Source organism: Cynocephalus volans, chromosome 9 (assembly GCF_027409185.1).
Source record: "Cynocephalus volans isolate mCynVol1 chromosome 9, mCynVol1.pri, whole genome shotgun sequence".
Lineage (NCBI taxonomy): Eukaryota > Metazoa > Chordata > Mammalia > Dermoptera > Cynocephalidae > Cynocephalus > Cynocephalus volans.
In genome coordinates, this window is record NC_084468.1 from 21253735 (window position 1) to 21397913 (window position 144179).

Genomic DNA, 144179 nt, shown 5'->3' on the forward strand with positions numbered 1-144179 from the left:
ATGAGCAAGCAAGCAGAAAGTCTTTGAGGCTATAACCAGATGTGGTCACACTGGAGTTTAAGGTTCAAGAAGCAGAGACATTCCAAAGGATGCAGTCTGGGTATGGGCGATATGATTGGGCTGCCGAAGGTGAGCTTCGTTGTGGAGGTGAAGTGTTGCAACTCTGAAGCTAAGTCACTGAATACGTCCTCCACCAGTGGATGCTGAAGATCAACCCCTGCGGTGGCAGTTGGGGAGGAAAAGAGAATATGACCCAAGTGACAGAGCTCTCAGAAACAAGGGGGAAGTAACAGGGAAATGATAAGACAGCCAAGAAGGGTAGGATGTGGTGTGTGCGTGAATTTCACTGGGGAGCACATGGATCATACCGTTTTGTGGATTGATGGCAAAGTAGTGTTCTGGAAGTGACAGTGATCACAGCTCCAATGGGCCTACTGAGTGTGGTCAAATGGAAGTCACTGCCCCCCCAAAAATGCACTTTCTTAGGCAAGAATCAGATCATAGTAAAGGCAAGATTTGGGGGAGGGAGTTGATTTTTAGTGGACCAGGATTCGAAAGGCACTGTTGACAAGTTGTGAGGAAGTCAACTGAGGAAGGAAGGGGGCAAGCTGGAGAGAAATAAGGGTGACCTTCATCGTGGAAATTAATCACATTTCATTTTGTGTAAGTGTTTTGTTTTCACAAATATCTCTAAGGTTTGTCATGTCTGGGTCCAGAGCAGACCAACAATAATGATCCATTAGTATACAGTCAACATTCCTTTTTCCTTGGAATTATCTCAGGAATGACAAGATACATTGTTTAGAGTCCAGGTTTATTCCCTGTTTTAAAGTTTAAATAATTCAGTGAACAGAAGAAAGACTTTCATTTGTAGATCTCAACAGAACATAAGCCAGGAAGTATTTGCAGAGATATTATGTCCCAGAAGGTGAAAAAAAAAATACTCATCTGATAACCAGAGTTAAACTTTTAACATAAACTAGTTGCATGGACCACTTGACTCATGTTTTGATCTAGCAGCCAAAAGAATTTGCAAAAACTGTAAGCATGACCTCTTGAATGATATGCTCATTAAAAAGGTTTATTCGGGGTTTTTCAAATGGATAAAGTACTATAATATGAGGATTCATTTATGATATCCTCCATTTGGTACCCTGACAGATAGCTACTGGGAGTGTAAGTCAGTGCATCTTTGAGGAGAGACAATTAACACAAGTCTTAAAAATTTGTATGCCCTTTAACCCAGTAGTTCAACTACTGGGTATTATTCCTAAGGGGGAAAAAATCATAGATATGTACCAGGTTTAGTCATAACTGGTGAGAACCTAAATACCCAATGATAGAGGGATGGTTAAATAAATGGTCTTATAATCAGCAGGATACTATAGAGCCACTAACAATGATAGAGGCACATGAAATATTGTATGGTAGGTTGGTCATGATTTATTGGATTAAATCATGTTATAAAAATATTTACATGTGATACCAATCTAAACATGAAATACATAGTCCTAGAGAAAAGACTAGAATGTCATACATCAAAATATTATCTGTGATTATCTTTAGGTGTTCAGATTATGTCTGGTTTTGATTTTCCTCTTTTTTCTGAACTTTTCTAAGAAAAAATTCAAAAACAAAAATATATCACATCTGTAATAAGAAAAACTAACAACATGCTTTTATCAATTTCCTGGTATATAATTTTCAAAAACAGTGCCCTAGAAAACTAAGTTTAAACATATTTTTTAAGTTAAACAGTAAAATAAAAAGGAAGACCATATTCCCTATACATGAAAATGCAGTACAAAGACCTATTTGTCCTAATTTCAAGGGGAAAACTCTTTTTTTAGCAAATGTCCCTTTGGGGAAGTGCTTAAAGGAATGTTCCTGCCCTGTAAGAAGTTTTTTTTTTTTTTTAATTGGTTGTGCATATTCATGAGGTACAAAGCTGACCATCACCACTTGGGCCCAAGATGTGATAGCCAGATCAATACTATCAGCATGTCCATTACCGCAAATTAAGATTACTCCCCATGTCCCCCACCTAATTAATCCCTGACATCCCTCCCCCTCCCCCACTTCCCCACCACCACAACCCTAGGTCTGCTCTCTCCCCCTGCAAGTCCAACACACCACTGTGGCCTTTCTTTCCTTCCTTCTCTCTTAGCTCCCACTTATGAGTAAGGACATGTGGTATTTATCACTCTGTGTGTGGCTTATTTCACTTAACATAATTTTATCCAAGCTCATCCATGTTGCTGCAAATGGCAGAATTTCATCCTTTTTTATGGCAGATTAGTATGCCATGTTGTATATACACCACGTTTTCCTTATCTAGTCATCCGTCGATGGACATTTAGGTTGGTTCCATATCTTGGCTATTGTAAACAGAGCTGCCATGAACATGGAAGTGCAAGTATCCCTTCCACATGATGACTTCCATTCCTTTGGGTATATACGCAAAAGTCGGATTGCTGGGTCATATGGAAGATCTATCTGTAGTGCCCTGTAAGTTCTGATCCTTTTTTGCTCATAATCTCATGGCTATTAGGGACTCATGTCTTTAAGTTCCCAAAATTAGGTAAAAGATTATCTTTCTAGTCAAATTATCAATAAAGATTTTAGTTAGCACCTACTTTGTGCTCTGCACTGTATTTAATGTTGTGGATGGTGCAAATAATGTTTAAAAAAAATAACCTCAAGGCATTTATAAATCAATTCAGAAAAAACAACTGTAGCTATTTACTCTAAACACAACAGGCATAAAAGAACTAATGACAACTAATATTTAAGAAATGCTTAATATTTATGAAGACTTCTTATATACTGTATATGCCCAAATATAAGATAAATTTTCCAAAAATTCTCTGGAAAAGAGGGATATTTGAGTATTTTCAAAGACTCATGTAACAGGACATTGTCTAATTACTTTATTTAAACCACTAAGTGATGCTTAGGGAAGACTCATTAGCCTCAAATGACCTCAGTCAAAGCTTTGGGATGCTCAAAGAGGTTACAGAGGAGGCAAAGAGATTTAATATAGATCTAGTCACTCCTGGGGTGAGGCCCGGCCCCACAATGCAAATGTTTAATATTATTGTAAACAAGCATTTTTAACATAACTACCTGAGTATAATGTATATTTATTATTTCTGGGTCTGTGTTCAATGCCAATGGCTTCTCTTTTCCGCAGGCAGGTTCTCCTTCTACCATAATAATGACAAAGAGGGCACTTTACAGTTTTCAACACTCCCCAAACATCATCATACTTGATTATACTAGTGCAGTAAAAGGATGAATATGGCCAAAATTGGGGGAAAATAAACCAGCATTTATTTTAATGGATGTAAACAGTGAATCAACCCATTGTTTTTTAGCAACATGTTCTTTAGGACCAGTTTAATTGGAGGAAATAATATTTAAATTATTTCCAATGCAATTGTTACCATCAGGGTCAAAAAAATCAGTTAGTAATGAAGTTCTACTTCCTAAAATAAGAAGCCATTGATAAACATTATAAAGATGATTCCATTCCCTTTTACAATTTTGGGGGGTCCTTTTCATCTACACTAAGTAACGCTTTTAGTTTGACATCACAGAAAGAAAAATGTAAAGTATTTCATTAGCTCTGCTGCATGAGCATCAGAGTGTGTCCCCAACTTCTGACACTATGAGGGTACTTCAAAAAGTTCGTGGAAAAATAAGATGGAAAGGTAATATGAAACTTTCTATGAACTTTTTGAAGTACCATTGTATTTCACTCTCTAGTTTGGGTGACTAATTTTAATCCAGAAAAAGTTTAGTAATGTATTGAAGTGCAATAAAATCCAAAATAAAACTTCACATTTGATTGACTAAACTCTTCTTCTGACAGTGTCAACAGAGCAAATTTTAAATGCTGTAAATATGTTAACTTACAACAAAGTCTGAAAGCTTACTTGCTTGTGACAAATAGAACAACAAGGTGAAAAGTAACTCTCCCACCTAAATCACTGATTCATAGGATCCCAACTCAGCAAGCTCTTTCCCTTTGCTGAGTAAGAGACAAGGAGGGGGACTGCTGGTGGCTGAATCAATAACACCAAAGGAGCTCTATATACTCACTCTTGAGAGTCCCTACCTGTAAATTTCCAAAATCAAAACAATAAGTAGGGCAGACGCTGCGCCCGCCACTACCTGTTCTCTCTATGCACATTCACACCTGATACTTCACACCATTTTAAAGAGATGATAATAGCTAGATGAGGTAGGTAGGTAGGTAGGTGGATAAATGATAGAGAAAGGTAGGTAGTAGATAGATATGTGTGTATATATGGATATATACACACAAAAGGTTACAGATCTATCTATCCACATATATATCTGTTATCTATCTTCCTATTCACATATATATATATATTATCCATCTACCATCATATCATATATATATGATATACATATCACATATATATATATCACGTGTGTGGGGGGGGGTGTGATTTCTGTCTCTCCTATTAAATTAAACCCCCTTGAGAGCAGAGACAAGCACATTGTAGGTGCTCAATAAATTTTGTTGAATGAAAAAAAAATGAACAAAACAAAATAATCTTTGAAAACTATTCCTTGATAAATTCCTCCTAGGTTTTCCTTCTGCCTAGAATGTCCCCACCTTCCCCCATTCTCACCTGCCCATATCCTCTCTGTTTTTCAAAGCCCAGAACAAATGTCACCACCTGCTTAAAAACTTCTGTGATTCTTCCAGCCAAAAGTAAACTCCTCCTCCTCTAAATGACCATAGCACTGTTATCTGGTCCTCTTAAAGCACTAACCATTTATGCCTTCTCTGCATCAAGGTGAAGCTCCCTTGTAACCCATACCCACATTGAAAGCAGCACGTTTTATTCATCTTTGATGCTCCTCTGTCCATCCATCCATCAGTTACTCCATCTGAAGGCAACCTAGCACTATAGTTAAAACATGGACTTGGAAGCCAAACATGCTAGACATAAATCCTGGCTCTACCACTCACCAGCTGTGTGATCTTGGTTAAGACATTCACCTGTGTGTCAGGTCCTTTATTTGGAACATGTAATACTAATATGGTTACTCTGATGACTAAATGACTTAATCCATGTAAAGTACTATAAAATGTTTTGGGCATGTTATGATAAGTGTTGAATAAATGGAGTCTATTATGATTGACTAAAAGGAATTTACCGTGTACCAAGCTAGATATCGTGTACTCTGCTAGACTGTCACATCAGTAGGTACTCCATAAATATTGGATGAAGGCTGATAAGATCTAACCATGACTCAGCCCTTTATTAGTCAATAACAAAGGTCTTCCAGGCCCAAGTGCTCATTTAATGCTTACAACCCTTCTAGGGGGTGGACCTCATCATTCCTACATTCACACAGGAGCAGAGTCCCTTCTGCCCTGCACTGCATGAACACATATTTAGTAGGTGAAAAGTCTCCATAGTATTCACCTCACAAGCCCTCCAACTTCTACAGACTTTTTCCATTCCCTCCTGCAGTTCCCTCGACTTCACAAAAAGCATCTTTTTTAGCATCTGTTCAGCCTGACTCCCATCATTAGATACATTCTTGTGTGTTTATAATGCACCACTGATTTGTTTCAGACTAAATCGTGGGATCTAAAAATAAAGGGATGTTGAACACATTTCTTTGCATATTAACTTTAAAGAAATAGATTAATCTTTTAGAAATAATCAAAATGAATGATCTACTCAGCATGTAGCACTTTTAAAAAAATAAAAAATAAAAACCCCTCAGATTCCCACTTTTCCTCCTTTATCCTTTCTGAATTTATTAAGTATATACCTCCTAAGTTTTCATTTTAAAAATTAAGAGGTGTAGTGAGCCTATGGTAACCCAATCATGGCTTTCCCTGAGGAGGCTTAAACAGAAGCAGGATTCATTTAGTCTTCAAGTCAAATTCCCATTTTCAAAAATGACATTGCAGAATTGTCCTCATGCTCCTAAGAGATGGAACAAAGAACAATAAATAAAGTGACACAAGCAATGACATAAAAGTTGTTTTCTGAAATTTCAGCCATTTACCCAACACATAGCTCTGTCTACTACAGGCTAGGCTTGATGAGGGAGCCGGGACTAAGGAAGGCGAGATTCCTTCCCAAAAGGAGCTTCCTTAGTTGTAGGGGAGGTGAGATGGACACGTCCATAAGGACCACACGAGACAGAAAGGTTATGGGAAAGGGAGCAACGGCAGAGGGAAAGAGAAGTCAGTTCCTGCTGAAGTAAAAATACGATTTGCCTATTTGACCAATAATTTATTTCTCCCCTTCAACAGACACTCACACACACCCGTTTTGAGTGTTTCCTTCTTTTCTTTTTTTGGAACCTGTTAACACTTTCAATCCTCAGTCCTTGGGTGTTTACCAGTTATCCAGCCTTGGTGACACTATTTTACTCAACTCAATGTTTGCCTATTACTCAGAAAGGATTGCATTCACAAATAAATATAAATTCTGGTTGCAACACTAAATAAGGAGGCAAAGTGCAGTTTATAAAATGCGCTCGTTCTATGCCACATTTCCTTTTGGAAGAGGGAGGGCTACAGCCAACTGTGAACAATTACCAAATTGTCAATGGAATTCAATAAATGTTGTTTAAAAAAAACTAATTATTTGTTACAATAACCAGCTACTACTGCCACTTTGTATTTGGACGTTTGTAAACTACTTCCATTTGAAATGTAATTGATTCCATTTTTATCATTTGTTCAAGTTTATGTGGTTGTTCCCATCCTAAGAGATGATAACATCTATTTTCAGCAAATTATACATTATAATTCCTCATTCAAAAGCTGTAACAGAAAACAAAATGCTAATTTATGCTGTAAACGAAACTACAGAATCATAATCACTCATTGTTAACATTAGGGACTAAACTGCTACTGGAAATAATGAAGTACAGCAAACGTGGTAGGGGTTGTTGGTTGGAGTTTGCTTTCTTTTCCTTTGCATCTCTTTTGTTGTTTTGTTCTGTTGTTACACAACTAACACACTTTCTAATACTCTTTCAGGCAAGAGATTACAGGACATGGATGTCTCGTCTTCTTCCAGATAAAAGCCAGACGTTCACTTTGCCCTTAGCTATTACCTGCAGCTCTATATTTCAAATCTACAGGAAGATGTGCTCACAAAGCAATCAGAAGTGCACGTTAAAGAGAGGAAGCCTATGAGAACTACACACCTGCTTTTCCATATCCACTAGGTTTCCATACCTACAGCTCCCTTTACATCAGCCATCTTTCCCCCTCCCCCTACCGCATGCTTCTGTATTAAGATCCATGTGCAACCCTTCCCCAATGCAAGCTTCTCCTCTGCTTCAGGGAATACACCAAATAAATAAGTCAATGCACACAAACCCAGTAGCTTTCAATAAATCAGGACAATTCTTATTAACAACTCAAAAAAAATAGAGGAGGGGCAGATCTGATACCATATTTCAGACACTTCACTTTCTTAAAATAAGTATCTTGGAGGGAAAAGACTGTAACATCACCTAATGGCATTTTCTCTTTTCCTCCTTTTCTAATCCCAAAGAAAGAAATATTTAAATATAATTATTATATCAAAAGTGTGAATTCTTTGAAGGGACGAAAAAGTCACACTGCCTTCTAGAGTAAATCACTTTTCTGCTGCCCTTTTATTTAATGCTGTCTGCTGTACACATTTACCTCTTTGCTGGCAAAGTGTGATCATTGATTTCCTATGGTCTCTCTGGAAGGAAGTTCTGCTTCCTTGATGATGACTACAAAGGGCAGGTGACCCCATTCTCATTCCAATGCAAACCCTGCACTTTTACATTTCCGCTAGGGCCGCAGGAACGTGAAACCAGCGAGAAACTCTTTGCCCTCTTCGCAGAGACTGTCTTGCTGTAACTAGTGACATTTAGTGTTTTCCCTCCCCTTCCCACAACTCTATTTTGGAATATCACAATATAAGGGCTGAACTACTAAAAGGCATTAGTTCGTGATGGACATAAATGTTAGAGACATGATTCGGTACAGAAGACATCTGTTATAACACAGCCGCAGTGAGAAAGGTAAATCTTGGACTAAATCTCAAACAAAACTACTGTATATGCAGTGCAAGCCCCAAATTATATGGGTTAGCTTATGAGAGTATGCATGTACATACATTTGAATGATACGGTTTTGATGCATCTGGATGATTATTTATAAAATTGCTCAATTCATGTATCTTAAACTTACATTTCTTCTACAGAGTATTATTCTACTGATATTCATGCACATTTGGAATGTGCCCCTAGCCAAATCATAATTATAGAATTTTGGAAGGAAGCAATCTGAAGACCCTGTCTATCTCTCAAGCTGAATCAGCTATTCAAACCAAAAGGAATAGTAAGCTTAAACATCTAGACCATCACCAAGGGAAAAAAAGCACCAGGTAGTTATGGTTGATTCCACCAAAACAGACAACTTTAGCTCATCCAACAGAGAAAATTCTATCTGATTATATAAAAGGAAGAAAAATGGGCAAAATTGGGCAAACAAAGGAGATCTCCACTATTTCGTGAAGCTGGCAAATAAATGACATCATCGAAAACTTGCCAGAAATGTACATGTGGCTGCACAATGTCTTCATGTTATACCAGAGAGTGCGGGAGTAAGATAAGCTGGCAGCAGACTGCCTGGTGGATATTCCAGCTTTCCCCTACCTAGCACTGAGAACTGGGGCACTGAGATCTAAACTCTCTGTGCCTTGTTTTCCTCATCTCTAAAATGGGAATAATAATAAAAGTACCTACCTCAATGTTGTAATGCACATTAAATGAGTCAAATATATGTAAACTGTTTGAAACAGCATTAATAAATGGTAGTTATTGTCACGGTTCTTTGGTTCCCAAATTTTAGGTTCATAGAAATTTACAAAGGAAAGGGAACGATGTTTTCAAGTTGATACCTTAAGAAAGCTAGCCTTTCTGGAAGAACCATAACAAACCTAAATTATTACAAGTCTCTTTTATTTTTCTATTTACCTAGGAGAAACGCAAAGTTAGAAAAACTATGGTTATGTAAGCTAGACTTACAGGTGGATTTCTAAAATCTACTTAAGCTAAATATATAGAAATGCACTTAAAAATGATTCTGCAGTTCAAACATACATCTTCAGGAAAATATAAATGTTTAAAATGTACAGAAGCCCAGTCTATACTTTTTAAACTTTGAAATATTAGCTTTCTAACAACTTTGCAAATGGAGGACATTCCCAAATCTTGGCTCTTCTCCATGGATCCAAACATTGTTACCACTTTAAGAGTTAGGAAATATCAAGAAAGGAAGAAAAAAAAACCGAATTCTTTATGGTACTTGGACTGGATGGAAAAGAAGTGCTCCTTACTGGGCTGCTCTTCTTTGCTAACTATATTCCTGGAAGTAGTGTCCAGCCAAAACAAAAACAAAAAACCAAGCAGTCAGCAAAAGCTTTCAACAACTTACCCACATTCATTAATGATTCTGCACTGAAACTTCCACCCTGCTTGAAAAGATAGAGTAAGTACAGAGGATTGCAGGTACTGGCCAACAAAAGTCCCAAGCTGAATTCAAAAGAGTACCTATCCTGAGAAGATAGCATATGCCCTTACAAGAACACCATTTTGAATTTCTGGTCAGAAAATTTGATGGAGTAGAGGTGGTGGAAGGTGGAGAAAGAAAAGTTAAAAAGCATAGCCAAGTCTGGTGGCAATGTCTTTTTTCACAAACTCAGGTTAAGCTACCCAATCACTAAGGAACTGGTCAATCGGATAAGCAAAGTCAGATGTCTGGCCTCATGGACACCCAAGCAGTCAGCTAATTGGCTCCATTTTTCACTTTCAATTGATTGATTCAACATCATACAGACCTGGCCTGCTTCAATTTGAGCTCACATAGTGACAACTAATAAGGTGACCTAGGTCCAAAATGCAAGCAGTAATGACCACACCACAGCCAGCTTCATGCGGGAGACAGAAAGCTTAAACAACTATAGAAGAGAATCACAGGTTGAAAAGCACAGCATAAAAAGATAAAGCTCAGTTTTGGAAGCTTGCACTACTGCCATCCCTAGGCGTGAAACTGTAAATTAAAGAATGGTCTGTTGTCTGCTGCACTGAGACAAATCAAGAGACTTTCCACATACATGCTTTAACTGGGGGTTTCATTCTAATCGAAGAAATAAATTCCACCTAAGCAGATGCTCCTCCCCGCCCCCCCCAACACACACACACTTGCTATGGTATGTTTTGCACATTGGCAAGTGGGTGCAAAATCTGCAACATGGTCTGCTCAGATATAGGATGGAATTTCCCAGTTATTAACTGGTAACAGATGTAGTTTCACCTCTAATACGCAATGGGCTCTCTCCGAAACAAGAAAAAAAAATCACCCCCTCCCCCAGCTTTAAAAATAAAATGTCACAGAATAACTAAAAACCTTCTAATCAACAATGATTCGTAGTTGGGTTTTTTGTTTGTTTTTGTTTGCATTTTTTAATAATGAATAAATGCCCCAGTTTTTTCCAAATTCCAGGTCTATATATCAAGAACCTCCATCATCATTATTTTTTTCACTTGCTTGTTTATAAGGAGAGGTGTCATAATCATGTGTCTTGTGAAAATGAAAGTAATCAAAATGCCTTGTGATTCCAGGAAAAGAGCTTCTTAGGGAGACATGCCTGCCTGCTATTGATGTTGTAAAAAGGCTCCCTTTACATGGTATTAGATGTTGAGAGCACATCATATTGATCTAGAAATAAAAAGCTTGATTTTTTTTTTAGTACAGTCAACCCTTACCTTCATAAGCACTTTATAACACTAGGAAGAGGGTTTTATTTTTAATTGAGGTAGAGTAAACAAATTATATTTGAAACGCTTTGCTATTTTTAGGAACCAGAGGATTTGTAAAGCTTTTTGGCAGCAATTCAGGTAAAATCATGAATAAGTCACTCTTTCAAATTTGGCCCAGGCCTCCCCACAGTAGCTCTGCCGGAGTCTGAGATGGGATTTAAAGTACTGCCTTTGTTTTATCCTTTTTCTTCGTAGTTACAGTTAAGAGCAGGTTTCTCAGTCATTTGCCCATGTTCAAATGCTCAAAATGCAGCTGGAGGTCAGGAAGGCCCCTGTCTACATATATTCTTCATCCCTGGTAATGGTGATGTGGCTGCGCTGGAAGCCACAAATCCTGGTAAAACGCGCTGCCCCGGCTGCATTTACCACCAGAGATTAAAGCCGCGGTACCATCTGACGGCACCTTCCCCTAATGATGTGCATCTCTCATTTGTTTCTGTACTTTATCTTAAAGTTCATACCGCACCACTGGAAGAAGAAATCAATACTTCAAATGATCTCCCTTTCCCCACCATACCATTCCGCTGCACTCAGAGTAGCTCGCTACCCAATACCACCGGCCTGTGAGCTCAGCATCCTGCACAGAGCAGCGCCAGCTGCTTTATCAGAAATTCTTTCGATTTTCTTAGCAACATGAGTCTTTCTAAAAGAAAGATGCTGTCTTTGGGGGAAATGTTTTTCCAAATCAAGTTAAACGAACTTTACCCGAAGAAACCCATAGTTTTTCTCTTTTTAACCCCCCCCCTCCCCGCCCCAGTTCTCTTTCCTTTACTCCAAACCTGCCCCGCACCCCCTCCCTCTCGCCCACCTGCTCTGGTTTCCAAGGAGCTCGCACGTGATGGCCTGTCTGGTGAAATCCGGCCGCAGCCCTTGGCTCTTAAAGCTCTCAAATGACTTGTGTCCTATCTAGTTAAAGATGCTGCGAACCCTCCCATCGCTGTAAAGCCCTATCACAGCGAGCCTCCTGACACCCAAGTCTTTCTTCTCTCTTCCCGAGGAACCCAAAGTGCCCGCGTTTGGCAGCCCCGAGGTGCAGGTCCGTGGCACGCGCCGGGAAACTTCTAATGCATCTGACTCCAGGACTGCTGGGTGCGGCGCTGCCGAGGAATCCGAAGGCCGGCCGGGCTTGTGCCAGGTGTGTGGTTCAAGCCTTTCCCACCCGCCTCGGTCCTCAACTGCGAGCTGGGGTTGGTTTCGAGACTCATCGCCATCCACACACGGACTCACACACACACACACACACACACACACACACACACACACACACTCATACAAACACACACATGCATACCTACACAATCACACACACACACACACACACACACTCATACACACACACACACTCATACACACACGCGCGCGCGCGCAGACGCCCGCTCCTGGAGAGCTGGAGTTTGCCGAGCCGGAAGGGCCCTTGGCTCTCGCCATTCGAGCTGGCGCGGGGAGGCGTGGAGAGCAGCAGGGGCCCGCCAGGCGGGGCGGGGTGGCCTGGAGAAAGCCTCCAGCGCCGGCCACAAGCAGCCGGGGCGCCCCGGGCGCCCCGCTCGTGCCTCTCCAGGGTCCCCAACTCCAGCGCCGGCCTGACCACCTCAGCAGCTCCCGCAAGTTTCTACTCATAGCGGGGCTTCTCCTCTCCCCGCTGCCTCACCGCGAACCCCCACTTCCCGCGCCTGGGCTGCCCTCCCGCCCCTCCCGGGGCTCCGCGCCCGGGGAAGGGCGGGCGTACTTCCCGGGGGCCATCCCGACGCCCCCACCCGCGGCGGCGTCCTGGCGGTCCGGCCGGAGCTGGCTGCTGCTGCCGCGGCGGCGGGAGCCTCTCCAAGGCTCCCCGGCAGCCCTTATGTATTATTCACCCGGGTGGCCGCGGCGCTTTCTGGAGAGCCCACGCCGGAGAGGCGAGGTCTTCATCTGGCAACTACTAGTTTGGTGATTCGTTTCTTAGAAACTTGGGATGATGGGGGGCGGGGGAGACAGAGCACATTTTTCGGTTGTTTTGCTTTGGGGGGAGGGGTCGGCGGTTTTGCCGGAGGCTGGCAGGAGCGCGTTGCGCCCCGGGCCCGGGAGGGAGCGCGGCGGGCAGCCCGGCGAGTGGCCGAGGCTGACTGGCGGGCTCCGGAGAAGAGGCGCCGCGGCGGCCGGGCGAGTCCGGCCGAGCAGAGCTCTTTTCCTCGACACCCCCCACCCCCCGCGGGCCCGCTCCCCCCGCGGCGCTGGCTCCGCCGGGCCCGGGAATCCCCGGCGCCCCGGACCGCCCACCGAGTTGCTGCTGCCTTTCACCATAGCTCCCGCACCTCGCCTCCGACCCCAACTTTGCCCAGCCCGGACACGCGCGCGCGCACACACTCACACACACACACATACGCACACACACGCGCGCACACACACACACACACACACACACACACACAGCCTTCCCCTCCTTCGACCCCAGCTCCACTTCCCCGTGTAGTTTGGAGATGACAGATGCCTGTAGACTTTCACCAAGCAAGCGGAGGGGGCAGCAGACTACAACAGTTATTTAATTAAAAGGCATTTTTCCCTCTATTTCTCGCTCTGGCTCCCAGAATAGCTTTTTCACCCCTAGACCCTGAGCACATGCCTGTCTCTCCAGCTTACCAGTGGCCCGCTGACACCCATTTTTTTTCCACGTCCCCCCTTCCGGCGTCCACCCCCAGCTTCCCCGCGCCCCCTGAGTCACACCGACATGCACACCTACAGGCCGGCGGCGGGGAGCGTCTAGGGCACGATGCAGCCGGACTGCATTGCACAGTCATCAAAGTTAAGTGTGTGTGTTTGTGGGGTGCTTGTGCACGCCGGGGGAGACGCGGGATCGTGAGGGGCAGAGCCGCCTCCACCTCCGCGGGTCAGGGGACGCCTCCACTTGAGATTGCAGCCATTTTAGGGAAAGAGGTGGCTCGGGGCTCGGAGGAGTGGAAGGGGGACAGCACGTCGCGGGGGGCTCGCGGCTCCGCAACCCCTCGGGGCAACTGGAGGGCGGGCAGGCGCCGGGCGCACAGGGGCGCGGCGCCCGCGGCGACTTGGGGAAGGTTGCGCTCGAGTTCCCTGGTTTTGCCTGGAGTTGTTCGGGGTAACGCGCCGGCTCCTGCCTCTTTCTCGGGTTCCCGCTGGGCTAGGAGGGGATGGGGGGAGGTGTGGATGGCAGACTGGGCACGGGAGGGACACGACAGACCCTGGGGACTGGAGAGCTAGCGCTGGGGGGTTGGGGGGGCACCTCCTCTCGCCAGTTGGCGCTGACCCAGACAGTGCGACCCAGTTGGCCCACCATCCCCCCCCACCCACCCCTTCCGGAGCCTCTGCCTCCCCGCCGAGTGCCAAGTGAGCGCGCGGCGGGGGGCACGGGGCGCGACGCCGCCCGGCATCGAGCCACCCCTTACCTGGTTGGAAGGGGTTTCCCAGGAGGAGCCGTAGTTGTAAAAGAAGGAAGAGAAGAAGGTGTCTTCCGACAGCCCGCAGCCCGCCATGCTCTGGATGCAAATAAAATGAGGAAAGAAAAAAAAAAGCACACACACACACACAAAAGCAACCAAAAAATTTCAAAATCAAATTAACCCAATAAGCCAAGAAGAAATTCTCTCGAAAATATAGAAAAGGAGGGGAAGGGAATGGCAAAGGGGACGGAAAGTCTCGGCGGTGCTCCCTCTCCGGGTGAGGAGGGATGCTCGGGCTGCCGCCGCCGCCGCCGCCGCCGCTGCTGCCGCCTTCTCCAGACGGTACCTAGAGAGGTTCGTCCTGACTTGGGCAGCCGCCGCCGCCGCCTGTGCCGGCTGCGTGTGTGCGCGCGTGTGTGTGCGTGTGCGTGTGTGTGGTGTGTGCGCGCAGAGCGAGAGACCGCAGGGGAAGCGAGAGGGCGAGAGAATGAGCGAGCCGGGATGGAGGGCGCAGAGGCAGAGCGAGCGGGCGGGCGGGCGGGCGTGTGCGCGCGGGGGTGCGTGCGTGTGTGTGTGCGCGCGTGTGGCTGGGTGTGCGTCTGTTTGGGGAGCTCACCGGAGAGCCGGGGCCGTCACGTGGGCGCGCTGACTCCGCCGGCTGCCGGGGACAGCCTGTACTACAGCCCCGGCCACTAAATCAGCCCGCGCCGCCAGACCTTTGCAGCCCGCGGCCGGCACCGCCGCCCGCCCAGACCTGCTCACCATCCCCGCCGGGCCGTGCGCGCCCTGGGACGGCAGGGGGCGCGCGTGCCGCCGTGGGCAGGTGGGTGGCTCGGGAAGGGGCCGCCCCACGCCGGGGAAGGGAGCAGAAGGAAGCCGGCGGAGACACACAAGGCCCCCCGCTACGCCCCGCACCCTCCTGGCTAGCCTTCCTCCCACTCTGTTTGAAGTCATATTTTTTCAATTCCTAAGATTGCTTTCCAGTACAGAGGCCCCTCTTCCAGCCACGGGGAAATTATTGACACACGGTTGCTGTGTCTCGATTTTCTTTCTTTCCTGGTGCCCCTAGTCTCCCGCGCGCGCACACGCCGGCACACACACACTGGTGGCCGCCTCCTCCCATCCCGAATGCAAACCCACTTCCTTTTGCCGGTTGCTGTAGTTAAGCTAAGTCAATGTTACATCAAACTAGGCTAGCTGAGAGGACTGGAAAGTGGATTTAGGGGACAATACTGCCCCAGCAGGAAGAAAGGCTCTAGTTTGGCGTTCTGTTGATTTAACAGTTTAAAACGAAAACGGATTTTTGTAGCTTCTGCACTAACAGTCAGGCCCCTTGAGTCACAATTCTTCAAAGGGAGCTATTCTCTTAAGTCCATTATATGTTATAAAAATGTAAACGGATATAATTGTCTCCCCCTCCCCACAAAGGTGGTATTTGAAGACCAAACCTTTCTCGAAGTCCTAATAATTGTGTAGCTGAAAGTTTTGGGGTTTTTTCCTGCAAAAAGACATTCCTTACCTGCTCCCTCTTACTCTTTATATTATAGAAAGTAAATTCAAGTACAAGCCGGCGTATCTATATGTAAGATGCTCTTAGAAGTATTTGGACCATCAGAGTAAAACTTGAACAGCCTCTGGAGGCAGTTTATATTGCTTTTTTCTGAATCTTTTCTCCAAATGCTGCCCATTTTTATTCAAAACAATTATGTTTTTCGAAGAGTTCACACTTCCTCTTGTAAATTCCCCGCTTGAGGTGGAAATCCTCTGTGAAGTAAACATTTCCACAGCAACCCAGTGATGTCACACCAGCTCGTGATTTCAGAGGGGAAATAAAGCAGAAAGAACGGATCTCTCTGGGAAGACTGGCTCCTTTTTTCTTGAAATAGCATGGATCCTGGTGGAAATTCAGAAAACATTAGATTTCTGGCTAAATACCTGTTTTCTTTTTCTGAGACTGTTTTTCAAAGATATGTCAAATGACCTTTTTTTAAAAAAAATAGGTCACTATTCTCTTTTCTGGGTTCGTGAGGAATGGTGTTTCAAATCCATGGTCCCTAACCACACTGGCCACTATAGATTTTCATAAGAGAGGAAAAGATTTTTTCTTAAAAAATGATGTCGGAGAGAACATTGAGAGATGAAATTTAATGGACTAACTTCAGACACAAATAATGCTGACCAACCCAGCTTCAAAAATACAATAGTTTTTTTAAAGTATTAGGCCCACAGAAATTCCATTTAGTTATCAAAATTAGTGCTGATCTCACCAATACTGAATAGAGGGGCTTCTCCTTCATGGGTCCTCTATTGTTTCATGTGTCTCCTGGCTGGGAGAAAGAAGGGACACACTCATTCTTCATACTGCCCCCATCTCAGTGCACCTGAAGGCCCACCCCTATAAACATTAAATGTGAAGGGACTGGAAAATATAAAATTAGGCCCAGTGCCTGGGGTTTCTTAGGCTTCCTGTCTAAGTAAAGTCCTTTAGGTAACATTTATACTGAGCGTTATAGAAATTTATGTTTATAAAGTGCTTTTCATATACACATTATTCCAGGGTAACATTTTGTTCCTGCAGCCACTCCTTGCTTCCCCGATTTCAGCTCACGCCCCACTTCCATGCCAATGGAAGTTAATTCTGTCTCTGTTATCCCCTCTCTTATTTGCTGAATGAATGGATTTATTTTTGAAGAAGATCCAGGGAGAATCAGAACTCTTTATTCCCATTTCACAGACATGGAAATAGGCTCAAAGATGCTAAATAAACTGCCCCAGGTCACCCAACTACAAAACGGTAGGAATTCAATCCAAACATTGTGACCCCACCTACTTCTCTCATCCAGATCTGAGTCCATCTTAGCACTTCTCTTATAGGATCATCTCACACACACACCCAAATACAGTCGGTGGTTCCAACCCTCTAATCGCCCCAAATTGACAGCAAGTTCAATGTGTTAATTTAAAAATTGATCACGTGTTCATTAGCTTGTCCACTCTTCACGACAGCCCTGTTAGGCAACTGTTTTTGTTTTATAGATGAGGAAACTGAACTCAAGGAAAGACCTTCGAATTCCCCTCCTACCTACAAGGTAGGAAGTGGCAGAACTGGGTCTTGAACCAAAGACTTGCTGGCTCATGGCTTCTCTTTCCCTGAAAGTTACTTTCCCATCACCAAATACAGAGGAAAACAAGTACGTATCCACTGAGCAGGCCCAGAGCCTGCAGAGGCAGGAACCAGTGAAAAGAATCACCTCTGAGCACAAACAGGGGAACATTTGTGTAAATGAAGTCTGGTCTCCAGCCACAAACATTTAGCTCCCCTCAAACCTCCAGCTCTTCTTTCTTTAAACAGGTAAGCCCCCAAAGAGGACCACATGAGTAGGTTTCTGATACAATGCTTCCTTCTCTGCCCAGCTTGCCTCTCTCCCAGGGCAACCCTGCCACCCCAAAAGAATTCTGCCTTCCTCGTAGGCTTGCTCACCTGGCATTAGCACAGTAACATGGAGGTTTGTTTGCTAGTTCCCAACAACATAAAAACAAGCCACCCCCCCATATACCCCCATGGGGTCCAGAACAGATGGAGATAGCCCCTTGGGAAGCAGAGGGAGCCTCAAGCTCACTGAGAAAAGATCACTCCAGCCACTTTGCCAACTTCTCGCTGTGCGGTATTCAGAAGTCTGAAGATGGAAACCCAAAACAGAAAGCTTTTGGTTCTCAATCCACTGTTGTTGGTCCTCTCAAGACAAACCACTTTCTTCTGCATGCATTCCTCTATCACAGTGCCAAGTCACAATTTGTCACACTGAAAATACGTGATTTGTTGCGTTGATATCATTCCATTAATGAGAAAATCCATCTTTATTCGTAAACACTTTCCCCTCAAGAAATAAATTCTGTATTAATTTCGTATTGGAAATTGGTTAATGGTCCAGATGATGCTGGGGTGTTTTCCTTGTTTATAAATGAGGTGCATTAACACTTTTGTACCACTAGGGTATCATTTAGCGAATGGCTGCTCGGCACTGCAGATGCGAGAGTCCAAATTCTTGTAGATGTGGATAAAAAATGATCATTTTGGCTAAAACTGCAGATGCAAAGCAGATGCAATGTGCAGAGGAAGTGGATTTCATTCAGTCTCCTTCCTTTATTAAAATAAAGTCTGCCAATCTGTCTTATTTTTAAAAGCCCTCTGAATACAAACACATGTGTTAACCCTAGGCAAAGTGAAAACCAGTATTATTCCTGCCTTCAAGAAGTTTACAGTCTCCACAAACGTTGTCTGGTCTAACCATTTTTTTAGTTGCCAGTATTTGTAATTTTTTTAAAATGTACATCCTCTCATCCACATTATTATTACCCTGGAGAAAGAATAAAATGAAGAAGTAGTGAGATGTGGAAAAGCTGAGAGGGTAGAAGGGATGGTGTATCACAAGAGGAAGATATCTCCCACGAAAAGCACAGGAATGCAAGGGCAGGACACAGCCATTAATGCAAAAAGAAACTAAGGCAAAAAGAAACCTCAAAATAGCTATGATAATAAACATGTACTGAATGTTCATAACATGCCAGGCATGATGTTAAGCACATGACATTCTTTCTTACTTTGAGCTTCCCCGAGACAAGGACCAGAGAGCCAGTTGTTGATGAGGGAGGTGGTCCCAAGAAACACAGGTGGGGAAGTAGAGAATGGGAGAAAAAGAAGTAAAGGAAGCCGTAGAATGCCCCAGCAGGCAACGGGAGTGCAGCCCTACTCAGGATGCTTTGGCAGGTGGTGCAGAACACACACCCCAGAGTCACCCTACGTGGGGGGTGAGGTGGCTGGGGCACAATCCTCCACCTCCGCAGTGGAAGGCTGCTGCCAGGGGTTGCTAACTCCCCAGAATGTTCAGCCTGTGGCCAGCTCAGGCAAACAGGGTCTGACAGCCAGAGAAAGTCCTCAGGCAAAGGACAGCCACTGCCAGTGTTAGAGACTGGGGCCATACAGATGGAAACGGTAAGGGCTGCGGGATAGGTGTGGGCACCAGCAGCATCTGCGACACAAACATTAACTCATTTAATTTTACAAAAAGCTGATGAAGTGGGGACTATCACATTGCCAGTTTTTCCCTGGAGACCATAGGCTAAAAGACTGAGGCGTGGCATCTGTCGTTTTCACCCAGCTAGTATGGGTTCCCTCTTCAGGGAACAGACCCCTGCTCTTCCTTTGAGAAACATTCCTCCCCCATCTCAGTGATCTGACCTAACTCCCTCCCTCCTGGGATCCGCAGGGGACCCAAGCTGACCCAGTGACAGCTCTGCCTCAGGTTTTCACTGGGGCCATCAGGAGAGAGGTGTACCTTTTCTTCTGGGAGAGCAAAGCTGCAAGACTGTAAGCCTGGAGCTCTTCTGGGCTATGTTACTCCAACAAGAATGAACCCAACTGCTTGAGAAGCGAGCCAGCCCAGAGGAAAGAGAGCCTAAGAGGAAGTATTACCAATGCCTGACTTATCTCTTTGGAGCAACTGGATCCAGCCCAACCTGAAGCTGGACACTTCCCTGGACTTTCCATGTACATAGGCCAATAAAATCATTTTTCATTATAAGCCAATTTGAGTCTGATTCATAGAAGTTAAGCAAGTTGGCCAAGATAGTATATCTAATGAGTGTGGAGTAATATTGGATTTGGATGTTACAAATAGGGACAAAGCTGCCAGGATAAAAAGCTGTATGAACTAGGGACTGGATACCAGAAACTCTACCATTCACCACTGTCCTGGAAGAATGGGAGGTTTTGCCACCTCGTTTGCCAGAACATCTCATCTCCTTGCATTTAGCAGCCACCGTACTTCGCTCACTTCTGCCTAGAGACAGTCTGGAGTAACATGGACACCTGGACAGTCTGAAGAAGGTGGCTTTGCTTGAGTGCACTTGATCACATGAGTGATGTTAACTGCAAATGAGTCTGGGAAATGTAGTTTTTAGCTTTCTGGCCTCTAAATACCAAAAGGTTAATTAGGAGAGTGTTGCAATGGATACGAAGTGAGTTGGTTTGCAGTATCTATCATAGAGCAGATTATGGGAATTCAGTGGAGAGAAGAAGATAAAAACTGGAGCTAAGATCCAATCATCTGTCACGTTCGTGGTCTGACTTGGCTCTGACATCTGTTAAAAAATTAGAAGATGTAGATGTCAGGGGTAAGACATCCGCAGAAGCCATACCTGGAACATACCTGTAAGTCCTGGGTGCCATTTGAAGACAGGTGATGGCAAGTTGTGTTTGCACAGCAGGGCAATTAGGAGCAAGTCTGAACCACATTGTATGAACAGTCCTGACACCTCCCTTCCCTTCAGTAACAATGTCCAATGTCTCTCCTTCTTAAATACCTGCACTTTTCTCCACTGCTCCAGTCCCGCTAGGCTAGGCCGCCCTCCTCTCTTGCCAGCACCTTATAGTGGTCTCCTAAGAGGTCTTTTTGCATCCATTCTTGCCTCTACTAGCCATTCTCCACCCTGGAAATAGTATCATTTTTTCAAAGCACAAATCTAATCATGGCTTCCCATGATGGATTTCATTGTTCTTTGGATCAAAACACAAATCTGTAAAATGACCCCTTCCAATTCCTCCAGTCTAGCCAAGTGCTCTCCCCCTAAAGTCTGGCACAATTTTCCATAATCCCACATGGTCTTCTAAGAAGCCACAAGGCCCCTCATGATCAGACTCCTACCAGTCTCATCTCAAGTCACTCTTTTTTTTTTTTTTTCCTCTTTTTCTTTGGTGGCCAGCTAGTACAGGGATAGAACCCAGGGCCTTGGTGTTATCCACACCACACTCTAACCAGCTGAGCTAACCGGCCAGCCCTCAAGTAACTTTCCTCTTCGCTCCTTCTCACCAGTCGTCCAACCCACATGCAGCCTCAGTATGACCAGCACGCTGAAGTCCTGACATAGTCAGATTCTTCCATGTTGGCATGGCTGTGTCTCTACTGTTCCCTTTACCTGGAATGCCTTTTCTACCCTTCCTGCCTGGCAAAAACTCTCAAGATCGAGCTGAGAAGTCACCTTTTTGGGGACAGCCCTTGTAATGACCCCAGAGGAAACCTCTTATGTCTCTCTTCTCTCTGTTTATACCAGTCCTCTGGTCCATTTCCCATGAGCCAGTCTTATTCACCTTGGTTTTCCCCACCTAGCACAGCACTAACTTAATAAAAGTTGATTGAACAAGACTGAGTAAACTTTTTAAAAAAGGAGAAAAAAAAAAAAAAGCAATCCCCCTACATCGAAAGCAGTAATAAAGAAAATGTGTTCTACTACCACCTTGAGACCTCAATTAATGTGCTTTTCTCCTCATGAACTTTTTGCTTCCAAACAAACAGAATCTGACAGGCCGAATTAAATCATTTATCTTTCTAGTTCTCTGCCTTGTTTCTAACACTAGCGAGAAAGCCCTGATATTTCATAAGAAGCTGGCAAATGCAGAGTCACAGCCTGTTACCTTGACTCTGTCTGGTTATTCCACTTGTATCTACGCATATACAGGAGAAAATGTTTGTTTCCAATGCTTCTTTTACCTAGGCAGAAGTAAACACCAAATTACCATATTTGATCATTTTGTTTTCTCACACGTACCCTAAAGAGCCTTTGTGTGTATGCGTGTGTGCACATGCACCGTCCGTGTTATGCCACTCCATGCATGGCTACAGCTGTGAACTAGATGCAAATAGCCTTAGCGATAAAGAATGCAACCAGAAATGCAGAGAACTTCTGCTAACTGCGATGTTCCAGTCCCTTATACATTTTAATGCCTTTTGATTTCGAGTGACCTATGGTTTTCCAACCGTGGGCCAGCGAGGAAACAAAAGACCATTTCCACTCTGCACCGTATAATTAAATACCTAGATGAAGTTTTCTCTGGTTCTGCTTTCTGAGCCAAACAGCGCCTGTTTGCATTCCATCATCATATATAAACACCCACGGGCCAGCATAATTTACCTTCGCTGTTCTATCGCTAGACCCTTAAATCAGGGCACCCTGAACTGCATTTAAGCATATCAGAGAGGCCTCCAGTTAGGAAGACTGCAGTATTTATTTTTCTTTAAATAACGCAAATATCCTATTTACAGTCTACTATTTGGAGAGGGCTAACATGGATATAGACACTCCATAGATAATCCCCGCATCAGGTCTTTGGATCCCAACATCTTTTTTTCTTCAAACCTTGTCTCGGAGCTGCTCAGTAGTCACTAAAGAGAGTGATTTGGATGTCACTTCTACTCACTTCTCCTGCCGAGATCTGGAAAGTGAGACCCTGGTGAGATGGCATCAGGGTCAGGCAGAGAAGGGAGGCAAAGGAGAAACCCTACAGCAAGCTATGGGCTTTGTACCGCATGGTGGTTCAGACCAGGGCTGCTTAAGCTTGACCGAGCACACGGATCACCTGGGGAGGCCATCACAGTGCAGATTTTTGGCTTGACAGGGCTGGGGCCTGAGATTCTGCATTTTCTAGCAAGTTCCTGGGTGATGCTGCTGCTCCTGCTCTGGGGCCCACAATTGGAGTGATGAGCCTTTAGTCTCAGGATCCCAGACAAACAGGCCTGCCTGGGAACCGCCTCCTTGGTAGCTGGGCACACTTGGGCACACTTGACTCTCTGGGCCCTGGATTTCTTAACAGTGTGGCAATGATGGTAGTGCCTGTTGGGCAGGTCTGCTGAGAGGTTTAAATTGGGTAATGCTTGTGGGGCTAAGCATCATGTATGGCATATTGGAAAAATGCTTGGCAAGTGTTGCTTATCGATAAGTGGCTCAGATGCCTCTTGTACCCAAGGCACGTTGATAGTGACAGAATGGAGACCAGAGCCTACCTCTCCACTCCCTGGGAAGTGCGACCTGCCTGTTTCATTATCTTATTCTTTTTAATATTCATACTTTTCTTGGTTTTATTTTCTCATTACACAAAGCAATACACATTTGTGAAAAGAAAAGAAGGAAGACAGGAAAGGAGGTAAATAAGGGAGGGAGGAAGGAAAGATCAAAATAAAATTAAAAGAAAACATAGCTTCCAGAGAGACCACATGACATTTTGGTCTATATACTTCCAGTCGTAGACAGATATACTTTAAATATGGAATTATATTGCACATACCATTTCGCAATCTTTTATTTTCACTTGATACATCACAATAACAATAGAAACAATAGTAGTAAAAGCCACAATGACAAGAGCTCGTCTTTACCAGGTTCTTCCCATGTGCCAAACACCCCTCTAATACACGTAAGTGCATTAGCTCATCCACTTTCACAATGACACTTTGACATGGACTCCTATCATCCCCATTTTATAAAAGGGGAAACCAAGTCACAGAAAGTACAATTGGCTCAAGGTCACACAACTTATAAATGGGGAATTCAGATTGGAAAGCAGAAGCCTGGAAGCACAGCCCCTGCCTTTAATCTCCATGCTCTGCACCCTTTGTGGGGTCAGCCTGACAAGCTGCTTTATTGCCTGCCTTTTTTCCCGTGTATCGCATCATGAATATCCATCAATGGCATTCCATATTTTTGTACAACATCATCTTTGGTGGCTGCATAGTACTCATTGCCTATTATTATCTCCATTTTACAGATGAGAAAAGTGAGACTTGTATGCCCAATAGGTTGGCAGAGAGTAAATGGAGTGAGTATGACTTGCCTGCAAGCCCAGGCTCTGTGCACCCAACAACGCTGTCTCAGAAATAGCAACATTGAACACCTACTGTGCACAGAGTGTTTGCTGGTCTCAGTGCAGAATGGAAGAGCGAGATGATTCCTACTGTTGTGGAACTAGCTGTGTAATGGGTTGAGACATGCAATAAAGTAAGTCAGTAAATACATGCACAAGATGATTTGAGATATTGATAAGTGGTAGAAGAACAGTTCCATCCTGTAATGCGATGAATGTGCGTGGTAATTTAAGAAGACTGTTGGGGGAGGTAAGATTTGACGTGATACCCAAATGGCAAGAAGGAGGTAATCACCCAGTCATATAGAGTCAGATTTATTTAAATCTCTCACCATAAAACAAAAGCTTAATGGTAACCCTAGGCAATGATCAGAATGTTTTACTTTAAAAATTCTCATAACCAACACATGAGAGAGAGTGGGCAGAGTGGAATAGCAGAGATTGGTGGGAGTGATCCTGGCTCTGTCCTCTGTGTGGCCTTCGACAGAGTCTCAGTCACTCACCTGTAAAATGGGCTTATCGCACCTACCTTAGGGCAGGGCTGCTGTTAACAAGAAATGCAACCACCATGGAAGGCACTTGGCCCATGGAGGACATTGAACACTTTTGCTTCTGTTGACATCAACACTCGGTGTTTGATTGGCCTGCATTTTGAAGGGTCAAATCTGAGATATTAAGACACCAGCATTAATCAATAGTAAAATAAGGAGATTCCTGAAACATCACAGACTACACATATTTGTGAGCCTGGTGGGCATGATCACATATCATACGAAGTTCCAGTTAATACTTTACCCATCATTTGCTAAGTCTCACCCCTAGGGCAGCTTGGAGAATCCAGAGTAATGACCTTTGGCATCTCAATCTGTTTACAGTGATAAACTGAGGGAGACGGCTAGCCCATGACTACCTTTAACCGTTTTCAACTCTCAATTGGTGCAATTGTTGAGGTTGAGGACTTCAGGGAAAAAATATTTCTCACTCATTTGTCCATGGCAATAAGTGATATTAACAACAGCTCTGACCACATGCTGGGCACTGGGCTAAGCACTTGATATCCATCCTCATATCTCCTGTTTCTGCCCACTTTACAGATGAAGGGACTGAGGTTCTCGAAGGATATAGAGCTTGGCCAAGGTCACACAGTCAGGTAAGCAGCTAGCTCTCTGCTTGGTCCTTTTTCTCATCGTGTACTCTGTCCTCACAACAGTGCATGAGGCCTTTCTGCCACAGGAACTGCCCCCTTCCACCTTTCCCTGGTTAACTCTGACCTCATTTTCAGATCTCAGCATGTGTCACTTCTTCAGGGAAATACCCACACTGTCAAGTTCTGCACTCTTCTCCTGCCTCCCACCTGTCACAGCTATGATCACACAGTTGTCTGTGGGATTACTGCTTAAAGAGGGGTGAAGGGCATAGCTCAGACATCAGATAGGCGTGCAAGCAAGCTCCCCATCTTTCCAGCTGAGAGACTTTGGGCAGGTTATGTGGCCTCTTTTCACCTCAGTTTCTGGGTTTGTAAAATGAGAATCATGATAATAACTACCTCATAGGTGGTGGCAATGATGTAACAAGCTCATATCACTAACAGGCATGGGGAAGACGTCCAGCAGATAGCACAAGATACATGCAGGAAGGGACCAGAAGGCTGTCTCTGCGACTGCACCACAACTCCCACTAGGGCAGGACTGTGTCAGGTTTGGTGGAGTAGGTGGCCCCTAAGTATCTCTGGGACTCGGTGAAGCACTATCATGACCACCTTTCTCATTTTACAAACGTGTACTGGAGTCACTTGTCCAGGGAGAGCTAGCTAGTTAACTGGCCAAGACTGGCCCTGAATCCTGTGCTCATCCCCACTTAGCTACTGTGCTGGCCGTAGGGTAGAACCCGTGGTCTGGACAGGAGAAGTGGCAGGGGTCACAGAGCTCAGGGAGGGAACATTCCGTGTAGGCACATCTTCACACCCTCTCCCACGCCCCGTGCCTGCAGTTGTCCACCTTGGCCCTGCTGCCCTGAGCAGCTGCTCCAGCCAGAAGCAGATGACAGCAGAGGGGCCAAAGGGCACTTGGGAGAAGGCAGAGAGGGGCCTTGGTGAGCCCAGATCTCCCTGAACTGGGCAGCAGGATCTCTCAGCAGGCCTCGGTCTCCGGGTCACAGAATGAGGACCGGGGCCCTTCCATCTCTCTAACTCTGGTGTTTTTAACTTGTTCCTTCACTTCCCCAGGGGACTTGCATTGTGCCCTGAGCCTAATGATTTCCTAGGAAAGTTGTTCCTTGGGTGTTTTCCTGTGCCTTCAGAGGAAGGACTAATCCAGCCAGACCGTCTCCATTCCCCTCCCTTCACCTTCTCAGACCAGACCAACCCGGCATTTTTTTCTCTTGAATTTAAGAGGCTTGCAGACATGATGATCCTTTTAGCTTTTAACATTTTTAATAATTTATTATTTATCTGATATTTTTGTAAATGCATTCCTCAGATCGTGCCTTTGCATCTCCAGTTTCCAATTTGCACCTACCTGACATAGTTTATATTACAATCCCTTGATGCTCTGAAGGAAGGGTTTCCTCTTTTAACACTTTTTTTTGTAGTCCTAATGAACTTCTATGCTTCATTTACTCAAGAAGACGTCTCTCTCCCCCTTTTACATTTTCCTGCTCACAGGCATACAAATCATATGTGTCACTAATACAGTGTTGATTTTCCCTGGGTTGCTTCTTTTTTTAAACCTGTTTGCCCTTCAGCCTGCTATTAACCAGTTTCTTCCTACTTTGAAAAACTCACTCTTTTAAATTTCATCATTCAGTATTTCCTCGGGGATTTTACCCTTTATTAAGAAGTCAAAACCAATTTTGGAGCAATCCTAGATGCCAAATAGTCTCACGAATCTTTTGTATCCTTCACAGCTCTGGCAAAGGGGTGGGCACACAGCCGGGACACAATAAATAATTGTTGGTTGATCCAGATGGTTAAAAGCAATTTGCAGAGAGGCAGGTTGGTGTGCTGGTTAAGTGCATGGGTGTGAAATCGTACTGTGTGGGTTTGAATGCTGGTTTTATCGCACGTTGGCTGTGTGACCTTAAGCAAGTTGCTCAAATGCTCTGTGCTTCAGTTTCCTCGGCTATGCAATGGGAACAAGAGTCATTTTTACCATCTTCCAAGGCTTGTTGAAAGGATTAAATATGTAAAGCACTTAGGGCAGTACCTGGCAGAGCAGGCTCTCAGGAAACAATAACTTTTGCAGTCCCTGACTGCCTCCCTTTGCAAGGCATTTACATATTAGCAATTACTTTGAATCACACAGAATGGGACGATTCATACCTCTCCCCTCCCCTCAAAATTAGGAACCACATGTGATAAAGGTAATAAGAAGATCTCATTTCTGGTTGTCTGCACAAGCATTCAGATATGTGGAAATGGCCCATCCGTGAGAACCAGTGTCATCCAGCCACTTCTGTGAGATCTCAAAGCTGCACCTGTAAAATGGGCATGGTACTTAGCCTTTTGCTGGGAAAGGAACCCATAATTCCTTGTGTCAAACTTGTCACCTTTATTTAAATAATTTCTCGCCTTGTTAGTCTAAAATAAAATGCCCACATGCCACTTCGGGACAGTCAGTAACAAGCCACTCGGACAATAGAAGAGCCCAGTATTCCCTAAGGCTGTTAGCTCAGGTGGCAGCGGCAGCGGTGCCCACTAGGGGGCGAGTGCATTCGCTCACTGCTCCCCGTGGTGGCTCAGCCCCCGAACTAGGAACGGAAAGCTAACATGTTCTGGGGACCATCACACACCCATCTCTGTGTGCACCACCACATAGAAACCAGGCTGCCTCCAGGAGCCCAGGACTCAGCTGTCCCTGTAGGAAGGGAAGGTGTGCAGACACCAGAAATGTAGATGCTGGCACAATGGTGGGTCACCTGCACCTTCCCCCCAAATGGAGCATGGATTTAGGCCTACGCTTCCCCAAGTGTGTCCCACAGAACATAAGTCCTGGGAGGTGCTCTGCCAAGAGGGTCTGAGGTCATAGAAGTCTGTGAGATGTGACATTCACTATTCTCTCTGAAATACCAAGTACACTTTAGGTTGTTAATGGTTGAGAAGTCCTGAAGTAAAGAAACCTGTTTGTTTGACTTGTTTAAGCCAGCCAGCATTTCCCTGGCCTGTTTTACATCAAGATTGTTATATACACATGACATCTATTAAAGTTCAGTTTGATAGTGCTGGTTCTGGAAAATAAGGAACATACTGAAAGTGAAGAAATGGGACTTCACTCATTTGAATAATGGATTGACGTGATGTCTCAAGGACAGAGGATAATGTGTCATGGATTTAGCACCTACTGTGTGTCAGGCATTGCTTCAGGTGTTTCACCTGTCAGATAACTACAGGCACATTTCCCTATATTTGTAAGGGCTCTAGAGTTTATGAACTATATTTGCCCACAGGCTCTCATTTCATCATGAGAGCAGATGCTTTTCCTGGGTACTTATTAAAAGTCTGAGTTATGAAACAAAAATAGACCCAGAACTATAGAGAAACTTAAAGTCTTTATGATATGAAGAATGATTTCAACATTCAGGATGACTCCCAAATGTAATCCAGAAGACAAAATATCACGATAACCGCAATGTTTTACATCATAGGGTACAAAATCTGTATTTTATGAGGTTTTGATCTCAGAACTATGCTCAGAGCTAAATCTTCACATGTAATGTGAATTTATTCATGAGCTTGCTGTATTCGCCAACACACACACATCACCAAAAAAGGTTTTGTTATGACTGTATTGAATGGCTTGGAAAGAACAGTCCATAGAGACAAATGGTTAGTCCCATGGCTGGCTCTGAAAGCTACGTTCTTCAGTTCAGGGAGAGGCCAGCAGAGACAAGTAAGGAACCAGCTGCTGCTCCAGCTGCAAGGACTGACCTTGAGTAGACCCACAGTCAGCACAGGGACCCAGGGCCCAGCGGCTGTCACTGACTTCATGCCTCAGGATGGCATACAATGAAAAAGAACCCCTACTGCTCCTGGTGGGTAAAAGATGACTGCAAATCCTTTAATACTCCCCCTTTCAATAGGTGGGGTCTAATTCCCCTCCCCCTGAATCTGAGCTGGCTCTAATGACTCATTTGCCCAAGAAAATGTGGCAGCAGTACTGTTCAGGGACCTTTGAGGTGAGATCAAAAGAAGCATTGAAGCTTCTGTCACAGTCTCTTGGGTCAGTCAGTCTTGGAGCCCAGTCACTCTTCTGTGAGGAAGACCAAGCAGCCCCAAGAAGAGGCCACGTGGAGCTAAGCTCTAGCCAGCACCATCTTCCAGCCATGTAAGTGCACTATATTGGAAGTGGATCTGCCAGCCCCAAAGGAGCCATCTCAGCTTTCAACCATCCAGCCACACCCCCCCAAATAACCTGCCCCTACAGCCATACAATACAGTAAAATGGTTGTGTTAAGCCACTACATTTGTTGTCATTTACCAAACAGCAATAGGTAACTGGAACACAATTTTACTGGCCTACTACTATGCAACAGGCATCAAAGTAGGTGCTTTATATATGTTATTTCCTGTAATCTTCACAGTTTCTTTAATTGTACAAATGTAAGAACTAAGACTTTGACCTTAGAAAAATTAAGACGCTCACCCAGTCACACAGGAAAAAAGTCACCCCCTTTTGTGCAATACCTTTAATGACTGGGAAACTCTTTAGGGGAGAAAAAATCCACAACATATGCTAGAGATAAACTAAGTGGTAGAAAAGTAGAGTGCATGGCGAGTTTGTTTGGGTGCAAAAGAATGCACCTCAGATTCTGGCATAGAATAAAAGTTGTAGACAATTGAGAATTTTTATGAAAATATGCTCATCCTTTGGCTTCATTTATTCACTGCTATTGGACTGAACAAAGAGAAAAGAGGAAATATTTTCACAATGTCAAGATCTTTCTCCTTTAGTTCAGCAAAGCTAGCACACCAGCTGCGGCCTTGACGTTTGTCTTTGCTAATAGCACTCATGGATTTAACACCTACTATGTGTCAGGCATTGCTTCAGGTGTTTCACCTGTCAAGTAACCACAGGCACATTTCATTACATTGTAAGGGCTTTAGAGTTTACAAAGTACATTTATCCACATGCTCTCATTTCTTCATGAGAGCAGATGCTTTTCCTGGGGCACCGATGGAGCCAAATTAATCAACAAATGAGTAATATTTATCAGGCACCACCTATATGATCCTTCCTTGCTCCCTCCTCCCCACTGGCTTGCTTATTCCCTTTTGCTTTCTTTCTTTCTTTTTTCAGATAATAAAAAGTAGGCTCTAATTTTTTTAAAAATTTACAATAATTTTAGATTTACAGAAGTGTTGCATATACTCCATATCCAGTTTCCCCTACCTCTTTGCTTTCTTACTTAATAATCTGTATTGTTATGGCTTGTGCCTGTTTCCCTTATGAGTTTAAAAGCTTCTCTTGCATACCAAGAGCCTAAGTACAGTGCTGAGGACAGAACAGGCAAGCACTGCTGGTGATATGAATGGATGGATGGATGGGAATGTGGGTGGATGCATGGATGGGTACGTGGGTAGGTGGATGAATGGGTGAGTGGGTGTGTGGGAGGTTAGAATTGTGGATGGGTGAGTGGATGGATGGGTGGATAATAGGGCTGTATGTATAGTTGAGTGGATAAGACCTGGGTGTAGTGCTGATAGCAAGGTCTAGGGTTCGATCCCTGTACTGGCCAGCCACCAAAACATAACTAAATAAAATAAAAATAAATAAAAATAAAAAGACCTGTGGAATCACCTATTCTGTGTTACACTCTTTACTATGTGTTAGTGGGCCAGGTATGTAACCTTTCTAAGTGAGGACTGTGTTACTTACTTCCATGGAATTGTTGGGAATTAAATGAGATAATGCATAAAAAGAGTCTTCCATAGTGGTTGACACATTGTCAACTCTCAAAAATGGTGGCTATGAAGAACAGGAGGATGCTGAAGAGAGAGAAAAGCCAGAAGAAAACAGGGATAAAGAAGATGGCATAGAGAAAGTCATCTGAACTGAGGAAGGAAAAAGAAGCAATGAAAACATTATCCACTCAAGGCGCCCAAAGCCTATTATTCAGGGAGAAATGAAACAAAGACAACAAACTCTACCAGCCCTTCTAGCATCAAGTGTCAAGTGCTGGCATAGACACTAGCAGGCAGACAGAGGGAAGACGGGCAGGATTTGACTGCTGGGGCATGATGGAGGCTGGGGGGAGCACAGTGGGGAAGGAGGAAGACCAATATTTGACAACCACATAAGGATATTAAGTGAGAAAGTACTTTCAGTGCAGTGCATTGGGGAGTCAAGCAATGTGCCAGAGTGGTGTGCTCATAGAGGGTTGAAAGGAGACATATGACAGGAAGGGCTGGTTGTGCAGGCCTCAGAGACATACTAAGGAAGCAGACATCCTTCTGATGGACACAGATGTTTACTTGAAAAAGAGAACACTGGGGGTTGGAGTGCTATGGGGGGGCATCATTGCAGTTGTCATGGCAGTTTTTTAATGGCTATCATATGAAGAGGGTTTAGTTATGATGTCATGATAATAGCTACTATTAATGTGCCAAGTATTGTGCTAAGGTATTACATGCATTATCTCATTCAATCCTTGCCCCAAACTTAGCTGGCATGTACTATTATGCCCATTTTACAGATAAGAAAACAGAATTGAGACATCACGTAAGGTGCCCAAGATCACACAGCTCCTAAGAGATGGGGCCAGGACTTGAATCCTGATTTGCCCAACTCTGAAACAGGAGGATATAACACTACCCCAAACCCACTGTCTGTGCTCTTCAAAATAAGCAGAGGGTAGAAGCTACAGGGACACAGATCTGGGCTCAGCAGAAACATTTCTCTCAGAATTAGGGCTGAGCCAGATTACCCCCCAAAGAAAGTAGAACCTGCACTGGTGTAATTCAAGCAGAGGACTGGTGGGGAGTGACACCTGGTAATACTACAGTAGGGACTTTGCTGCTCAGCCCCTTTTGAACACCCTTCCTATACTAAGTATCACGGTTTCCATATTTGTGATTATCCTCTCAAAGCCAGAAGCCTAGAAACTTGCTTTCCCAGCCTCCCTTGCATCATAGGCCAGCTTCCACCAATCAGATCATCCAAAGACTATGATTCAGAAGAGAGTAACATGGAGTCTATCTTGCTAAAGAGGTTGGTTTTTTAAGGGTGATAGTGGCCCCAAAGCCTACCTTCTGCCACAGAGTTGGCATCAGTGCTGGTGACAGTGGCAAATCTGGAGAAGTGAAGTTCTGAACAGAGAAGAACACTTGCAGCATCAGTGGTGTTTTCATCTTCAGACCAGATTCATGTCTTCAGCTGTAGGTCAGGAATTTTGAGCCCTATTCCCCAGCACCCTCAACAAGTCTACAAGCTCACAACATGCACTTAATAAATTCCTCTTCAGTCTAATGAGCTGGAATCCACTTCTGTTGCTCACCATTTAGAATGCTGACCAAGACAAATGCTCCAGAGGGACTTCTACACTGTGTGGAGACAGACGCAGACACCTCTTATCCCCATGCAAGACTGATTCCTGGGTCTGCAGAATTTTTGTCAATCAGTTTCAGAGGCAATTTCAAAATGACTTTAATATACTAGTGAAATGGCCCTGAAAGCTTGAAGGCAAACCCTGTTAGGGTTGCATTAGTCAGAGTTCTCCAGAGAAACTGACCAACAGGAAAGAGAGAGAGAGATTTTAAGGAATTGGCTCACATGATTGTGGAGGCTGGCAAGTCCAAAATCAGCAAGGTGGGCTGGCAAGCTAGAGACTGAGGGAAGAGCTACAGCTTGAGTCCAGAGGTGGTCTGCTGGCAGAATTCCTTCTTCTTTCATGAGGGACAGTCTTTTTCTTCTTAAGGCCTTCAACTGATTGGATGAGGCCCACACACAGTATGGAGAGTCTGCTTTACTCAAAGTCCACTGATTTAAATGTTAAATCTAATCTAAAATATACCCTCACAGAAACATCTAGAATAATGTTTGACTATATATCTGGGCACTGTGGCCTAACCAAGTTTGCACATAAAAGTAACCATCACAGGACCCATACCAAGCAACATAATTGTTTGTTGGCAAAGAGCACCTGGCAACAAGGGTAGAGGTGAAAACCACCGGGAATCACAGTTAAACACACATTTACTACAGGTCACATTGTATGGCTCTTATGGGAAAGAACCAGCATTATGCTTGAGTGTTTTGAAGAAATTTATGCACAAGAGCCAAGAAGTAATTTTCCTGCTGTGAAATGTATATTTTAAGAGGTTTTCGGTCAATTTGGGGCTGTGTACTTCTGAAAAATATGAAAACCCTTGAGAAGACCCAGAGAAGAAGAATAAAAGGCAATCAAAGACTAAACGGTAAGACCTGCCACTTCCCCACCCATCCAACCACCCAGCTGTGAAATGTGCATTCAGTGCCATCCTTGTGCCAGATGCCATACTCATATCAAGTGCGGTGGCACAAGAGCAGTGTTTTCAAAATAGGATTCTTAATCCGTTAGTGAGTTGTGAAATAATTATAAATGGGTCAGGCCCAGCATTTTCAAATAAGTAGAACAGAAATGATGAATACCAGTGCAACACCCAAGGATAGAGTACTCAGTGTTTCCTGAAATTTACTTTCGTCTTTCTATACATACTTGTATATGAGCATGGACACTGGGCTACTGCGTAAAATGTTTTTCTTATTGTGGGTCATTGTCAAAATGTTTGAAAATAACTGGAATACAGCATGATCCTTGCTCACCAGGAGCCTATAGTTTACTGAACAAATAATTTCTCTGAGTGTTAGGAACTATAGTAGAGCTATAAACCAAGTGGTGTGGGCTTGCTGAAGGGATCAATTTCCTCTGCCCAGGGGGTAGAGGGCAAGGGAAGCCGGCTGCAGCATCACTCTCTATTTGGTAAGTGTATTAGTCCATTTCTGTTGCTTATAACAAAATACTTGGAACTGGGCAACTTATAAAGAAAACTAAATTTATTGCTTACTGTTTATGAGGTTGGCAAGTCTGAAGTCCAGGGAACACACATCTGGTGAGAGCCTTGGTGGTGGCAACAGTGATGGCAGAGTATCACATTGTGAAAATGGTGAAGCAAAGAGAGAAAGAGACTAACCTCCTCATTCACTCTATTTTTAAAGCCCTCAGAACCATGCCCATGACCACCATTATTAATCCATTCATTACAGCACGGTCCTGCAATCTAATCAAATCACCTCTTCAAGGCTCTACTTTTCAATTAATAGGATATCCCACCCTCTTAACAGTCCCAGTGGGGGTCAAGTTTTGCAGGGACACTCAGTCCAAAGCAGTAAGTCTTCAGGCATGAGTAGGAGTTGGTGGGATGATTAGCGTAGGAAGGTGAAGGTTTCAAAGACTGCCATACCCAGCAGGGGGAACAGCATGTACAGAGAACAAAAACAGGAAAGAGCACAGCACTGCTGTGAAGCTACAACTAGTTTTGGTGGTGTTGGTTTTCTGGTTCTTGCTATTTTAATATCTCTGAGGAAAAGTGAAGAAAACAAGGTTTAGCCTAGACAAGGAAAAATTGAGCTCAACGGGTTTATGGAAGGAATAAGCTTCACATCCTCAGGAGACTGATCAAGAAGAAATAGGTTTAAAGAGGAGGATCTTCTGATGGGAAATAAAGAACTTGAAATTTCCACTAGGATAATAAAACCTGGGCTTGTGCTACGACACCGTGGGGCTGCATGTGCAATGTCCTTCTGTGGGAAGTAGCAAGGAAGAAACTACCAGGACTGACTCCTTGGGAGGCCAGACTCAGTGATTTTCATCATTTTGTGGATAATATTGGTGCAGTTGATGCAATGGATGATATTCCATCACAGTCTGCCAGTCTTCTGGAAAGTACTACATAGTTGATATTGGCTACAAATACAATCAACTGTTTGGTCATTCAATGTGCATTTTGCAGTCTCTGTGAACTTTACTATATGCATCTATTTCCACGTGCATCTATTACCAAAGTGCTAGGCGACCTCATGCCCCAGGATTGGTCAGTCTAAAAACTGGCTTTACTCTTCAATTGAATCAATTATCCACCATATCCTACCATGAAAGCAACATTGGGGAGCTACATGAAAAGAATCCTGTTGTGATTTATTTGGGAAACCTATTGCTGTTTTATAAAAATATTGTTTTTCAGTATTATCATTATTATTTAAAATTTGTGTTTAGTTCTTGCTTTATTTATTTATTTGTGGCTGGTCGGTACAGGGATCCAAACCCTTTACCTTGGTGCTACAAGGTAGTGCTCTAACCACCTGAGCCAACCAGCCAGCCCTTTTTCAGTATTTGAAAGGACTGGCTTTGTTGATGATGCCCACGGCCCATGAAATGTCCCACGCTGGCAGGCTGCACTTGAGTACACCCACGTATTCCCACATATAGAGTTAACCCTTTGTTCCCCAAACCTATCCATGCGTTTATTCATTCCTGCAACAGACATTTGAGTGCCTGTGATGTGTATGCACTGTTCTAAGTTCTGCAGACACTGTAGTGACTAGGAGAAGTCCCACCCTCAGGGAGTTTCTAGTCTAGTTGAACTTCTAGTGTACTTATCTGCTTCTATGGTTTAATTACATATTATAAAACCTATTTTTAAAATGAGTGGGAAAAAAGTTCTTGTTCCTATAAAAACCAAGTTGAAAGTTTTGGCATGACTGAATAAATTCAAATTGCTAAAAAAAAAAAAAAAAAAAAAAAAAAAAACTGCTGTTGGCATGGGCCAGACAACTATAAAGCATTAGAGAAAATGGTAAGAATCTAAGATTCTGCTTTGCAAGTGGGTTTAAGTTCTTCCTGGTTTTTAAGAAACTGAAACTAGAGGTTTAGCTGATGCATTATTTCAGGGTGTGGCTTATGCAAGACAGACAGGAAACTCCAATCAACATACCTAGATGGCAAAGCCAGAAGTTGGGTGAGGTAAGCCAGGAGACTAGCTTGCAAAATTTAAGGAGGCACAGACTCTCAGGACCATGCAAGTGCAGGATCAGCACCTGAGAGTGAGCAGCTCCTTAAACATTGTGCCCTAAGCGCCTTACTTGCCTTACCCCAGCCCCAGCCCTGCCACATGGCCTCAGACCTTTACACAAGGGTGCTCCAAAAAATTCCTGGAAAGATTCATACTATCTTTCAATTCTATTTTTCCACGAACTTTTTGAAGTACCCTCATATGCTTTAAGTTAAAATATTGAAGGGGTGTAACATTTTTAAGGATTTATCTCTTGATGAACCAACCAACAGGTTCCTATCCTGTTGGAAAGGAAAGCTTCTACAGTATCAAAAATATTTATCAAGCTTGCTGTAATGATAGTGAACATTTATTGAGTACTTTACATGGATCAGGCAATGCACTAAGTGCACTGTGTGTTAACTCTATGCTATGCTCTGAATGTTTCTGTTCCCTGCTAAAATTCATATGTTGAAATCCTAACCCCCAAGGTGATGGCATGGGGGTGGGGGAATTTGGAGGTGAATTTGGTCATGAGGGTGGAGCCCTCATAAAGGGGATTAGTGCCCTTATAAAAGAGGCCCCAGAGAGACCATTGTCCCTTATGCCATGTGAGAACACAGTGAGAAAACACCAGCTATGAACCAGAAATCGGGCCCTCACCAGATATTGAATCTGCCAGCACTTTGATCTTGGACTTCCCAGCCTCCAGAACTGTGAGAAATAAATTTCTGTTGTTTATAAACTACCCAATTTTTGGTATTTTTTTATACCAGCCTGAACAGACTAAGACACTCACAACACTTACAATATGGCTTTGTGGTAGATGCTATTAATTTCCATTTGATATACAAGGAATCAAGCATTTTGAGATAAACTGCCTGAAGTTACACCATCTGGCTCCTGGGTCTGAGATAGCAGTATTGCAGGTTCCCTTGTGGAACCCTTCTCTCCTACCATAGGTAGGTAAATCATGCGGGGCTCTACCACCCACTGGCCCGTGTTCCACCACCACCTCCAGTCCAGGGTAAAGTGCGGGACCCAGCCTAGACAGTCGGCAGAGTCCCAGCTCCCTGGCTGCAGAGACGAGTATGGATCCCAGCTGATGCATCCTAGGACCGATGCTCCCCAAAAGAGCCTTTGTCTTTTCAGCTCAGACAACTGGTAATGAGTTTGATGAGATGACTGTTGGGGTCCCCAAGAAGAGCCTTGAGCCTCTTGCAGAGGCGAGAGGAGAGAGACTGAGACCCAGTGCTGTTGTCTGAGTTCTGGATCAAGTCCTACCTGCAACCAATTTACTCCTGGACTTCTCCATTATATGAACCAATACATTCCCATCTTTGCTTCACCTTATTTCAATTGAGTTTTCTGTCATCTATAACCAAGGTCTTTCTAGTTGATACCACAATACTCTTTTCTGGGCTTTAATTGTTGAACTAAGGTTCATAGAGAACCTATTAAGTATCTGGTCCAAAGCCACAGGTTCTAAGGGAGATTTAAAAGTCTAAGGCATAGTGCCTACGAGGAACTTATGGTCTCATTGGGAGTGATGGTCCCACCCCACACATCCTGACTCCACCAAAAGTTAGATTATATTAGAACTGCCACAAGGCATGAATGGGTGCCACATGCAGAAAGGAACAGGCTGGAGTGTTCTGAGAAGGTAAGGATGGGTCTTACAGCACAGGGAAGAGGCACTGAAAGATGAGCAGGACTTCGGCAGGCAGAAAGGGGTAGAGGTGGCATTCTAGAGATGGGGAATGGCATGAGCAGATGCTCAGAGGCCAGCGTGGATGGAATCCATGGAGAGAACCAGTTGGTTAAGGCGGAACTGGGGGTTGATTCCCAGTTCGGATTCCCTCAGAAGCAGACCCTGACACAACGATTCGGTGCAAGTATTTTATTTGAGATGATTCCTGGAAATATGAGCAGGGCAGTGGGGACAGGGAAGGGAAGGAAGCTGATAGAAAAGGCATTATCAAGCACCCTACTGTGAGGGCAACGGGGCTCTGTAATGCTGGGGAACACCACGTGAAATGCGCCTGAAAACCATCCCCACAGAGGAGAAGGAGGCTGAGGTATTCATCCACAAACTTCCATACTCACTGGGTTCAAGGCCGCTTCTGGGGCCATTAACTCTTCAAGCCTGTCCGGGGCTGAAAAGCCCCAGGCAGCCAGGCTTATGCTCCAGGCCCACAGGGTCTGTGACATCACCAACCGGCTATCTGAGAGAGCCAGGATCTCTCTGTCCCCAAAAGTATCACAAAACCTGTCAAGTGTCTCGCTGAAACCTGGGAAGTTTGGGGCCAGACAGGAATGAGAAAAGGGATGTTCAGGAATGGGGTACTATATTTTTAACCCTAGAGCCTAGGGAATGTTTCAACAGTCACATCACAAAGGGCAGGGAGTGAATCCAGAGAATCTCCCTAGCTCCCCCCAAGCTCTGCTGACCTTGGAGGTGAATTAAGCCCAGGTGAGCCATTTGCTCAGAGCCCTTGGGTTCGCCTTTGCCCTCAGCCCAGCACAGTGGCTCAAATCCCTGCAATTATGGTTTTAAAAAGCTGTTGGCCTTGGACCAGGCACTTTCGTGTTTCTCATTTGCAGTGTGGAATTAATGCCGATTCCTTCTTGGCAACCTGCTGTGCATTTGAAGCATTCCATGATTTAAGCAGAGTGTCCTCGTTTTATTGAAAGAATCTAGGAAGAAATATACAAACTATACTAAGAATACAGGTGAAGTGGGAATGTCATTCAGGAAGCCCTTAAGTTAGAGGATTCTTACCACAAGCAAGATCCTTCCTTCCTTCACTCTTTCAACAAATATTTAATGGGGTCTCTACTTTGTGCCAGGTGAAGTGGGCAAAACTGAAGCCCCTGCTGTTACACATCAAAAAATGTATATTTTTATTGTAACATCAGGTTGTAATCGGTGCTATGAAAAAAAACATGGTAACGGGAATATCGTGAGAGGGTGTGTTTTATTTTAAATAGGCCTCTTTGAGTAGGTGGCATTTGAGTAAAGACTCAAGAAGGTGAAGAAGGAAGCCACGTGGATATCAGGAGGAAGAGCTTTTTAGGCAGAGAGAACCAAAAGGCATTACCATAGTGATTTATAGCTTTTGCATAAAGCATAGGGTACAGGTTATATTAGTTTCCTATGGCTGCTCTAACAAGTTACCACAAACTTAGTGGCTAAAACACAGATGTCCAAAATGGGTCTTCCAGGCTAAAACTCAAGGTGTCAGCACATCTGCATTCCTTCTGTAGGCTCCAGGGAAGAACCTGTTTCCTTGCCTTTACTAGCTTCTAGAAGCCACCTGTATTCTTAGGCTTGTGGCCACTTCCTCAAGTCACTCCAACCTCTGCTTCTGTCATCCTCTCCCTTACTCTGTGACTTTCCTGTTCTCCCTTGTAAGGATGCTTATGATTACATTGGGCCCACCAAATAATCTAGAATAATCTTCTCATATTAAGATTCTTAATTTAATCACATCTGTAAATTCCCTTTCAGATAGTCAAAGGTTCCTAACACCAAGGTCACGGGTTTGAATCCCCATATCACCCAGCCACCAAACAAACAAACAAACAAAAAAAAACAAAAATAAAAGGTTCCAGGGATTAGGACGTGGACAACTTTGGGGCCATTATTCAGCCTACCACACTAGTGGACTGCCAACATGTGATTATTCATAATGTTGGGACCCTCAGTCTTCATGGCTTACTGGCTTGGGGCAGGTGGACTGAGAAGGACCCAGAAGTAGGTGACCAGTGGGCAGAAGGCTGGTAGCAGACAAGGGGGAGATGAAGGTATACTTAGTCTATCAGTGGCCTACCAGTGGGGCTCTCACAGGCAGGAGGGCCACAGATGTGCCTACAGTTCAGAAGCTAGACACTTGCTAGTGACACAAGCTAAGTGACCCCATGAGGAAACAATTAGCCAGAATCTGACAACCAGGGAAATGTGAATATAGATATTAATGGAGAATTGTCAATTTTGTTAGTTGGGCTTATGGCATAAGTGACGTTTTGAAAAAACGTCCTGATCAGGCAGAGCTGCAAACTGACTAATGAGTGAGATGGCATGTGGTCTGAGATCAGCTTTTAAACTTCCCAGTAACAACAACCAAAAAAGTATGGGGGGAACAGCTGAAACAAGGTTGGCAAATGTTAACTGTTGATGCAGAAGGTGCATACATGTGAGTTCATTATAAAATATCTATACTTTTGTGCATGTCTGAAAAAATCCCATCAAAAAATTCCAAAATCTTAGAACCAGCTAAGGTTTAAGGGAAGGAACTGGCTTTTGGATTAGAAAATTTAAGACTTACATGCACATGAAGACATGTTCAAACTTATTAGCAATCAGAGACATGCAAATTAAAACAATGAGATATTAACTTGGCCAAAATATGAAAGTGGCAAAGAAGTAGGTGGAAGTGGACACTGGGAGGCACCGTGAAGGGCAATATGGCTCTCCTTGCTTAAATAAGCCCACTCTATGGCCTGGCATACAGCACAGAGAGATTCTCGCAAGGAACATGTGCAAGAATGTGCTCACTGCAACTTCGTGTATGGCTGTGCAGAGTTGGGGATGACTTGTGTGTCCGTCACTGGGAGAGTGAATGGGTAAGACGAGGGGGCTGTATCCATGGAACAGTATGGAATAGTCAGAAGCAACAGATTTGATGTACCCATCGCAAGAATTAAGCATCAAGAAGTTGAGAGAGAAAAAAAACAAGAAACAAAATGATTTATGAAATGTAAATTTAAAATAAAGCCCCACAAAACGTTAATTTGCAAGGACACGTATAAATAAGAAAATTCACATGAAATGCAGAATAGTTATCTGAGAGCAGAGATCAGCAAACTATGATTCTCAGGTCAAATCCCTTAGCGCTTAGCCTGTTTTTGTAAATCACATTTTGTTGGAACACAGCCATGCCCATTTGTTTATGTATGGTCAGACTAACTTTGAACAAATGGTGATAATGTGCCGTATACTACAGGGTATGTATGATTAAGTCAATCCTCTGCACCTGAGGTTAGGGAAAATAAGGTAAGAAAATTCAGGCTGAGTTTTCAATATCTAAGAGAGACTTGGAAGTCACTTTTCCTGTATGAGCCTCAGTTTTCACGATTGCAAAATTGGGGTAATAATGTCCATCTCAGAGATAATATACCTGCAAGTGCCTTGTGAATTATAACTGGCTTTTCAAATGCAAATGCTTCTTATTATCAGGGTAACAGGAAGGTGGGAATGGTATTGCGAATATGTAATCCCCCATAATCTGATGATGCATTCTCCCAGACTTCTGACAAACCTTGCCCACTCTCTATGGAGAAGCAAATGATAAGGAAGTAACAAGAAGGCAAGGCAAAGAGAAGGGAAGTTGCAGACCAACAGTTCACAAATGGGTAGCAAGCTGGGACAAATTTGGAAAGGCCACAGAAGAGCGAACAAGGGGAGAAGGGAATGGATTTTCAAAGAAAGTATGTGTGGGATGAGCTTGCGTTTGTGCCCACTGTCTGTCAACCCTCAGAAGGGAACAGGCTTCATGAGAGTAATCTCACCTCATCACATCTGATGTAGAGGGATGGGGAAACTGGCAATTTCCTCTAACGAGGTACAACAACAGTAGCTACCATTGCTTGGGTGCTGAGCACGTACCAGGCATATGCTAAACATTTCACAGACACAATTTTATTTAATCATCACAAGTACCCTGTGAGATGTACCAATTGTAAGAATGGACCTTAAGGCATCAGGTTGAAAGAAAAACAAAACAAGAAACAAAATGATATATAAGATGTAAATTAAAAATACAGCCCTACAAAACAAATGGTATTATAATCTTACCATTTTGTAGATGATTATATTGATGTATCAAGGTTAAGTAATTATATCAATGTCATATAACTGAGAAATGGCAGAATCAGTATATTCAGCCCCACTCACAACCCTGAAAGGTAGGTACTGTCATCACCATTTAATAGATGTAGAAACAGGGCTGGCCTGTTAGCTCAGTTGGTTAGAGTGCGGTGCTGATAACACAAAGGATCAAGGGTTCAGATTCCTGTACTAGCTAGCCGCCAAGAAAAAAAAAATCATACCGAATAGATGTAGAAACTGACTCTCAAAGATGTAAAGCTACTTTGCTGGGAGTGTGGAGCCAGGACCTGATTCTAAATGTCTCACCTTCCCCTACTGCATCATACTACCTCCCTGAGGCCCAGACTGCCATTGGCTAGAAAAGCTCTTCACTTCCCTACGCCCTGAGCCTTGTCATCGAACACAACATTCTAAGAAGGGAAATGCAGATTGGGAGCAGCTGGAAGCATAAACTGTGTGGATGCTTAGGAAGCTTAGTGTTTACATTCCCTCCGTAAAGACACCCAATTCATTTCTGCTCAGAGAGAATGCTGTCTGATGTAACTAAGAAGGTGAAATTTGGAGGTGAAGAGAGAGCATGGTATGACGACGAGAAAATTAGGTTTGGACGAGGGAAATAGGACAGTATGTCTAGAACTTAGGCAAAACTCTTCTCAAACCTTGTCAAGCCTGGGTTTGCTTCATTGAAAATGGAAGCATTCTCTCCAGCTCTGACCTATAATATACACTTCCCACTCATTTAAAAACAAACCACAATAATGATTTATTGAATGCTATACTTGATCTTGGCTAGAGACTATGCTGTTTTTACGTCATGAAATTTTATACTTAATATAAACATATGAGGTTGATGCTATCCCCATTTTACAGATGGCAAAACTGAAAAAGAGGTTATGTAACTTCCTTACTGGACTCAGAATTTGAACCCAAGTCTGATACCAGAGCCCATGATTTTAACCCAATGGTTTCTATACTGGATTCACATTAGAACCGAATGGGAACCTTTGTAAAAAAAATAACCATGTTTGGGCCCAAAACTTAAGAGATTTTGATTTAACTGGTCTGAAGTGGGGCTGAGATGAGTACCACTGTTTTCACCAATTATAAAGCAGCACCAAAAAGCTAGCAAACTGCTCATCTCTCATTCCATGTCCATGCACAGAAATGCACAAAGGTGAATTATTACAGCTGTATAATAAACCAAGATGGTTTCATAATGTGTGGTAAATTATATTCTTAAGCAATTAAATGTTAATTCTCAGCTATTCATATTAATTCATAGTAAATGCAAATGAATATATTTGGCTTTGCAATTGTTCTTAAAATCTGAATTTGAAAGGTGTAACATTCTGATAACGCACATCACTTCAGGATGCTGAGGGCTTTTTTCTTTCTTTTAGAGATGACATAACATAAATCAGGAAAATGAATCAAGCCATAAAACAAAGAGCTCTGGTAAGAGTCCAGCCAACACTCCCACCCTAACAGGAGTAAGTTAACCTCCCAAGTGTTAAGGATGGCCTACCAGCAAGCTAGGGCTTTGTTGTATTGAGGTTTACATCAGGGTGACTTTTTGCAAGGTCAAGGTCATTGAGAAAGGTCAAGATGTAGTGAAGAGATCCGTATTTTGCCTTTTAAATCCAGAGTAAGAGTAATTAACTCTCAAACTGGGTAAACTTCAGTTAGTAGGTACTCCTATCAAATTTCTAGGTTTAAGTTGAAACTGGCAGTGTATACATTAAAGTACCATTTTGTGGCAGTTAGTGCTCTCTAAAATAATCTTTTCTTCGGCTTATTAGCTAGCTATGTGACCTGGGACATTTAATATCTCAGCCTTACTTTTTGTATTGCGCAATAGGAATAATACGCAGGATTCTTCCCAGGGTTGCCCTTAGGATTAAATGAGCTCATTTGTGCAAATAGGTCTAGCACAAGTGACAGGAGCAAAGGAGGCGCTCACTATCCAAACTCCACCTTTTCTATTGATGCTCATGTTAGGATAGTGGAAATGGGACTTGACTTAAACATATCCTTGAAGGATCCTGGCACTATCTTTTGTTAAGAGTTCAGAAGATTAAGTTTTAAAATATACAATTCACAACTGTACCTTCGCCATAAGCCTTGGTGACTGGGTTAGGCCTATGTGTCATATAGCACATAAGACCTATATGTGTTGGTCATCGGTCAGCATGGGCTAAGTTATATTATACTAAGAAGCAGTCCCCAAATCCCAGTGACTCCTACAACATAGCTTGATTTCTTGCTCATTTCCACCTTGGGTCAGCTGGGAGCTTTGCTCTGAGGTGCCTCACTCTGGAACGTTGCCATGACAGATGGAGAGGGAGTGTGGTGAATTGCACATTGACTGTGCTTTTACAGCTTCCATCCAAATGTGACCCATGTCACTTCTGCTCAAGCCCACTGGCCTAAGCAATTCACCTAGCCATACCTAACTTCGTGGGCGAAGAGCAAACCTCTAACATGCCCCAAATCAGACATATATGGAGAACAGCATTAATGACTATCACAGGGATCTTACAGTTTACAAAGCATTTGTCACAACTTACCCAACTTACTCCTCACCATACCAAGATAGCAATTAATTCATTAAATGTGATAATTCCATTATAAGGTGTCAGCATACACCAGAAAACCCCAATATGAACAATTTAGGCAACTCTGCTCACTACCCTGAGCGAAAGCACCTTGAGCATACGAGATGGGAGGTATGAATCTGCTGTTTGCTCTTCTCAAGGCTTGCCTGCCTCTTGACGTATGTATGTCTTCTATGCATGGGATTCTTGTTTCGACAAAGGTATTACTTTCTGAACATGGCCTCTGAATGAAGGCCAACTATATTGCTTTTCAGCTCAAAAATTGTAATCTTTCAATGTTGGAGAAAATGTGGCCTTTTTTGCTTTTTCCCTCTGGAAATAGTGTAGCATGCATCTCCCACACACCTTTTTAGGAAAATTTAATTTGGGCTGTATAATGATTTCTGTCTTAAGGACTGACTTTGGAGTCTGACCCCTGTATGAGAGTTGAGACTCCACTTTATCCTTCTCTAAAAGGTGAGGGAATGACAAGGACACTGAGCAAGGAAGTGGCTCAAACAAAACCCCCATTTCTTTACAGTAAGTCCCCTGTGAAGGGACAGCTCAGATGCAGCTCAAGACCTGTGTGATTCTCCCCATCTGGCCCCTGCTCAGTACTTCAGCTACCTCTGCCACAATGGAGATGAAAGTGTGAGGCAGGAGGCTAACAGCCTTCACTCTTCTTATTTAACCGACGCATGAGTGTTCTGATTTCAAAGCCTGATCATTGGCTGTCAGGCTTTGGGGGAAAGAAAATAGAGATAGTTTCATTATGAAGCCCACTTAATTATGCCAACTGAACTCAAGTCAGATTTGCTTTAGGATAGAAAATCAGCTGGCCCAAGTACGTCAAGGAAAGCTTACTATCACTCATCTGAATATATCAATAAATATCTTTTTTACATCTGTACAAATAATTCATTAGACAGCACAGTGATATGACCTCAATCTTTTCTCTTGGCTTAAAGATTAAGATGGATTGGTCAACTTCTATATCCAGCAGTTCTGAAGACAGGTATGCTGAAAGCTTCCCTCCAACAGAACACCTGGAAATGCAGAAGGAAATATATTTTTAAATGCATAGTTGACCTTACAGGAAATAGGGAAAACCCCTGGGACAGTGGTGGGAAGAAGGGACTGAAAAGCCAAACAATAATGATGATGTGACTGGGTATGCTTTGACCTTTGCCAAACTTAGCAAGACAGGGACAGGAGGAATGGGGGGGAAGAAGTTTAAGTAGAACTGAGACTTCTGCAAAAAGCCTGGGCCTTCAAACAGCATGTCCCAAGGGGCATAAGAATAGGACAATGAATTTCTCTGCACTGGCTGGGGTAGGGTGGACTAAGGGAAACAACCTGCTGTAGAGATTAAGTTAAGGGGCTCTGCAGACTGCTTTTCCCATCCCCACTCTGTCCCCAAGGTTTGGAACCCACTTTTCACTTGCTAGTCCTACACCTTGGGCAGGCTACACATCTTCATTTGCCTTGGCTGGGCTACCGTGAACAGTAAATTCAGTGCACATTAAGTGCTTAGCCCATACCTGGTACATAAAAGTGTTCAAAAAATGGTAGGGGCAAATAAAAACTGGAATTGTGTTTTTCTCAAGTTCAACAGATTTTTCCTTATGAACATCAAGATATGGTTATGCATTATCTGCAAATTTAATGAAAAAGAAATAAACTTCATCTTTAGTTATAAAGGACCAAGATTTCACAGCCTTATCAGATGCTAATGAAATGATTAGGGAAAAAGTCTGAAATAAGCAAAGGTTTAAAATTTACTCCATAGCTAATCACAAAAATAATGTAAAAAAAAAAAATGTTCCTTTGATAACTATCAAGTTTTCTATCCTCATTATCTTAATGTCACTGGCATAGTTCAAAACCAGTTTTTATTTGGAGAAAGCAGGAAAGCAAGTGGGATTATAAAAAAACCACCTGGTATATATTGCATAGGGAGGAAAAACCTTCATTTGAAATAAGGAGACACAATAACAAACTGAATGACCTTGAACAGAACTTGGTTATCTCCGAGTTTTGGATTTCTTTGAAAATAAGGGTTTGAAATCAATGGCTTCTAAGGTCTCTTCCAGCATTTTCTCCGATTTTATGACAGTTATTTCAACTGCAAAAGAAATTAACTACCCATTTGGCCCACCCATTCCAGAAAAACAAAACACACAGTATTATTTTAAGAGTCAAAGAGTCAAATTCTTGCTTTGAATTTTAAAGTGTTACATGACTGGGAAGGTTAAAACTCCTCTCTTTCAAAAATCGAAAAGGTTGAATCATCAGAGGATAAAACCCATCACCACTGCAAACCAAAGTGGATTTTCAACCTAGTAGAAAATTTGAATTGACAAAGCATGCAAAAATTAGCTCAAATAGCTTCAACCTTCCTCTATGAATATCCTGGTAAATGCTTAGTGGTTTAAGTGTTTATTGTTTATGCTGCCAGAAGCAATGAAGCTGGAAGCATGAATATCATATGCCCAGAAAACAGTCTTCATTCAACAGGGAAAGAGTCTTCACGTTGAAATAACACAACTAAAAAATTGAGAATTCTTTATCTGAATGTTTAATTGTTTTAACAAGATTTGGGGGGGCAAGGAGTGGTATGGGGAAAAACATCAACTGCCAATTATGTGTTTGCAAGTTTCCAATGTTTTACAATCACTGGATTTACATACAATTGTAGGTTATATTTCTCCATGTACACATACAGTGAAAGACATTTTCCAAATAACTTTTGATGTAAAGTGGAACTTAAGGAAAAAAAAATCACTTAAAAAAAATCAAATCTTATATAATGGAAGTACTTTAACCACAGCATTCACACATTTGACTGTGGATTCCAAACGCTTATCTAAACAGAGGCAACGCAATTAAACTGCCTTCACTCAAAATGGTGTCTGAAGGCAACTACCCTATTTACTAGCCACTGATAAGTTATGACAATACTATTTCATAGCCTGTCATGGTATTTAACCCCCCAGCACTAGGATCCAGGATTTCCTCAACACTAAGAGCTTATCTCAAATGCTTTAGTGCATGAACAGTAAAAAAAATCAGGGTTGCAATGCCATATTCAGAAACTAGATAAAGACTCGGAAATAAAAGGGGGGAAAAGTGATGAACTGCCACTTATCTGTTTTTCTGAGTTTCCTATTTTCTAATAAAGAGCAAAACTTTAAGCACTAACTACAAAAATAAACCTAATAAGCCTAGAAATTTTATAGGAAACACAATGACCATGGAAAACTTTTAGATCGCTACTAGAAGGTCTGCATACAGTTCAGATATAATTCAATAACAAATAAGAAAATAAGACTAATACTGTTTATAATAACTAGATAAAATTTGGCAAAAGACATCTAATACTCCTTTTCACAATGAAAATGATTTTTAAAAAATGATTGCTGAGGTCTCATACTAAAAGCTATCAGTATTACTTTTTATTATTAAATATAACAATCTAATTACCTTACTTATACTATTTAAATATTTTATTATTTTTCTCTTCCCTTATCAAACTGGAAAGATACTACAGAAGAAAAAGAACTGCTGTATGCCAAATAGTTAAAAATCTTCTGTTAAGTCTAAGCACCTGTTCCTGCTGGCCTAGATGTGCCTAATCCCCCTAATGAGTCTAAAAAGGAAGGTCAAAATAAATATGGTCTTTTCCTGGAAACTTAAACTAGATCCTTAGAAAGTACACAATGTCCTGAGTTTCCCTTATAGACACATACTTTGGTAATTGTCTGTAATCAGATACTAACTTTAGCAGATTACTCAGCATCACACTGTCAATTCATAAAATGTGGATTATCCATGAAATGCTTGATTTCTTTCAATACATCCTTTCTGGACACTTCCCTTCAAGCATTACCTGGCATATAATCAGAGAAGGAAAGCATTCTGGTTAAATCATCTAACAGTGTCAACATTTACATGGGGGATCCCTTTCTAGGTGACTTTAACTAAGAATTCTAAAAGTCAGGGAGTAAATCCAGATAGACCTCTGAAGGGTCGGAAAAAAAAGTTTCAAAGCCAATAAAAGAACGGGGCTTTACTCAGGCCCCACACACTCCCTATTTAATTGTATCTCTACCAACGGACTAGAAGAAGCTGCCACTTCTGGGCATCCACTGGACCAGGTGTTGGTCATTTATTTTATTTAGTAAATAGAACCACTTTTACAAACTACTATACTCAATCCTCCCTTTACATATGAGGAAACAGGTAAGTCACAAATCCAAGATCTCACTGTTAGACAAGGGCAAAGCTGGGATTTAAAACCTGGATTAATCCATTTACATCATAAGCCAACTCCATTCCATACACATGGACAATCTGGTTTCTAAGCCTAGTGAGTGAAAAAAAACAGCAGGAGGTCTAAGAAGGCAGAAAGTTCTATCACCACCAGTGAGAAGGGAAACAGTACTATAAAAAAAGCAAATACAAGAAAGCCATTAACAGTTATATTTTTTAAATATTTGCTGAAAAGTTCCTGCATAACAGGACTAGTGCTAGGTACTAGAGACATAGTATTGTGTGACATGGCTCCTGCCCTTAGGGAACTCATAGCTAGTCTAGCAGAGGAAAATAGCCTTAAATACTCAAACAGATTCCAAGAACAGAAATGGAAAAGACAATTGATCATTACGACGTCTTTAAGTCATGGGGAAAGATAGTTAAGTGTAAAAAAGCAAGAGTGAATGTGTGGTTCACTTCTGAAATATTTTTAACCCCCAAACTGAGCAAGTGACTTTGGATTATATTCACTTCAGACTAGCCATATTACTGCTCCACTTAAAAAACACAATCAAGGAATGATTGTACTAAGAACATGTAATAAAATAAAGAAGCAAGTCACCAGTAAAAAAAACAAAAAAATCTCATTAGACCACTACAGGGAGAGGAGCAGGAGTGCAGGAAAGTCCCCTTTCGAGTTGTTTCTTATGAACATCAAACCAGAATGGAAAACAAGTAGACGCACACTGTCCAGCCAGGAACCCAATACAGAATGTGGGTTAGTAACTTTCTAAACTTAGAAAGAGCACCACAATCTTAAAATCATGCAGCTAATCAAGGACCACAATCATGCTTTATATATCCAAACTCCTCTGGTGCCCAGCTCAGGGAAAATGGCACCATGTAGTCAAGAGCACTAAGCTAAGCAGTGAGGAATGCCAGCTCTGCCAATAAATGGCTACGTGAACTTTGGGCTTCAGTTCTCCTCAGTTCTTAGAGTTATGAGGTTTGACTTTGATCAAGAACACTGAAGAGTTACTATAAATTATTACCAAAGTTGCTACTGTTTTTTCTTCTACCATGCTGATAATTTTCTCTATTGTCTTCAGTTTACCTTGCTGTTTCCTGGTTAACACATGACTAGAACCATCCAAGAGTTACCTATACTGTTTAACAGTTCTCTATACCAAGAGACACCTACCTAATATTACAGTGCTCCATGCTAATAAAACAAAAATGGGGGAAATTTGGACTTCAAAGACTTCCCTTAATCCTGAAAAACAAAATAACTTTCGCCAAAGGTGACATGAGCAGATGCTGATTAGTTATTTATCACTTTAAGGAGACACATCTAAAGCAGACAGGACCTTTTGTAGAAACTCCTCTATGTTTCTGTAAGGTAATTAAATATCTCCAGAGAGGCAAGGGAAGTACAGACTTAGACAGTAAAGGCTGAGACAATACCTTAAAAGTCATCAATCCAACCCCTCTTAATGCAGAAAGGTAAACGTTATGAAATGTAAACTGTATTTCAAATTATAAAAAGTTTCATTAATATAATTAATCTTGGGAAAGTAATGACTACACCAAAACAGCGAAATATAAAACTTTAAGAACTTTTAAGTGAATATTTTACAAAACAGTCTTCAGTATGTTTCTGTACTAAGCAGAACTAAAATTGTACACTAAAAAAAGTAATTGTATGCACTATCACAAATCAGAGATGAAATTCTAACCATTTCTTGTATAATTTAATACACAAGTTTATCATTCCTTAAAAAACAAAAGGTTTCCCTTTTTAAGAAGGTTAGCACTTTGGTAAAAGTTATTTTGTTTTTCAGGGTTAAGGGAAGTCTTTGAAGTCCAAATTTCCCCCATTTTTGCTTTATTAGAGTAGAGAAATGTAATGTAGCTATCTCTTGGTATAGCGAACTATTAAACAGTACAGGTAGCTCTTGGGAATTCTGTCAATTGAACACTGGGTCGTTTGCTAAGGCGCTAAACAGTACTAGTGCCACAAAGCTGAAATATTTCCTAGCATTTAATCTTAGCAACCCTACTTTCTATATAATCTAAAATAAAACACATACCCATTAACCATTAAAATAAATTTCCATTAATTAATGGTTTTAAGTAAGTCATTCCCTAAAATTGACAGTATGCCTCATTTCACTCCGATCCCGCCTCAGATTTGGCTAAGTCAAAATTTCTATTTTAAACTGCCCAACAATTCTTTACAGATAGCAAAGAAAGATGTCCCTCGGCAAAGACATCACATACATTAACGAGTGTAGACTGTGTTCATCAATGCCACAAACCAAAAATCACAGCAGCACAAGACATAAGGAAAATGCACTGGTTCTAGATGAATTTATGGATATATAGATGCTATGTAAATCTAAACACACTGAATGCATTTAAATCCTCAGTATAAATAAGGAACAATTGCTTTGTCTGATGATTCTTCTAAATGGCAACATCTTAAAAGATCTTTTCACTTTTCTTCATGCCTACTACAACCATCACCAACCTGGAATAGCCTTCCCCTTCTGTTATCAGTTCCCAGGCTATGTACCACTGCTGAGGAACCAGAGAGTGAATTCACTATCGAATTCGTAAGATCTAAACATGCCCATTATCTAAGGCATCCCTTCGACGGTCTCTTGCTTACTCACAATCAAACCACTTTCAAAGTCTCTCTCATACATTACTCCCCTCCCTCAAGCCTGAATTTGATCCACCTCACACAGATACATCCCTGTCTGCCAAGATAACAGCAGACACGAGTTGAGGTCTCTTAACCTTCCCTTTTAATCTTCACCCTGGTCTAAGGAAATTTTCTCCTTATTTCCAAGGATAACATCACATTTGTCTTAATTCTACCTCTCAAGTGTGGCCTCAATCCCAGTCTCTCCTAAGACATTGGTATAAGTTTTGCCTAAAATATGTCAATATGGCCCCTATCTTAAAGAGTTCTCCCCTAGGTCTCAATCCTAACCGTACGACTTTTTGTAAAAAGCAGCCTTTGCAAACTTTTTCTACTTCAAAACCCTTTCTCACTCAACAATGTCTACCTACAGGCCAGGTAGGCAGAGTAAATAAAGGCATGAAAAGGGTTCTGGCAAACTGAAGAATTCATGCCTACCTATAGGGGGCAGCCACACCAAAGCTGATTACAGTGTGTCATGCTAAACTTCAGGTAGGACTGCATTTGCCAGATTTATGGCTATTTTGAAAACTTTATGTGAAATCTCTCCATTTTTAAACAATGGCTCTATTTGGTTTGGAACACCCCATGAGGGTCACATAAAACACATGGGCAGGCTGCATCTTTCAGCTGCTACTTGCTTGTACATAAACTAGCTAAAGGCAAAATAAAATCCAAATGGCCTCCTAGATCCACAATTCTCATCCAACACACCTCTTTGCAGTATGAAACCGTACTATCTAAGTTGTTTTACCTTCTGGTCTCTCTCTCACCTCTGCTACTTTTCTCTCTGGGTGGCAATTGGATCTCAATAAATTGATCTGCAGCTTAGGTTCACAACTGGCACCCCGCACCAATGCATTCATATATATCCTATACCAGCTATCTTTGATGACTCCTTTGCTTATACTGCTACTTCGTCTTTTGCCCTTCCACTCTTATTCTCTTCTGGTTCAATCTCATTACTTGGGTTATCGTCATATTTTTCTGAGTGGTTTCAGTATCCCCTCCTGCTGCAATCAAGCCTCTATATTGAACTTAGATCAACTCTTAACCTAGCCTTCAAGGTCCTCCACTCAACTCAATCCCAACCTATATTCACAGCCCCATCTGTCCTTACTCTATAGTACAGAGATCATGCTCCAGCCAAACTGGACTCCTTGCCACCCTCATAACATACCACCCAAACTGGCCCTGACACAAAAAGCACAAACCGTTTAAGAAAAATACAAAACAAAAAAAACCACCCCAGATAATTTGGACTTCATCAATATTTAGAAGTTCCTCTCTTCAAAAGACACTAAGAAATGATAAGACAAGCCAACAGACTGGAAAGACCTTTGCAAAACATATCTCATAAAAGACTTGGATCCAGATCACAGAATATATAAAGAACTTAAACTCAACGAATAAAACTAATTATAAAAAGGGCAAAACATGAGACCAGTCACTTCACCTAAAAAAATATGAATAGCAAATAGGCACATGAAAAATGCTCAATACTGTCAATGATTAATCATCAATAAAATGAAAATTAAAATCACAATGACATACAACTACATACCACCTAAAATGATTAAAATTTAGAATAAAGAATTATAGAATATGAAATATATTATAAAACATTAGTGAGAATGTGGAGCAACTGAAACACATATTTTAAGAGCAAAACAGGATAGCACTTTGAAAAACTGCCAGTTTTCCATGAACACTGCACTTATACAACCAAGCAATCTTAATTACTAGTTATTTACCCAACAGGAATAAAAATCTATGTCCACATAAAGCCCTATATGCAAATAGCTTTCATTCGTAATAGCCAAATGATGAAAATAGGCTACTTTCTTACTGGTAAATGCATAAACAAAATATGGTACAGAAGTAATTGAATATTACTCAGCAATAAAAAAGTACTGACATATGCAACATAAATCTTAAAAGCATTATGCCAAATAAAAGAAGCCAGACACAAAACACTACACACAGTATGATTCCATTTGTGACCTACTGGAAAAGACAAAAACTAAAAGAACAGAAAGTTCAATGGTTGCCAAGTACTTGGAGTGGGAAAGGAGGAAGTTTCTGGTGGGTAATGAAAATGCTGTGTATCAACTGTGGTGATGAATACACAGGTGTATACATCTGTCAAATTTTATCAAACTGTAAATCTAAAAAGGCATAGCTTACTTTACATAAATTATACCTCAATAAAGCAGAACCTTAAAAACTGTCTTTGAACCTGTCTCTGATTCTCGGCTTGAAATGCTATTAATGTTTAAGAAATCTTCAGAGCCTGTTGAAATCCTAATAACTGTTTGAAGCCCAACCAAAATACTAACTCCTCTACAAAACCTTCCCCCATTACTTAGCCCAGAAGTTAAAGATGGCTGCCCAGAATCTAGCTAGAAGAATTTTTAAAAACTCTAAAATGTCTAACAGGGAGATTTCACACATAAATTTGGATTTCCAGCTTTGTTTGCAATACCATCAGGCATTCAGACATGGCAACAACTAGCTAAAGCCTTAGGGGACACGAGCTAACCCTTACCTTAGGCCTCGCAACTTCAAATAGCTCACACTTGACCATTTAACTTACTTGGCTACTAGTTACATCACTTTCCTGGCAGCTGTAAGGATATGAATTTTCAAGACTTGCCTAATCTTAACTGATCTTTCCTTTCTGATAGCTCTTTGTATCTTTTTTTACCACATTCATCACACTTTGCTTTTTATTATAGATCTTTGCACACATTTTTTAAACCCCAACCAGACCATAATTTGAGAAGGTCTGATTTACCAATCTATCTTCATAGCCTCACACAATGCTTTCCAGGGCTGGTGCTTAATAAAATGGACAATGGTCAGTACCACTGATCAATCTATACAGAAATTCTATGAAGAAATACCACTGAGAAGTAAAATACAACTGCCATCAGGGAGAAATGTCTTAAAGTAATTATCAAGTTATATGAATGTGGTTTTCTCATGTTTATGACTTGCATTCTCAATCAGGTTTGACTTACTATAGTCTATTAATTACAAAGAGTCTATAAAAAAATAGGATCTTTTCAAACAGTAAAATATGCCCACAGAGTAGTAAAAAAAACTTGCCAAACATAAATAACTCTCAGGTTTGGACTAAACTTAGCATATAACTAATAACAGAGGTGATTACAAAGGGATGCTTTTGCTAGGCTGAATTCAAATACCCTAGAAACAAATAATTATCCAGAGTCCAAGCTGGAGAATTCACAGTAAGCAAAATATAGAAGTTCCTGTAATCTAGCCATTACTATACTAATAGAATTAAAAGTCACTGCAATCTCAATAAACACATTTGCCCACTTACTTGTGCAATGGCTACCTATGGAACATTTTATTCATAGGTACAGCAGTAAGGCATGAGTTTTATAAGGAACCATTAAAAATGCCTGGGATCAGAAAACAGCCCACTTTCGCTAATATAAAAAGTAACTGCAAAATTCAAATCAATACTTATACAAGTAACTAACCAAACCTGTCAACTTTATTTTTAAATTTAATATTGATAAAACTGAAAACAATGTATAGGTTAGTTTCTCACTATAAGAATTCTAGAACTGTTAGAAAACATTTGTAATCAGGATATTCCTATTCCACCTTTAATTTTGTAAAATGAGCTATAGATACATTTAAACATGTGGGGTGAGATCTCCAAAGATTAACACTGCCCAAGTCTGTGAAGGTCTCTTCTCAGCCCTAAGCCACAAACATCAAAACTCTCATGTAATAATTAGGTGCCTTAAATTTACAGTAAGATTAATATAAGCCAAAAGTATGCTGTGGTTGCTTGAAAGGATGTAAGCTGCATTAAGAAAAGTGATGGCAGGTCTGGTCCTCTAGGAAAAACAAGTTCAACTGCAGCCTTTCCAGTTTATAGTATCACTGTAATCCAGAGAACACCTGACAAAGGGTAACCAGGAATGTTCACGTACCTAGAAACCATGTTAAAGAGGAAGGCTGAAGGGAAAACAATCTATTCAGTCTAAATAAGAGTAAGGGAAGATAACAGTTAACTTTCAATATCCAAATGGCCATCACGTAGTTAAATAATGCTGGCTGTTCCACTAACTTGCTTTAGAAGAAAAAATTAGAACCAAATAGTTTACAGAGAAAAGATTTTTAGCTCAGATTTCTAACAGAACTATTAAGCAGCCATCAGAGGTAATAAACTGTTTTACTTAAAGTATCTGAGCAGAGGGGATGGCCATTAAAATTATTCCCAAGTGTTTATGGGTACCTTATAAACCTAAAATTCTACAACTAAGTGTAGAATGCCTTTGGTTTTTTTAATTCTGGCTAAATGGGTTTATTGCAGAGCAAGCTTTATCACATCCCTTTTCTCATAAATTGTGTTAATTTCTTCAACTTTTGCAGGGTCAATGGTTCTACTTGCTGATGGCCTTCCTTCCTTACACCATAGTAACAAAAAGCAGTGCACCCATTCTAAGTTGAGAGCTAAGGAAGTAGAACCTCTCAGATAATCTTCAAAAAGATTTTCTGAATATTATTGTTGGAGCAAATTTTAATATTTAATCTGTTTTTATACCATAAAGGGATTATTTGATAGTCATAACCCTATGTGAACAAGGGAAATTCTAAACAACGTTGGTGTTCAGTTGCCCAATCTGTAAGATAAAGGAGGTGGAGAAGACAAGTTTTAAAAGCCATACCTATGTCAGTAACATCAATGACAAAAAATTGCCAGCTTTGGTCAGATGTGTTGAGCCTAGCAAAACTGGAGGTGGGGTAGGCATCACGACATAATAAATGCCCAGCTTGCGCTACAGTATTTCCATGTGGACACTCTCAATACACATTTATCACTTACAAAATGGAAACAGCAATCATCATTCCTTGAAACTCTGCCAAATACCAAACTTTATTCTACATATCTGGAACTCTAACACTTAACAGTTTCTAAGAAAACCTAATGGTCTAACCAGATTTCAAACAGCCCAAGATTGATTAAATAATACATTACATTATACTGAGACCTATTTAAAATTGGATAGATGGTCAGATTATAAAGATACACAACTGATTTACAAACTGTACACTTGTGGCATAAATTAACAGCCAACATATTTAAGGAAAACAGTCTGACCAAGTGCCTAGACTTTAACTTAAAAAGATTTTTCAGCAGACAATGTAGCCCACACTTAAATGTAACCTGAAATATTATCACAGCATGTAAATTATTCCATGTGAACAAAATCAGGCACTTAAAGAAGCCCATTAACTCTTTCAAGCCAGCAGGCATCATTCAGTAACAGCTACCTATACTAAAAAGTACCTAATAGCCTGAAAGAGTTAATTTGCTCAACAAACTCCTTAAGTTACATACTGGAAAATATGCTCCCAAGTATATTTAAATCCTAAAGAGACACACCTATAAATTTCCTTTAACATTTAAAAATTTTTAAAGGGGGTTGGGGGGAATCCAGATATTAATGACTATGGCAGTTAATCTTCAAGTGAAAACTGATCATAGAATCTTTCACGAGCCACATCAAACACCTTTTTGGTTCTGAAAGGGTTTTTGTCTACTGCTTGTTAATAGGAAATGAAAGATCAAATTCACATCTTAAAGCACTGTACAAATTACATTGAACATTGCATAAAACTTCCAACATTGAGAGAATTTAGTAAATGTGATTGAGATCTACAACACAGTATCCATCCCTTCTATCTAATAAAAATAAATGTTCCAGAGGTTAGACTGCTTAAAATGTTTATCTAAGTATAATAAAAAGATCTAACAAAAATGTGGCAACGAGATAATAAATTATGTGCCTTAAGAAATGAACATTTAGAAAGACAGAGAAAGCAATCCTTTCATTATTCTTTTGGGATCCAATTTCAAATTAATACTACACACTTTCTTCCATTAGATCAAATCCTGATTAACAAAGTGCTAAGCTATGCTCTTAAAAATACTACTTTAATGACTACTTTATCTGAGGAGTACTCCTTGTTGAGAGCCACTAAATATGTAATAATAGTATAATTATAATAAAAAAAGAAAAAGGCCCACACTTGGGAAGAGAAGAAGCAATACTTAGTTAGACATTAGAACAAAGATACCAAAGGGCTTTGGCCAATATTAGTATAAATAGACTTTATTGAAGTCAGTGCCTCTGTACTGAGACAGAAGATTGTGTCTACATAAGCACAAGTTGTAACATTTCACAACTTCTAAAAGGAATGTCAACAATTACAACGATCATGCATACCATGGTCGATAATCACATTTTAGAAGCATTTTCAACCATTTCTAAAAAAATGCTTATAACATTGTTATATATAGAACTACTTTCAATAAACTGCAAAACATTGATCGACTTTTCCAGTATGAACTACAGTGTCAACACAAAAAGGAGGCATAAATGTTTAATTTATGAAATCAGAATGGAATATTTACTGTAAAGAAAAATTAAAAAGCTTTCAAATAAAGGCCATTATTGAACCAACGTGAAGAGCACAACTTGAACTTTTGAGTTCATTCATCTTTTAAAGCTGTCCTCTGAATAACTTCAGTTCTAAGCACTGAATTCAGTACTGTGAATATTCCTTGGATTGAAGTTTGGCAATGATGCGATCCAACTGTCTCTTTGCTTCACACTGTGGGAAATTGCTCATGTCATAATATTGAGGGGCAATTTTCACCAACCTGTCCAGAATAGGGGAAAAAATCACCAAATTAACATCTAATTAAAGTACTGGAATTGCTAACAGGATAGGCATCACTCATTAACATACTGAACAAAAGGCAAATCTTATCTAAATCAATGATAAAAATACAAATACCACTTTTAGAAATGTGCTTAATATTTTAATAAAATGTATATTTTCTAAAGTTGGACTCAACAAATTAAAAACAAAAAACCTCAAGATACGTTCTTTTTTAAATGCTTTCTTTACATTAATATAAAGACAATAACAAAAAATCACTGCTTTCCTTATTCTAGGACACTATTTTGACCTGCCTCCCCCAAGGTTATACTAACAATACAGGTTCTATACAAGAAATATCTTGGTATTCAAATGATTGGATCTTCTCATTTTCAATGTTTTAATAACTATAAATGTAACTCTACACTCCAAAAAACACATTTGACTGAAATCTTTCAGAGTTTAGCCATACAATTTCTTCTCAATAAAGCATTTAAGATAAAATGGTAATGTTGACACAATTTAAGTGTCAAAAGCCATACAAAAGAAGCTGCACAATAAATAGTAAGTGACACAACCTAAAATAAGTGCTTTCAGTCCCACCACTCTTAGCTGACATTTCCCCTAAGTTACAGAACGTGTTCTGGCAAAAATAAATAAAAATAAACAAAACAAAAACCACAGGGGTGGGGGTTATTTTGCCTAAAATAAAACAGTGAGTTGTAATTACATTTTGTAAAAGCAAATATACTAAGATATAAAGAGCTGTAATTTTTATGTTTGCATAACTCCTAAAATACCAATACATAAATAATAAATAACTGAGAGCTAGTTGTAATGGGACAAATAAAAAATATTTAAAAAGACTAAAACTGGAACCAGGGAACAGTACTGAACTGAGTTAATCAAAACAGCAAAATAGCTCCAAAGAAACTCTTGATGCTATTCAACAGTAACTTTTATATTCTGCACCAAATCCTGCCCATACCAACAATCCCACTGTCCTCTTATCCAAGGAAAGATTGTGGGCTATCAACCATACCATCAGGTCAATTCTTTCTACCTACACTCTGAATATAAATGCTCAGCTAAGAAGAAAATGAAGTCCCCCAATGAGGGAATGGAAGGCCATGATTCCTGCAACAGAGCAACATTCTGCAAAATACTAACAAAATCTAACAGAACAAAAGATGTACTTACCATTCTGGCTTGATATCCGTACACGTCCGGATGTAATTCTTTGTTGTTAGCACAAACTCATTATAAAGCACCCATTCAGGCTTGTGGTCAAGAACAGTAGAAGGATGTAACTGAACCACCTGGTTATCTTTCACAGTTAAGTAATGCCCTGTTCGTTCTAAATGCGCCACCTGAAACCAAAACCCAGTAAATTAATACAATGCTTCTGGTGTACTATTTCCAAAAAAAAAGGAGGGGAAGATGGACAGTGCAAAACTACCTATATAATTAGGAACAGGCAGGCCTCACTTTGTTTTTTGTTCTATGGTTATACTTATTTATCACTGCCTTGATAAAAGCAGGAAAAGCAAACTTCAGCCTGTAGGCCAAATCCAACTCAAGGCCTTTATGTGTAAAGCCTGTGGGCTAAGAATGGTTTATATATCTTGTAACAATTGGAAGGGGGGGAGCGGGAATCAAAAGAAAAAAATTTTGCAAAGCATGAAATTTCAGTGTTCATAAGTAGAGTTTTATTGGAACACAGGCACAACCATCGTCTATGGTTGCTGTCATGCTACAGGGGCAGGCAGAGTTGAGTAGTTATGACAGGGACCTAATGGGTTCACAGAGCCTAGTATTTACTATCTAGTCATTTCTGCCTTAGACTATCTAGGAAAGGATCTTGAGCACTGGGTGCCAACTATGGAGTAGGTGAACAATTACCAGAAGATTCATGTCTAAGACAGAAAACTAAAGAGAGCAAAATGGAGTGAGAAGAAAATGTTAACCTAAAGAGAGAATGATTTAAAAAAAGAAAAAGAAGTTACATGTGTGTCTTTCCTGTATTTCTTTTGATAATCAAACACCTTGGTGACACATATCTAATATTTAATTAACAAATAATGAAACATGACAATCTGCCTTTTCTAATTCTACAACTCTGTGCATAAAGAACATGCGTAAAGAATAGAAAATGAACTCAATTTCATTCAATAAATATTTACTAAGCACCTACTAGGTGCCAGTTCCTATATACTATATGCTGTTTCTAACAAAGTTTAACCTAAAGAGAGAATTAGGAAGCTATAATGTTTAAATATGGCCCTGTGGGTCTTTTTTGATTATTAAAAGCAAATTTAAGAACATGTCAAAAATGAGCTAGTACATATTAAAAATAAATACTGCAAATGTTGTTAAGGATCTGGAGAAATAATTTTCATACCTAACTCTAATAAGCATAAAATCTTGTAATAAGATGCCACAATAAACATTCTTACTGTTACACTGATTCAAGTACAGACACCTCACAGATAATCGTTGATTTTTGACTCAAACTGAGCGCCTTTAAGTTCACAACCTATCTATTGAGCTCATTCGGCCTTAAGACCAGCAACATCTTGCTTAAATAGACAGAGCCAAAAACAATATAAACAAACAAGCGGGAGAGAGAAGAGATAACCAAAATCAATCCCATGCTAAGTAATGGACTGTTGTTTTTTTGTTTTATCACCAGAAAGTTTTCCTCAGTTTTTTCAAACATAATTTGTTTTAAACTCCTTAAGATAAATGTTCACATTATTTACCTGACAAGTTTTACTTCATTTCTTATAGCCTCCAACATAGCACACTTAAGCTAAAGTAAATAAAACTTTTAAATTATTTTTCATTTTTATTGCTTAACTCAAGACGTTTTTGTTTTTTGTAGTGCCAACAGGTCTCAGTCATAAATACCAATAATCACTCTTCAGGGCTGTAAATAACATCTAGTTACTTGAATATTTGAATTTTGGGGTGCTTAGTTTCTAGATAAAGAGGAAAGAGAACCGTACTTCTGAATCCAGAGACAACTGCTTACTTTTAATACTGTTATGACAATACATTTCCAATTCAGAAAACTAAAACATTTATCAAAAGTCAGGGTTGAGATTCACATTCTTGAAGAAATAGGTGCTAATCACACCTGAAAATGGTCAATATATCCATTTGGTATAACAAAGGATCCATTAATTAAAAAGTAATTCTAAAAATGATTCCTGTATAACTGAACTACTAACTTTGCCATTTAGTGCATTAACTTGTCACTTATTAGACACACAAAATTTCTTAGTATATTAATTCATTCAAAGAAAACAGGATGTAACAACATGTAAGATCAATTTTCATACAGGTCAAAAAAAAAAGATAAATCTTACAGGCATTTTTAAACTGACTTTTGCATTTAAGTGGATTCAAAGGACTAACAAATCAAACAATATCACGTGAACATTTAATTATGCACTTCTGTATTATTCACATACCTGCATGAAATACCCAGTAACCAAAGCTTTTCTTATATTAATATAATAGTCCCTGCTTGTAAAGTCAGTACTTCGACGAGGCAAATTAAATCTGTCCATAATTCGTGATAGCTGCTGGCGTACATTGTCTGCAGACATCAGGGACCTGTAGTTAATGAAGTTGTCATAACACCACTGAACCGATTCATGATCTAAAAAGTTGGAGGGGGGGAAAAATGGGAACCATGAATTATCTACATAGGAATATATTCTAATTAAAAAAAGAAAATCCTTATAAAGAATAAGCTAAATAAACCAGAAAGGGGATTTACCCACATCATTTTCTTTAAATGAATTGCAATGCTAATATGTTTCCTAAAAATCTGTAGTATGGTTCAAAATCAGAAACAGTACTGTTTTTGGCTATCGAATGCCAAAACAACGATTTTGAGTGAACTGTTTTTAGTCAATTATTTTACCCACTAACATCTACCTAGTTGTTTTCAATAGAAGATCTAACAGGCAGTGGTTGGGGAAATTTGTTAAAATGCCATATCTTGCTCATTTTCACAGAAAACATAGCCTTAGAATAAAGACATTTTATATTATAAATTTTATGACATAAAACTCATAAAAATTAACTTTAGATCACTACTGTATATTGGTTCTTTAAAATGCCTGAGCTAGAGCACCAGTAACCTAAAGAGGCTAAAGTTTTATTGTGACGTGTGCCTTTCAACAATTTATAAGCAAGGTTTGAAATACAAGTGATAAAGTTTACAAGGATGACTGGAACCTCCACTCATATTTAATAAACAAGGCCTTAGTATCTAAGCACTTCAATCGAGTAATTTCATTCCAGGTATTATCAAAAGGATAATATTTCTCTACTGATGAATACTTGATAAGCTTCCAACTAACCCAGTGTTGCTCATCTAAAGCTCAAATTGTAGTGTCATGAAAAAAATTTTTACAGTGACATCTTTATGTCCCAAAGACCAAAGACAGGCACAGAAAACTGTATCATTTACTTCAGAGGCCTTTTGATAAATAAAACTAAGGTGTATTGCGAAATGGAAGGGCGGGGGGGGAAAGCATAAAATTTAGAACTATGTTGACCTTTTTTCTGCTACTGTGATATATGCTTACCTTTCACATATTCTTTTCTCCTTGGTTCTAGGATTCTAACAATTATAATGTACAACTCTGTCTCAATGCTTTTTAGAGAAACAACAAATACATAAATTCTTATCCATTTGAAAATGCATCACCATTTTAGAAATGAGAGTGGCTGAGATGGGGCTAGGAAATAGATCTTTGAATTAAAGAATATAACATGTTGAAATATCCATTAATTAACTCATCTAAATGAGAAATATAAGGCATCTATCTGAAGTTACTGACATTTAAAACCAAGCACTGAATATCTTCAGGAGATAAAGTATGCTTTAGAGGTAATGTTGCTTATGCTGATGCTCTGTAACAAGCTGAAAGGCAATGAAAATGTCCAAACTGAGACGATAAAAAGGACTTTTGAAAAAGGTTGTGGATTTGCAGATTCTGGTCTGAAATGGAGCTCCTTAAAAGTTCTCAATTTTTAGAATTCAGGCACTGAAATTTAACAAAATGGCAATTAAATGTTATTTGTCAAGACAAACAACTAATATCTGAGGGTCCTACTGTATCTCTTATGAGAAATAATTTGATAAATGGAAGGGATAAAATGTAAAACTGAGAACATTTTATTAAGATAATTCTCGCTTTTCATTTATCACCAATACATTTAACTACACTTAATACCTAAAGCCAAACCATTTGTATGATGTTTGGGGTGAAATCTCTCTTCTCTTCACCCTCCCTTCCTCTCTCTCTCTCATACAAACACAGGTGCTACAAAATAACTGAAAACCAAGTTTTGTTTCTAAAAAGTGTTATTTACACAAATAATATTAAGATGACATTTTATCAGGGTGACATTTTAGCTTTACTAATCAACCGTTGACTCTAATGAAAAACACCTTGACTAATATCTGAAATGTGTTTTTCAAATATACTTACTGTTTCAATTAATAACATGCCATCATTTAAAAAACACGAATAAAGATATTTCAAATTCAAAAAATGGATATAAAACATCCAAATAATAATGTGTGGGGATCTAGAAAAGTTTATTTTTTTTTAAAGAGCTCTCCTTATTTGAAAAGGTGGCAGTCACTGATTAACGCTAAATCCTCTACCTTTGACTAAAAGAGAATGTCAAGTCCCTATATAGAACAGAAGTCCTAAAAACCACCCCTGTGGCAGTCGAGAAGCATTTATTAGAAAAGGATCACTCATCTAGTGAGTGGATGCTACCATTCTAACTCATTCCACTCCCTCTGACTGCTGGTCCTATTTAGAAGAGGTCGGGTAAGTCTTCTGTAGATGTCTACTGTTTAGTACTTCACAGAAAGTTCCCAACTATCAAATATGTGCATAAAGAACAAGAATTATTTAGTAATTTTATCATTTTCAATATTAAATTCCTCTAATTTCAAGTATTACTCTATTAGATTTATATTTAAAATCAAAATAGACAGTTCTGAAATATATCTATCCTAAATGTCATTTTCAAAGTACTATTATGAAATCCAAATATACTGCTGTGCTTAGTTATCAAACGCTTAAATGGCAAAATAACACAATCTCCTAACTTTAAAAAATTCTTTAAAACATCTTGTGAGACTAGTAGTGTAAAACACCATGCTGCTTCTTCAGCAATCTTCTAATTATCACTTAAAACAATATCTTAATAATAATACTAAGGGAGATTTCGAAAAGCAAAATGGAGGTGAATCTGCTTCTTCTCAAGGCCTTCCCTCTTGGGTCAGTTATCACATTCTTGGTCACCCAGTATAGGTTTCTTGAATTGACCTATTCTATCAGGGATAAAATCTTTAACACTATGTATTATCAGTATCCTGGACACAAGATGGACAAAATAAATGTTCTGAAGTAAATCACATACTGGTCTTTAGCTCTTGGTTTTTCAACTACTTCTTTACGTCCCATCTCTGCCCTTCATTTTTTAGACCTGGGCAGGCAAAGGCTCCATCTTTCTCTCCCTAATATTCATCAATTCTGTTCAACTCATATGGGAGTTTGTGAGTAAGAAACAGATGTGCAGCACTTCAAGTGCTATGCTCTGTTCCACACACCAGCCTTCCAGCACTTCTGAACCTTGAGACGAATAAATTCATTGCCATCCCCTACAGAGATGTGCCAAAGTCAATAGGCTACATTGTAGGAGTGTATATAGGATTCTTAAGATAATAAAAATGAGTTACAAATAAAACAAGAGGAGCAAAATCTGAATATCAACTTTATAAATTAGGAAACTACTCATTAGCAGAAACACACTTAAGAGTGACTGAGAACCCCACATTTTTGACACAGGGTGATGATGTAGGGCTATCAGTCATTTGATTATGTATCATCCATTATGTTGGCCTACGGATATACACAGAAGTCAAACCTTTTCAGATTCTGCCACACACATTTTTGTATTTTTCTCTTTTATTCTTCTCACTTAATTTTTGTAAATGGTACATTTCAACAGAGCAGCTAGCAATAACTTGATTATTGTGCTTCCTCATTTTCAAATAATTGGTAAATGTTTTTCAGGTCACTAAATATTCTCTGATAGCATGATTTAAAGCTAGAACAGTATTTCATCATGTGTCTACAGCATAACTTACTGAACCATCTTTCCACTAGAAAAAATTCCTATTTTTTTACTATCATAAATAATTATAGGATGAAAATCTTTAATCACACCCATATCCACAGAATACTGAAAGATAACTTTCTAGATTATTTCTAGGTCAAAGTGTACAAAGTTGTTAAGGTTCCTGGTGTATGACTGTTCCACTAATCCCATTCCCACACAGCCAAGGAATAATTTTCTTTAACCTTTGCCAATTTTATACGTCAGAAATGATACCTCAATAATAATGCATCTCTTGGGCTAACAGAGTTGAATTTTACCCCTTATGTTTCCAGACCACTTGTAGCCTGAGAACTGTCATTTGTTGCCTAATTTTCCTATTGTTAGTTTTATTTAGATATAAAAAGCTCCTTATTAGTAAAAATGTTAGAATAATGATTGTATAAACAATACAAATCTATTCACAAAAACATAAATTATATGGAAATAAAATAGTAAAAGGAAGTATATCAAAATTTATATGTTACTGGTAAATTTTATACAAGTCTTTCATTTTTATCACCCTGTATTTTTAAAGTTTTCTATAACTGGTGCTTTCCCCCTGATTATAAACATAAACAACTTTGGAGAAGATTGGCAATTTGTATTTTAAATGCTAGTCAGGAGTTTTTCTAAAGTACCTCTGGGTTTCTAATGTAAAGTTGTCACAGATAATAAATTAAAGTGAGATGAAGAAACATCTTACATGCTGCAAGTGACATTTAGACAAAGGAGTGCCTTCAATCTAATTTACACTTACTTTGTTTAAAAGCGTGGTAGACATTCAGCAGTGTCAGATGATCTCCATCTATGTGGGCAAATCTCATCTTGGCCTCATCTGCGGCTTTCTTGGCCTCCGTGGGGCGAACAAAACACTGTGGGACTAAACAAGGTTGGTATGGGCCCAACACAAACGCCCATATCGATGAGTCACGCATTCACAGATAGAGGAACAAGGCCTAGCTAGGTCAGTTCACAGAGCATAGGGCAGGGCAGGATGGCCTCCAACTGCATCTTGGACTGTTTACTACCTTGATTTGGTACATCAACACCTAACCACATCTGTAAGACAAGAGGGTTTCAAAGCTACAGAGTACCTGATTATTTTAACTAGATCTAAAAGTAGGCATCAAAACAGCTATTCTGAAGGCCATCAAGATACTAGAAAGCTCGGCTTATTTCAAAAACCAGTGCTGATAGCTCTACCAATAACCAGAACTGTGGTGTCAATAGCCTTTTAGCTAATTGTAATTTTTCAAAACACCATCCACTGAATGGCTGTGAAAAGTCAGGAAGCTATACTGGCCCCCTACAGAGCTAAAAACTTTGCAATCAGTCTACTGCCACATTTCTATTAGAATTTTTTCCCTAATTCTGTGGCTATCACCAACTGGTGGGTATCACTATTAGCACCGGTGAGCAGAAGCATATGTGAACATAAAAAATACCAAGAAATCTTGAGTTTTGATGATAGCAGTAGTGGTGGAAGGTTAAACCGCCTTTGAATTAAGAAAATTCAAAAAGGCTGGGATATTCGGCCTAGTGTTCCAGTATTTTAGTAAAAGAATTAGTAAATAAAGTCCCAAGATTAAAAATAAACTTATTTGAATTGAAACTTCAATATAAAAGCAAAGTCCAATATTTAAAATGTTGACAATTAGTCTGAAACAGTCATTATTTCAAGGGTAATCAAAATATTTAACTCCAGTTATTTGTTTAGAGCCTCAATATTAATTCACATAAAACTTTAAGTTATTACAAAGTGTGCACTACATTTTTTGAAATACAGCTTTCCTTAATTCACTTCAGCAATTTCATAGTCATAAAAGCAATACGAAAATAAAAATACTTAACAGTTTGGGACTTTTTCAACACATTTTTAAATCTCTTAAAAACTTGTCGGTGAAAAAAATCATAAATTATCAGTTCAAATAGAAGATAATGGGAATAATCAACAATGAAATCAAATACAGTTATCAAATTACTTTCCCATACAGTTTCCCCTTTAAAAAGATGCCAAAAGTAGCCAAATAGAGACAACAAAATGATCACAGTAAATATTAAAAGTCTTGCTTAACGTAACCGCAGCAAGGTAATTCATAAAAGTACAGAAACTCTTCACAGCTGTGAATGTTAATGTGAACTAGCCACCAAAGTCAAGTGGGAATGAATAAGCAGCACTCCATAAGGCCCTTGATTTGTACTGTTTATGTCAGGACCTCCAAACTTCAGAAACTATTAAAATGGCAAACAAAGCATTACAGGCTCAGCAAACTGTTTTTGTTCCATGACTTCTTCCTCACCCCTTATTTTTAACACATTTCCAACAAACGGCCTGTTTAAAAACTGATGCATGTAAATGCTTCATTCTCTTGGTGTGCTAAAAACGACCACCAGTAAGTCCTATGTTTTGAGTAACTCCTATCACAAATAAGACTGAAATGTAGTTAGTTCGAAAACTTCAACTGCATCACAATAACAAATTCTTCAAAGGGCTAATATTCTAAACTCCAACAATGGTAATCACATACTACGAGAAGAGAATCTGGAGAATAAAAACTGGGCTGACAACAGATAAATAAGTACTTAAATAATCTGTTAACTCTTGCTCCACACTTTCTCTTAAAAACTAAACTCTTGGGAGAAGTACAACTGGGAGAATCTAACAAAACAACATATAAGAAAGGCAGACAACAACCTACCACCACCTCCGCAAGTGAGACTACAATTTAATTAAAATGATTCGATACTGCCCTGCCCATCTGCTCTGAGTCTGATCAATCATAACTCTGCAAGAAAACATTTTAGCTAATTCTTATATAAAAAAAAATTCACACCATTAGAATATACCACACATCTAAACTAAGCCATAATTTTATATTTAGAAATTTTAATTTACTCTTTACATCCACAGAAGATTTTGAATTATTTGTGGCATTAAGTAATTAAGACCAATAAACCACTCTGTGATTGAAAGTCAGTTCTCCCCAGTTCTGAAACAAGTAGCATAGAATATTTTGATAATCAGTAAAAACTTGTTTTCTATTTTTAGCTATAAAAATCATCATTCATTTGCTGTTAACAATATTTCTCCTTTTTGGAAAATCTAATTTCCAAGTTACTATTCATTTGTGAACTAAGTTTTATTGCTACTAAAAACAGCACTATTTCCTCAGCTTACTGTTCCAATTTTCAAAAATTAGCAATTTCTATTAGGTACATTTCTTTTACCCAATGTTCTTCTGCCATTGTAAAAGAAAACCATTATAAAATTAGATTTTAAGCCTAAAATTATACATTACTACTTCTATTTATTTGATACTAAGTTTGCAATTTATGTTTTTTTGACTGCCACTGGAATACATATGTTATACATGTAGAAGAGGCTCAACTTTAAAGTATAGGCTCACTTAAAAAATGCCAAGTACTAGAACAAAGTTCTTGTATTTTCAGCAATAAACTGCAAAAACAGCTTTTTCCTGAACCTACCAAAGAATTCAGTTACAATTATGCTCACTTATTTATTGCAATTTTTATTTGCACTCAAGAGAGCCTATATTTTACTATGCTTCGTGCACAATAACTTTCTTTACTTGTGTGAATACTATGTCATTATGAAGCTATTTACAAGGTATTTAGGAAACAAAATGAGTTCCTTAAAACCATCTATAAAATCTGCTATCATACTAAATATTAAAAAACGGAAACAAAAGTGAAGTCCACCCAAACTTTGAAGAGCTGGGGTTTTTTTAGTTCCTTTCCCTCTATTACCTGACAACATAGCAGTAATAGATAGGACCTCATTAGAACAGTTGTAGTCACAACTTGCAATAACCATTTTAGCGAGCTGTGGATCTAGAGGAAACTCTGCCATCATGGATCCCAATTCTGTCAAATCTCCATCATCATTTAAAGCAGCCAGATAATTCAAAAGTTCTAGGGCTCTCATCAAAGTTTCAGGAGCTAGGGGGAAAAGGAAATCTATTAGACAAGTTGCCTTAAGCAAGCAAAAATGTGACAAAGTACAAACTATTACAAGCAATCTCATTTTTCATTCTACAGTGAACCAAACTCAACTCAAATTGTCATCAAATTCAATTATACAAATCCAGGAAACAATGAATCATACAAAATTGAAAAACTTCCCTGTAGTTAAAATTGTCTTCTTCCTAAATATATTAAGTGTTAATTTATCAATGTTTAGCAAACTATTTTTCCCCAAAGAAAAATTATAAAATTTAATTCTCACATTTTCATGCCCAGAGAATAATTCAATTAACCTGAATTCCCAGAATAACTTCTGAAGGGGAAAAAAAAAAAGAAAAAGTATTTGCTGGTGTAATTGTCATCCTTTTTAGTTTTAACACTATCATATAAGACTTATTTTGGTGCATACTGGAAAAAGAGTAATATGTATTTAATACATATGCTGAATAGGATACACAGAAATAGTAACCGTCAATTTTGGTTAGAAGATGTGACAAAATGTGCTTTGGTAGGTCATACCTGGTGGATCCATAAAATCAAAATGCACTAAATCATCAATACCAAGTTTCTTCAATTGTAACACAACTGATCCTAAATTAGAACGCAAAATCTCAGGATAGGTGTTATCCTAGCAAAAAACAAAAACATGTATTTGTTATGTTAAACATTCCTTAATCTTCTCTTGATCCAGAAAACAAAACATAACTATTTCTTGCCTCCTCTGCTATTTACTTTCCATTGCTTCTCCACCACTGTCTCAGAAGAGAAAAATACTTGTGCACTAGACTAGAGAGAAATCAGACACTTTCCTCAACTCAAGAGTTATATTGGTAGATTATACTATAAATGTCAGGGAAAAACTAAGGAGATTAATGGGTCCTAAAAATCAAGATGAAGTAAACAATGCAATTTTCTTCTGGTAACAAATTCAACTTAACCTTCCAAATGCACAGGAAGGATACGGCAATACCCCTTACCTGCATTTCTGTTTTATAAGCTTTCTCTGTGTAAAGTCTGAAGCATTTCCCAGGCCTGGTACGTCCAGCTCGACCAGCCCTTTGTTGAGCTGAAGCTTTACTAATAGCTGTCACTAAAAGGGACTCAACTCTGATTCGAGGATTATATACCTATTGGAATAAAAATAACATAAAAATGATTCTTTCTTCAGTTAAACACAAAACTGTGATCCAACAGAAGTACCCAAAGCCCATAGTCAATCACAAAATAAAGTAGTGCTGATGACCACTATATATCATGCTGCCATAATAAGAGAAGTTGTCATCCCATGCCACAACTTTCATTCATTGTCATTCCAACACTTTGAAAGACTCAAGCTAACACAAAAAGACTCTTATCTAACACACAAATGGCTTGCATAACCTTTATTCTTAATTTAAGTTAATTTCAGTTCTACCAGATTTACCTTGTGTCTTGCTTTTTACATGCTAGATGGTGAAGGATTTTACCTAAAAAGAAACCTGCAATTTCAACTTGATGTTCAGAGTGGACATCAAGAAAAACAATTTGAACTCAGTCCATAAAAAGTCTGTTATGTGCTTTCGGTTTAGTGAGAAAATTTCCCATAACATGATATAACTAGAAAACACAATCAATTCATCCAAAAGATGTTTAAAAAATAAAAATAGAGTATCTATTGAGAAGTCATTTCATTTGGCAAAAGTGCTTGGTATTTACTGTTAAACTAGAGGAGTAACATAATAACTTTTTCGAAATATGTACCTAGTACAAAGCAGGAACTCTAATGTTGGATAAGTGAGTTATCAGCAGGGATGGTAATCCTGTCCTTTTATTACTTACCTCCATACTCTTTAAGTGAATATACAAGCCAAAACACCCACCATCACTACATTGAAACAAAGAAACCAAAGCAACCTGCAAAGAAAATAAACCTAGGCCTACACATTAAATACTGCCTTAAATTTCTGAGAGCCAGCTAGTACAAGAAGGGTGCATATGGCAGAAATCTGAAAATAAAACAAAAGAAAACAGGAAAATGATTCTAAAAAGTAAAATTGAGCCACTAAATGAATGGGCTGTAATATACTGTTAAGCTAACACTAATGTATAAGGTATCTAACTACAGCACTAAAATACGTACCTTTTGTTTCGCAAATCCAGGATCAATCACAAACACCACACCATCTATTGTCAAAGATGTCTCTGCAATGTTAGTTGACACAACTACCTGTTAAGAAATACAGTATGTAAATGGTATTATACACCAATGTAAAATTAACATGATGGTAAGATTAACCGCTAACTTTCACTAACACAAGGAATTTCAAGCCAGTGAATAAACTAGAAATAAGATTTGAACTGTAATGACCAATGCTCTAAAAAGACAAAGTCAAAATTTAAGAATTCAAAATTTCATTTAGCTCACAAAAGTAATTTCCTTTTCTAAAGTTATGATTTCAGGTTATCACTAAACTATATTACATTCTGATTAGTCAAATAGAATAGCACCAAAAGGAAAATATTGATAAAGCAATACAAGCATACCTTACTATACATACAAGCATGTCTCACTGACTGAACCACCTTTAATTAATATCCAAATTTGACACACATCTTTCAATATTTTCAGAAAATATTTACAAAGAAAAACTTCATATTTATATTACCAAAACTCAATGCAACATTATAAACAAAATGGCACATGGGAAAAAAACTCAAGTTACAATCCAGTAAGAACTGGCGGATCAGAATCAAATGTACATGTTTTGGAATGTGTACAGTCTCAAAGGAAAGACATATAATATGTTACTTCATATAAAACAACTGTTAGGAAACATCAATTTTTTGTTTACAGGGAATAATGCTTAAAGTATTTACATACTAATATGAGAGCCTATTTTTGTTATTTTTTCTATATTTTAGATATGTTTTAGGAAATTGGTTGGGGACTTGGTAATGACACATTATGTGTAACTTTTTCCTTTTATAGCAACAGGAAAAGGGTATTCCTCATTAGTATTTTTACCTAGAACATCTGATTTCCAGGTACAGACTATTGACATTACACTGGAGATGCTTGTATATTGCAAGCAGTTGACATAGAAGATGAATCAGATAGAGTCTGCTCTTACAACTTTTAGTTTGTAAGGAAAGATTAGACATGGATAGAAAGGGTAAATGACACCAAACATGCACTGTGAGATTTAAAAAGTGTTTATCTCCATAGCAAAGACAAGGAAGGCTTTACTGAGAAATAGCATTTAGGACAGTCCTTGAAGGGAAGGTGTGATATCTACTCACAAGAAAGAAGGGAAGAGCACTAGCAACAAAAAACAAGAGCATGTGGGTAAGAATGCCTATAAAATGCTCATTAAAAAAAATAGCGATAAGTATAAGCCCTTTTATTTTTAGATTTAAAAAAATATTTAATTTTGTAAGCCAAACGGCTTAAAAACTTATAGGCTTTTGTTTCACAACTATTTTACTTAAAAATAACATTGCTTCATTTTCTGATTTCATACTTACTGAGTGGGAGACTTCCCAAAATATTAGCAGAAAACTCCCAAATATTAGCAGAAAACCATGGAGGTTAAAAAACCCACTAGGAATCTAACAGGAAATTTCGGAATCATTTACATATCAAAACCCAAAATGCTTCCTTTTTCCTTGGGCAGTTGAAAGGATTTACAACTAGCAAAGCAATAAGAAACCACTGGTGGTTTGATGATGTTACTGAAAATACGTTCTTCGGGACATTTAGATAACACACACAATCAATTATGAGGTGAAGCAAACATAAATAAGGTATATAAGGTTGACAGGTGGACTTGAACAAGTATAACCCAAGTTTTATAGTCTTCTAGAAAGTCAGTTTGTTGTAGTGGAAGGAGCAATGAATTTAGAGGAAGGTGGCAGAGCCAGAAATCCAAGCAGAGTAGCTTAGTAATAGTGGAAGGGTTTAACATCGCCAAGCTTCCATTTCTTTTTATAACTCTTGCATATTACTTAGTTTAGCTTAGTGATAGGGAATAAAATTAGATAACTGTGATTATACAAGAGGTCTTCTGGTTTTCTGGAATTCTGGGGTAAAAATCATGGTTCCAAATATATTTAGGACAGCAGAGAAAAAATAAATAAAAAAGCTTTTTACACAAGTTATTTTGGGAAAAAATGTTTCACATAATTCTTCTCAAACAGAATACAGCCTATGTGACAAAAAATTCCTGACGTGATCAACTCTTTAAAGAGATATGAAAAAAGTTAATTTTTCTCCACAAAAGAATTTCACGTGTGTGTGCATGTGTATTTTGTGTGTGTGTGAGACAAATTTATAGTACTTATAACAAGAAGTGAATGTGTGATTCTACAAATTTTTAAGAATCAAGTAATTATGACAACTTGGCAAGCCCTATGTCAATATTGATAAGAGGCTATATTGCTAGCCAAAAGTCAAACCCCAAAATATCAGCGTTAAACGAGTCCTTACAGAAGCATGGTTTGGGGGATTTTCCCAAGAAATAGAAATAAATGGGTAAAAAGCTTTAAGGTAATACATTTTTCTTTTAAGTACGACGTATTACTACACTAATTAATAATTACTGAAGTATCTACCAGCATGATAAAAAGAGCAGGAAAATGGCATTTAGGAAACCATAAAAGAGATTTGGGGACAAAAAAGAGAAAAATTCATGTAACAAGTTATTCAGCTTAATATTTCTTCTATTGACTCTACCACTAGAGCTGGAGAAGTAACACTAGCTAAGGTTAAATGAAACACACACACACAATGCAAAAGAACAGACAAATGAGATGATAAAAGCTGCCTTGGAACCTCAGTATTTGAGTGAAGCAAGCGCTAAGCAAGTTCTAGATGTAAATAGCATACCATCCGATGAGGAACTAGTCAGGAGACAAACTGATCCTGAATTTGTCAAGGGACTTACATATGACCGGTGTTAATCTATATAACTGTTACAAGCTTTCTAGACTGTAACTTTGCAGTAAGTATTCAAGGAGCCTTAAAAAATGTTTAAACCTCATTGACTAAGTAATTATTTCGGGTACATAGAATAAACCCTATGGTAAAAAGTTTGGCATCTCTGCCAAGATGTGCTAAGAATAAACATCCCCCTCAATAACCTGTCTTCTAATGGAACCCACTTTGATCTAGTTCAGTAAAAGTACTTAGGCTGCCCTACCTGAATACTGTTTGGACACAATAATGCACTTAGTTTAAAGCAGTTTGGATTTTTAGTCCCCAGGGAACTCTGTGGGGGTCTCCAGTTGAAGGACATTAACTTATACTTGCTGGTAAACATCACAGTAGCACCACACGAAGCTATCTCCACATCGTGGACCATTAACTCTATTTAAAACTATAGGACTATCTCCACAAGGACCATTTCTCTTTTTCACTGAGCAATGTAAGCTGAGCCACATTAACTGTAAACTGTAGAATAAGCTACAGAAAAACCAGTTATCTATATGGACAAAATTAATGAAAACTAAATAACCTAAATGACAGAATCTTTGCTGGATTTTAATAAACCAAATCCAGAAAACAGCAACTATAAGTTCCAGTCAAAAAGATGCACAAAAGTGATTTACTTATTAAACTTTAATGCACATAAAGAACTACTGTAGCTTTTAGCTTAGTCAAATACTGAATAAACTTCAAAAATCAAAAATAGGTAAAAATATCTACCCTCATAAAAATACATGTATTACATTCTCAACCTTTTCTATTAAAAAAACCTGAAATAGTTCACCATTAGTACCATAGACGTCTACAGTAAAGTACATAGTAACTTTGTAAAACAAATGCTACTTAGTACCCTAATGCCTGTATAAAACTGAACCTTTAATATAGCCTACATTTAAAATTTTTAATACTAAGCTGTTCTAGTCATTTTTACCATAATAAAGTTATAAAATCCATTTTTCAAAAATAAAGACAATGAGGAGGACAACAAATATGTCACTGCCTTACAAAAGGTACTCATTGAAATATAAAGTTATACAGAATTACAATTAATGTGATGGAATTTTTAAAACTGTATTTGTTAAAAAAACATCCAATACTTTTATGAATCTGCTGTGCTAGCTATTATCGTTTTATCAGAACAAAGTAAACAATTTAACAAAAAAAGGCTCAAATCATATTTTGTTTCTCACAATTAGAAGCAGACAGTAAGTCTCTAGCTGTTCCTATGTAATTTAAAATTGTGAATATCATAATCAGTGACAGTTAACACTTTTGAATGAAAGTTCCATTTTAATAACCGGCATAGTAATTGTTTAATCAGTGAAAGCAGAATTAAGCCCTGGCATTAATTTTCTAAATCAAAAAAGGATATAAAAGTCACAGCATTAAAAAAAAAAAAAAAAAAAGAATAGGAAAACAGCAACTGAATGGCAATTCTTCCTGCTCTAGTGCCCACTCACTTTCTGTCACATAATCTGTGTATAACCTGAATTCTCACCCCTCCTCCTTCTCCACATTCCCACCAGTCCTCTTCCCTGCTCTAACCCAGCCTGCTGGGCAATGCTTGGCCAGGCCATGTTTCAGTATCTCAGAGTTTCCACTGGCACTCCCAATTCAGGCCAGGCAGCTGCCCTGCCTAGCACTGAAAATACATGACTTGATCTGTAGATCCTCCTCTATGAACTACCTTTGCCTGAAAATTTTTAATTTGTGCTTAAACATGCTGGGCCTCAGAGTAGTTTTCTTCACAGTGAGCATGATGCACCAACTGCCAAGGAAGTCCTCCCTCATTCCCCTGGGACCAGGGAGGCTATGACAGTGCTCTTCTCAGCTTCTTAGATGAACTGAATTATGCCAAAAGACAATTTCTCAGCAAGAGATACTGTAGCTTTACCTAATTGAAACACCATCAGTGGACAGCCAAGCAGCACTGTAGCCTTAGTTGCAAGTTAAAAGCCAACGATGAGACCAATCCCTGGGGACTCCAATGGTCCCTTCATCAAGTGAGCCCATCATTACATATCCAGCGGCTGCCAAGTCACTCTTTTCAGCAAGATAAAATTCTCCTCAGCATCCTTATGGTTATAACACAAAAGAGCAAGCAAGCAAGGAAGAAACAAAACAAAACCTAGTTCTACTCCATAGGCTTGAGTTATAGATTCTATAATATGTATCATGTGTTTGGCAACAGACAGAACCTAATTTTCCAATGTACCAGTAATAACAGCAAAGAGCTCAGATGTGAAATTTTAGTAAGCGTGGGTCTATATTTCACAAAGTAACTCAATGGAATGAGGGAGAGCTACACAGAACATGGCAAATCTTGCTGTATGAATATTTCACTCAATGGTAAACTAACATAACATTTTAAAAATAAAAAATGTAGATATACAAACTGCACACAATTTCAAAACAAATTAAGCCCTTTTAAGCTCTGCTTGGAGGATGCATTAACACCTCTTTACTACAGAAATGTTTAAGAAATAGCTACTTTGTAAAAATCCCTTGATGAGGAACCAAACTGAAAAGACTACAGAGAATAAGTACCTCCCAGTCAACAAATCAACTTCAAAATGATATACTAAAGGTGTCCCTTAAAAATTTTTCCTCAGAGTTCAGAATGCATATAAAGAAACACAAAAAAAAATCTTGACATGTTCTATAGACAGCACTATGACAAAAAATAATTGAAAGTTCAATATAATAAAGCTATATAATTAGATTATTTTTAATGCATTATTAAATACATTAATACATATTTTAATACATTATTAATTAAATTATATACTTATTTGTAAAATTTTCTACACTTTATGATCTCTGCAAAACTCAAAAGCTGATTTTTTTTAAATGTTAATTTATATTCCACTAGGCTGGCATTGCATATCCATATTTTGTTCATTTAAGTTTTACAAAGCCAATTTAAAAAACAGCCATAATAGGGGCCGAGCCCGCGGCGCACTCGGGAGAGTGCGGCGCTGGGAGCGCAGCAACGCTCCCGCCGCGGGTTCGGATCCTATATAGGAATGGCCGGTGCACTCACTGGCTGAGTACCGGTCACAAAAAAGACACCCCCCCCCCCCAAAAACCCCAGCCATAATATAGTTAAATATGTCTTTATAGTTTTTAATTTTTTCAGCAATCACTGAAAACATTTACAAGAAGATGCAAAACATAGCAAAAAAAGTTGTGAGTCTGTTAGTCCTGAGTACAGTGGTTTTCAAACCTTTAAAAACAGTGCAATCTTATTTCCAAAGAGTCTACTAGAACTCCCAAATCTTAAATAAAAGTACAGCTACTCTGTTTCAAATGGGTACTCAGATCTCCTTCCATCCCCGCAACAAAGTGCCTCAGATATAGGGTTGGAGTATCCTTTTTCCCCTCCTTGTGTCAGGCACACATCCCTACCAAAAGAATCCAGACGTAGTTCCTGCCTTCAAGGAACCCACGTATTTATGCAGTGTGATTAGTGCTACTGTCATTAGAGTCAACTCTGCAGAGTCAACATTTCACACCTATACGCATGACATTTAGTTAAGTCTTAAAGAAATTTCTAGGCAGAAGCCAAGCGACCAAAGAAATGAAAGAAAGAGAGGACCTGGCCATCATCCCCTTTTCTTAACCCATCCTAACAAAGCTTCTATTTGCTAAGGAGGGACTGTGTAGGTGGGGAGGAAGCAGTACATATACCTACTCTAAGGGTTAAAGATATGCAGAACTCTACCTTACTACACTTTTTCCTGTTTTCTTTTGAAATGCAGATCATTGTTGTGTATAATCCAGATCACAATCATCCACAATTTAAGACCTTTATAATTGAATATAGTTCGATATCTCACAATTATTTCAGTATTAGCAAAATGTTTATCAAGAACATTTCTGTTACCTTTCTTCCAATTGCTCCATTCTGTTTTTTTGGAGGTGGTGGCTCAAAAATGCGTTGCTGCTGCTGAGGTGGAAGTGTAGAGTACAATGGAATGATTTTAATGTCACCAACTTCAGGGCCCAAATCATCAACCTCACGCTTTATTCTCTTACAGGCTTCATCAATTTCCTACAAAAGAAAAGTTAGAGTCTGAAAACAAAATGAATACTGAAACATTTTAAGTATTTATCATAATCCTAGTTTTACACAGCATATGCAATCTGCTTTCATTTCATGGATACTCTACTTTCAATTTAGTAACCAAAACCAATTTAGCAAATTTCAATGGGATTTCCAAAACAATCCAAGAAACTTTGATTTCTGTATTCAAACGAATACATAAGTGCCATATTTGCATTCCACGCCCCTTTTCTTAGAGTTAAATTTGCTAATTAATTCTCAACAAATTGTATTAAAATTGAAATTTCTCACCCAGGAATATTTAACTGCACTCATGACCTTTTCAATTTTTACAATCTAAAAGAAATTGATGTGCTAGACATTTTAAATAAGCCAATTACGCTTTAATGTCACGTATCACTAATGCAATTATATGGAAGATTTGCTTCAGTGTGCCTAATGAGAACAAACACCTTTACAGTATCAACATAGATATTTAAGAACTAGGCTAACCCAAATATCTTAGAGCAGCTTCAATAATTTCCGCAATACAGGAATCCATTGCAGTTCATTTGCATTCAAATCAAAGTTTAAAGGGAAGAGACAGAATGGGGAGGGAGGGGAGAAAGAGAGGCAGAGAGTGACATGGCAGCCCTGAGAGTGGCAAAAAGACTTAAAAACAAATGGGGGGTGGGAGTGTGTGCAATGGCAGGCAAATATATTCTAAATTTTACTGAAGCATTAATTCAATTAAACCAAGAAATATATTAAACAGCCTGTTATATATTAGGCAATCTGTTCTCATCAACCAATTATCTTTTATTCAGAAGAAAGAATGATACAAAAGGGAGGGGGAATTTCAGGTAAATATACTCTATATTTTTAAATCAAAGTGCAACTTTGTGTTCTTGGATACAATAAGAACAAAAGTTTTTCCACCTATTTCAAACATACCAGTTTTCTTAAATAATATAAGGTTATTTGCCTTGAAAATTGTGACACAGAAAATTACTATTAAGGATTCGATGTTAACAGTTCCCTTTGAAATCTCAAGTTTCTAAAAGAAAATGAAAGTAGACTGCTATTCACTGAAAAAAATGTAACAAAGAAAAATATTTTTAAGAAAACAATTGCTTTCAAATGCTGAATCTAGATTAGAATGCCCCCTGCTGGCACGCAAATACAAAATTAAGATCTCTACCAAATTAAAAAAGATTTGAACATAAACACAAATCTAGATCTGCAACACTCAGAGTATCGGCAGTTTTGTTAATTTTACCATATATACAACTGGAAAGTAAACAATCAGAAGTCACCAAACATCAGATTTCACATATTAAAAAATTGAGTACCCAAATCATACATTTGCTCTGACTATAGTATTTTAAGATGACAATTCCAACTCTACTTGGGACTTGACTACCAATCTCTTAAGCATATATGGAACTAAAACAAAATGACGACCACATAGGATATAAAGACATATCTAAAGTGTGGGGGAAAAATCTACACCACTTATGATTTTAGAGAAACAAAGTTCTAAACAGGTTTAAAATTGCAATAAATTTTCCTTCAAGTTTACCAAACTTCCAGTCAATACTATCAGTTCAGAATGCCACAAAACAAATCATTCATTCATCAGAATACAAACAGAGAAGGAAATAGAAGTTTACTTTCTAAGCAGCAACCATCTGCTTAGTCATCGGCAATATTAAGACTGAAGTTCAGGCATTTCTGATTTGAGGAAACTTTCAGCTATAAAAGTATCAATACATGTTAGAAAATTTGGACCTTCCTATGAATTTACTGCATGTTGAAAAAAGCATTTTACTAAGCAATACTGGAGATAAAAGAAATAAAGGGTTTCAGCATCTTCAAGTACCAATTTATAACAAGTGATATTTCAATTACAATCACTCTTACCTAACTCAGTAATGTAGCTGCCTTAAAGACTTCTACTAGTCAATACTTAAGGTTAATCAAATATCCAGATATTATGCATTAAAATAACATAAAAACATTCTAGAATTCAAATCTTTCCCAACTTTTCACCAATTTAAACTGTTCTCCCTCCCAAACTAATTCAAATGACTATAGAAACACTATTATTTAAGAAAAGTGGTGAAAATGGGAATATGGTCTTAAAAATCAGTTTAAAAATTTCATGAAATTATTAAATTTCATGGAGACTATTCATATTTATGAAGACAAGAGTAGTGATGTCCCAGAATCTACCATTTGACTTAGCAAGTAGAAACAGCAAAAATTCAAAAAAACAAGAAACGGTAATATTTTACATATCTTTAGATCAGCTCTACTAAACATAATCAATCAATGAAATCTATACAAAATACATTAGGTAAGCTGCTACCTTCTCCCCAAAAATCTTCAAATTCAAGACTTGGCACCTAAAGAGAACTTAAAAATGTAATGGTACAAATATAAACAGTTCACAACTAAAGTAGCACTTTATTTCATGAAAGACATAAGCTCCAGCACACATGCTTTTACCTCCTTCCTTTCCCCAGCTATGGGATTCACAGTAGCCGAAATATGAACTACACCAAGTTGACTCAAGAGAAAAGACTTTCAAATCCTCATCATGAGATTATCTGGTATTTCTTTACGAATTCAAACATGCTTGGTTATCTGAATATAATGACTATTTTAAATAGTCATTTAAACAAAGAAAATACACTACATACTTTGGAGGAAGTGAGAAACTACAGCGACCAGACACAAGAGGACAAAATGAATCCCTCAATAGCCTCAATCTTGAATTACAGCATAAATGCCATTTATATGCCATCAAAAAAGCATTTGGACTCATTTCAAAATATACAGAAGTTCTTTCACTTAAAATATATAAAAAGGAAGACTAGCACCAAGAGAGGGTATCTGGAAAACTAAATTTGCAAAACACTTTATTCCCCAAAAGAACAAGTATGATTCTCTACTGGAAATAATTTTACACCTTCCAGGGGACATCACCTCACGACAGAATTAACCAGCCCACAACATAAATAGTAATACTGAAGTTGAGAAACCCTGTTCTACAGAAAGAAAAACATGGCCAATAGGGCACAAATCATAAACCGTAAGGAAAATCCTGAAGAAACCCGAGAATAAAAAAAAACTATTCAACATTTACAGCTCTGAATAAAATGTGCTCATATATACATAGCAAGCACTCCTGTAGAATCTGAACACAAATTAGAGTTCACATTATAGTGAAGGGAGGCAGTCAGACAGCAACAGACCTTCAGTATCTGAGAGACTAGGACAACTTCCCACAACACTGTTTAGGGTATCATTAACATACCACATGCATCATACTGGCTAAAATACTCCTCTGGAACAGTGACCCTTTAAACTGAAAGGAATATAAAAATGGCCTGAAGAGCTTATTGAAGATGCAGAATTCCTGTAATTTCACTCCCAAATTTCACCTGTTTCAACAAGTCTGGAATAAAAGCAGGAACGTGCTTTTAACAAATTCTCCTCCAGGCAGGCAATCTACTGGCCACAACTAAGAAAAAATGTTCCAGAGCAGGAGTCAGATCTTTTACTGTAAAGGGTGCCAAAATATTTTAGGCTTTGCACTTATATACAATCTCTGTTGCATTTTCTTTTAATATACATTTTAAAAATATAAAATTCTTAACTAGTAGGCCATACAAAAACAAAAATAGGAGGTATATCAGTCCATGTAGCTATTTAAACGTAAACTAGTATTTTGTAAAATTAAAAGTATAGTCCCTCCTCACGCTAGCCACATTTCAATGCTGAAAAACCCTACGTTATTAGTGGCTACCATAGTGAACAGCGGATACAGAACATTTCCAGCATTGCAGAAAGTTCTGCTGGACAGCACTGCTCTAGAACATTGCTGCTCAAGCCTTGAGAAACGTTAAGTATTACCTGGACGCTTCTTACAAATGCAAAATCTCAGGTCTCACCACAACCTATTGAATCAGAATATGCAAGTTTTCTCTAATAATCTGCACATATGTTAGCTTCAACAGCACATTCCAGAATGTTCACAAAGCCCATCACAGCAAAAGAAAAGCTGTAAGAAATCCTTTAGTAAAAGGCTTTCAAAAACTATTTTATCCAAATAGCTTTTCCTAAACTTATTTAGCTACTCAAGAATTTCACAGTAGACCTATAAAAACACAGTTAGCAATGAGTTTAAAAAATGCTGTACCTGAGAATAAAATTTATATCTAATAACGAGGTAAATTCTAACTAAGAAATTTTAGTGACCACTTAAAATCCTCAGCACATAGAAGACAAAACAAAAAAATGTTTTGATGGTGAATGGGCACCCAACTTCATTCTCAAGCTAAATAACTGGTGAGGACAGCCTCATTTCAAAGCAGCTATGATGCAAATTCATGCCTCAACAAAGTACCACTTACAACCCAGGCCTCTCTAAAGTTGAGGCTACCATTGCTAACTCTTGAAATTCTAAAAGCATTCAATACTCTCAGGATAATTAATTAGAACACAATTAACCAGTGGTATAAAAAGGCATTCCCAGAGTTTAAAAGGGGTTATATATTTTATATATTAATACAATCAAGTTGAAGAACTTCAAACACTGGCATAAGAAAAATATCGTTAATATACACCAAGTTTTTCAGTTTAAAATGTGTAATAAAAATAATATGCCAAAGACTAAATAATAGAGCAAATAATGATGATACATACCTCTTGACCAGTTAAGAAAAGTAGAAGATCTCCCTCCTCCTCTTCACACATATGAATTTGGATCACTGTTCGAATTGCTGCTTCAAGATAATCTCTCTCTGGTTCTGGAGTATAAAAAATCTCAACAGGATGTGTACGCCCAGGAATAGTTAAGAGAGGACAGTTATCAAAGTAAATCTGGAACTTTCCTGCATCTAGAGTAGCACTCATAACTATAACCTGAAAGAAAACAGTAAATTACTTGAAAATGTTTTCAAGGGTTCTTACATAGTCTTAAAGAAAAAAAAAATAGAAAATTACAGTAATATTTACTGTTCTATACATATACATCAATTATAAAGAAGCCTATGAAAGTCTTCAAATAAATTGTAACTAAAAGTCAAATACAGAAAGCCTGAGCTATAGTAAGAGTTGAATTATTTACTTTTCAAAACATTTAGAAATAAACCTAACATCCAATAAATAAATAACCTACAATATATTTTTATGAAACAATACCTTAAAAACCAGTTTATTAAATTATACATGTGAAAAAATTGGTGGAAAGACATTATTATGTAGTATGATTATTGCTACACTTATTAAAACAATTTCACACACAGGAAAAAATGGAAAGAAAATGAAAAAAATATAATTAGTGGACCAGATATAAATTTTCTCCCTTCATCTTTAATGAGCATGACTGCCTTTGAAAAATTCCTGAAATAAACCAGGGTCTTCTAAACTACTGCAAAGTCATAGCAATAAAAGACTATTTGGGTGCAGGGCTACATGACTGCTGTCGCTCTCCCTCTATGTAAATTAGATTATATAAACATTAAAAATTTATTTAAATAGAAAGCTCCCCCATAAAATATTCTACTAGAGTTCTTAATTTCTACTCTAAACTGAGTTTACCCGGGATAGCTCATAAAGTTTAATCAATAATAATATTGTACTCATATAGTTCTTCAAATATATTCTTTAAAAGCAAAAATTTGTATAAGCAAAAACACTCAGTCCTCATATTTTTTAAGACCCAGAACCTTTCTGCCCAGTGCAGAATCCTTCCATAACACACATTCCAACAAGGAGTAAGGACTCTAAGTTCCAAAGAATGGTATACATACATACAACTAAGCAAAAGACAACTTCATAAACTTTGGGGGACAAAAATGTCAGAAAATATTCAGTCAGTTTTAAGCCCTTAATCACCACAGTAAGACTGACCAAGGTACAAGTGGTGTGGAGGACAATGTGTAGGATATTGACATTTATAAAGCACAGGTATTTCACAGGGCCATAGCCTATAGTGTAGTAGGACCAAAGTCCTTAGTTTTAGCCATAGCCCAATTCTTTAAAGATACACATAAAAATGCCAAGATTGGGAAAACCAAAAAACTTTCACAGGACTAAAGTCTTTGATGGAGATAAAAAAAAAAACTGAAACACAACAAAAGTGATTGCTCTGGGGGCAGTTGCCCTTGGTGCAGCTAAACCTAAATGATGGGAAAGTATTTGAGCTGAAATCTTCAAGGCTATTCTGCTAGTTAGTGGTTGGGGGATGTTCCACACCTTAACCTCAGCTGTTTCTTTAAGTTTCTTAGGGAGCTAAGCACTGCCATGGCGATTATCTCATTGTTTCTTTTGTAGGTCACACAGCCTAGTTTTATGACTCCTTTTGATGGTAAACTGTAAAGGATTCTTAAAGCAAATGTACTTCACAGGGCCTGGTTTTCCAAAGCCTTGCAGTTTCAAATATTGACCTTGCAGAGGACTGGAAATTTTCCTCAGGCTATAAAGTCTCTGGTGTAAGATAAAGATTTGTGGCACAGCAAGGTTGCTGGCTCAAGGACAGACAGGTTACTGATTGATATGTGAAGATACTGGAAAATTGCTGGAGGGAGAAGGAATGTTTGCTAAGATCAAGCTTTTGTTGGTCGATCACTTAATTGTCTAAGGGAATATCATCTGATTTATTTCACTGAAAGTTACCAGCCTATATTGTAAAATTATAACCCCACCTATGTTCTCTTCCTGTAACTTCCTGGTCTGGAAAATAAATGCAGGAAGAGAACCCCAATTCAGGGTTAATTTCCCAAGGAAGGGATGCCTCCCGCTTGAGGGTTCCAGTGGAGATCAACCACTTCAGGGTCTCTCACTGCTCAGAAGAGATGGGCTTTGAGTAATCCTTTGCGGCTCCATCACCCAGGGGAAATGGGGTGACAAATCCATGGGGAGGCAAAGCAACAGTAAATTGTTTGAACTATTTTTAAGTTACACCGCTTTAATGAAAATTGTCATGTAGCCAGTTTATTTATGTTTTCACTATGACTGATTAACCACTTATGTTTCTTCTGTAACTTTCTTGCCTGCACAATAAAAACTGAGAGAAAACCAGACTCGGTGCTGTGCCTGGGGCCCTTCTCCCTTGAAGGAGCTCTCCCTGGGTACAGTCACCTTCGGGCTTCTCATTGCTCTGGATAAATGAGCTCTGAGTAATCCTTTGCATCTTGGTCACCCTGAGAGAGGTGACAGGAGAGAAAAAAAGCAAGACAGTAGGGTAATCGAGTGCATTTCTGAGGAGCTGCTTGTCCTGGGTATGATTATTCCCACTCTCAAGCATTACAAATTACAACGGGTGTGTTTGTGTTGGTACAAGGATGTGGATCTGAGGGGCAAATATTTGATCCTTAAGACAAGGAGGCCTCTGTACTTAAAGAAGGGTAGGGTAACCAGCACAATTACAAAAATATCATTCTATTAGGATATAAAATAATTGGATGGGTTAGAAATGAAAAATATTTGGCTTAAAATACATTACTAAAAAGTGGGAGAACATACTTAAAACTTTAAAATGAAGACACAGCAAAATGGATTAGAAACAAAAACAATATAGGTATTGCTTCTTTTACTGGTGATTATTTCTTATAGCTAATTAGTGATTAGCATCTGTTCTCCATTTTTATACACACCTACAAATATTTATTTAGCAAACTAAAAGAAATTCCTTCACCTTTAAATCTGATCTCTGTCTTACAACTTCCTTAAGAACACCCATGAGAATATCTGTAGCCAGTGTCCTTTCATGAGCCTCATCAAGAATTATTACACCATAACGCTCCAGTAGGGGATCATTCATAGCCTCACGAAGTAACATCCCATCAGTCATATACCTATATTCACAAAAAACACATTGGTTAAGGTTCATTAGGCCACTTTAAAACTAAACTTCATGACAAAAATGAAACTCAAAGACGTCAGGTAAGTCAAAAATAAACTTTTGCTCAAAACAAATTTCTGTTTCATAATCAACTGCAAAATTAAGCTTCAAGAAAATTTTATGAGTATACATCAAGCAAGTTATATACATCATCAAATCTTTAAATCTTGTCAAATACAAGCATAATACTAATATGTATTGAGAAAACAAGATATTCCTGATTACAGAATATAACGATCACATGGTTTCACACAAATGCCAAAGCAAAATTCATTTAAATAAATGTTCTTAAAAAATGTTTTCAAATGTATAAATATTCAACCTGCAAAACAAAACAAATAAATCATTTTATGTTGCTTCATGACATTACACTACTGAAATGTTACCACATGCAAATCTACATATTTTTTAAAAGCCCTAACAATTCCTTACTTAATAAGCTAACTACAGGCTCTTGGTTCAAAAATGCTGACAGAGCATGAACCCACCGTCCACAACCTCCACACCCCCACACTGAAATGACCCTAAAGAAGCACAAAAGGAATTCATTCATAAAGGCACTAGGACTGAGAGGTAACATCAGCACTACAGAAATGCTGATACATAAATGGAAGAAATAAGGCAAATAACATCAGATTGATCAATGAACCAAAAACAGAGGGAAGCCAGGTTAGCCAGGTTTAGGGATGGCTCAAGAGAAGACAGCAATATGGAATGCAACCATCACAGGAAAGGTACTATGCAGATTCAGGTAAGAATGGAGGCAATCAGATAGATCAACGGTGATTTGCAGGACGTAGTGTGGGTAAGTCATCTCCTGTCCATTCCACTCTGGCTGCTGCTGTCATTAAAACAAAACAACTATCCTCAGTTTGGCACCTGGACAAAACAAAGTATGCCTTTAAATGCTGAAGTCACATCTCATTTAGTTAAATAAAAACCCACAATTTTATTTACAGATTTAAAAGTGGTATAAAAACCTGAAGTCATCATTTATGACTTCACCATTTTGGCTCCTTTTCATGATTAGTCTAACCTAATCTTTCATAAACCAACTTGATATATTTAGCTAACGCCATTTGTTGGAGCAATAAGTTCAGCAAATTGATAGTGCACAGCAGAAGTGAATCCTCTTTATATCACCTAAACTTAATTCTAAATTTAATAAGACTTTTGGCAAAGAAATTCATCTTTACTCCATTTTATGTTTCTTCCTTGGTCATATTTTTAAAAACAAATTACCACATTTCTGGAATTGACAACAGCATTAGCTGCAAGATTATCTTCTGTAAGACCAAGAAAAAAAAAAAAAAAAAAAAAAAACACTGTCAATTAAACTATGACTCAATGCCTTAACAACAGTCCAGCACGGTGCATGAGTCAGCGACATTACAGCCTAGAGAGGTTTTTAAATTTCTTTGATCTATCTGAGGATATTTGGCAATTTTTCCTGCCTTCAGATACATTACTAACATGAGATAGGCAGTCCTCTTTGCATATTACCTCAGTAGCAAAACATTTTACAGTTTCATCCACTTGTGGGCAACTTCCTTAGCTTCAAGAGAGCTCTTACTTGTTGCTTTGCAGGGCAAAAAAAATGGATTGGTTACTCTTCCAACAACACTATTTGCTCAAATACTATCAAATTACACCCCACTAACTCCATTTCCCAACCTTTCTGGATGCTCAGTAACTATTCATTTCAACATGGAATCCTAGTGTAATTTTTTGAGGGCATTTTGATTAGCAAAGAAACTCAGTATGTGATGTCCCAACAATTCACATTACTTGTTTGAAGTGACAAAATCTACAGCCAAATACAAGTCCAAGCGTTCACAGGCAATGGCAACTACCCAACTGCCACCAGTTACAAAACCTCCAGATTGGAAGACACATCCCAACTTCGGACATTAAAAACATGAGGAAAAAGTCATAGAACTGATAAAATACCAGACTTTAACTTGAAAGCTTCTTAAAACTCATTTAAAAAGATGCTTCTTTATTTTGATCTCTTTTTCTCCTCACATTCTTCAAGCTTCAGACAACCACAATATGAAGGCATTCAAAAGCTAACCAAAAATAGCCATTCTTTCATACTTTTCTAAGAGGAGAAATGTTACAAATGGCAGATTATGAATATTATAGTGGAACTATTATTTGCCCTGCTTTATTAACAAGTATGCATATTACAAATACTACATTATATGGTCAACTAAACTTGAACCCTGCCTTCCAGATTCCAGAGACAATTCCTAATGGTTCCTCAATAATTTGATCATCACCCATTGATCCAATTCCATAAGATGCTACAGTTAAGTATCTCCTACATCAGCAGTTAATATGGCAATAAAAGAAATGCAAATCTCCATAAGGAAATTCCATTTTTCACTTATAAGACTGACAAACATAAAAAGTTTTACAATGCTGTGTTGGCAATGTTACAAAACAGCTGCTCATTTGCTCATTCCTTACTGGTGGGAGTAGATAAAATGTCTATGGAGAGCAATGTGGCAAAAGCTGATAAGATTGAAGCACAGCCTCTGACCCAACCAATTTCACATGTGTGCATGTGTGAAAAAGAAAGCGTGTAAAAGGTTGCAGGAAGATACTGAGGACAGCAACGGTTTCTAACAGCAAAAACTGCAAATTCGACTATCCATCAATAGAATTAGCCAAATAAACAAGGGTATAATCATAAATGCTATGCAGCCATGAAAAAGAATGAAATAACTTGATAATACTGTTCTAGAATAATCTTCAAGATACAATTTAAGCGAAAGCAAAACACATATGTCCTAAGGCCTGGTGTAAACACTGGAGAAATTAATCTGTTCTAAAAATCCTAGTTATGTTATGCTATTCAGAGTCTGGTTGCTTTTCAAAGCATAGGCTTTATCCTGGTACAACTAAACATGCAGATAAATCAAAACTGTTTCTAAAGAATATAAAACTTGGCTCTGCATGACCCAAAGAAATTTTTGTTATCCGTTTCGAAGAGTAACCATTATAAATGACCGCACTATTGAGTAATTAGATTTACTGCTTTCCATATTACCTAGAAAAGCTTTACAAATACTTACAGAGTATTACATGGAGTGATGAGGAATGAGGATGAAGAAGAAAAATAAAACACACAGTGATTAAGAAAACACACTTGTTGCAAGACAAATCTGGGTTTAAGTCTCTTTTTTCTTACTGATGTCTGGCCTTGGACAATTTCTTAAACTTCTTTAATGTCCCATTTGTAAAATGTGAATAATAGGGTGAAAATTATTTAAGTTCAACAAAACAATGTAAATAAAGTGCTTAGTGCTTAGTACCCTAACTGCCTGGCACTTGGTAAGCACTCAATAAATAGAAGTCTATAGCACACTCCTAACTAACCTCTATGTAACTAATAAATCCTTGTGTAATCTTTCCCTCTATAAAACATAACACAATATATGCACATTTCTATCCCCAACAGTTGATAATTACCACGTGACATGAAATGATAAACTCTGAGCACAGAAAAGTTACACACACATACACACACATATGCTAAGTTGTACACTTTAGAAAAACTTGGAAAAAGATTAGCCACACAAACAAAAAACTATCACGTGTGAGACAACTCTAAAAGACTATAAGGGATCTGGAATTCTAGAATTCCAAAAGACTGAACTCTCTTGAATTCTGGAAAAACAACACCTGTGTATTTTATAAGTATTTGAAATTTAAATTGCACTTTAAAATCTAGACATTTTATGGCAAAATGAAACTGCAAACAAAGGAACAGTATGCAAAGAAGTGGTGTTGGTCCAACTTTAACAGACTGATAAATGAATCTATAAGTTTTAAGTTAAATGTTTAAAGTACGTAAAATTTTTGTTTACCAGAGTTTTTAGCTAAAATACATTTGATATGTGTTTCAGACTTAAAACTCTAATCAAGCACAAGAAATGCCTAAGAAATTAACAATGGAAAATAAAGGCAAGTAAATCACTTCTTCAAAATACACTGCCCATTCCTCAAATTTTCACAAGTTTTGAAGAAAATGCTCTTTGCCCTCAGGACAGAATTTACAAAAAGCAAGGATGAATGTGTAGGTTCTATTCAATATTTTGTAAGATGGTGGCATTGTGTAATCAGAGCCCTCTATAACTAATCCCTTGCAAGTGCTTTAGTGTAAACAAAAAGGCCAAATGTAGTAATATATGAAGGCTCTTAGAAAATCAAGTTAGCTTTCTAACTTTCTACAAAAACCAATAGAATTCTACTTCTAGGGTGACTACAGCAACTTATTAGTCTCTCTGGTAGGAACTGCTTAAGTGGTAAGTAACCACATTTATTCTTTATCCCCACCCCTTATTAAGAGTCTGGTAAAATTACCCTTTACCTAAGTGCTATACCTGAATTAGAAAAAAGCCTACCACATAACAGATGTTCAATAATTAGCTTATAACTGTTTGTATAATCAATGGTCTTTGAAGTACCATACCTGTTTCACTTCTTACATCCAGCCCTAAAAGAATATTTGGATTCATTCATTTCATAGTGACAAGTAATGTCAAGGTTTAATCCAAGTTAACACCCCCCCCCCATTGCAATTCAATTATTGTGTTAAAAGGAAATTTATTAACTTGGTGTTATAAGTCCCTTTCTAATTAGGTTTACTGGTTAATAAGATCCAATAGTCTCTCCACCTGGAAATCTACCACCAAACCAGTAGCACAAGGAGTCAGCAATCTTGACTGAAACATTCCTAATCTAAGTGCCAAGAATTACTCTAAGGGTTGTATTCCATCTCAGAACAATCCTGTGAGGTAGTTGTTATAAGCTTCATCTTCTGAAAAAGCAGTAAGCACAGGAAGGTTAATTAACATAGCCAAGATCATGGCTGATAAGTGACACAGCTAGGACACAACTCAAACACTGTGACCCAAGAGGCTGTGCTCTAGGACCTATATCCTTTTGGTTCTCTTCTCAACGCATTTATTTTTAAACAAGGTTGCCTCACTGGAAACCCACTCTGGAAACTTCATGTAGTCCTTACATAGCTAGTGCTTCAGTATGTTGTTTCCAGGGCCTCCTCAAATCGGCTATAATCCTGATAATCTTCCCAGTGTCAGCCTTAAAGTTTCTGTACCATCCAGATCCTTATTGCAGCAGTGTTTGTATTAGGGTCTCATATTTGTTAAATACTTTGGATTCTCTTTCATATTCTTGCCGATGCTGCCTTTTTGAGATTAAAACATTCTACAGGGTTATGATCCAAAATGTGTGGAGTAGCACTTCTTCGGCTGGTTTGCTCAAAATTTCTTTCTCTCAAGCTTTACACCCTGAAGCGCGACTGTTCATTTCTCCCTGTCACTCAATTTTAGATTTCAACCATGTCCTCTTTTCCTTTACCTTCTCTTGGCTTTCTAGCAGCTTGCCCTCAATTATAAGATGTGCACATTTCAGGATGATGCGCAGTACTAGAGCTAAAAAACATGTCCTCCATGAGTTACAACACTTCGTTTCATAAACATTACCCCACACTGGGTCCTTAGCAGACCCCAAATTGAAAAGATTCCAACTGAAGTGAATCTGATATCCAAAAGAGAAAGATTCTGAATAAAAGGCAAATTATGCACACAAAATTATCCCATCACTATACTTTTCCTACTCCTCCCTAGAGATGTTTTAACAAAATCAGAGAAAATGTCTCTCCATGAAAAACCTACCCCTTTTTCACGATTATGATGAATATTCATCACACTCTATACTGTAGTGACAAATTTCATGCTCCTCTCTTGCCCCTTTGAGCTCCTCAGATTAAAAAAGGCTCTACATAGATGGCAAGTATAAGGATACAAACCCTGTTCCCAAAGAGTTTATGGTCCAATTAGGCAAGAGAAAATCATCTTTGATCATCCATACTCTATCCAAAAACCAGTCCTTTAATATCTCAAATTGATCTGGCATGGAAATTCTGACTTACACAAATCAGTCAGATGCCTAAAGAATATACAAGTAAAAAGGTATGATTTTTCTCTTCATATAAAAAAGTTAAATAAAAAAAAGGTACTGTTCCATCTGCCTGGAAAGCTCTCGCCCTGTACCCCTATCCCTGTTCTGGCTAAACATAACATTCAATTCAGGTCTTGATTTAAATTTCAACCTCTGTTTTCCAATCTAAATTGAATTCTCACATCATTCTTTCATATAAACTCCAATATTCTGTTTCAGAAACCTAATCACAATCTGAAATTTTGCTTTATGACAACAGGGACCGGATTTAATTTTTATTACTATATTCAACACATTGCCAAACACAGAATGTACTCAATTATTAGCTGTCTGAATGACTAAGCATTACTCATGTAAATTGGATTCCCTCAATATCAAAATATCTCAGTAATTTTATAGCTTGGGGAAAAAAAAAAATTATCAAACTGCTTTCTCCCCTAAGAAATTATCAGCTCCCTCAAAAAAACTAAAGAATAAATTTCTTAAAATTTGTTACAACTCTAACAACAGACAAAGTGCTTCTTAAAATCTACTGCATCGAGGGTTCAGTTCCAGTTAATGGCCAGCTGCCAACAAAACAAAACACTGCAAAGGTGCAATACTAGGAGCCATCAGCTTCTTCCTTACATCAAAATGAACTGAGATATTTTTCACTAACTAGTCAAATACTGCAACATATCTTTTAATAAGTGGTCTGCTCTTCTTTAGTTACTACACTGATTCTTTTTCATAATTTCCATTCCAAGATAGCAATAGGAAAATAAATATGTTGCAAAGGGAATGCTTCAGAAAAAAAGGATGGTGACAAGCAAACATGCAACAAAATACAAATACTATTCGGCAGTAGGGCCTTTGTAAACTAACTTGTCCACTGGGACTACGTAAGGCCAGACTAACAGTGTACACTAACTTATACTAAATCCAAACCTCTGAAAATAGCACATCAAGACCTAGAACCCAGAATTTATGCATGTGTCTCAAACACTGCAGAAACTATGTTTGAATCTTTAATCTGTATAGAGATGATTTAAAGATACACTAATTTAGCTACAGTGCTCTCAAACAAACTATGGCTAAATTCCAAGTTCCTCAAGCAGAATTTTCCGAAGTCAGTACTCTACCATTCTTCTGTAGTGAAAAAAATTAAAGTTCCCCTGGCTACACAATGGATACATAAACATTTTATATGCATCTGTGAGAACAGCTAATGGAGGGGTACTGAGAGCTATCTGATATATTCACTCTTCTTACCCAATTGACTATGTAACTGATTTTCAGTAAGTTAAGGCTTTAGCTGTTTTTAACATCTGGGTTCTCAATATGACTTGATAAATGACTACACAAAACATACCTAGGGATTCATAAAACACTGTACCTAACGAAACACTCCCATTAAAACTACCACTAACCCTCTTCCTATTAAATAGGAAGGAGTTACACTCAAAATATTTTTAATTTTTTTTTTTTTTTTTTTTTTTAACCAATGTTACTTAAAGACAACACCAGGTTAGCTCCTAACTCTTCAGGAGACTCTAGATGGAATCCCAATAAGGTTACTTTGTCCAGAAAAAGTTTAAAAGAAAGTTTAGTTATAACCTCTGGGAACTGTTCCCTAAGAAACATCACAATGCCAAAAACACTTTTACTTTGAGCTATCAAGTCTATTTATACGTTACTTGTCACTCCCTATGAACTGAACCAAAATCTTTCACAAGCACACCTTTTGAAAGCCTACCCTTTCTCCACTTCCTACCACACACACACAGCCCCAACACTATGTATAACTTTCTCACATCTCAATTTCCAAATTCTGTTCTCTCTACTTAACTGCGGCTTACCAAGAAAAATTTAATGCATAGTGAAACAAATGTCAGAATGACATTCCTCTTAAAAGAGTAAAAATCTGCCCTTTATTATCCTCAAGTCCTTGACATTATCTGTACTTTATAGTATAAAATATTAAACCATGATTTTATTTATGTAATTATTTTGTCAATTACATTATAATTAAGTGATCAGTAATGCGATATCACTAAACTAAAAGGACTTATCCAATAAAGATTAAGGCTTAAGTTAAAAATATGCCTCATAAAGTCATAAAGGCAAGATGATTAAAGTAATTTAAAGTTCAACTGTTGTTAAACATGATTCTGAATTAATAAGACCTAACAAAATGAGATATAAATCAAAGAACTAGAAAAAATTGGCGTAAAACATGAAGAGTGACTGAATATTTTGATTAAAGAACATTTTTTTAAAATTCTGAGTTATATTTTAAAAAATTGTACCACTAAGAGATGCACACAGAAGAAATTGTATGTCTAGGATTCTCTTCAAAATAATATGGGACTGGGAAAAGTCTGGGATATCAATAAAAAAAGATTGACATGGTTGAATATGGTGTTCATTTATACTATTCTACATCTGCATACATTTGAAAATTTCTATTAAAATACACAGTTTAAAAAAATGAGATTCTTGTCTCATTTATCCCATAACACCGTATATACCTCTGCTATTAAAGACTCATGTCACTTCCCATATAATGTTTCAATGTGTCTTTTAAAAACAACCTCAGGTGGGCTGGCCCCTGGCTCACTTGGGAGAGTGCAGCGCTGGGAGCGCTGAGGCTGCGGGTTCGGATCCTATATAGGGATGGCCGGTGCGCTCACTGGCTGAGCGTGGTGCGGACCACACCGTGCTGAGGGTTGCGATCCCCTTGCTGGTCAAAAATAAATGAATAAATAAATAATAAAAACAACCTCAGGGAGAAGACTGCATAGTGACTAAGAGATCATTTTAAAAAATGACTTAAATGTCACATAAATACAGAATAAGCAGAAGCAACAAGAGAAATAAGATTTTCAAAAGAATGACCGTTAGGCAACATATATCACCACTTATGCAAAACGCAAGCGTAAGGTAAAGATAAAAAATTAGGAAAGTTAAAACGTTGGAAAGAAGCTCAATATTACAGTCAATCATTTATACCACAGGTATAAAGAAGAATGAGGACCCTTAGGAGGCTCCTAGAGCATACTACAGAACGAAAGATTCCTCTTTTCTTTTTTTTGTAGCACATAACGTATGCATGTTAATAGCTGCATAATTAACATTAGAAGTCCCCTCTCCCTCAAATAAATCATATCGCATGCCACACATCATTCTAAAAGCGTCTTTTACTAAGATCACTTTTCTATCACATTTAAATATTATCAGAGTGCCTCTACTGAAACCTCATTTTACAATACCAGTAACATTTCACCTAAGATATAGCACCAAGTAACTAAAATCTGACCTTTGGACTTTAATATCTACTCAATTACTATATATATGTTACTACCAAGAAAAAGAATCAGTACTAAAAAGTCATCTAGCATGTCTAAGAAGGTCTACTTTGGACTATTCTACTCTAAATTTGGACAACCCAAGCCTCCACTAGCAAAGTCCCCTATCTAGCAATAGAAAACTGTAAGCAGAGAAAGAATCTACTGTTAAAGACATAGTACTTACTTAAGAATAGTTTTTGCACTACTGCAGTCTTCAAATCGAATGGAATAACCAACTTCCTGGCCCAACATCACATCCATTTCGTCAGCAACTCTCTGAGCCACACTCATCGCAGCCACTCTCCTGGGCTGGGTACAGGCAACTCCTCTCTTGGGTCCCGGTAATGACCGCATGTACTCCACACACCACTGTGGAATCTATCAAATAATTTCACATTTAAATTAATTCTGCTCTGCCTGCATATCAAGTATATTTAACATAAAGCACTTTATCTCATTCCAATAATTTAAAACAAAATTCAATTAGGCAAATGACAAAGAGTATTATTTACAAGTCAAATTTATAATAACACAAGCTCTCTAAGCCAAGGAAGGATCATGTATAAAATTCATATGACATAATTGTACTCCTGAGTGGGCTAGGTCCACCAAGACTTTGCTGAATAAGCTCAACAGTGTGAACTGTCCTGCATTTATTATTTCTCTATGCAATGAAAAAAAAAACCTCAACTTGCAACAAATTCTACTTTATAACAAATGTTACACTTTCTTAGAATATTTTTAGAAACTAACATTTTCCATTTGAAACGTAAATTCCTACACAAGTTTTAAAATGCAGGTAAAAGTAGAAATCATATAATTCAATTCAAATTTGGTTTGTAAGCCCACAGAATCTAACTCGTAGCACCTAACTCACTGGAACTCCTAACCTCCCCTCAGCAGCAGTATACACAATTAGCAACATCTTAGGTACTATCCTAAAAGCCAGTTTTAGGAACTGCTAATCCAATAGGACCTAGAGCGGCATACTGCCTTGAAGAAGGGCAGCTGGCGAGGGGGGTGGGGAACCCAAGTACAAGTTAAGTTGGTTGCCATGATGACAGTACATTTCTTCTCTGTTCCATTATCAATAAAAGGTAACAGATTCTCTAAGTTCATCATTCTTCTCCAGGCACTTAACTGGAAAAGAACCACGGGGAAAATGTAAGTGATCATTACATTAAACAGGAATCCACTGCTGGAAGGACATAATAGGTCTCCATCAAAGTCTCCAAAAGCCTATTAGACTTTAATGTAACAAGAAACATGGGGTTTTTGTACAGTGTTAGTACAATGAATGAAGAAGAATATTGGTTGCTATATTATTATTACATTTACGTTAGGTTACTTCTGCAATTTTGGGATAACTTGTCACTGAAAAACATCTGGAGGGGGGAGGTGAATATGCTGCTTCTCTAAGAACATAACAATACACATCTTAAAAGGGTTTTAAATGAACAAGAACACTAAACAATAATAGCACTGTTTCCCTGGTTCTGTAAACCCACAGACCCAGCTTTAAGAGTTTTTCCAGCATGGCTTTACGTATGTTCTCATTTTGGCAACTGTCTTACAAAGGCAAAGTGTAGCTTAGAAGACCAAGCAAAATGAAATTATAGCATTCACTGGCAAATCAATTCCGAATTCTCAAAGCAAAAATGTTCACAGATTATTTAATTCACTCCAGTGAAATGGACAGCTTACCACCACATTAAAAACAAGACAAACCATTTTGGTTAGTAGTTTTCAAACTTCTGATCTCAGGACTTGTTTATACTCCAAAATAACTTAGGATGCCAAACTCCTAACAGATTTGCTGCATTAGAAAATTAAAACTAAAATTGCTAAAATATTTATTAATTCCAACAATAACATTTTCTATGAAAAATAACTGCATTTTAAAATTTTAAAAATTACCTAAAAGACGGCATTGTTTTACATTTTTACAAATCTCTAATGTCTGGCTTAAAAGAAGCCAGCTGGGTTCTCTTAACTGCTTCTACATTCAATGTGTTGCAATATTTTAAATATACAAAGAAAATCCTAGGGCTCCTGAAAGAGGTTCAGAGACTTTCAAGGGTTCCTAGACAACATTTAGAGAACTCTTTGTCAGTGCATCTATTCACATTTATAAGGAAAACAGCATTAGGAAAGCAAGCCAGGTCCTGAAATATGTAGGCTACTGGCTTATTTAAGTTAAAGATCATTTCTTCTAAAGCTGTTCCGTCTTTTCAGCTTCTTCCCTTCCTCCACTTCAGGCCATCTTCCTAAAAACCGATCCTCAGTACTCTAATCTTGTTTTATACATTATCGTGAGTGGTCTTATGTATTACCCTAATTTCTCATACTACCTACAATACATCATCAATGTCAATGTCAATCCTAACTCTAGCTCCCATCCCCAGCCTAGTGGTCATTTCCACTTGAAGAATGAATATTTCATTGGCATCTCAAATTCAACCAGTTCAAAAGCAAAACCATTTCTCACCTTCCTCCAAATACTTATAATTCCTCTCATATTCCCTACTCAATAATAGTTAACACCCTAACTCCAATCCATCCTTTATTCTCCATTTCACTGAGTTTTAGAGAGTCAACACTTTTTTATGGCCTCCTATATGCCCTGTCATCAACATCCTCACTAGATAGGACATTTTTGTAAAAATCCTTGTCACTCCCCTCCAATTAAAAAGCTCTGGTGGCTTTCGAGCTACAGCAAGATATATTAAGGCCCAACTGAGAGTTCTAGTCTCACCTGCCCCACCTCCCCTTTCATAAACACGCTACACCCTAATCAAGGCACACAATGCTTTTTCCTTGTCTAAACATGTGCTTTACTCAAGTTGTCCATTTGGCTGAATTAGCTTCATCTTCTTATATATGGGTATAGTATGTGCACACTAAGTAGCAATATGAAATGTCTTTACTGTAGATCAAAAGTTAAAATCCCAGCCAGCCACTCCCCCTGCCACAAATAAAATTAAAGTCATTACTTTAGATTTTGTTTGAAGGACCTCATTTTCCAACAGGCACAAAGAGATAACCACACAAATGGCTGACTATTCTTAATGGGTTAAGTTGAAATTTAATAAGTGTGTGTCAAAAAGCATCTGGACGAAATTCACCTTTTAAACTGTTTAGTGTCCCTTCAAATCTTCCAAATGCCCTAAGTATTTAAGTATCTTAAGTATCCAAAAACTCAAATATTAATCCAAATAATCACAAACCTCTAGTGAGTCAACTTCACCTTCTTCTACACTAACTGCTAATAAACTCATTTCTGAAATAAGGCCGACCTTATCAGACAACAGAATAGCAATATGAAATAAATATATCTTTGGCTATAAGCCCACCTAAATCCATAAACTATGTAATCCAGGGTAACCCTCTAAACCTAAGTTTCTCCTAAATCTAAACATCATTTTGCTTATCTGTAAAGTGATCAATACCTTCCTTGAAGGGTTGCAGACAACTTAAATAAGATAATACATGTACAGTACACAGTACCTGGTTTTATCCAAGTGGTAATTAAATGGCTGCTGTTATACTATGCAAACTGGTAAAACATTAAGAATCATTGAAATACTAAATTAATAAGCTGTAGTCTTTAGGGTATTTTAATTCTTTAAATTTCAATAAGGTGATTGAAAAAGACACCAACAATTTCAATTCCTAACATTAACACTAAGTTTTCCTTCATTTAAAAAGAAATATACTCACTAAGGCTTAGTCTTTAATAAAAGCTTCCTATTTTGGTTGCTATGGTAGCCTTCAAAATGTGTCCATGAAATACTCAAATTGATCTGTGGCACATGCAACTTAAAAAAATGATAAATTGTATATGCAGCATGCTCAATTATAAACATGTTTCACAGGTACATAAACATGGAAAACAGGCCATTAGGAAACAAAATATTAATAATGATCTCTGCATCATAAGGTGGGTAACAATTAAAATCATTTCAACACTTTCTTGAATTTCCAAATTTTCTAGAATGGCCAAGAACTCCAACTTTTGTGATCAAAAGAAAATTTTAACTCATGGTTCAGTCTCAAGCATATAAAAAGATTAACAGTGAAGCAAGAAAATACAAATTAAAAATTATGCCAAAAATACCATTTTTCATCTATAAGGTTTGAAAAAATTTAAGTTCAGTAGCAGACATTCTAAGTTTCTTTCCCACATGTGCTCTTATAGAGGCTCATGGAAGGGTAAACTGATACAATCCCCACAGAAGGTGATCTTCCGACCCAGCAATTTCCACTTCTAGGAAATTATCCTACAGATATATTTGCCCATGAAAAACAACCATTAGAAACACACTAGATGTCTACCAATAGAGGCCTAGTAAATAATGGCTCATCCATGTTTGAAAAATATCCTAGATATATTATTAATGAAATAGTAGTACCAGTGTTTAGTGTGGGGCAGCGGCTATTAACCAGATGGACGGAGGTCACAGGAAGAGACTTTACTATGCTTATTCGCACTTCCATTTTTTGAAAGAATAAATAATATTCACATGGTTCAAAAAAATTATAAAAAAACAAAGAAACAGCAATAAAAAAAACCTCCAATGTTTGAGATTTTCCACCTAAGCACTGGAAAACAAACTCTGGGGTCCCAAATCTGCACTGTGTAAGAGTCAAAGTGGGTGGGAGAGCACTGCTCTACTGTACTTAAGGTAACAAAGTTAGAAAAAACAGCACCGCTCTTCTCCCCTATGGACTCAGGGAAGATAGGTACTCTCTACAGGATTCCCACTCTGAGTCACTAAAAAGTGCTAAACATCAAAGCAGCTATTCTTCAAGGTGTTCTACAAGACAGACAACAGGAATAACCACCAGCATCAAATAAGCATCATTTGGTAAACATTAATAAAATATGCACCACGGTATACAATAACTCACCTGTGTTGTTTTACCAGACCCAGTCTCACCAACCAATACAAAGGACTGATGTCTAACCAGAATATCTGTAAACCTATCCTTGTATTCCCAAACAGGAAGCTGAAGCCGTTTCTTTAAAATGTCATAGTATCGAGGAGTGTGGGGTAAGTTGGTGAATGGATTAATGCACTGTGGAAGTGATGTGTGTCCTGCATGTCCAGTGTGTGTTGAATGAGCAGAATGTGTTGAGTGTGCTGAATGTGCCGAGTGGGTTGAGTGAGCTGAATGGGAAGCTTTTAAAGGTGGTAATCCAGCACTGATAAGCATAGCATTAGTTGAAGCTCGCAATTCCTTCTCCTTTTCTTTTTCCCTCTCCCGCTCTCTATCTCCTCTATCACGTTCTCGGTCTCGATCTTTAGACCGATCTTCGCGATCCCGGTCACGATCTCGATCCTTCCTAAAAACAAAAATTTAGAATTCAGATTCTGAATTGTATGCAAATTGTTCATGGCAGCATTATAATCACAAATAGTGTAAATGTTCAACAAATGAATAAATAAACTGATATAAAACTCAATGGATTACATAGCTATCAAAAAATAATGAGAAAGAACTTATAATCAAGAATTCCCTATTCTCTACATCTTTCCCTTCCTTGATAATACCTCAAATTCTCTTTCCACAACCTTTAAAATGAGGTAAGGTAACACAAAAACTCAGTCTCCTGCAAGGAAAGCCCCTTCTACCTAGACAATAGGAGTCAGAGACAGGGTAGGGTGGGGAAAAGACAGGGCCAAATGGGGCAATCAGAAGATGGCATCAATCTTTCCCAGATTCTCCATCAAGTTATATAAAGAGGTATTTTCTGCACTGAAAATATATTCACTATTTAGCAAGAACACTGCCACTAGACACAAAGACAACTCCCCCTCATATTAGTTAAAAAGTAGAAGTTTTGTGCAATACTTTTGTAATTCATTTCTAATAAATTACTTTAATATTCCTTTGCCATGGTAAAATGTTTTATGTTGTAATGCTAAGTGAAAACAGCATAGTACAATATTTTAAATATCAGTGTCTTAACTAAGTAATGCAAACAAATTACAGAACTGCAGATAAGTTTGTTTTCTTAGTTATAATTTTCAACACTTTTCTCAATTTTGTTCAATAAATGTATACTGCTTTATAATAAGAAAAACTAAAATTAAGACACTTTTATCCCTTTGTCTTCAGTTTACTCTTGGCAATTTAGCCTTAGCAGCAATAATTGGAAGTAAATCATGTTATCTTGGTCCACCATAAAATGAAATATAGCCAAGTTAAAAACAAGCTTCATTGAATACTATTGTTTTAAATGTTAAAATTATGCAGATAGCCACCACATTAAACTTGGGTCAATTTTAAGTAGCCAATTCTGGTGTCTACTTCTAGTTACTAGAGAGGATCCCTAAAACAGTACAAGAGTAATATCATGCTACACGTAGCTCAGACAAACCTCACCTGAAGGTGGCCTCTGAGGGACTGGTGGTAGGAACAAAATTAAATAATCTATGCTTACTCATTCTACTAATCCAGTTTAGTTCAGACCAAGTCCTAAAGCAAACATGCTGTACGGTGTTTGGACCCAGACTTGAAATAGTGAGGACAACTGGAGCTATGACATAAACCCAATACCCACAAAAGTACCAATTTCCTGTGCCCCAAGGACCAGTAGCAGAGCAGAAAAGAGCATTCATTCTCTACATCAGCCAGGCAACAGTAACTCCCTTTGGCGGAATACAGCTAAAAAGCTAAATCCAGCACTGAGTTAGGATGTTTCCACAATTACAGAAATGGTAAGCTGACCAATTACATCTGACCTTGTCCTTCACAAAATATGTAATTCTATTCCATCAAACATCTTCATTTGCTTCTCTCATTCTGCCTCTGGTCTAAAGTGGTCATTAATTAAATAAGCATTTATACTACTCCCAAAAGGCAAAGAAGGAATAGTTTATAATAGGGCACACAGAAACATGCCCAGCAAAGTGAGAAGCACTGCAGTCACAAATAGTTCAAGACTAGACATCCTAAAGATTATGGAACACAGAGCTAGAAAAGAACCCTTAAAAAACATTTGGTCTAAGTAAAAATAAAAAGGATTCATGTTTCTAGTACTCACTCCACCCTGGGGAGAAAGGAGGAGACCAAAAAATTTCTCCTGTATTTTTAGCACAGTACCAAGCACTTAAGATATGAACCTAACCTTCCAAAAGTTACAAAATTGTGGGGAAGAGGTATGAACAAAGTAAACTATGCATTACATATATTGCCCTCCTTTATTAAAGTAATACCTAAACTAACAGAGATTTTTTCAGGGACCCACTTCACCAGAAGCTTCATTACCACAAACAAGCAAGCAAGCAAACAAACAAAAACCCCACTACAGCATCAAAAGCACAGAATACATTCTGAAGACACAAAGATTAGCTGCTGACCAAGAAATGGGGATGGCTGTGGTATAAAAATAAAACAAGGAGCACTGGGATCACAACCATCGGCAAGGAATAAACCTCAGTGTACTAATCTGTAAAGTGAAATGGATTAATAAAAAAGCCTCAGATTAAAATAAGAAAGCAACAGGGAGGACACAGAAGACAAATTCAATCACCTACAAATGTTGCCTATGGTCAAACTACCCATCTTCAATTGGGGAGGAAGGGGAAAAATTAAAGGTCAGTTAAGTGGGGACTCAATCCCTCTGCTTCATAAATATGGATAAACTACTGTGCATATGCATGTCTTCTTTTTGAAAAAGGCACTTTTGTTTATATATAAGTTTTGTTCTTCAAGATTTACTAATTGAGGTTTAAAGCTTAAAGAAAAAAAACCTGATATCAAAACAGTTCTTTATAATCACTTAGCCACAATACTGGCAGGGAAAGGGACAATATGAAAGTTGTTGAGCACATGGTTCCATATTTTAAATAAACATTGCTGTTTATCTGGAAAGTTTAGTTCTAGAAACTTCTAAGGATATAAATATGTATGTTTAGAGATGTTCACCATACTTTTCATTTATTAAATAATGACTGGTAAACTACCTAAACATCAATGAATGTGATACTCGTTAAATAAGTTATAACATACCTGTACAACTAGAGTACTACACAACCAATGAAAAGGATGTTTATCTATAGCTAATGACACTGCTGAGTGAAAAAAAAAAAAATCAAAGCACACAGCTCACTTGGTGAGAGCACAGTGTTATAACACCAAGGTCAAGGGTTCGGATACCCGTACTGGCCAGCTGCGATAAATAAATAAATAAATAAATATTTTGGTTTATACTTGTCAATAAATACGCAGAGATATTAAAAAATGTTCTCCAAAGATTGAGATGAAGATTTCTGGGAATTTATTGCCCTTTTTAAATACCTTTGTGTATAGACATTTCTTGTGTTCCCTAGGGCAAGTTACTTAACGTCACCTACCACATAGGACTGTACTGAAAATGTATTTATACATATAAAGCATATAGAACAGTGTCAGGTGCACAGTATGTACTCCACATATGTCACCATATTATCAATATATTAGCTTCACTCTTTCACAACTCACAGGAAAAGCTCTTTATCAGGAGTATCAGAAACGCACATCAAAACGAAAAATGTCCTTATTTGCAAAAGTTTTTTCCATACTTCAACAGTAAGTTCTCTTTTTGGTAATAATTCTATTTTGAAGATTTGGGGAGTTGATGAAAAAAGGAACGAGGTCAGAATATGTAACAGAAACCTACAACTTCAACAACTCCAAAGTTAAAACAGGCCAGGAATAGCTTATAGAGCCTTATATAGTTTGGTAGCATGAATATAAGTGAAATCTCACACTCAATTACTCTTTCTCAGTACGGGGGGAAATGGGACAGTCGTATCTGACAGCAGAGTTCACAAGACTGACAAGCCTATGCTCTCAGATAAAGCCATCTGCTAACTACCAGGGCTATTAAAAACAAAAACAAACAAACAAACAAACAAAAAACTGCAGAATTACATGGCAACCAACAAAAGTGACTTAAAATTACCAAGTACGGGGGAAAAAAAAAACCCTGATAACTAATAAACATTTTAAGTCCACTGCTAAAAAATACCAGTTCTATGAAAAAGGCACTCAAATGAAATAAAAATGAGTATAAAAAACTCCATCCAGAATTTCTCAGAACTTGGGCATTATTCCAAAAATGAACTGACTCTCCTTTACAAACTACAGGCAACTGTCAAATAATAGCCAAGGGTCACTAACACAGGTCATCATCACAGACCCAAAAAGTCAACATTTTTACTAAGAGTATCTGTTTTGCAAAAAAAAGGAAGCAACCATATACACACATTGTGGGACCACTAATCCCAAAGAAAGCATTTTAATTGGTGTACGTATGCACAAATCTGAATGAGTGAATTCATTCCCTCCCAGGAAACTTCATTACAATCTTACCTGTTGTGAGACACAGTTGCATCTTAGCCGGATGACAAGCAATTTATTTTTGCTTCACAGGAAACAAGAACAAAGTGTTCCCTACTTTACTAACCCATTATAAATATCATTAAAATAGGTTGTAATAACTCTTAACTACAGTATGAGTCCATGTGCTGAAGAGTGAAAATGAAGAGAAAGGTTCTAAATATTGCTGTAAACTGTGTAAACTTGCACAAGTCACCTTAACTCTGGTCTCCATTTCTCATGCCTTGAGAAGAGCTGTTTATACTTTCTAAAGCTGCTTCCAGCTCCAAGGCCTAACATATAATTCAAATGCATTAATGTTTTGCTGGGGGTTTTTTTTGGGGGGGGAGATGGGGAACAGCCTAAGAGGCTGCTTTACACTGTCACTGTATCATTACATAACATTGTAAACAAAAAATTTACAGAATTATAATGTGAAAAATTTCTGCTTTCCATATTCTATAACTCAAATATACAAGAAGATGTCGAAAAGTACAGCCTAACCTGGCTTATACTCCAGACTCCTAAATCAATCCAAATTAAACACTTTAGGTAAACAAAAACTCACAAAACCTATATACATGAATTGCACAGTAATTCTGTGCCACATGAACTGAGTAAAATAAGATTATGAAAGTATTTGGATATTCGGACTTCGGAGTTTCTTGCCTGAATTAGCCGGTACTTCAGTAATGCAAATACATACAAGAAATTATTTCGATGCAATTAATTAATCAGTTGCTTAAATGAATCGCTAAATTCCTCGTTATCTTTAAGGAAAGAAAGGCTAGGGGAAAGGAATCTGGAACACCTTGAGTCTGTGTAAGTATTTCAACTCTAAAGAGTCACATATTTCTGCCATAAATATTAAAAATAAAAACACTTTTTGAGAAGGATCTCCGTATTACAAAAACTACTTACAAAGGAAGGCGCGGGAAAGACAGAAAATGAGAACTGATAGAAAAAAAGAATGCCTTCTAATTCCTAACCCAGAGATGCTCAGTAACTATTTTGACCAAAGTAGGAAATAAAAGGAGATGGCTGGAGCGTAGGCAGAGCGGAAGTTTGCCCAGTGTCTACTTCGAAGTGTTTGAATGGACCCGGGCGCGCTCTCTCCCGCCAAACTACAAACTAGCAGCCTTCCAGCCCGTCAAGTATACTCCACGTTTTCCTTTCTCCCGGCAGGCCCTCTACTCTCCCTTCCCCCGAGCATTCCTCGTTTGCTCGCCTCAACTCCCGCCTCCCCCACCCCAGCCCGCACAAGAATCCACGCGCGTCCCCCCTCTTCCGCACTCCACCTTTCCCTCTCCTGGGCACCCAGCCGCCCCCAAGGCCCTCTACCCGGCCCCTCCGCTTGAGAACTACCTGGTGGCCTTGGAAGCAGATATCCCGCCGCACCCTCCCCCCACCTTCTCCCCCAGAACCGAGGCCACGAGGTCCGCGGTCCACTCCTGCCCGACCCCCTCGAAAGTGACCGCCTCTCGGCTCGGCACAGAGGAGGAGGCGCCCTCGTGGTCATCACAGGCCTCTCCACCCTCCCGATCGGGCAGGGCGGCGGCCCCGCCACTCACATCTCCCCGCCCCCCCCCCCCCGCGCGCCCTTGCCGCGCCGAACGACCGCCCGTCTTCCCCGACCCGCCGCTGATGAACTGGGCCCAGAGGAAAACAAAAGCTCGTGCTCCGAGGGCCGCTGCCCGCCGGGACCCCCAACAAAGCCCGAGCCGCTGCCTCGCGCCCCCGGCCTGGCTTACCCATCGGTCCCCGCACGCTTCTTGCCGGAGGGGTAATCCTCCCCCAGGTCCAACCGGTGCCGCTTGGACATCTTCGCACTTTTTGAGCGGGCGGTTATGAAGGAAAAAAGAAAAGAAACTAGCAGCTGTATGAGCGCTAGTCGAGGACAGCTACTTAACTCTGGAGGACCCCCACCCCTCCCGCTACAACAGCTCACACCGTGCGGCCGGAACCAGGAGCTAAAATGGCGGCGGCGACGAGGGCTGGGCCTGCGCGCGCGCGCCTCCGCAGAGTGCGGGCTGTGCGTGCGTGCGTGCGTGCGTGCATGGTGAGCGCGCACGTCCTCCAGAGGCGGGAAGTCCAGTCCCGCCTGTCACCTTATTGGCCCGATCTCGCTCCCGCCGGAGCTCATTCCTCTCCGCCGGCCTCCTCCCTCTTCCGGAACTTTCGGAAGATCTGAGCCACTGTTAACGCGGTGTACTCTGGTGGCCTTCAAGTTCCATTTCAGTCTCACCTTACCCCTGTGACTTAGGAAATTGAGAAAGTCTAGTCCCAGTTAGGAAATCCTATCCATCTGTATGAACCTGGCTTTAGCAGACCCAGAGAAGACGAGAAACTAAAGAAGATCAAACAGCTAATAAGTGGCAGAGCCAGGATTGGAACCTAACTACTTTATTACTCCACAGCTGGAACTTGCAGCCACTGCACCAGACACTCTCTCAATTGCAGTGAGAAAATTGAGGTGAGAACATGTTAAGACTTGCCAGGATCGATTTTGCCCTTATTTTACCCACACTCACAACATGCACTCAAATTAAAGATGTTTTGACGGAATACAGAAAACTGGCAATAAGAACACAATTCGCTTTCATTTTTTTTTTTCCTGTGTGTCTATTATTGTGTTAGCGTACCTCTGTCCTCATTCTTACAGTCACCCAGCAAGGTAGGTGTTCTTTTATAGAAGTAGACGATACAGCTGAAAGACTAAGAAACCGCACAGCCTGACTCTGTGACTTTTGTGGATTTCTCCTAGAACCTATCTGCTTGCTCAGTTGCATTCATTCCTAGAAGAAATGCAAAAGAAAAAGATCTGTGGACCAACTCAAGCAGGGTGATCTCTCTCATTCATGTAAGGGCGCTGTTGGCTGCACTGGAAGAATATACTGTGGTTCTTACCAAATTCTCAAGACTGGTACTGCTAAGATTAAATACAACTTAAATACTTCAACTGATAAAGAAGATTTTTAGTTTTGTGCCAAATCCACATTTCAAAGTCAGCACAAAGAAAAGTGACTTTTTTTTCACTTATGAAATATTCAGTACAACTTTTTACCCTACATGCACATTAACAATATATTGACTTTTGTCAGAGATCATGATGTGTAATCACTGAAAAGTAAACCTGGAAAAGAGTTTTCAGCTGATTTTCTCTCTCTGCTTCTTTTTGCAAATGAGGGAACCTGAACCGCTAGGTAATGCCCAAGTTCACACAGCCAGTTAGTGTCAAAGTCAGAATCAAAACCCAGATTTCACTTCATCTATTCCAGTCCCAGTATCTAGGTTCCAGTTTGAGGACTAATATAAAGTGCTATAAAGTTTTGGAGAAATAATCAGGAAAAAAAGTTAGAATTCTACCTGCAGAAGTGCCTCAGTCTAAGAGATATCAGCCTCTCATAAATGCGCATGGAGACTTGATAAAGGAGGAACTGAAATCAAGGCGATGAGACTTTTTTCTTTGGCCTAGAGTATATCTAAAGAAAACTATAACCTAATCAATTGTGTTGTAACCTGAAGGACTGAAAAGGCCATATTTACCAAATGATAGTGGCCTTTTTGGAATCCAGAATAAGGGGAACAGAGGGCCAGAATCGGCCAGGATGTTCACACTCTCTGGAAGGAGTGGCAGAGTTCTAGGTCTAAATGATTCCCCCCTAGATTTTTGACATAATTATCCCTAGAGTAGAGAAGAGCCACCCACCAAGTCCCCACGATTCGCTCTAAATATTTCCAGAGACTATTCTATTTCCTTTACTCTTACTCTTTGTCTACTAAACAGTCCTCTGATTTATGGCATGGACTTACTCACCTGGAGGAAATGTCTTATGTAGCTAACCAGCTCCAGGACTCATGCCAGAGGTATCGCCTAACCGAAATTAATAAGTAATAATAATAATAGCAAATACATAAAAAGCCCTTGCTATGAACCAGACACTCTTTCTTATATATTTTGGCCTATTTGAACCTTACAGCGTCTTTGAATTAGGTCTATGAGTTAGACTCGTTTACAGGTAAGGAAACTGATGTATCAAGAGGCTAGGTATTGTGGCCAATATGACAGTTCTAGGATTCAGCCCAGAGTATGTGTGCTTAACTGCTATGCTGTGCTACTGCTCATAAGTAGGTATTCTCATTTATTATTCTCATAGGGTATGGTTATTGAGGATAAGTCCTTCCAGTCTGACAAACTCAATGTGAACCGATAAACTTGTTTCTACATTATCCAAGTAGAGAACTAGTTTACAGCACTCTCAATGGACAAGTCAAGTTTTGGAGGATTTGAACCCAGTCTGACTCCAGAGCCACACTATTAACCACTACACTGTATCATTATTACCCATCCCTTAATTACTTCAGTTATTTATTCACTCAACAAATATTTATTAAGCCCCCAATCAGGCATTGAGTTAAGTACGAGGGAAAGAGGAAAGAACAAAATAGCTATAGTTTCTGCTTTCATGAAATTTGTCAGAGACACAGGCATTAAACAGCTAAATACGAGGGAAAGAGGAAAGTACGAGGGAAAGAGGAAAGAATAAAATAGCTATAGTTTCTGCTTTCATGAAATTTGTCAGAGAGACACAGGCATTAAACAGCTAAATACAGAAATAACTACGTTGTCACAGATGTGATAAGTTCTAAAATGCCCATCTACGTCTACGGCCATACCACCCTGAACGCGCCTGATCTCGTCTAAAATGCCCATCTACAGAGGACAGGAATTACAAAAGCATATAAAAGTGGCCAGACTGAGGTTTAGGGAAGGGCTCTCTGAGAAAGACACTTAGACAAAGACTTATAAAATGAGTACAAGTTGGCTAAGAAAAGAGGGGGGAAAGCATTCCAAGCAGAGAAAACAGCCTGTGCAAAGACCCTGAAACTTTAAAAAGTCAAGTGCAGTCTGTAGACACACAGAACAACATGGGTGCAATGAGACAAGTAAAACATGATTCTAGAGATACAAGAAGGGGCCACATGATGCAGAGTCTGAAGAGTCCTGCTGAGGATGTAAGACTTTATCCTTCCTAAAACAATAGGAAGACCCAAAAAGATTTAAGTGGGAAAATGATATGCTCACTCATGAGGATTTGTCAGGATCAACCCATCAATCTTCTCTTTGAATTCTCTTCAGCTACAAAATGCTTACAAATTTGAAAGAAATTTCAGTACTGTTTTTAATCACTTTATCCTCTCTCTACTGTTTAATAGAGAAAAATATTTACAAAATGTAGTGGGAGCCATGACTTGCCGTCAAAACCTCACTTCCAGAATGAGATATTCTTCAGCTGCTGGGAGTGCTGTCTGCGGACAACACTTGGCTGTCAGCCATCTTCAGGAACTTTCTTGGCCAAAGAGATCCACTATGCCCAAGGGCAGTGTAAATATATTGTAGAGGTATAAAGGCCAAACCCCTCTCCTAACTCAGGACAACTGGGAGCTTCAGAGCATCTGATCTCCCTGTGGGATAAGCTTTTTTAGGATGGCATCTGCTCTATACGATGCAATTTGGGCACTAAGCATTCAGAATTACCTCAGATCACACAAGCAAAGGACATAGTCTGCAACAAGATTGAAGATGCCCTCTCTCCAGATATCATCCACCAGTTCAGGGATGTGCAAGTCCCCTACACTTCTACCTAACTGGCTACAAATTCAGGGCTTTCCACAAAACCCCACCATACTTGATAATTTGCTAGAATGACTTAAAGAACTTGGGAAAGTGCTATACTTATGATTAAAGTTTCATTATAAAGGATACAAATCAGAGCCTCTATGTCTTATCCCCATGGAATTAGGACATGTGACCTTCCTGCACATTGATGTCCTCACAAACCAGGAAGCTCCATGAGCTTCAGTGTCTGGAGTTTTTTGGAGGGTTTCATTACATTGCTGTGATTGACTGAATTCTTGACCCCATGATTGAACTCAATTTCTAGCTCCCATTCCCTCCTTAAATGTCAGGAAGTTGGACTGATATCAGGTGGCTCCAAGCTTTCAACTGTCACAGGATTGGTCTTTCTGCCATGACCAGCCCCCATCCTGAGTCATCTCACTAGCATAAATTCAGGTGTGGTCCAAGGGCCCATCATAAATAATAAAGACACTCCCATTACTAGGGAAATTTGAAGGGTTTGGAAGTTTCCTCCCAGAAACCAGGGATAAAGGCCAGTTAAATTCTTTATTATGCAACAGCATCACAGCCAACTTCTCCCTGTCTAGTTCTGTTTCATGCCGCCTTTGCACTGCTGTTGATCCTAAGTGTACTCCCTGAGATGCTTCCTGAACACTAATCTTTGCCTCAGAGTCTACTTTTCTTGAAATCCAATCCAAAAGATTTGGTGCCAGGAATGGTCCATGAAAGAGACATTATGATTGGATTTTGGAGTTGGTCATCCATTGCTGGCAGGCAATGAGTCAGTGGTAGCAGGTAGAACACAGCTCCCACAAGGAAGCAGAGCAGTTGTTAAAAGTTTCACCTGTAGTGCACTGGAAAAGAGTATGCTGACATATAGCAAAGGAGTATGTACTGTTCTCAAGTATGGGGGAAATAGTAACTATAAGCACATTGGATTTTTTTTTTTTTTTTGGTAGCTGTCCAGTAAGGGGATCTGAACCCTCAACTTTGGTGTTATCAGCACTACGCTCTAACCAAGTGAGCTAACCAGCCAGCCCAAGCACATTGAAATTGGATGCTATTGCTGGGTGGAATTAATAGTTTAGAAAGAGATAATGAAAGGCTGAGAGTGATTAATCTGTGATTCAAAGCTAAGTGTGAAAACCAGAGGTCCTTCTGGCGAGCATATAAAAAGGTTCTTGTCTCTTGTAATGGGAAGGCAGAGAAAACTGAGGACCAGTTCCCAGACTCAAACATAACAGTGGCAGAAGGCCAAGTGGAAATTTTCAAAGGAGGTTAAACTCTCCATTAAGGCAGGTGTGATATATCAAGGTTAGGTCCCTGACTGAGAAAGAGTAGGACTCTGACACATGGGATGGGGACATTTGGGTTGATGTATGTGGAATATACCAATATTTATAAAACAAATGTATTTCACAGGATCTCCAAAGCCCTGCAGTTTCAGGTTTAGCCTAACTTCTTAAAAGTACATACAAAAATGTTACCTTGCAAAAGACAGGAAACTTTCCTCAGGCTAGGATCTCTGATGTGGATGGCACGTTGTGGCACAGCAAGGTTGCTGGCTCAAGGACAGATAAGATACTGATTGATATGTAAAGATACCGTGAAATTGCTGTAGGGAAAAACAGTGTTTGCTAAAATCAAGCTTTTGTTGGTGGATTGACGTAACCTTCTGCAAATCGCATTATGGAATGTCACTTTGCTTGTTTGACTGATGTTACCAGCCTGTATTGTTAAACTATACTTAGCTAAAACCCCACCTATGTTCTTTTCCTGTAACTTCCTGGTCTGGAGAATAAATGCAGGGCAACAACCCCAGTTTGTGGTTAATTTCCCCAAAAGAAGGAATGCCTCTCTCTTGAGGGCTCCAGGAAATTAACCCCTTTGGTGTCTCTCACTGCTCGGAAGATATGGGCTTTGAGTAATCCTTTTGTGGCTCTGTCACCCAGGGGAAGAGAGGTGACAAATCCGTTTGACACAAAGCAACAGATGTACCTGAAAAATTTTGAATCCCAAGATCTTAAATCCCTCAACCTGCTGAGCTGCTAAAATCTTCCATTCCTCCCTATTTAAAGCTAGTGCTGGGACTGGCTGGTTACTTCAGTTGGTTAGAGTGTGATGTTATAACACCAAGGTCAAGGGTTTCAATCTCCATACCAGCCAGTGTCCCCCCAACCCCTGCCAAAAAAATGCTACTGTTCCTCCCTTTTGAGACAATGCAGAATAGCACGCACACACGCACACGCACACACGGATACACCACCTCTTCCCTGGCTGACCACTAGACAATTAATTAGGATCAAATCACTATGTATGATATTCCGGGGACATTATGGGACTGATAATATTGAATGCACCCCTACCCCAAAGAAGCTGTAAAACCTAGCCAACAGGTGCCAACAGGAGCCAGGAGACTATGCATGGGATTTAATCCTAAAGTAATAGATGGAGTTGGAGGGAATTTGAACATAAAGTTAGATGAGGGAGAATTTATCAACTGGGGAATACTCTCCCAGGATACAGGACTTAACACTCATGCAAGGACCCCAGGTGATGGTGTGAAAACACTAAGGGTGTCATCTAGAAACATGGAAAAATCAATGGCCCACAGTAAACCAAGTTAAGTAGAAATGGCAGAATTTTGATGGTTGACAGTGTAAGAGGGGGTTAAATGACTCAAAGAAGTGAACATGCTATAACGAATATACTTGTGTAAAGCTGGAAAACCCAACAGGATGATATGGTTCATGGGAAAGTTCAGAAGATACACCACTTACCAAATCAGTGATGAATTCTCTGGTGGTAGAGGGATTGACATCACTCAGAAACTCAATGGTGGTTCTCCCTGTAGTCCAGAGCTGAGGGTGGAAAATGTCATTTTAGAACTGGGCTCGCTAAGAGCAGTAGAGATGATAGAACCTTGTAACATAGAGGTCATGTGGTAGTATTGAAACACCAGAAGCCAGATGGATGCTGCAGGGTAAGAGTGGCAGTCAAGGGAGCTTGACCCACAATAGTACTGGAAATGGTAAACAGAACAAGGCATCTAGGGCAAAACAGATGGGGAACCATCAAAGAAAATCCTCAGTATGAACAACCAAAATAAACCAAGAATGGATGATCAAGAGGTTGAGGGTAGTCTCTCTGATAAAAAGTCATGATCACTTGCCCAGTTTCTGGACTTGAAGTGGTTTTTAGACCTGGATTATGATGGCAGAAGGAGAGGCCAGGTCCCCAGGAGAAAGGACCTTATAATGCCATAAAAAGTGTGCACAGCAATAATTCCCTGAGTCCTTCCCACAAGTGATCTAGAGCCATTTATTTATGTAGCCATACACCGAAGAAAAGAGAATACCTAAACACGTCACTGACAATTGCATACAGAGTGTGAAATGCCTTTGATACCAAAAGAGTCAAAGTGTGGAGGTCTGGCCCAAGTATAGCTCATAGTAGGTCTGTTGGATCCTCAAATCCACTTGCCATACCCCCAGTATATAAATGTGCACATACAATAGACATACCTAGTAGTTTGCACAACCCCCCATATTAAATTATTGATTCGTAAGGGGGTAAGAGCTATCATAGCAGGGAATGCCAAGAACTTTGTGAAATTGCACGCACCTCCCACCCCCTGCAAAGTCAACCAAGATACTAAATAAAAAAACCTGGGAGAGATTTCCAATTTCAGCTCTAACATGCGAAGAGCTTGGAAGTTATCACTCTCATTCTTACAAGAAGAAAAACCTGAACAAACTGAAAACCAATGGCTTTTATTAGAGGCATTAGAGAATTCAGGTTGCAGGGTAAACTCCAACATGAAACTTTGGAGACACAGGCAAGTTCAAAGAGTCACAAGAACGATGTTCTTACTTTGAGCAGGAGCATCTGGAGCCATAAATTGGTAGCGATATTTAAATGGTCATTTTGAAAAATTTCTAGTGGTTTAGGATGGCCTGTCTAGAGGATGAAAAACTCCTGGGAGCTTTAATCTTAGTGGGGAGGGGGAGGCAGCACACATTGATGGGTTTTACCTCCTGGAAACTCACTAAGTTCTCACAATGAAAAGCCAAGAAAGATGCCCTCATGGCTATGGCAGACACAAGGAAAGAGTAACCACTGTGAAATATGCCCAGAACATTCTTCATAATGAAGGCCTACTTTCCAGAGAAGAGACTTTACCAGACCCTTATCCCATCTTGGGAAAGGGCATTTCTCTTATACCAATCCCCTCTGGCTTTCTTGTCTAACCTAAAGAAGTTAAAAAAAAAAAGAGTCTAACAAACATTCGTGAAGGTCACAGCTCAGCAACATAGGCCCATTATGACTAAGATTAATCATAATATTACAGAACGCTCTCTCTCCCCACGCTTTACCACCACACCAACAGAGCTCTAGGATAATAATAGACTACAATTGAAAAAGCTGCAAGATGCAAACTCTAACTGACAAACAGTTCTTAGGGAAACCCATAGTCAACAGGGGAAACTAAAAAATGAAAACTAGAGGAATTTGAAGCCTGTAGCATCACAAGCTACAAACATTAAACATGGCCCAACTCCTAGCCATATTAACATAAAACCTCACACTAAATGCCTGTTTATTGCAGTTCCTATTATCCAATACATTGTGCTGGATTTCGACAAAAAATTTCAAGGCATGCTAAAAGGCAAGAGAAAACATCGTGTGAAGAGACAAATCAAACATTAGACCAGATTCAGATATAACACGTATTTTGGAATTATGAGACAAAAATTTGAAATAACTAAATTTCATATGTTAAGGGGTCTAATGTAAAAAGTAGACAACATGCAAGAGTAGATGGGTAATATAAGCAGACAGATGAAAACCCTAATAAAGAATCAAAAGGAAATGCTAGAAATCAGAAACCCTGTAACATAAGTGAGGATTGCATTTGATGGGCTCATTAGTAGATTGGATATGGCCTAGGAAAGAATCAGTGAGCTTGAAGATAGCACAACAGAAACTTCTGAAGCTGATATGCAAAGAGGAAAAAAATGAACAAATCAGAACATGACATACAAGAACTGTGGGACAATTTCAAAAAGTGTAACTAACATATGCATTATTGGAATATCAAAAAAAAGAAGAAACACAAAATGGAGCAAAAATAATTTTGAAGTGATAATGGTCAAGAATTTTCCAAAATTAATGACAGACATACAACCACTATCAGAAAGCTCAGAAAACACCAAGCTGGACAAATGCCAAATAGCATACAACTAGGCTGAGAAGTCCAAGAGTTTGGTGCCAGCATCTGGTAAGGGCCTTCATGCTGCATCATAACATGGTAGAAGGACAAGTGAGCACATGAGACAAGTGGAGAACAGGCTGAACTCATCCTTTTATCAGGAGTCCATTCCCTCAATAACTAACCCACTCCCATGATAATGGCATTAATCCATTCTTGAGGGCAGAGATCTCATGACCTAATCACCTCTTGAAGTTCCCACCTCTTAGTACAATTACAATGATAATTAAGTTTTGATGTGAGTTTTGGAGGCGACATTTAAACCATAGCAGTTATAGAGGAACAAGGATCACAGTAGATTTATCAGAAACCAAGCAAGCAAGAAGGGAATAGAGTGAAGTATTTAAAGTGTTGAAAGAAAAAACTCACCAACCCAGAATTTTAGATACAGCAAAATTACCCTTTAAAAGTAAAAAATAAAGACTTTCTTAGTCAACAAAAACTGAGGGAATTCATTGCCAATAGAACTGCATGCAAGAAATATCAAAAGAAGTCTTCAAGGCAAAAAAAAAAAAAAAAAATCAGTCAGAAACTCAGATTTACATAAAAGAAGAGCATTGGAGAAGGAATAAATGAAGGTAAGATAAAATCTTTTATTTTCTTAACCTTAATTGATAAAACAGATAAAAGTTAATTTAAATTAATAGCAACAATGTATTGGGTGATTAGATCATAAACACTGGTAAAATGAATGACACCAGTGTCATAAGTGATCAGAAGGAAGAATTGGGGATATTCTGTCATAAGTTACGTGCACTGGACATGAAATAGTGTAATGTTATTTGAGGATGGACTTAAAAAAAATGTATATTGAAAACTCTAGGGGGCAGGTTGGGGAAGATGGTGCAGCAGGAAGCACCGGGAATCTCCCCACCGAGACACTGGCAGAATCTGTGTGATGTAATTCAGTTGGAACTCTTGAGTCTACTGAAGACTGGCAACTTTCACAGGAAGCCTTGGGATATAAATTGCAGTTAATTTCAACTCTTAGGACAGTAACAGCTGCCCATGCCCTATCTCACAGCCATATGGCAGGCAGCTGTGCATGTCCCTGGAGCAACTTGCAAACAGCTTGCAGGAGCCAGGGTGGACAAAAAGGACCTTGTCCTCCAAATACCTGGGATCTGTGCTCTGTTAGCTGATTGCAGCTTCTGGTCACACAGGTGCAAAGAGAAGGACAGCATTGGTGCACCTACCCCCAGCTGCAAGTTCCTCCAGCCAAAGTAACTTTGGTGAATTTAAAGGGCTAGCACCCTTCCTTCCCCCATTAGTTTTTTTTTTTTCTTTTTCCCCATTTTGGAGACAAAGAATAAAGATAAGGACATTAAAAGCAACATATGCAGGGAAAATTAGAAAGTGACTGCAGATGCCCAGGGAAAGGCCCAGGAAAGACTTGAGAAGACCTTAAGTTTACACCTCAGGCTGATCCTTGGCACAGAGACAGACTACAGCAATTTGAAAAAAAATAATCAAGAACAGTAACCAAAAACAGCAAACTCTGAGGAAGGAGAAGATCTGATTTCCAGAATTACCACATTAATACATTCAAATGTCCAGTTTTCAACAACAAAAAACCCGACAAAGCATAAAAACAAAATAAACACACAAACAAAAACACACACAAAAAACAGGAAAATATGGTCAAGCCAAAGGAAAAAAAATCAACAGAAACTGGCAAATCTGCTAAACAAAGATTTAAAAACAGCCGTGTTAAAAATACTTAAGGAACTAAGGGAGGTGTGAAGAAAGTCAAGAAAACAACGTATGAAAAGAATGCAAATATCGATAAAGAGGTAGAAAACTTACTGTGGATTGATTGAATTGTGTCCCCAAAGTTCATATATCAGAAGCTCAACCCCCACTGTGACTGTTAACGTGGGAAATCCTATTATGATAATTGGAGGTGGGACTTTGAAGAGGTGGTTAGATTGTATGACCATGCTGTGTGAATGAATTAAAAATAGTGATCATGGGTGTGGTTTGTAGGGTTTTAAAAGGAGAGTGAATGAGGAGGTTAGTCTCTCTCTCTGCTCTCTGTTTCCAACATCTTGCAATGTGAGACTCCTGGGTCACTGCCACCACCACCAGATGGACTTTGGACTTTCCAGCCTCTGAAACTGTAAGCAATACATTTTGTTTTCTTATAAATTACCCAGTTCTCTGGATTTTATTATAGGCGACAGAAATGGACTAATACAAAACCTAAAAAAAGAGAAAAAAATAAATTCTGGAGCTAAAAAGTACAATAAATGAAACGAAAATTTCACTAGAGGCATTGAAAGGCAGATTTGAACAAGCAGACAAAAGAATCAGTGAACTTGAAGTTAGGATAATAGAAATTTTTGAGTTTGAGAAACAGAAAGAGAAAAAAGAAAAGTGAACAGAGCCTAAGAGACCTGTGGGACACCATCAAGTAGACTAACATACCCATTGTGGAAATTCTAGGAGAAGAGACAGAAAAAGGGGAAGGAGAGAATATTTCAAGAAATAATGACTGAAAACTTCCCAAATTGGATTTCATGAAAATTAAGAAATTTTGTTCATCAAAAGACAGTATCAACAGAATGAAAAAACAGCCCACATAATGAAAGTAAATATTTGCAGATCATATATGTGATAGGGGATTAATATCCAGAATATATGGAGAATTCCTAAAACTCAGTAACAAAATAACATCCTGATTCAAAAATGGGCAAAGGAGTTGAATAAACATTTCTCCAGAGAAGATATACAAGTGGCCAAAAACACATGAACAGATGCTCAACATCACTAATCATTAAGGAAATGCAAATCAAAAGCACAATGAGGTACTGTGCACCCATAAAGATGGTTATTATCTTCTTTTTTTTTTTTAAATAAGTGTTAATCAAGGATGTAGAGAAATTGAAAACTTCGTGCATTGCTGTTGGGAATGTAAAATGGTGCAACCACTTTGGAAAACAGTTTAGAGATTCCTCAAAAGATTAAAAATAGAATTACCATATGATTCAGCTATTCCATTTTTGGGTATATACTCAAAAGAGTTAAAAACAAGAACTCAAACAGGTATTTGTACATCAATGTTCATAGCAGCATTTACAGTAGCCAAAAGGTAGAAACAATCCAAATATTCACTGACATATGAATGGCTAAACAAAATGTCATATATACGTAAATGGAATACTATTTAGCCTTAAAAATGAATGAAATCCTGACACATGCTACTACATGGATGAAACTTGAAGACATTGCGCTAAGTGCAATAAACCAGACAAAAAAGGACAAATATTGCATGAGTCCACTTATGTGAATTATCTACGGTAGTCAAATTCATAGGGACAGAAAGTAGAATGATGGTCGTCAGGGTCTGGTGAGAAAGGGGACATGGGAAGTTATTGTTTAATGGGAACAGAGTTTCAGTTTAGGTAGGTGAAGAGGTTCTGGAGACAGATGGTGGCAACAGTTGCACAACAATGTACTTAATGCCACTGAACTGTACACTTAAAAATGGTTAAAATGGTAAATTTTATATACATTTTACCACAGTAAAAAAATCTGGGGGGGAAAGGTTAAAATGGTTGCTTCTTTTAAAGACCTAAAAGATGAATAGGTGGTTGTTCTCATCATACCTCCATTTGATTTATCAATCTGGCCTATCCAAAATCCAGACAGATTCTGAAGAATGGCAGTGGATATTACAAACGTAATCAAACAGTATCCCCAATTGCAGTTTCTGTGCTAGATGTGTTATCTGTGCTAGAGCAGATTAACATGGACTCAGCTACATCATATGTGGCTAGTGATCTGGCAAGCCCACTTTTTATGCCCCTATCAAAAATAGAACCAGAAATAATTCACATTCCTTTGGAATGTTCAATAGTGTCCATTTACAGCTTGCCCCAGAGCTATGTTAACTCGGCTGTCCTCTGTCATAACATAATCTGAAGAGACATGGACCAGCTGGACGTCCCGCAGAATATCACACTGGTCCAGTAAGTTATTGACATCATGCTAGTTGGACAAGAAGTAGCTAGGGGTTTGGAGGCCTTGGTGATTCATATGCACTCTTGAGAGAAATAAACCCTGAAAGATTCAGGAACCTGCCACATAAGTAATTTTTTAGAGTCCAGTGATCTAGGGCATGCTGAGACATCCTCTACAAAGTGAAGGAGAAATTACTGCATCTTGCGGCTCCCATCACAAGAATGGCAGCACAATGCCTGCTAGGCAGGCCTGCCTACTTTCTGGAAGCAATGTATTCCCAGTTCTGCTGCAGCTCACATACTGGATGATACAGAAAGATGCCATTTTTCAGTGGGGTCCAAGAAAGGAAGTCCAGGTCCAGGCTTCAGGGCTAGCAGCTGGCCTCTTGGACCACATGACCCAGCAGACCCTATGGTATTAGGGGTATCAGTGGTGGGAAAAGACGACATTTGAATTTTTTGGCAAGCACCAGTGGGAGAACCACAATGTATACCCTGGATCAAAGATATACCAATTGCAAGAGAGAATTACATACTTTTTAAAAAAAGAAAGAAAAAAAAAAAAAAAAAACAGCTCTTGGATTACTACTGGGCCCTAACAGAGACAAGTGCCTCACCGTGGAACATCAAGTGGCCATGATACAAGAACCCCACCTCATGAGCTAAGTTCTGTTACACCCAGTAGGCCATTAGTTGGGATGGGCTTAAATGGAAAAGGTAAATCTAGGATTGAACACTAATAAAAGGACACAAGTAGAGGGCATAAGCAAGCTATGTGAGTAGGTAGCATAGCATGCAGATAGCTCATATCATCTACCACTGTTACACAGCACCTTTCCCTCACCTCTACTAGTGTGCAGCAGCCAGTTTGTACCAGCTCATGGGAGTTCATTGTTAAATTTTCAGGAACATGTGAGCTTGTTGATGCCATGTTGGTGGCTTGAAATTGACTATAGCAGGGGCTGCGCCCGTGGCGCACTCGGGAGAGTGCGGCGCTGGGAGTGCAGCTACTGCCGCCGCGGGTTCGGATCCTATATAATAGGACTGGCTGGTGCACTCACTGGCTGAGTGCCGGTCACGAAAAAGACAAAAAAAATTTTTTTCCTTCTTTTCAGAAAGCTGGTTGTTAAATATTTACCACCACACCACTGCTTAGTTCACATCTGTGACTGCATGGCAGGTGGTCTTTAATGATCAGTTGATGTAGGAGGAAAAAGCCCGAACTCGATGATTCACAAATGGCTCTACTTGGTATGTTGGTGCAAGCTAGAAACGGACAGTGGCTGCACAGCAGCCCCACTCAGGACAGTCTTGAAAGATAATAGTAAGGGGAAATTCTCCCAATGGGTAGAATTTCAGGCAGTATACCCGGGCATGGCAAGGACAGTGGTCTAATGTTAAAAATACATAGGGACCCATGGGCAGTGCTGTATAGCTTGGCCAGATTCCTGGAAGGAGAATGCTTGGAAGATTGGGAGACAATAAGGATTAGGGTAAAGTCAGGTGTATGGACATATGAAAGTGGCAAAGAATGTAAAGATCTTTGTTTCACATATTAATGCCCATGAGAGAGCATCCATCACATAAGAGGCACTAAAAAACCACATATCGTCTGATTGGTATCAGCAGACTCCATCATCAATATGAGATTCCACATACCATTGTGTGAGATGAAGGAACTTCGTTAACATTAGAAGAGGCATGGAAACAGGCACATGACCATGAGTTTCACTGTTTGTTACATACTGCAATACCAAGAAGCTAATGCCTGATAGAAGCACCAGGTCAGAGACAATGCCTCATGAAGATGGCATTTCATCCTTCAGAATGCAGTGCACTTTCTAAACAGATGACTTTATATGGTGCTGTTTTCCCAATACGTAGAATACATAGGTCTGGAATTCAAGGGGAGGAAGTAGGAGCACACCCACTTTCCTTCACTCTCAATGATCTATTTTGGGAATTTATGCTTCTCATTCCTAAAACTGTGGGTTTTTAACATTTAAAAGTCCTAGTTCCTAAAAGAGAATGCTTCCTCCATGGCTACCAAGTGGGCTCTTTAAGCTCCTCATATCAAGGGACCAGAGGGCAAGAAGAGAAATCACCATCCTGGCAGGAGTAATTGGCCCTGATCACCAGGAGGAGGAAAGGCTGCTGTTACACAATGGCGGCAAAAAGGAAAAATACATTTCCACCCAGGTAGTCCACTTAATCCCTTCTTGGCAAGTGTAGCAGCTATGCTCTGAGAAGGGCATAGTGACCAAGGACTCAAGCCCTTAGGAGTCGATGGTCTGGATCACACTTCCGGGTAAGTCACCAGGACCAGCAGAGGTGCTAGCTGAGGGTAAGGGTGAAATAGATGGCTGGTAGAAGAGGAAGACTATGGGTATTAATTGCAGCACTGAAACCTACTGCAGTGGTGGTATCTGTAGAGGATCCCACTATCCTTCATTTTCTAAGCTTTTCCCAGAAAGAAGATGCCCCAGAATCTGGAGGAGCTCTTCCTAAGACTCATCTAAAGAAGTGTGTCTAAGTAGTGCAAGGGGTGGACCATAACAGGTCCTGGGGTGTGCTAGCCAGACTCCCCCTCAGGAGTGAAGGATTTATTTTCCCAGCATCTTATTTTTCCAGCAAGGAGTGCTGCCAGCAGAGAGCCCTCAATTATCAGCCTCTTCAGAAATTTCCTCAGTGAAGAGAGCCAATTCACCAAAAAACATGCTCCTTCCCCAGGGTAACCAAGGTCTAATGACTGGTCAAAAAAATCATGGGAGTATAAATCCCGGCCCTTCCCTTTGTAATCTGGGCTGAATTGAAAGGGCTGTCCCAGCTTCAGAGTTCCTTTTGGGATCAGCTTAGGCCTTTTTCATGACTGTATCACAACCAAACTCTACCCTCTGCCCCATCCTTCTCTTCCACTGCTGTTTATCCAAGGTTTACTTCTAATAAACTTCCTGCATGCTACTCTCAGTTTTGGAGACCACTTCCCAAGAAACCCAAGACACTATGGTTGGTTTCTCTATTTTCAATTTGAACAACCTCCAAACAAATTCCAGAGGAATTGTCAGAGGGTTTAAAAGGTTTATATATTCATTCATTCAACAATATTTATTTTGCACCTACTATATCTCAAACACTATTCTAGGTACTATGACTATAGTGATGAACAAAATAGACAAGGTTTCTGTCCTCATGCCACTTACATTCTAGTAGAAGGTAACAAACAATAAGCAAATAAATAAGCAAACATAATTTTAGATATTGATCAGTGCTGTGAAAACATAATACAGGGTAGTAGGACAGACTGGAGGTTCTGGAGGTATGAGGGACTACATTGGTATGGTGGTTAGGAAAGGGTTCTCTTAGAAGATGACATTTGAGCTAAGATAAGAAGTAATTGGCTTTTTTTAAGAACTGAGGAAAAATGCTCCAGGTAGACAAAAAAAAAAAAAAAAAGCAAGTGAAGGAGAGCAATAAGTATGAGTGCGTAAAAAACAGAAAAAGGTCAGAATATATGGAAGTAGTGAACAAGAGGGAGTGGATTGAGATGAGATCACTGAGGTAGGTGGGGACCATAAGCCATAGGTCATTGTAAGGAGTTTGGATTTATTCTAATTTCAATGGGAATCCACTGGAAGATTTTAAGTAAGGGAGCAATGTAATCTGTTTTACTTTTGCATAAGTCACTTCAGCTGCTGTTGGAGAATCAATTTGGGGGAAATAAGGCAAAAGTGAAAAGTATTGAAGTATCCAGTTGAGAAATAATGGTGACTATTGTGGCCTGAATGTTTTTGTCCCCCAAAATTCATATGTTGAAGCCTAATCCCTGGTGTGATGGTATTCAGAGGTGGGGCTTTGGGGAGGGGATTGGGTCATGAGGATGGCGCTCTCATGAATGGGATTAATGCCCACATACAAGAAGCCTAAGAGAGATCCCTCACCTCTTCCACTATGTGAGGACACAGCAAGAAGGTACCATTTATCAATCAGAAAGTGGCTCTCACCAGATAACAAATGTGCCAAAACCTTGATCTTGGACTTCCCAGCCTCCAGAACTGTGAGAAATAAATTTCTGTTGTTTATAAGCCACCCGGTCTATGGTATTTTGTTATAGCAGCCTGAATGGACTAAGACAGTGACTAAACCTAGGATGATGGCAATAAATCAGATAAGATGTGCTTGGATTGGGGATATGTTTTAGAGGCAGGTACAACAGGGCATACTAATGTATTGTCTCAGCTAACGGTTGGGAGAATAGAAGGGAAGCAGAAGATAGAATGTTGAATCAACTGGGTTGATTATGGAACTATTTATTGAGACGGGGAGGATTGTGGTGAGTGGGTTGAGGAAATGAATCAAGAGTTCCACTTTGGTCATACTAAAATTTGAGATGCTTATTATCCCAAATGTAGTTGTCAAGGGGGCAGCTGAACATGTGTCCAGCTTAGGACTGGAGATGTAAATTTGGAAGTCATCAGTGTATAGATGTATTTTAGAAATGGAATTAGGTGAAATCACTTCATCCATATAGAGAACTAGAGTGAGAACCAGGTCCTGTTTTTCTCATGTCTCTTCATTCTCCAGTGAAGATACCTGAAAGGTACATTCACCAAAGCCAGCAAAGATGATGACAGAAGAGCCAGCCATCCAAACCTAGTCCCTTAAGCCAAGAAAAATTAACAACTCAAGAAGGAACTGTTAAATGTTTCTAAGAAGCCAAATATGTTAGGCAGGATTCTGGCCCCATGATCTTCATCCCCTGGTGTTTTGCCCAGGTGTGTTATATTCAATTGCAGATGGAATTAAGTTTATAGATGTTAAGATAGATTGTCCTGGATTATGCTGGTGGCGTCAAATGTAATCACACGGGCCTTTAAAAATGGAAGAAGGCAGAAGAGTCAATTGGAGAGATGCAAAGGAAGAGGACACAGGAGAGGTTCAAAGCTAGAACGGGACTCAAATCACTGTTGCTGGCTTTGAAGATAGAAGAAGAGGGCCATGAGCAAAGAAATGGGTGCAGCCTCTAGACATTGGGAATGACCCATAGCTGATAGGCAACAAGAAAAAAGTCCTACAACCATAAGAAACCAAATTCTGTTGATAACCTGAATGAGCAGGGGAACAGTTTCTTCCCTAGAGTCTCCAGAGCCAACATAGCTCTGTGGACACCTTGATTTTAACCTGCTGAGTCCCCTGTCAAAATTATGTTCTATGGAACTCTAAGATAATAAATTCTTGTTGTTTTAAGCTGCTAATAATTAGCAGTAATTTGTTTCAGCAACAATATAAAACTAATACTGAAGTAAGATGGGATAGACTCTGGATTTGGAATGATGGAGGCCATTGGTGATCTTTACATGAGCTGTTTCAGAAGAGTGGTGGGGATAGAAGCCTCGGTGAGTTGGAAATGAAAATACATGTAGACAATTCTTTCAAGAGAGGCAGAGACATGACACTGAGTCCCGATACACTGTCCAGTCTCCAAAAAACGTGTTCAAGTTGGTGAAAAATAATATTGGGTTCCCTTAGCAGAAAGGAATTAATATGCAACACAGGCCACCTGTGGATTGCCAGACAGGTCTATGGCTAATATTTGAGGGATGGAGGGCAAGAATACAAATGAATGCTCCTGGCCTGTGTGTACCTCCCCGTATGGATGCCCCAGCATAATTGTAATGTCTATGGTCCAGGCTTCCGGGCACAGGGACTCCAAGTAGCCACATTTCCTAGGCCCTGCAGATGCCTTTCCAGGTGGATAAGTATTGGCTTGGGGAGAGATCCCTGATGGAGCTCTTTCTGGCCCAAGTCTCAGAGCAGGAGCTCTAGGTACCTGGGTTTAAGGGAGGCCCTGCTTCGGCTCTGGTAATTTGTACCAGTTTCTCCCCTCTCATAAGTGTTTAAATAGATCAGTAGGAAGATCAGAGCACCACCTTGCTACCAATCCCATATAGGTGCTAAGTTACTTAAGAGGCAAGTAAGAAGAATGGAAACTTATAAGGAAAACAGAAAGAAACAAAGAGAAAATTGTGAACCCACTAGACTGTGAGAGACTTGAGAAAAAGAACCATATTATTTCTAAGTTTGAACTCTCAGCACGACACCTGGAACTTCTTAGATGTATGGGGACAGCTTATCTTTCCATCCCCAGGTTTACACACTTTACAGACACATTTTCCTTTTGGGAAGTACCAAGGAGGACGATTTCACCACTTCCTCCAACCCAGTGAGAGCCTGACCTCCATTGGTCCATGTTTCTTGGTTGGGTGGAATTAATGAATCACTATGTGGCCTGGCTGTTTCGTTCCTGTCCTCTTGGATCTGCATGCCCACAAATAGAGTCCATTGTCTTTCTCCACTGCTAGTTCTCAGGGTAAGCTTGCCAAGATAGAACATCTACCCTGTTCTCATCTCCTGTTCCCAGAACAAGAAGAGAGGCGCCTACATTTTCCTAGATGCACTACTTCCGTTCAAAGAGAGAAGAAATGTTAGCCCCACTTAGGTCCAAGCTGAAGTTCTTAGTTCTCCAAAAGTCAATTTTCTAAGAGCCAATTCACTGAAGGCCTATGCACTAAATGGCCCAGTCTCCAAAACCCAAATTACTAGAAGTTTGATTTGAGTCTTTTCTATGTCTTCCATGTCGGTCCTTAACATGCTCATGCTTTCCTCAACCTTCTTGAACATACTTGTGATTACTCCTTTCCTGTCATTGTCTACTAATTTTATCATCTGTGTCATTTCCAGGTGTGTTTTATTTATTCTTTTCTTCTTATTCTGAGTTATATTATTCTGCTTCTTTGCATGCCTGACGATTTTATTTTCTAGCTTTATTGAGGTAAAACTGACAAAAATTGTACATATATGAAATGTACAATGTGATAATTTAATATATGAATACATTGTACAATGATTACCACAATCAAGATAATTAGCATATGAATCACCTCACATAGTTATTTTTTGTGTGTGGTGAGAACACTTGATATCTACTCTCAGTAAATTTCAAGTATACAATACATTAATATTAACTATAGTTATCATACTGTGCATTAGTCTCCAGAACTGATTCATCATATAACTGAAAATTATACCCTTTGATCAACATTTCCCCATTTTTCTCACCCTGCAGCCCTGGCAACCACAAATCTACAGTGTGCTTCTATGAGTTTGATTTTTTTAGATTCCGCATATGCTAAGATCATGCAGTATTTGTTTGTCTGTGCCTGGCTTATTTCACTCAGCATAATGTCCTCCAGTTTCATCTATTTTGTCACAAAAATAACAAGATTTTCTTCTTTTTTAAGGCTGAATAATATTATATATATGAATAATATTTTATATATATATATATATATATCCCATTTTTTATTCATTCATCTGTCAGTGGACACTCTGGTTGATTCCGAACCTTGGCTGTGGAAAATAGTGCTGCAATGAACATGGGAATGCAGATATCTCTTAACAACAGTGATTTTATTTTCCTTGGATATATCTCCAGAAGAGGGATTGCTGGATCCTATAGTAGTTCTATTTTTAATTTTTTTAAGGAACCTCCATACTTTTATAATGTTTATGATGTTCTTTATAATGGCTGTATTAATTTGCATTCCCTTCAACAGGGAATGTGCAAGGGTTCCCTTTTCTCTACATCTTCACCAACACTTGTTATTTTTGTCTTCTTGATAATAGCCATCCTAACAGGTGTGAGGGTATCTCATTGTGGTTTTGATTTACATTTCCCTGATGATTAGTACCTTTTCATATACTTGTTGGCCATTTATATGGGTCTTGTTTTTTAAATTCATTCAGCCACTCTAAGTTTTCTGATTGGAAAATTTAATACATTTACATTTCAAGTAATTATTGATAGGTAAGGACCTACTATTGCCATTTTGTTAATTGTTTTCTGGCAGTTTTATAGGTCCTTTTTTCCCTTCTTCCTCTCTTGCTGTCTTCCTTTGTGATTTGATGAATTTCTGCAGTGGTATGCTTTGATTCCTTTCTCCTTATCTTTATCTTTTGTGTATCTACAGTAGATTTTTGCTTTGAGACTTACATAAAATTTCTTACAGTTACCACAGTATATTTTAAGCTGTTAACAACTTAACTTTGATTGCATTAAAAAACTTTACACTTTTGCTTCCCTACATATATTTTGTTTTTGATGCCACGATTTATATCTTTTTATGTTGTCTGCCCATTATAAAGTTACGGTAGCTGTGGTAACTTTTAATAGTTTTGTCTTCTAACCTTTATACTAGAGTTACAAGTGATTTGCACACCACCATTATAGCTTTAGAGTATTCTGAATTGACTATATACTTATCTTTACCAAGAGTTTTATACTTTCATATATTTTCATGTTACTAATTAGCATCAATTTGTCTTAACAGGAAGAACTACATTTAGCATTTCTTGTAAGATAGGTCTGGTGGTGATGAACTCCCTTAGCTTTTATGGTCTGAGAAAGACTGTAATCTCTTATTTATTTCTGAGGAATAGATTTTCTGGGTTAAATATTCTTGGTTGACTGTTTTCTTTCTTTCAGCACTTTAAATATATTTTTCCACTCTCTCCTGGCATGCAAAGTTTCTGCTGAGAAATCCATGGACAGTTTTATTGGTGGTGGTCATGGTCCCTTGTATGTGATGTCTCCATTTTACTATTACTTTCAAAATTCTCTTTGTCTTTAATTTTTATCAGTTTGATTTTATTGTGTCTCAGTGAAGCCCTCTTTGGGTTGAAACTGTTTGAGTACTTCTGAGCTTCATTTACCTAGATGATCATATCTCTCCTCAGATTTGGGAAGTTTTCAACCATTAGATTTTTAAATAAACTGTCTGCCCCTTTCTTTTTTTTTTCTTTTTTTTTTTTTTTAAAAGATGACCGGTAAGGGGATCTTAACCCTTGACTTGGTGTTGTCAGCACCACGCTCAGCCAGTGAGCGAACCGGCCATCCGTATATGGGATCCGAACCCGGGGCCTTGGTGTTATCAGCACCGCACTCGCCCGAGTGAGCCACGGGCCGGCCCTGCCCCTTTCTTTTCTCTCTTCTCCTTCTAGAACTTCTATAAGCCATATATTAGTTCTCTTGATGGCATCCTATAAGTCCTGTACACTTTTTTCATTCTTTTTCATTCTTTTGTTTGTTTGTTTGTTTCCTCCAACTGGAAATTTTCAAATAGCTTTTCTTTGAGTTCACTGATTTATTCTTTGACTGATCGAGTCTACTATTGACATTACGAATGTCACTTTTTTATTTTATTCATTGAATTCTTCAGCTCCAGAATGTGTTTGGTTCTGTTTTGATTTCTATATCTTTGTTGAATTTCTTGTTTCATCCATGTATTGTTTTCCTGATTTTGTTGAGTAGTGTATCTGTTTTCTCTTGTAGTTTGCTGAACTTCCTTAAAACAATTATTTTTTTAATTCTTTGCCAGGCAATTCATAGATTTCCATTTCTTTGGGTCAGTTACTGAAAAATTATTGTGTTTCTTTGGTGTCATCATGTTTTCTTAATTTTTCATGTTCCTTAAAGTCTTGCATTGTTGTTTTTGCATTTGAAGAAGGAGTCACCTCTCTAGTCTTTACTGACTAACTTTGAGAAGGAAACACCTTCTCCATTCAGCCTGACTACAGATTCTGAGGCTCTCTCAAACATTTTCTATGAATTTGCCTGCTCCACACCTCCTATTCTCTTGGAGGAAATTCTTAAGATTGGATGCCTTCTCTGGATCCTGTAAAGCAAGTTGAGTGCTAAAAGCCTCCCTTTTGTATTCCTGGAGGTGGTCCCCTGAAATGCTCAAGTTTCTGTGCTGTGTCTCAATCCCACGTAGTTGGGCTATCTGTCTGCATGATCTTGCAGGCCAACTGCAGATGTTTGCATTTGCCATCTGTGGGTGCGTACACAGATAGCCAGCCATGAGGTGGTGTATAGTAAGTTATGTGGAGTATCTGAGGTGCCTGTGGGACAGTTGAGGGTGTCTGTATAAAAGTTGTCCCAAGCAGCTCCTGGGAGGGCTTTCTGATGGATTCCACATAGTAGTTAGTAGGATCTATGAACCTTTGTTGAGTTCTGAGCACTGGCTGATGTGAGTCCTCACCTGTCTTCCCTGCTCCCAATCTCTCCCAACTACTCAGCTGTGCCAATCACCTTGGTATTCTGGGTAGGGCTAGAAATAAGTGGACTGCTTGAGCAGCATCCTGCATTGCAGGGGAAGTCAGGCACTCACTCACTATGTATTCACTTTCCCCTATGAGAGAAATTGCAGACAGAGGGGGTTGTTCTTCACAATGAGCTGTGCTGGCTGAGGGGAAGGGTTACACAGATAAAGTGAAACTGCTTTTCTTGCCCCTCTTCAGCACATCTATTCTCAATTCTTTTTTTTTTTTTTTTTGCAGTGTGCTGCACCTTCTCTGCCGGACTCCCAAACTCTCACAAAGTACTCTCATCTACAGGTGGTTGTTAAAATCAATGCTTCTGTGTGGAGATGATGGTAGAAAATTCCTATTCTGCCACCTTGCTGCTGCTTTTATGCCTAGCAAATTTATATTGGACACCAAATACTTTGAATTTTGTCTTGTTCAATACTTTATTATTACTTATTTCTTATTACTTTAATTATTTGGGGGCCTTGTTCTTTGACACAGTTAAGTTGCTTCGGATGAATTTACTCATTTCAAAGTGTGCCTTTATTCTTTGTTAGTTGGAACCAGAACAGCCGTTAGCCTCTGGGGATTGTTCTACCGATACAGATTGTTCTACCTGGTCTTTCCCTTACCTTATGTAGTTTTCTCATACATATTGCTATAAAATGAATGTTTGAGTACCCCCCCAAATTTATATGTTGAAACTCTAACTCTCAATGTAATGATATTTGTGGGTAGGGCCTTTGAGACATGATTAGGGTTAAATTAAGTCATGAGGATGGGGCCCTAATGATGGGATTAATGCCCTTATTAAAAAAAAGAGGAGACATGGGATCTCCCTCTATGTATAAATAACAAGAAAGGCCATGCGAGGACATAACTAGGAAGTGGGCTCTCACCAAGATCCTAACAGTGCCAGCACCTTGATCTCAGACTTCCAGCCTCCAGAATTGTGAGATATAAATGTTTATTGTTTAAGCCACTCAGTCTATGGTATTGTGTTATAGCAGCTTGAACTGACTAAGGCACTCTGATTGGTACTGAGCTGAACACTCAAGGGGAACCCTCTGCAGAACTTCACAGCACTCAGTGTAGCTCTTTACTCTCTGAGCTCTTTACTCTCTGACCATGTCCCACAAATTCTAGCTGCCTTGACCTCCTCAAAATCTGCACTCTGTGTCCTCAAACCAGAGGTGCTCTGTTTGGGTGTTCCTTACATGCACTGCAGCTGAGATAGTCTCTCCCTTCAGTAAGCTGTGGAAATGTTAGAGTTCACCTTGTCTGTTTTCCTTCTCTATGCTACCTGTTGTTCAATGCCTGAAAACTATTATTTTATATATTTTTTCTAGTAATATGGTTGTTTAGGAAGAGGCTATATCTGGCCTCTGTTGCTTCCTCATGTCCAGGAACAAAAATCTTATTGTATATTAGTAAAGTAAGTCTATACTATAGACTCTTAGAGTATCCTCCAATATCTGATAGGGAAAGTCTTCCCTCACTTTTCTTATTATTTCAAAATTTTCTTAGCCATTTGAGTTCATTTCTCTTTCATATGAATTGTCTAACCAGCTTATTAAGTTCCCTTTAAAAGTCCTGTTAGGATTTGAATTGGGATTGAATTGAATAACATATGAATATGATTTACTCTTTTTAAATTTTTTTTTCTTTTTAAATTTTTGGTGGCTGGCCAGTAACAGGGACACCATGCTCTAATCAACTGAGCATTAGCCCTATATGGTAATATGAGATGTGACTAATACCCTTACATTTTTATGTACCTTGTCCTTAATGGAAAAATTTAATATCAAAAATAAAAGTTCTCACCTGATGGATGCTGTTGATGGCCTAGAAGGGGAAGATGCATGATATGATTAGATTGTATACTTGAAGACCTAACTGAGGACATGCTGGCCAATTCAAGGTTGATGAGAAGCTGGATGGAATGGAAACTCAACTGGATGAAAACATTAAAATTCAAAAGATCAGGGAGATAGAGTGATCTCTTGGTTAGTTTGTTAAATGAGAAAACAAGATGAGAAGAAGTATTTACAGTTTTCTATCATTTAGCTGAGAAAGGGGAGATACACATGTACTATGTATATATACACATACATAAATCTGCATTTATTTATATTTTAAAATGGAAAGTTAATTAGCTATAAAATCAGTTTAAATGACTTCCTGTGGGGGAAGTAGCAGAGACAGAAGCTGGACTTTTCCGAATATGCCTTTCTTACATATTTCACTTCAAAACCGTATACATATCTTATGTAATTATATAAAAACTTAAAATTTTAAAATGTAATCCTTAAAAATAAAAAGTAAAATAAAACAAATGAATCTATTCCAACCGGAATCAGGTTGGTGGCACAGCTATGCAGAGAGAACCTATTTAAAGTGACTTGAAAGCACAGTAATTTGATAGCCCATCTCTAGTGGGATATGCTGTAAGGCAAAAAAGAATTGCAAAAAATATCTTAAGCTGCCCTCAGAAGTCTCAAGTTTTAGAGGTAGTGTGAAGACTATTATTTTGAGACTGCAATGTATGCAGAGTGGCCTAAAGTAAACAAGTGATTCTGTTGGGATTGTTAACAAGCACGATTTTTTTGGTGTGGGAAGGAAAAAAGAAATTAGTGAGTTAAGTAAAAACCCTATAGTTAAATTGAAATTAGTATAAACTCATGGCATATGTAATCTTATAAACAAACACCATTTTCTACTCCGTCCAGAGAAAAGGTCAGAAACAGGGACTAAGCCAGCAACACCAAGTGCACAGATGGTGGTCCCAAATACCATTTCCCCCGGAAGACAGCAGGGGCTATTGGACTATATAGCCTTGACAGGTCTAGGTCAGGAAACACACAGCTTACCCTAAGCACCCGAGCTTCCTTTTCTCTGGTTCAGCCTCAAAGACTCCCAGGGGTCAAGAGCTGATCTGAAGAGGTTCCCACAGGCCACTGAAACATAAAAATAATAACTATGATAGATAAAAAACACATCCCATATGTTTATATCCACTAGTTTGTAATGAAACAAACAAGCAAAGGAAAACATAGCGGTCTCTTTAGAGGATTCTAGGCAACCAGCTCATCTGAAATTAATCCTTTTACCTCGTTTTCCTGTATAACCTGCATCTCCAGGTACCAGGTAGTTGAAGAAGACACTGCACCATTGCAGAAGAAAACTTCTAAAGCTGCTCCAGTAACAGTGAGAGTAAACGATGGAATCAAAATGTCACCACCATGTAAGTCCTAACAAATCGAAGGCTATAGGAGTGCTAAACAATCAAGAGACCTCATTAGACTTTCTGTACCACCTTCTATGATGAATAGTTGCTAGAAAATTGAACCTGAGCCTAATCAAACCTCTAGATCCAACCACCAACACACAGGAACTACAGGGGACAGAGGAATATATTAAATGAAACCACAGAGGCACAATTATCAAAATTCAGGCTAGGGAAACGCTACTGGGCAACCATCCTATTTTCTTTAGTAAATTGTAAGAAAACAGGTAACAGAGGGGGAGTATCTAGATCAAAAAGGATTTAAACACCTATCATTACCAACTGCAATTTATGACCTTATGTATTTGCTGAGTCTAACAGATAAACTAGTAAATCATGCAATAATTGAGGAAATTTAAACAATGAATAGACATTGAATTGTACCAAGAATTTGTTAATTTTAAGATGTGATAAGTGACATTTCCTTTTTAAAGAAATAAATACTAAAATTGGGCTGGCCAGTTAGCTCAGTTGGTTGGAGCACACAGCCTTGCAAAAATCAAGGTCACAGGTTTGGATCCCTGTCCTGACCAGCTGCCAAAACAAACAAACAAACAAACAAAAACCTAAAATTTTTACAGTTAAGAAAATATAATTCTCCCCCTACATAAACAAATATTGCAAAATTCTGTTTATTATCCCAATAGTTCTTTTTGGGGACTGGAGAAAGTTGATAAAATTATTTTTAAATCCACATGGAAATAAAAGTGACTGAATAGCAAAGAAAAGCATGCCGAAGATAAACAATGGGACACTTGCTTTCAAATGAAAGCCACTGTGATAAAAATCATTGTAATACAATCACCATGGTTTGGCGTAAGGGTAAACAAATCAGTGGAACAGAAGAGTGGATCCAAAAATAGATCTAGATATATATCATAATTTAATATGTGACAAAGGTAGCATTTCAATTCCACAGGAAAGAATGGTTTACTTAATAAATAGTGCTGGCATAACTGGCTATTCATTTAGAACAAAATGAACTTGTATCTCAATTTTACAACAATTCCAAAATAAATTCCAAATGGATTAAAAACTTAAATGTAAATAATAAATCTTAGAAAAATATTTAGGTGACTACATGCAAATCTAGGGGACAGAGAACACCTTTTTAACTAAAACCAGAAACCTGGAAAATAGAAAAGATAGACATATTTGATTACATAAAAAATTTAAACTTTTATATGGCAAAAGATACTAAAACAAAGTCGAGTCAAAAATGCATTTAGAAAAAATGTGTAATGCAGATAACAGTGCAGATTAATATTTCTTATATACAACAAATTCTTACAAATTGACAAGGAAAAGACAAGTCATTCCACTTTTTAAAAAGGGCAAAAGGTATAAACAGGCGATTCACAGAATAGCAAATCCAAATGGCTAATAAACATATTAAAAGTATGTTTAAATCACCAGCAGAAAATTGAAAATTAATGATAAGATATTACGCTATACCCCTCAGACTGACAAAAACTAAATAAAAAAATATTACCTATTATAATCTCCTGCATTGCTTGTGAAAATGTGAATTGTTATTGTCTTTTGAGAAAAAAAGTCTAGCAGCATGTATTGAAATAAAGAACCCACATACCCTTTGACCCAATATTGCACTCCTGGGAACATTAGCCAGTAAAAACAAAAGGAACCAATATGAAAGGCTATATGTAAAATTGTCTATTGCAGAATTATAGTAGCAAAAAACTAAAAATAAAGCAAATATACATCCATAAGGAAGTGGTTGAAGAAATTGTGTGTGTACCTGCATTATAAAATACTGTGCAGCTACTAAGAAGAATTAGAGCTACTTGTGAATGAGAAGGACTTCTACAAGGTGTTGAGCAAGAAATTTAAGATGCAGAGAATTGTGTATATTATAGTTTCCAGTGATGAACCAGTATATATGTATGAATGTGTGTATGTGCAATGTATATATTTGTTTACAAACTTCTGTTTGTTTATGATTACATCAGCTTAGGAAAAAAGTGTGGAAGGCTCTATATGGGGTTGTTAACAGGGGCTATGCCAGGTTGGGGATAGGGGAATGAGATTTGGGTAGGTGCTGAAAGGACAAGCATAGAAGAAATAACTGATCTAAACTTTTTCAACTAGTATAATGATATCCTATTAATATGTATAAATATAAATATAAAAAATTTTTAAATTAGTATATGTTATCCTATTATGTATATATAATGTGTATACATATATACATTAATACATAATATTAATATGTATATACATTATATATACACAATATAATATACACATATAATATGTGTGTATACATGTTATGATACATAAAGGGAAAAGCTAGAGTTGAATCCATATCTACATATTTGTTAAAGATGTGCATGGTATGGTTTTGTAGGGGCCAAGGGAAGACATCCCTTTCAACCCCCTGAAGTTTCTCTCAAAAATCACCTGATAAACACAGATTAATATGGAGAAAAGGCATAATAAATTTAATTACATCATGGTTTTACATGACATGGGAGCCTTCAGAATGAAGACCCAAGACATAGGGAAAACTGTCCATATTTATGCTTAGGTTCTATAAAGCAGGCACAACTGTTTAGAAATGTGGTTGGACAAAAAGGTAAGAGACCTAATGCTAAGAGACTGAGTACGGAAGCCCAGCAAGGCCTTCTTGGCCTCTGGGTGAAGCACTCCTTCCTCCAGGGCATGGGGCAACACCCTTTCTGGAACTGGGATCTTATGACCTACAGTTAGACAAGGTAGGCCAGAGAATTTCTTTTTTTGATGGGATTAGAGTACATTTCTGACGCTGACTCACCTTGGGGAAGAGGGATTCCAGATTCTATGACTTGCCTCAGGGGAGAATGAAAGTGAGAGACAGGACAGCAGAAGTTCAGAGGAAAACTTCACTTTTGAGGCTGCTTCTGAGGCCTTCACTTTGGGGTATTGCTTTCTGGGTCGCAACAGTGTTAAATTTTAAAAAGCTAGTAATGTGTATGGTATGATTCTATTTTGTCAAAGCAAAGCACATACAAACAAACCTCTACATTTATGGGTTACGTAAATGTTTGTAATGTTGAATTATCCATGAAAAAGGTGTAAAGGGGTACATGCCAGGTTGTTAATTATGTTATCTCAAGGGGATTGAGATGATGAAATGATGATTAACTTTTTTACACATCATTGTACTGTTTTACTTGTTCAATAATCCTGTATTGCCCTGTAATTAAAGAAAAAAAGAAAAAAATTTATATAAGGTCTTCCATCTAAGGGCATTGCCGGGCTTTAAAAACTAACGCCACCTTAAGTGACATTACAAGCGGCGCCATTATGGGCCTACAAGAGCATATTAATGTGGCAGCCTAAGACGGCACCAGGAGGAAGTAGGGTGGGGGTGTCTGCGGGAACCTTGCCTTAGCCCTTATTGGCCAAATACGCGCTTCTGCGCTCGAGGTTGCAATAGCTAGGCATTGAGACAGGATGCATGCTCTCTTGACCTTTAAGCTGATAAGATTATGTAAAAAACCTCCCTTCCCCATTTGCCTTTAAAAGCAAGTGCTTGTGTGGTAATAAATGGAACTGCTCGACAGAACCCCTGCCACGTCTGAACGTCCTTTAACCGGGCTGGTTTGGGGCCGGTGGTGTGCTCACCTCTCTTCACGGCTCTCTTCCCCCATCTCCTTCCAAAGGGGGCAGGAGAGAAAGAGGAATCCCGGGCTGTTCACTCGCCCACCAAAAGGAACGAGGCTAGGGCTGTTCGGGTTGGCCGGCGGCGGACCCGACAGCACATGATAATCTTTCATTACTTATTGGGGTTTTCTATTTTTTTCCCTTAAATAAAGTTTTGTTTCTTAGTCAGGAGTGAGTGCGCAAGGTTTATCACATCCTTTTTGGCATCTATGGAGATGATCATCTGGTTTTTCTCCTTTAATCAATTAATGTCATTTTTCTCTTTGTTATCTACACTCTCCCATGTGGTGATCTCATCCAGTCTCATAGCTTTAAACATGATACATATGTCAACAACCCCCAAATACGAGGGTACTTCATGAAAAAAAGAGAATTAAAAGATAATACAAACCTGTCCATATACTTTTTGAAGACCGCTCATATGTATCTCCAGCCCAGACCTCTCTTCCGAACTCCAGACCCTGGATAACTGCCTATTGACATCTTCTTGAGTGTCTAATTGACATCTCAAACTCAACATGTCCAGAACAGAATACTTAACCCTCTTCCCTCTCTCCCAAATCCAGCAAACCTTACATGACCTCAGGGAAAAAGATCACATAGGGATCCAAAGCTGTCCTATCTCAGGTGAGGGCAACTCCATCCAACTAGTTGCTCTGGCCAGAAAACATGGGTCATCCGTGACTTCTCTTTCTTTCACACCCTACCCCCAGTACATCAGGAAATCCTGTTCCTTCTACCTTCAAAGTATATTCCGAACTGACCACTTTCATCGCCTCCACTTCTTCCATCCTCTCTCACCTGGACTGCGGGTCTCCCCATGTCTGTTCTTGCTCCTCCTACAGTCAGTTCTCAACACAGCACCCACAGTCAAGCCCTTTAATGTATACCTTAGATCACATCACTTCTTTGCTCAAAACCCTGCACGCCCCTTTCCTGCCTACACACCTCCCCCTGCCACTGCTCTCACTTCAGTTAGAGTGAAACCCTGAGATCTATGCAAGGACTCACGCGATCCAACTTCCTGTGACCTCTCAACCTCATCTCCTTCCACTCTCCTCCTAGTTTACTCTCCCACAGCCGTTCTGGCTTCCCTGAAGTTCCTTGAACATGCCAGCACGCTCCCTCCCACCCCGGGGCCTTGCACTCCCTGTTTGTTCTGCTTAGCATGCCCTTCATGCAGACACCAGCTTGGCTAAGTCCCTGCTCTTGTTCTCCACCAGACCTGCCCTGAACATCTTATTCAGTATCCGCCCTCCTACCCTGATACAACAAATATCCCTTGCCCTGATCTATAGCACTCATTCCTTTCTGACATGCTGAAATGTTTATTAAATTTATCTTTTATTATCTGTCTTATCCCACTGGAATAGAAGCACCAAGGGGGCAAGAATCTCGTTTTGCTCACTGATGTGACCCACGTGCCTAGGATAGTGCCTGGCCCATAAAAGATGATTAACAAATATTTGTTGAATGAAAGAATAATTATTGCATTGGTTCTGAGTTGGAGCTTCCTAAAAAAAAACAGTCCTCCTACTACTATGATTCCTCTCTCATGTGTGTTGTGAGCTGTGATGATCTGATCTCTAGGACTTTTTTTCTCTTAAATATGATTCCTGTTGCTTGTTCTCTTGTAGAAATAATTCCAAGTGACTGGTCCATTAATGGAACTTTTTATTGTTTCCCTAAACTATTTTAGATTTATGCTGTCTGAAAGTATCTCTTTGATGATTTCATAGGATTTGGTGAGGAAGGAAAGGCAGGTGAGTGTCTCCCCCATCGTTATCCAACCTTGACCTCAGAGAATTGAGAATTTGTTAGTGCGAGTCTCTCCAAGTCTAAGTGAATCTGATGAACTTAATGTTCCTGGACTTTGGGCCCTAGTGACCTTACTAATGCAATATAGTCTTGTGAAGCCTGGCTTGGCCACCAAGCTAGTCTTTTTCTAATACCTCCAGTTCCAGCCCTTCAAGTGTAACACTGCCCACATTAACAAGATATTATAAAGTATTTTGCAATTCAGAGAGAAAATGATTTGCATAAATTCTGGATAATAAAAATGAGTTTCTAATGCCTGACACCACATTTCCTTCCTACTAATCGACTCAATGTTAAAATCAAAGATATCCACCCACATCCTTAGGGAACTCATTGAAAATCTTACGCAGCTGAAAAATTTTCTAATCTCCTTTTACCATGGCTCTAGTAGTCAATTAAAGACGTTCAAAATGTAAAACATACATTTCTATGTCTGTTTTCAAAGTCACTAAAGACCAGATTTTGACCATTGATTTATATGCTGAATATGCCTGCCCTACGAAAAGAAATTTGGTTAATTTGGGAGTGTGGGAGTGTTAAACTATTTTCATCTAACTTTTCTACGAGCGTAGCATTTCTATGCCACAGAAAAACATGCTTTTATTCCTTTCTTTTAAAAAAGAACTACGTTCTCAATACTTTTGATTCTTTAATATAATTACGTGACTGGGCCGAGCCTGTGGCGCACTCGGGAGGGTGCTGCGCTGGGAGCGCGGCAACGCTCCCAGCGGCCGCGGGTTCGGATCCTATATAGGAATGGCCGGTGCACTCACTGGCTGAGTGCCGGTCACGAAAAAAGAAAAAAAAATATATATATATATAATTACATGACTATGATGGGTTTGGGGGAGAAAAGTGTTCACTGTGATCATGTTGGCCCAAGGCCAAATTTGATTAATACATATCGCAAAATCACAAAGCTGAGACCAAAATTATTTTCTTTAGGAATGTGACTTGCGCTTTGACTACTGCTATCAAGCAATATTGAGGAGAGACCTTGAGCTATCAGCTGAGTCAGCACCCCACCTGTCAACAGAGGACAAGATAAACCAGTTTTTCCAGATCTTTATGTTTAACCAGTAGACTCATGCCATAGGCCAGCTGCTAACAGTCCTGTCCCTTTCCCTTACCTTCCGCAAGATACTCCAAATAAGAACTCCAGTTTGTAAACTATTGGTATAAATCATTAAGGAGAAGATCTTATCTTGGGAAAATCTATGGGACTGCAGGCCCTCATCTAATTTTGGAGTTTAGTTTATTCCATTGTTGAAGCACCCTAATAGTATATAAGTTCTTCCTATGTTCATCCAAAAGTTTTCTACTTTGCTGTACACATTTTCTCTTAATCAGAATTATTGGATATGAAAAATCATTGCTCAACATCCTCTGTATTATCCATGGGGACAATATACAAGTTCTGTCTCTGGTCTGTTTATTTTAACTTTTACTCATGAAAAATGGAAACCTACTTTTCATTTCTCATCATTTTTGGATGCTATTCAGAAATTCCATGTGACTATTGAAATGTGGTGGCCAAAATGGGACCCCATTTACTAGAATTTGCAGAGATGGTAGCTTTTGAAAGATTGAAACAATAGGAGAAATTAAACAGGAAGTGACAAATTTAACTGCCTAAAATTCTTGTACCATGGAGATTAATAAAACTGGCTAGGAAAGTATTTGTATCACATTTAACATTTAAAAATTTGTATCTATACTATCTAAAGAATTCACTCACATGTATGAAAACTTCCTTATATATAATATCCAGTTTTAAATAAATACTTCTAAAATAAGATATGTTATTTTAAATTATAACAATTGTTTTGAATAACATCAAGACTCCAGCAGATACGTGAATGGACAAGACTCTTATTGGCCAATGCCTACTTTTTCTCAAAATCTAGTTGAGACATCTTGTATTGGAAGCTCCAGAAAAACCCTTAGGAAAGTAAATTCTTCTTCAAACTCTATGATCCTTTATTCCATAACACAGTGTACTGCTCCTGTTATAGCAGTCACTACATTATTCTGAAATTTTTTATTTTCCCTACTGGAAATGACCATCTGATATGACGATGACAGAGCAGGGACCATGTTTTTGCTTTATTCTTTCTTCATTGTCTAACATAGTGGCTGCTACATCCAGTAGATGCTACAAAGCTGCTTATAGAACAAAGTAGCTCAGGTTAAAACAAATGTAAATAGTAACTATAGAATATAGAAAAGATCTCCCTCCTCAAGCTCTCAATCACATATATGCGGTAAAATGCAATATTATTTTGTTCATGAAGACTCTAATACATTGATACACATGGGTTCCCCCCCAGAATTAAAAAGATATGGATATTATTAAAAATATACTAAAACATAGGAACTTTCCTGAAATTAATTTATAAATTCAGTGTAATGCCAGTCAGAATATAGTGCTTTTTAAAACTTGACAAAATTATTCTGAAGTTTAACTAAAAAAACAAACATGGAAGAGGAGCCAGGAAAAACAAACAAACAAACAAAACCCCCAACCCTGCAGATAAAAACTAATGAGGGGAAATATCTCTATTAAGTGTTTAAATGTTTCATTACATTACAGTAATTAACATGTTATAGACTGGTATGCAGACAGAAAGATTCTATTAAATAAAGAGAGTGGAAATTCAGAAATGGCCAGAAGTATCTATGAACATTATTTTAGGATAAAGCTGGTCTATCAAATAGTGGTGAAAAGATGGCCCTTTTCACCCTTTTTCATACGTCATCAACAAAGTATGTTGCAAAAAATGGAAAGTCATTTGACAAAGGTCACCTGTATGTCGACATCACTTCTCTCAGTCAAAGGAAATTCAATGGCTCGAACTCTTAAATAAATGCTGTAAAAACAACAAGCCTAAAAGAAAACATGGGTAAACTTTAAAAAAAAATTGGAATGGGGAAGGCCATAGTAAATATGGTATGAAATTGAGAAACCACTAATGATAAGATTGATTACTTAAATATTTTTTAAAAGTTTGAAATGTCTGTGCAGAAAAAAGAAAGAAAGAAAAGCCCACAAAGACAAACAAAAAACCCTCAAACCCTCAATAGGCAAAAACAGTAGATAAACAAGAAACAGAAAAAAAAATGTTTTCAATACGTGATACACAAAGGATTAATCTCTTTAATACGCAAAGAGTTCATACCAATCCGTACAGAAAAGATCGATGACCCAATAGAGGGATGGAAGAAGATATGAACACAAAATTCATATGAGAGCAGTAAGTGGCTAATAAATCTATAAAAAAATGAGTATCAAAATAAAGCAATAAAATTACCTATCACATTAGCAAACTTTTAAAAAAATTAATGGCATACACTGTTGGCCACGAAGAGGGTAAATAGATACTCCCTAAACTGTTGGTGGAAGGTGAAAAAATACATAGAATATTTTGGGAGGGCAATTTGGCAATATTAATTAAAAATTAAAATTAAAAGAAGCAAAAAAACATTTAGGGATTTTTGTTGTTGTAGGATTGTTTGAAACAACAAATGCTAGAAATAACCTGGATGTCTGAATGTTTTGTTTCCTCCAATATTCATATGTTGAAACCTAATTTACCAAGGTGATATTAGGAGGTGGGGGGCCTTTCGGAAAGTGATTAGGTCATGAGGACAGAGTTATGAATGGGATTAGTGCCCTTTTAGAAGAGGCCAGAGAAAGCTTATTTGATCCTTCCATCACTTGAGGACACCGCTAGAAAGCACCATCTGTGAATCAGAAAGTGGGCCTTTCCCAGACACTGAAACTGCCAGTGGCTTGATCTTGAACTTTCCAGCCATTAGAACGGTGAGAAATAAATTTCTGTCGTTTATAAGCCACCTGGTTTATAGTATTATAGCAACCTGCATGAATGAAGACACTATACAATGGAATTCTATTCCCCTCAAGTAGAACAAACTAGAATAGAAAAATATGAGAAAGTGTCTGTTATATCATTAATAAAAAAAAAAGAAGCAAGTTGAGAACAGAGGTATAATATAATCCCATTTGTTTTTTTAAAAGTGTATATATAGCATATATACTTTGTGTGTGTGTGTGTATATATATATATATAAACTATCTGGAAGGATATATAATTTATTAACAGAGTAAATATACAATTTATTCTGGAAATTGGATTGAGAAGAGAAAGATATGAGAAACGTTTTCTTTTTACTTTATGCTCTTTCCTACTTTTTATTTTTTATGAGTATGTAGTGCTTTGTAATTAAATTTTAAAACACTGTAAAATAATGCTTGTATTTACATAGCAGTCATTAGAAGTAAAATCCTTTGACGAACAATTTGGTGACACATGATGGGCCACAGGGTTGGGACTAGGATGAGGCTGAAGAGGCATTTGCCTTGGGCACAAAATTTAAGGGGGTATCAAAAACTCATTAATAAAGATAAGTGATACATATTTTTTAAGACTTCAATTTTTTAAAGCAGTTTTAGTTTCCCAGCAAAATTGAGCAGAAGGTGCAGAGATTTCCCTATAGCCTCTGCCTCCCGACATGCACAGTCTCCCCCATTGTAAACTTCCCCCACCAGAGTGGTACATTTGTTACACTTAAGGAAAACTACATTGACGCATCGTATCACCTAGAGTCCATAGTTTACATTATGGTTCCTCCTGCTGTTGTACATTCTATGAGTCTGAACAAATTTATAATGACACGTATCCACCAGTACCGTACTGTACAGAGCAGTAAACAACATATTGCTGGAGGGTAAACGGCTTCTCTTTAAGGAACAGGAAACTTCGAACAGAGGCTTCTAGAGCCTGAGTGGTACCCCTCCATGGTGCGTGCATTGGTTACATCTGTCTCTCCCCGGTTTGAAAGTTCTATCAGCTATTCCTGAGAAACCCCCTTTAATTGCATTGCCTGTTGAAGAGAGGTATTTTGGTGTCCTCAATATTTTTTTGTTGTTTTAATATTTCATCATAACATAATCTTTTGGAAGATATTTTGAGCAACAATTAGGGATCCAAAGTTTAGTAAAAATTTTGTCACTGATGCAAATAAATCACTGAGGTGAGAAAAGGGTAATATACTTACTATGCATCATTAAATTTGCCCATGCTTGGGCCTTATCACCTGTCTTATCCCAGGCAGTGGCACTCTCGTCCCCAGCAGCTGGTAGGAAAGTAAGGTTTGACAATGATTGTAAAAACACACTCCAGTTCCAGAAATATCAAAATATAGCAAATGTTTGCATTTACAATCATAAAACTAAGACAACTGCTTATGTGTTTGTTTTCTTTGCAAGACTGTAAATTCCTCTGTTCTGCTATTGTTTCTCCTTCATCTCTGTGTTCCTTGAGTCCAGTAAGGTACTTGGTATATATTATGTGCTCAATAAGTGCTGTGGAGTAAATGAGTAAAAGCAGACTATAGGTTAGTCAGGCAATGTTCATGTAATTCAGTTA

At 38.8% G+C, this 144179-nt stretch overlaps 1 protein-coding gene across 1 annotated transcript; it reads right to left on the reverse strand.

Moving 5' to 3' along the window:
- Window positions 1-57570: 57570 nt before the first annotated feature.
- Window positions 57571-106930, reverse strand: DHX15 (DEAH-box helicase 15). Its single transcript, XM_063108014.1, has 14 exons — window positions 106693-106930; window positions 100484-100919; window positions 95757-95950; window positions 86043-86202; window positions 83048-83266; window positions 78176-78343; window positions 71446-71532; window positions 70304-70453; window positions 69846-69954; window positions 69111-69302; window positions 66100-66222; window positions 61616-61806; window positions 59340-59509; window positions 57571-58137 (listed from the first exon to the last, which is right to left on the reverse strand). Exons 1-14 carry the CDS (start codon window positions 106761-106763, stop codon window positions 58020-58022), a joined length of 2388 nt encoding a protein of 795 aa, XP_062964084.1. The 5' UTR covers window positions 106764-106930; the 3' UTR covers window positions 57571-58019.
- Window positions 106931-144179: the final 37249 nt, after the last annotated feature.

What these genes read in the sequence shown, in the direction of transcription:
- DHX15 (XM_063108014.1), bottom strand. Translation starts at nt 106,763, where the DNA reads ATGTCCAAGCGGCACCGGTTGGACCTGGGGGAGGATTACCCCTCCGGC. An exon ending in AAGCGTGCGGGGACCGATGG is followed by an intron (nt 100,920 to 106,692) that starts GTAAGCCAGGCC and finishes TTTTGTTTTTAG; the next exon opens with GAAGGATCGAGATCGTGACC. An exon ending in ATGGAGCAATTGGAAGAAAG is followed by an intron (nt 71,533 to 78,175) that starts GTAACAGAAATG and finishes ATTTCTTAACAG; the next exon opens with GTAGTTGTGTCAACTAACAT.